General features: G+C 45.8%; 1 protein-coding gene across 1 annotated transcript; it reads left to right on the forward strand.

Moving 5' to 3' along the window:
- The first annotated feature begins 11,315 nt into the window (after positions 1 to 11,315).
- On the forward strand, positions 11,316 to 119,660 carry TGFA (transforming growth factor alpha). The gene is made up of 7 exons (XM_060168953.1): positions 11,316 to 11,355; positions 11,464 to 11,592; positions 47,357 to 47,410; positions 97,720 to 97,840; positions 110,701 to 110,850; positions 113,657 to 113,766; positions 115,939 to 119,660. Exons 1-7 carry the CDS (start codon positions 11,316 to 11,318, stop codon positions 115,944 to 115,946), a joined length of 612 nt encoding a protein of 203 aa, XP_060024936.1. The 3' UTR covers positions 115,947 to 119,660.
- Positions 119,661 to 144,179: the final 24,519 nt, after the last annotated feature.

Genomic DNA, 144,179 nt, shown 5'->3' on the forward strand with positions numbered 1-144,179 from the left:
CAGGGAAGATAGTTCATAGTTTTCACCAGATTCCCCAAGATATATGTGACTCCAAAACCCAATGACTTATATTAACTTGGCTTGGGGGAAAATTCCCAATGTGGGAGACCACCTACCACACAGCTGGTAGGAACGTGAATCAGTTAAACATTTCTGTAGGGCAATTTGGGTAATACTCTGTGTGTGTGTGTGTGTGTGTGTGTGTGTGTGTGTGTGTGTGTGTGTATGATTTAAAATATCCATAAGAACATATTATGAAGTTAAAATAGTGCAAAGCAGTGTAAATTGGAGAGCAGAGATAGACAAATTATTAATACAGAATACAAAGCTTGGGGGATGGGCAGGATCAAGAATATAACAGATCTGTGGTATGATAAAGGTATTATTTCAGATCAGTAGGGAAAGAATGGATAAAGTTAATGGGTATCAAAACTTATCAAAAACCTTAAGATTCTTCACCAAATCAAATTGTATGGAGAATGTTATGGAATAGTGGTTAGATTAGCATCCTTGTTTGGTTCCTGCCTCTAATGTTTTCACGTGAAGAATTTTACACATGCTGATTTGATGTAGGTATTCCTAATGTTAGTGAGGTAATCTATATCTAAGATATTTTTCCTGTAACTATAGAGATAATTACATTTTATCTTTGATGCTAAAATGTAAAAAAAAAGAATTTGTAACTATGTGTAGAATGGATGTTAACTAAATTTATTGAGGTGATAATTCAAAATATATGCAAATATCTGATCATTATGTTGTACACCAGCAACTAATATAATGTCAATTATATGTCAATTTTTAAATGTAATTATTTATTAATAAAATATTACCTGAATTACCAGAACAAACTCTACTTGGTCCTAGTATATTGTTTTTAGTGACATTTTGGATTTGATTTGCTAGCATTTTATTTACTTTTTTTCATCTTTCCTCTTAAGTCAGATTGGTCGTTACAGCTTTTTTTTTCTTTTTTGTTTGTTTTTGCTACTTCTGTTAGTTTGGTATATCAGGGTTGCTTTAGTTTGAAAAACTGAACTGTGACACTTTCCAGCCTCTTTTATGTTCTGGAACACTTACTTAAACAGCAAAGACATTAAATTCCTTGAAGGCTAAAAGAAATATACTTTATAACTCTGTGGAAACAGCATCTTTTATGGAGTAATTTTTTTAACAACTTTTCCATTTCTTTTCTGATGATTAGTTGTTTCTAGTTTCTGCTTCTTCTTGAGTTGATATGGCAATTATATTTTTCCTTAAAAATTTATTTATTTTAATGAAATTATTCAAATTCATTAACATTGAGTTATACATTACTATTTTCTTATAATTAAAAAATCTTTTCTACATATGTTCTATTTCACATCTCATTCCCAACACTATAAATTTTGTATTTTCTCTTCACTCATGATTGATCTTGCCATGCTTTTATTATTCTTTTCAAAGATGCTCTTTCATTTATTCTGATTTTTGCCTTTTTATTTATTTATTTTTTTTGGCTGCGCCAGGTGGATCATAGTTCCCTGACCAGGGATTGAACCCGGGCAACAGCAGTGAAAGCATCAAGTCCTAACCACTGGACCACCAAGGAACTCCTTGATTTTTGCCTTTTCTAATTCACTAATTTTTGCTTTAATTGTGACCCCACATTTCGGCTTTCCTTAGATTTATTTTATTTTTTATTTTCTATTTCAGTAAAGTTGTTACTTCATTTAGTTTAATTATTTTTTAATAATAAAAGAAAATCTGTGGCTACAAATTTCAGCTTTAGCCAAATCCCAAATATTTTGACTTTGTTCTCATCACTATTTTGAAGTATAATTTTAATTTTCTCTTAGATCCAATAGTAATTTAGGAAAAAATGTTTTTATTGTATGTTTAAGTTGTCCTTTGTTTTTAAATTCTAATCTAATTGAATTATAGTTAATGACTGTAGCCTAAGAAAGAAGTTTTTTCTTCCTGAAATTTAAGGTTTCATTTGAAGGTCAGCATATGTTCATTTCTTAAAAATCTTTAAGGATTTTTGAAAGGAATGTATGTATATTTGTAGAATACAAAATCTTAATTTGTACATATTAAATTAATTACATTAGATAAATTATCCAAATTCATTGTAAATTTACTAAGTTTTTTTTTTTTTCCTTTTGAGTTGCCACAGAGATGCTCCAGTTTCAAAAAGGGTATCCCTTATCTATTTTTGCATAACAAACCACCCCAAAACTTAGTGGTTTAAAACAGCGACATTTTATTATTTCTCAGGATTCTGAGTGGGCTGGGTTCACTCTTACAGCTGAATTCAACTGGTGGATCAGACAGGGGCTGTGTTCAGGACTGGTGGCTTGTCTCTGCTCCACATGGCCTGTCATCCTCCAGTAGACCAGACTGAGCTTCTGCACATGGTGGTGGAACCATTCTAAGACAGCAAGCTCTAATGCACAGGAGTTTTTCAAGTCTCTGCTTGTATCCTCCCATTAACTGAAGTCCCATTGAACTAAGAAAGACACATGGTCAAACCCAGACTCAGTGTGGGAGGGGGCAATCCAAGAGCATGGGTATCGGGGAAGTATGCGCCATTGGGGACCACTGATGTGAGAGTCTAGCACACAAAAGGATGAAAATTTGTTCTTGTAGTTCTCCTTGCATTTCTAATAGTTTTGACCAAAATAATCTTGTTTATATATGAATTCATTTTTGTGCTACAAATTTTAGTTTTCTCATAATTATGTTACCCTACCGCATTCCTTCTGGTTTGTATTTACAGTTTTTGATTTTATATCACCGACAGGTGAGTTTTTTAAAAGCCTCTAGTTGGATTTTGTATTTTAAAAAGGGAATTAAAACGATTCATGTTTAATTGGAATACAGATACATTTGTGCTTACTTCTACCATCTGACCATATGTATAATCTTTTACATTTCTTGGACTTTTTCCTCATTCCCTTTTCCTGCTAACTCAATATATCTCTCTCTGCTCCCTTTTTTCCTCTAGAAATTTGGATGTTAAATGTTGTATTATGTTAAATGTTGTATTATTCTATTACTAGTGACCTTTAAATCTTTGAATGAATTTATATATCTATCAAAGAAAATAATTTTATAGTAGTTATTAATTCTCTTCAGTGAGTGATAACAAAATAAGCACATTTTTATTTTCCCTTCTATGCCACCCCGTCCCTCCAGTTTCTATAACAATAATCTGGGCCTTTAGATTTAGATTATTACTATGATTTAATCCTGACTACTAATCCATGTATATATGTTTTCTTTCAAGAATTATCTTCAATAGTTTTATTAAATTTCCAACCATACCTTCAGCTTCACCTAACAGTGGCTCAGACATTAAGGACATTTAATTACACCACATAGAAAGGAGAGTGAATGGAAGCAGGTCTATGGTTGGTTCAGCAGGTCTATGTTACATTCAGCAGCTCTAAAATGCCAAGATGCTCTCAGATTCTCTTGGCCTTTTCCTCATGGTCACAGGATGGATGTCACACTCCAGATACTTCATCCTTAGACAACCATCTTCAAGACAGGAAGAAAGATCAGGCTACCTCATTGCCTGGCTTCAAAAAGAAAATTCCTAATAAACTTAACCAAGGAGGTGAAAGACCTATGCTCTGAAAACTATACAACACTGATGAAGGAAATTGAAGCTGATACAAAGAAATGGAAAGATATCCCATGTTCTCGGATTAGAAGAATTAATACTGTTAAAATGGCCATACTACCCAAAGCGATCTACAGATTTAATGCAATCCCTATCAAAATATCCATGACATTTTTCACAGAACTGGAACAAATAATCTTAAAACTCATATGGAACCACAAAAGGCCCCAAACTGCCCAAGAAATCTTGACAAAAAGAGCAAAGTCTGGAGGTTATACCTCCCAGACTTCAGACGCTACTAAGCCTGAAAGCTACAACAGATAACATACAAGGGAACTCTCATAAGGCTATCCTTGTACTCTGTTGGTTGAAATGTAAATTTGTGCAGCCGTTATGAAAAACAGTATGGAGGTTCTCAGAAAACTAAAATGATCCAGCAATTTCACTCCTGGGTATATATCTGCAAAAAAACTAAAACACTAATTTGAAAAGATAATCTGCACCCCAATGTTCAAATTGGGTTAAGAAGATGTGGGGTGTGTGTGTGTATATACAAGATGTGGTATACATACACACACACACACACACACACACAAAATATGTAATATTATTCATCTATAAAAAGAACAAAATTCTGTTTGCAGCAACATGGATGGACCTAGAGAATATTATACTTAGTGAAAAAAGTCAGACAGAGAAAGACAAATACAAAGTGTGATATCACTTATATGTGGAATCTTGAAAGAATACAAGTGAATGTATACGCAAAACAGAAATAGATTCACAGATACAGAAACAAACGTGGTTACCAAAGGGGAGAGGGAAGGGGGAGGGACAAATTAGGGGTATGAGATTAACAAATACAAACTACTATGTATAAAATAGATAAGCAACAAGGATATACTGTATAGCACAGGGAATTATAGCCTTTATCTTGTAATAACCTATAATGGAGTATAATCTGCAAAAATACTGAATCACTATGCTGTACACCTGAAACTAATATAATATTATAAATCAACTATACTTCAATTAAAAGGAAAAAGAAGAAGAAGAAGCAAATTTCTACCCAAGAAGCCTAACAGGAGACTTTCCTGACATTTTATTGGCCAGAACTTAGTCACATGTCCAGCCCTAAGCCAATCATCAACAATGGGCAAGGAATCCTCTTGCTTCATCCCCTGGGTCAGTGCATGCTGTCAATCACACAAAACTGGGATTCTGTTAGCAGGAAGAAAAGGAAAATGTCCCCTCTATTGGCATCCAGCAGTGAGTGCCACAATATATTAAAAATCGGGAGTAAGGCTCAACAGTGTTACTGCTTTATCATTCACTGCCATTTCCGTTACACTATTTCTTTTACATTACTGAGTTTATTTGCTTGGCTGGAATATTTGCGGTGGAGTCTTTTTATTTATTTATTTTTCCATTGGGGTGGTACATGAATGATTTACATTTTTTATAGCTGCTTGTCTGAAATAGCTTGGTAAGAAACAGAATTTTGTGTTACAATCATTTCCCCCCCAAAATGCATTTTCCATACATATTGCTTTGTTGGTTTGGGCATTTATGCAGCAAACATGAAGATGATGTGTTTCCTTCAGAGGTTACCTGATTCTTCTGCCTGTGTGGCTTCACAAAGAAGAGAGCACTTTACTTGTCCATTGTTGAATCCCTAGTGCCTGGAACATAACAGGCTTGTCATGGACATGTGTGGAATGAATGGATGAAAGAAAAAAGAGCCAGGTGTCTGTGGGAGACTCCCGAAAGAGCCCCTGCATTTCACCTGCACGTTGAAGAGTTTCTTTCCCCTGCACGTGTAACCACATAACGCTAGCTGGGAGCCAGTGCGGCTGCCCTCACCGCGGCCCCCTCGGCAATGTGCTCTCTGTGCCAGGCATCAAATGTGAGAGCCCCCTCCAAGGGATCCCTGCCCTGTGTGCACCCCGGTTCCTGGACACTCCCTGGATTCTTCAAGAGGATGGAGATTTGCCCCTCCTGCCTTTTCTGTGGTTCATTTCTGCCTACAGCCTTTGTTACAACCAACCTCAGGAGCATTGCTGGGTTCTGATGGGGGTGGCTCCCTAGAGATACCTTTCTTTTCTGTGAGGTAAATTGAAGGTTGTCAAAGCCTTCTCTCAAACTGGTCTCATCTGCGTTGTCTTAGAGAAATTCCTTAAAATGTCTGTTATGTGGGTGGAATCTTTTTTCAGTTTTGAACAATGGCAGATTTCCCCCCGTCATTATTTTCCTTTGCCTGTTGCAATGGGAGTTTGAAAGAGAGGCAGGAGGAGAAGTTCAATGTGATGGTTTAAATGTATGTCACAGAATAGAAGTCTGTCCTTGCACTTTTTATTATCTCAAAATCCCCTCCCCCTTATAGATCTGTGGGATGTATATCCCCCTCCCCTTATTGAGGACCCCTCCTGTCTTGGGACACAAGAACAGTTTCTCCTCTATCAGCAATATGCTCCCTTTTTGGCTCTCTGTTAAAAATATTTTGGATATCCTGGCTTTGTCCTTCTCTGTCTCATATATTTAAATTTTATTTATTTATTTATTTGGCTGTGTCCAGTCTTAGCTGCGGCACGTGGTCTTCTCTAGTTGCAGCATGTGGGTTTCTCTCTAGTTGTGGCGCATGGCTCTAGGGCGCACCAGCTCACTAGTTGTGGTGTGCAGGCTTAGTTGCCCCGTGGTATGTGGGATCTTAGTTGCCTGACCAGGGATAGAACCCATGTCCCCTGCATTGGAAGGTGGCTTCTTAACCAGTGGTCCACCAGGGAAGTCCCTCTGTCTCATATCTTATCTCTCATAATTTTTTTCCTTTTCCTCTGAGTTTGGGGAGAATTTTTTGAGCTTATCAGGCAGATTGACCCATCACTAAAAAATATTTAAGTCCATTTTGCAGCTCTCTATCTTTCTTTGATTTTTCCTTCCTCAATTCTTTATATATTTTTTCCTGTCTCTCTTTTGCTTCTCTTGATCATCACTCCTCTTTCCCATCAATACCATTAGTTTCACCTGCGTAAGGATAGCTAGGCATTTGATTTAGGACTTTCCCCCGGCACTCCTGAGAATTTGGAGGGCAATCTTCCCAGTCTCCAGAAAGCTTTGGCTGTACAGCTGAGGCTGCAGGAGGTCGGGGGACAGCAGCAAGGACAGAATTGAATGCATAGCTCTTCTGTCTCCAAGTGTGCTTAATGGAATGGTTTGGCATCAGCTGTGCTGAATCCTCTGGGTACCTCTCCTGCATGCTGGTCAACTAGGCAGTTCACGAGCTATATGAGAAGATAAGGATTTTAGTTGTAGCAGCCGCCTGGTAACTCTGAGTCTTAGAGACTCTGACTAATACCTTGACATCTTGGAGCCGCTTGGACCACCTGTGGAACCATCAACCTCCAGACTTCACTACTGGGCTTTAGAGCCATCCTGCAATATCCCTTGCGAAGGAAGGATTCAAGCTGAATACACAACTTGAATGTGCATTCCCAAAGTAGACCTGAGAGCTGGGAGATAGATGGAAGATGTTAGCAGAAGGTCAGACCAGTCTTCTGACAATACTGGCATGAAAACCACCTAGGTAGCTGAGGACAAAGCAAACGCCTCTGATGGCTCCTTACCTCACCCATTATGCTGGTGATGAAAACTGTAAAAGTGGACTCCGCATAAGGTTTCCTACTTTTTCTTTTGGCTAGAGATAAGGAATACACTAATAGCTGAGGCTTTGCAGGGGGCTGATACTCGAACAATACCTTACTTTGGATTAGATTTCTTTTCCTAAATCCCTTAACACATTAAAACCTCACTCTGCCTGAACACAGTTCTCCAGAGTCCTTTATAAAACCTCTCTCTCGGGCTTCCCTGGTGGCGCAGTGGTTGAGAGTCCGCCTGCCAATGCAGGGGACACGGGTTCGTGCCCCGGTCCGGGAAGATCCCACATGCCACGGAGCGGCTGGGCCCGTGAGCCATGGCCACTGAGCCTGAGCGTCTGGAGCCTCTGCTCTGCAACAGGAGAGGCCACAATAGTGAGAGGCCCGCATACCTCAAAAAACAAACAAACCAAAAAAACCTCTCTCTCTCTCTCTCTCTCATACACAGATGACATCTGACCTTTGACATCCTACTGAGTCAGGCACCCTTTCCTGTTTTTCCTCTGAGTCCCCCTGTCTACTGCTGCCACCGAGGAAGGTCCTGCAGCCACCAGAAGACTTCTCTGCTCACTGCCCTCCAAGGCTTGTCTGCAGGAATTGTAATTCCTTCAATGCAGTGGCCCATGGCAGTGCTTCCTCCCTAAGAATGTCTGGGCTGTTTATTCACTAATATCTGGGTTAATTGCCGATCTAAACAGCGAATTCTGCTGGCCTGAATCATTCAGGGAAGACTCTGATGCTAGTGGTCCCACAATCACTTCCACAAATGAATCAGGAAGGAGGGGGCGGCTGATTACAGTGAAGAAGGAGACTCTTCAAACATACACTCTGTGATAAGTATGTGGAAGAAAGGAAAGGGAAAACTGACAGTGGGACTTTGCTGGCCTCTGAGCAGAAGATAGAGTAGTTCTCCTGTTTGCACGGGGAGAAAAGGCTGTGCTTGGCTTTACAGAAGGTATTATCCTTGAGCTCAAGGCCAGCTGAATCAAGCATGTGCAGCAGTAGCCCAGGCACTTCTTAGGAGGAAGGCCACACGCTGGTCAGTCTCCACGCACACAGAAACAGGACTTTCAGTGGCCACGCGAGACAGCTACTGTGTCTGTAGGTAAAGGAACGCAGTGGCGTTCTCTATGCAGCATCCGGGGGCTACGGCTGGAATTTCACTCAGCTTGGGGTGCCGTTATTCCATACTGCTAAAATACAAAAACATCACAGCTTCCTCTAGGAAAAATGATTTCTTCCCTCTAAATCGCATTCTGTCATTTTTTCCTCATACTTCTTATACCACAGGCTGAGAAACAAATTCATAGCTCCTGACTTACCTGTGAAACTATCCCCTGTAGGAAGGTGTACACATGCACAAGCAAAGAACTGATATGGAAATGATAATAAAAAAAAAAGACACTGGTAGGAAATTGAGAGTGGGAAATTTATGTCCACTGAGAGAGTTTTTCTTTAAGCAATAGTTATATTTGTTGATATTAAATAATGTGCTAAGCATACAAATAAATTCTTCCATTTAGTCCTCACGTCAACCCAGTGAGTTCAGTATTATCCTTATGAAAACCATGGGAACTGAGGCAGCATGGTATAGAAGCCAATACAGAGGCTTTCGAACCGGCTCATTTTGCTTTCAAAATCGGGCTCTGCCAATTGCAGGCTTTGTTTCTCTGGGTAAGTTACTAAATTCTCTAGGTCTCGATTGTTTTCATATAAAAGGAGGATGGAGTCTACCTCATAGGGTTGTTGTGAGGATTCAATCAGATATACAAGATGCCAGAGTCAGAGTGTTAACATTTTAGGATATTGGGTTTCCTCCTAGTTCTATAAATGTCCAAAAATTATTTTTCAGTTTACAAAAAAATGTTGTAGATGTTTAGAAAAAAACTTCAACGCCTGATCGTCTCTTTGACTTGAATGATTTGGAAGGTTGATAGAACTACAGATGTGGACTGGCTATGGACAATTTGAGGGAAGAATTAATGATTTCCAAGCATCAGAATGTCCTTTGATGTGAGTACTCTTTAGCCTGCAAGATATCAAATTATATTCTGATTACAAAGATTTTACAACGCTGAAGGGGTTAAGCTCGTTGTCTTGATTCTGCTGCTACCTCCCTCCACCCAAGACTTTGTGTGCAGGCAGGGGGCAGAGGAGGGGAAACTGCTGAACCTGACTCTTGCCAGTTTGGACAGTCAGCCCTCAGCCACAGCGAACTTGATGTGTGTGTCCCAGCAGGAAACAAGCTGACAGGTCAATTCTCCACTCCTAGCTGGGGGTCCTGGAGAATAGGAGAAGGGTGTGGAGAACTCCTGATTTCTTTCCTCCTATAGACAAGGCAGGTTAGTCTAGGAAGGAGACAGAAGAGCCACTGGAACAGGTCAAGACCAGTCTGAAGGATGAAGACACAGATGCTGAAGGGAGTCAGGGACCACTCACTAAAGAGAGTGTGTGTGTGCTCTGTACATGCATACGTGTGGACTTAGGAAAAGATGTACCCAAGGACTTATCATGAAACCCTCACCACCAATCATTAACGGTTGAAAGAGCAGCAAAATATCCTGTGACAAATGTATTGCAAAGAATGGTTTCTCAGAGTAAATTTACACTGTTTTCAAAATCCCTTTCTACACGGTGTTTCCTGCTCAAATGTTGAGGCCAATGGCCTGGTGCTTCCTTTTTGAAACTCAGCTCCTATGAAATAAACTTAACAAACATCAACTCTGAGAGTCTGAGCATTGCGCCAAGGAAACAGAAACAGATTTTGCTCCCTGCCCCTTCAAGGAGAGTGGGTCTACCCTGAGCAGGTAGGCTAGAGGGACCAGGAGAAGACTTAATCCTTGAGCTCGGGGCATCTGGAGAATACACCAGTCACAGCCTCTCAAGGGCACACTGTCCCCTATGGATGGTCCCTAGGGAACCTATAATTCTTCCATTCTCTGCCCAGAATGTCTTCCCTCTGTCCCCTCTACTTCCCCAAATTCCAGCACCAGGGGCCAGCTCAAGGCTACAAATCCTTGAAAGAACCACTCAGGTAGCTCCTGCCCATACACATCCTCTCTCAGGGACATATGGCTGCATGCTACCTTGTTCTCGGCCTCAACGGCCTGTGGCGGGATGGGGTGGAGTGGTCTGGGGGTACTGGTGGTGATAGATAACCAGGTGCCCCACAGCAAAGACCCATCTTCACTGTCAGCATCAGACCAGATGCACGAAAGCCCGCTGATCTTGACAACGTGCCGCCTGAGAACGTGGGGTGGCTGTGCTCCCGCGGCAGGCGTCCCGACAATCCAGCGTTCTCTCGGATGGGGGCGCAGGTGGGAAATCTGGTTGAACAAATTCTTCGCTCGATTCTGGGGAGCACTTTCCTTGGGCCAAGTCTTGACAGGGGCAGGTGAAGCTCGCAGGTCCCGTTCCGGGTCGAGTCTCAGCGCCTTGCCCGGGAGAGCCCCCGGCAGCTGCCGTTGGCGCAAGTGACAGACGCCAGGGCCGCTCCGCTCCCCTGCCTGGCTAGAAGCGGCCACTGCGCCCGGCCGCTCGGGCTCCGCACTGAGCTGCTAGTCTGAGGGTGGTGTCTGAAATCAGGCGCTTCCTGCCTTTCCCTCGGCCTGGGTGCCCGGCCCGCGCCGCGGACTCGGAGATTCCCGGGTCGCGCCGCGCCGCGCCGCGCCGCGCCGCCCCGCCCCGCCCCGCCCCGCCCCGCCCGGCCCGGCACGGTGCGCGCAGTCTCCCAGCCCCTGCTCCAACCCCACCCCCGCTCCACCCCCACCCCCCTGCCCCTAGAGGGGCCCCCCCAACCGGGGCGCGAAGGTGGTCCGCCAGGCCCAGTAGCCGAGTGGCGGAGGTGACGGTAACCGTCTTCCCGTTTCCGCCCGGCCGCCGGCGCGGCGAGGCGAGTGCCAGCAGAGGCGCGCGGTCCTCCCTCCGCCCGCCCGCGCCGGGGGCTGGCCCTGCCTAGCCGGCGCCTTTTTCCCCCGCACCGCGGCGCCGCTTCGCCACTTGGGCACCTCAGGTAGGGCAGGAGGCTGGAGTGCCTGCCGCCTGCCGCCCGTAAAATGGTTACCTCGGCTGGACAGCTCGCCCTCTTCGTGCTGGGTACGTACGCTGCCTACTGCGCGCCCGGTGGCACCTGCCCTCCGCGACACCCCGCTTTCCCCTGTCCCCTCCACTTCTCTCTCCCGGGGGTGTTCTGCGCCCGCCTAGGAGAGGAGAGGGCGGCGAATTCTTTTCGAGGCTTGAAGGCTGGGAGGCAAGGGGAGCCACTCGGGCTTACTAGGAATTGGGGGAGCCTATTCCAAAGAGGGGGACCGTCGAGCGCTCAGGCTTTCCCCGGTAAGTGGCCGCCGGGCGGTGCGTGAGAACACCCGCCGGGGAAGGAGGAGCGGTGGGTGAACGGGCTTGAGCTTTAATCCGCCTTCTCTGTGTGCTCGTACACTTGCCCACACCTACCTGCTTACCTGGCTGCCTCCAAGCCAGTCTTCACCGGCGTCGGTAGAGCGTAGACTCGCGGAGGGTGGCCAGCGTCCGACCCTCCGGCCGGACCTTGGCTGCTTCCCTTTCGTACCCGCCGCCTACCCGTGAGCCCCAGCGACCGGCAGATGTTCACCATCAGCAGCGGCGCCTCAGTCTTCTAACTTTGAGAGTTCTCGAGCTTTGGGGGTGGATTTTTGTGCGGATTAATTGTTGTTTTAATTAACTTCCCTTGGAGAAGTGGTTTAAGTGTCAGCCGAGGGCAGGAGTGAAACCCTAGACGAAGCGCTGCTGATTTCCTTTGAGTTTATTCTTGGAAGAGAACGAGGGATGGGGGAAGGGAGGGGAAGTTAAACCCGGCAAACCCGAGTCGGGTCTGGGGAGCCGGTGAGATTTTCGACGGTGAAGGTCACTGCCCGGCCGGCTCTTGCCCCTCGCGGCGCCGGGTCCCGTGTTGAGATAGCAGATTGACAGCCCAGGTGTCCTGGTTACTGCCGTAGCTTCCGTGAAATGAATTGTTCAGTCCCTATCTCCTGCGTTTAACCCTGTAAAGCAAGTTGCTCCCTACAAGATCATTTATTAGAGCGTGAGAAAAGCTATAGAACCCCTGCCTGCAAAATGCCCAGAGCCGCAGCCCCACCCAGTTCCGTGTACAGTTTCAGGGGGTTCACGGACCCGCCCGTAATCCTGCCCATGAAACGCTGATTAAGAACCGCAGCAGAAGTGGAGGCATCATATAAGGGAAATACAGAGCAGCCGTGGAACGGGATTCTACAGCTGCTCCGAGGTGTACCCTCACCTGAAACTCCCCAACAGGTGGCATGACTCTGAGTGGCTTTTTTTTTCTTTTCCCAAGACCATTTTATATTTTTGTATTGATGGTTCTAATTTTAGATTTTTTGTTAAAGCAGTAAAACATTACCAATACAGTAGAAGCCTCCTGTATTTGAGTCCCTATGTAATGTTTTTTGCAAATGCTAATAGTAATAATATTAATAGCTAACACTCTTTGAGCACTTACTCTGTACCAGATACTGTTCTAAGTGCTGTGCATGTATTAACTCATTTAATTTTCACACCAACCTGATGAAGAAAGTATTATCGTCCCCATTTTATGGAGGAGGAAAGTGAAGCACATGGTCCCACAGTTAGTAGGTAGTTGGGCCAGAATTACGAGAGTGTGGAAGGAATGTGTATATTAAAAGTCACCGAACTGTGGTCACTGTAGTTCCATCTCCTAGGTTTGGGACTGTTCCTCGAGTCGAGATGGGTGGAATACCCTGGAGATTATTTTAATTGGGTTTTCTTTTGGACTCTCAGGATCTCAAGGCGGTCTTAGGTTATTCAGTGAAAATCAGAGGCAAGAAACAATGAAGGTAAGCAAATTTGAGGAAGCTTTGTAAAGTTGCCCCTGCCTCCCCCCCCCACCCCCCCGCCATCATACTATACTTGCCCATGAAGACTGCATTCATTCATCATGGAATTTTTCTCTTTTGCCTGAGTTCAACTTGATCTTTGTTTCCTCCCTTAAGAAAAAGATGTATAAATTTGCAAAGGTTGATCAATATGTGAAAGCTGGCTCATACAGGTCCAAACTATGAGCAGTTGAAAAAAGTAGAGGAAAAGAAGGCAGGAGGAACTTACACCAGTGAGGATTCCTGTTTATTTATATTGCTTTAAAAAAAAAAAAAGCCATTGAACTTGGCCAAAAGTAGCCAATGTCGTTCTGTACATTGACGACCGCTTCTGCCTCCCACCTCCCTTTCTGCTAGATTACTAAATACCTGTCAGTGCCATGTGCATCTTTATTCTGCACATTTCCTCCAGAGCTGCTTTCCTCGCTAATTTTTCTTAAATTAGTTAAAGGCAGTTCCAGGCAAATCAGCCAGTGTTCCATCAGTAATCAAGATCTAGAAAACCGGGATCTTTTCCCTCCTTCCCCACCTCCATGGGAACGGTCTGAGAAGGAACTGTTAGGAGTCTCAGCTGATTCTTCTGATTACTTGATTGATGTTTTGGCCAAGAGAATGTGGAGACTGTTGCTTAAGTGGCAACATTGGGAACATAATCTAGGTTCCTGTGGTGGCTGCGCTCCCATGTCAGGTTTCCGTCCTTGGCAAAGCAAACCTCACAGGGGCTTGGCTTCTCCAGTCCCAGGTCCTCCCTGTGTCAAGGGAGCAAGATGTGTAATCTTGGGCAAGTTACTTAGCTTCCTTGTGCCTTGTTTTCCTCATCTGTAAAATGGTGATATTAATAGGATCACTGAATATAGTTAATGAACCTAGAATGGTGCCTAGCACGTAGTAAGAGTTTAATCAATCATCGTCATTGTCACTTTGAACCTCATAGAATTCCAGGTATCATTGCAGGTTATGTCCATTCTGTAACTGAGAGTTTGTCTTACTTATCTCATTTTCCATCTCCCCACCCTTCCTAAGACAGAAAATACCACCTAAACTAAAAACCTACTCAGAGATTTTAGCGAATATCGTTTGGCAGATGACAACTTCAGGAAAGTTTGGGAGTTCTTTTGGACCTTGTGAATTCTTTAATTTTTGATGCAGAACATTTGTATTTCCTCCTTACTGTTCAGTGGTCAGTTGTTTATTGAAGTCAGCACTAAGTTCCAGTATTCTTATCTATAAAGTGAGAATAATAAAACTACCCACTTCACAGGTTGTTATGAGAATAAAATGAGATGGTAAATGTGGAAGCTATTTATAAACTTTAAAAATAAATAAAAATAAATCTTAACACTACACACAAAATGACATTGATTTTATAATGGGTCTTATCATCCAGAAAAAAAGCATTATTATTTTTATGGCAGCTCCCAGAAGTAGGACTAAATGTAGGCTAAAGAAGGATGTCCTAGGACACGAAATGCCATGAAGGATGGGTAGAGAGGAAACAGGTCAGCTTCCCTGTGGATTCAGGGCTGAGGGACCAGCAGGGGGCATGAAGTAAGACGGCTCTCTTCTCCATTACTTGGTAATGTTGTCTTTCAGAGTGAACAGTGGAGGTTTGCCCAGGACACATGTTTTCATTATTGGGCAGCTGAAATTAGGGAAAGTTCACTTTGAACAAGGGCTGTAAAGGTGTATATGGAAGGCTTAGAGCCTGAGTTTCCTGTATTTACTTTTCCAAAATCTGATTTCCTAGGATAAAGTGATCTTTCTGTAAATACTCAGTGTCCCCTGCAAAGGAGACCTTTCTTATAGGAGTAAATGATGCTTCATATTCCTGTGGTAACATATGAAAAATAGATGGTTTTTCCATTAGACCTATCTCTAAAGGCCTTTTGAAAGTATGTTTTGAACAAGGCCCTGCTCTTTGGGCTGCCCACTAAAAGGGACAGGGGATGGGAAGTGGAGGTTGGGTCAAACAAAATGGAACTGGCCTGACACACTGAATTGGGCATCTTGTGCCTGGTTTCACACTCACAACCTCTGTAGTGTGTTCCACAGCAGTATCCTCAAATTACAACCACTTGGAGAGCTTGGTCAACCAGATGGCTGGGCAGGAGGTGGGAGAGTTTGCCTGTGTAAAGAGTTCCCCAGTGTGGTTTGTGCTGCTGGTGGGGAGGAGAGTAAAGGGGACACTCTGAGACCCATCGCTCTACAGTTGGTGCTGTTAGGGAAGCTTCCAGCTTAATGAGTTGCATTTTGTCTAACGAGTTGCATTTTGCGTTTGATGTTTTAAATGCTGCCGTGGGTTTCTGAGCATTATTAAAGGCACTTCTACGGCCTGTCTTGTTTACCAGAGCAGAGTTAGAAGTCGTGCTGAGAACTCTTACCTGTTCTAAATGTTCTTGTGCTCTACCTATGGAAAATGTAATAATCCCATGTTATTAAACTCCAGCTGACCAAAGCTAATCATGTCATACTTTCTTTTGTGTGGATCACCAAAAATTGACTGTTGTGTTGCTGTCATTTCAAATATTTTTCATCCCCTCATTTTAAAGTATGAACTTAATTCAATGCTCAAGCTAGTATGTGTTAGATGGCATCTAGATAGAGGATTGGGGCACTTTTATGGTGACTTCTGTTTTGCTTTTTTTTTTTCCCTGTGAAATGTCAAGTATAAAAATCTTTTGTAGAATCAGGAAAGCCAGAAATCTAGGCTACCAGAACCATCTCTTAGGAGCTCTTCATTTTAAGCCCAAGGCACATTCCCTTTAGACCCTCTCTAAAAATTTGGGTAAATTCTTCTGAGGCATTAGGAATTAGTTGTATTAAATATGACTTGAATAGTTGTTACTTGGGCTTAGAAAAAGTAGGAAGTTTATTGAAATGGAATTTTATGTATTTGCTAGTATTTTTCTTTCTCTTTTAAGTCAGAGGAAACAAAATTTTCTTTCACTTCCCTAGTCTAGTGTGTTATATGCCCAGTAGTTTTGTCCTTAATATTCTGCTGTCCTCTTACCTTGAAAAGCTTTTAGTTTTCCCCACCTTAGAATTTACACTTCTCAAGTACTTGCAGATGGTTAGGGCTTCCTCTAGGAGAGATTTGACAAATAACTCCCTTCTATAACAAGCTTGTATAACTTTGTATAACTCCAGCCTGCTGTTGCCTTTCCTCTTTTGGTTTTAATTTTTGAATGTGTTAACTTTTCTGGCTGGGAACCTCAACAGCGTGTCCTGACCCCTCCAAGTCCTGCCTTCAACTAACATTGGCTGGTACTTGCCCCCTCTTCCCTTCTAGTTTGAGGGCTTCTTGAGGACAGAGCCCCTTGGTCTTCATCTTTGCCTTTGGCACCCTGAGCACAGGCCGACCTTCAGGGGAGACCAGTGAGCACTTGATGACTCCTTGGGGTGCCCCATACTGAATACTCCAAGTGTGGACTCAGTTGGCAAACACTTGGCTGGGTAGGTAACCTTTATCCTGAAAACCTCTTCATTATGATAATCAAGAGTGGTTGCATATAAATTCTTCTATACAACTAGTTTTCAGAGAGTGTTTTATTGTTTTTTTAAAATAGATTATGATTTGTTTTGATTGCAAAAACATATTTTTTTTCTCTAGAACATAGAAAATTCAGGAAAGCATAAGAGAAAAGTTATTTTAGTGGCCTGTAATTCCACCACCCAAAGATAACTATGATTAACATTCCATTGCACAGCCCGATGGATTAATGTATAGGTCAATAGATATTCTTTAAAAACTTGTATGAATTCCAAGAGGCTCACACTGTTTAACTTATTTTTGTAACTTAACCATCTTTCATGATAAACATTTTTATATCATTTAACATTCACCCATAACATCATTCTTAGTGGCTGGGAAATAATCCCTTGATTATGTTTACTATAATTTTGAAGCCCTTTGGACATACAGATTTTTCTTATTTCTCACTGTTATGAATAATCCACACAGTGTTGTTGGGAATATAAATGGATACAACTTCTCTTGGAAGTCAACGTGACAATAGCTATCAATTTTACGTGGGTATAATTTGGGTCACCAGTTTCACTTTTTGATATATATGCTACAAAAATACTTGTCTAAAAGTGTGAAGAAAAATGTAAAGGGGGATGATTGTTGACTTGTTTATAATAGTAAACAAGTTGCCAGTAAAAAAGTTGCCAGTACCACACTGTTATAGTTTATTTTTTATTTATTTATTTTTTTTGCGGTACGCGGGCCTCTCACTGTTGTGGCCTCTCCCTTTGCGGAGCACAGGCTCCGGACACGCAGGCTCAGTGGCCATGGCTCACGGGCCCAGCCGCTCCGCGGCATGTGGGATCTTCCCGGACCGGGGCACGAATCCACGTCCCCTGCATCGGCAGGCAGACTCTCAACCACTGCGCCACCGGAGAAGCCCTGATTAGTTTTTTATAGTAAGCATATATTAAATTTATAATGCTAAAGTCAAGGAACATAAATGACACAACAGACATTCTTGTATGTAAATGTTTGGCTCATCTTTGATTATTTAGGATAAGTTTCTAGAAATTGGCTTTTTCTCCCACCAGCAGTATATGAGTGCTTACTTTCTAGATTCTTCTATAACCAAAAGTTAGTTTTAACATTTACCAAGTTGATTGGAGAAAAAAAATCTTAGCCCAATTTCATATTTAATATTTGTTAGGGTGAGTAAGTTTGTGCGTCATTTATCATCTTGTTATTTGCATCTTAACCTTTCAAAATTCTTCTTACTGATGGATCAACCTTTTCTTAGAACTTTATAACACACTTTATGTAAAAAGGTTGTTAATACTTGGCAAGTGTTCATTTATTGTTTGTCTTTTACTGTTTTGTTTATGATATTTTTGACATGCCTAAGGTTTTTGTTTTTATGTAAGAGAAACTGTAAATCTTTCCCCTTAAGCTTTCTACCTTTGCTTGTATAATTAGGAAAACCTTCCCTATCCTAAGTTGAGGCAAACATTTACTTATTTTTTTCTTCTAATTCTTTAGTGGTCTCATTATATTGAACTAATCTACCTGTAAGTTATTCTAATGTATGGTGTGAGGTATCAATACAACTCATGTTTCATTTTTTTTTAAAACAGCCCACCAGTTAATATTGTCAATTGTCATTTGTGGAATAATCTATCCTTCCTACTGTGGTTTGAAATTCCATTTTTTTATCGTATGCTAAATTCTTCTAAACTTGAATCTGTTTGTGGGATTTCAGTTTGGTTCTTTTATTTTGTATTTTTGCCCTTGTTGTGAACTTGTTCATTCGGGTAGTCTACAAATATTTATTGAGCACCTATTCTGTGCTGCAGCTGCTTCTAGGTGCTAGGGAATCAGCCAAGACTGATCCCTGTTCTACGGATCTTGTATTGTAGTGGGCGAGACCTTTTCCACTGCTTTGTATTCTAATTGGTTACTGATATCTAAAAGCTTTTTTAAAAAATTATTTGTTTTTAACATCTTTATTGGAGTATAATTGCTTTACAATGGTGTGTTAGTTTCTGCTTTATAACAAAGTGAATCAACTATACATATACGTATATCCCCATATCTCTTCCCTCTTGCGTCTCCTACCCTCCCTATCCCACCCCTCTAGGTGGACACAAAGCACCGAGCTGATCTCCCTTTGCTACACGGCTGCTTCCCACTAGCTATCTATTTTACATTTAGTAGTGTATATATGTCCATGCCACTCTCTCACTTTGTCCCAGCTTACCCTCCCCCCTCCCCATGTCCTCAGGTCCATTCTCTAGTAGGTCTGTGTCTTTATTCCCATTCTGCCCCTAGGTTCTTCATAACCATTTTTTTTTTTTTAGATTCCGTATATATGTGTTAGCATACAGTATTTTTCTCTTTCTGACTTACTTCACTCAGTATGACAGACTCTAGGTCCATCCACCTCACTACAAATAACTCAATTTTGTTTCTTTTTATGGCTGAGTAATATTCCATTGTATATATGTGCCACATTTTCTTCATCCATTCATCTGTCGATGGACCCTTAGGTTGCTTCCATGTCTTGGCTATTGTAAATAGAGCTGCAGTGAACGTTGTGATACATGTCTCTTTTTGAATTATGGTTTTCTCAGGGTATATGCCCAGCAGTGGGATTGCTGGGTCGTATGGTAGTTCTATTTTTAGTTTTTTAAGGAACCTCCATACTGTTCTCCATAGTGGTGTCAGTTTACATTCCCACCAACAGTGCAGGAGGGTTCCCTTTTCTCCACACTCTCTCCAGCATTTATTGTTTGTAGTTTTTTTTTTTTTTTTGCGGTACGCAGGCCTCTCACCGTTGTGGCCTCTCGCGCTGCGGAGCACAGGCTCCAGACCCGCAGGCTCAGCGGCCATGGCTCACGGGCCCAGCGGCTCCGCAGCATGCGGGATCCTCCCGGACCGGGGCACGAACCCGCGTTCCCTGCATCGGCAGGCGGACTCTCAACCACTGCGCCACGAGGGAAGCCCCTGTTTGTAGATTTTTTGATGATGGCCATTCTGACTCGTGTGAGGTGATACCTCATTGTAGTTTTGATTTGCATTTCTCTATCTAAAAGCTTTTTAAGAATTATATTTACAGTTGACCCCTGAACAACACAAGGATTAGGGGGCCAACCCTCCAAAAATACACCTTTAATTTATGGTCGGCCCTCACATCACCGGTTTCTCCATTTCCAAGGTTCCCCATGGGCAGTCTCAATTACCCGGATCGTGTAGTAGTGTAGTATTTACTATCAAAACAAAACCTCACATATAAATGGACCCACACAGTTCAAACCTCTGTTGTTCAAGGATCAACTGTATTTTGTGATGGGTTTTGTTAATTTTAATAGTCTTTCAGTTGATTCAGGTTTCTTATGTAGATGATCATGTAATTTTGAATAGTGATAACTTTGCCTCTTTCCTTTTATATTTTCATCTCATTACTTTTTCTTACCATGCTGACTAGAACTTTAAGAACAACATTTTTTTAAAGGCAGTAGATATCCTTGTATTTTTCTTGATGTACTGCTATGTTTGTAACATTTAACTAAGTCACACAAGAGGCTGACTTTTCAGTTATTTATATATAATATACATATATATGTGACTGTATATTTGTATATTTATATATGCATATAAACTTTATCATGTTAGTAAAATATACTTCTCTTCATAACTTACTAAAAGATTTGGTATTTTGCTTTGTTTTTTGAAACAGGGGAGATAATGTGTTGTTGTTGTTGTTTTTCCAAATGTTTTGAGGATATTTATTGACTCAGTTAAATTAAAGGCATTCTTGGGGCTTCCCTGGTGGCGCAGTGGTTGAGAGTCCGCCTGCCGATGCAGGGGACGCGGGTTCATGCCCCAGTCTGGGAAGATCCCGCATGCTGTGGGGTGGCTGGGCCCGGGAGCCATGGCCGCTGAGCCTGTGCGTCCAGAGCCTATTGCTCCCCAACGGGAGAGACCACAGCAGTGAGAGGCCCACGTACCACAAAAAAAAAAAAAGAAAAAAATGAAAGCCATTCTTAAATTCCTGGAATGAACCTTCTTGGTTGTGTGGTATTATCCTCTGTATCTACTGCTAGATTTGATCTGTTCTGAAGTATTTGGGGCCTTTTTTCTTTTTTTGGTTTGGATATCAGTGTTATGTCAGCTTTCTAAAATAAATATTAAAATGTTCCATCTGCTTTACACTCTGGAGTAGCTGAAATATCATGGGAATCCAATGGTTCTGTGTAAGCTTGAAAGAAATTGCTTATGAAACTTCTGAGCTTGGTCCCTTTTTAGTGATCAGTTCAAGTTTTCTACTTCTTGAGGTGTTTTTGGTAATTATTTATTTTCCTCACAATCTATTCAATTCAGATTTCTAAAGCTTTAGCACAGATTTATAAATGATCTCCTTTTAATTAAAAATTTTTCTTTTGTACCTGCAACCTCAGTTAATATGACTTTACCAAATAAGAAACAAAGCAAACACTTAGCCCCCCCCAAATAAAATATATTTTTAATTTGTTTTTCTTGATAATGATATTTTGAAGAAAAACCTCTTTTTAATCATCAACCAAATTCAAGTCAAAGCTTCATATTTGATGGTCTGTTTGCATAAATGCATGTGCCAGGGTCGTTGTAATAATGCCATTTCTGATTTGGATGACGCATGGCACTGTGATTTCTAGCAGAGGCTGCTAAGTAGCTTCCTGATGGTTTCTTAAGCTTTCAAAAGTTTAAAAACCTCCAGATACGCTATTGTGTCCATTAGATGTTACTGTAGTGTTTGGAGCAAATGGGACATTTCTGTTGTTTGTTCCTTTGCTTTTTGTTTATTTTTTTCACTTGTTTTTAAGATCAGTACTTCTAGGTAAAAAAATGTTGGGTTCTGACAAAGAGACCATGTCTTCCTCTTGGATTTTAGGCCTCTAATCTGAGTTTGAATGAGGTTAGTAAACAATTCTCCTGGGTGCTTAGAGAATAGATATACCTTGATGGCTCTTCCGTCATCTCTTTCCAGGGCTGAGGCACTCTCTGGGTAACTACTATACTTCCAAGAGGTACGGGAGATTAACTGGCTAAATGGTACACGTAAAGTGGTGACAGAAAAGCAGCCAAAGCTGATAAACGAGCGGTTTGCAATTACACACTCTGCTCCCCTCCCTCTGCCAGGCCTTGGCAGCAGGGAAAACACAAACTTAGGAGACTTTTCTTGGTTGAAAGAAAGCACGTAAGACTTGTAACTTTCACCGTGGCGGTGGCTTTGAGGAATTGGCATGTGAGCTGCCGAGGGACATAACCTGGTCACTTTATTTGTCACTGAGCTCAGCTGGAAACTCTGGGCTTGGGCACTTCTCACCTTGGACTGGTTTCTGGGTTACCACTTTGGCATTGAAGGAGCACATCAACAGGCCGGTTTGCATGCCGTACACACTCTCTGCTAGCACATTTGAACAATGACAGATGTTTTTGCACATAGCAGACCTTGGGTGTTATAATTAGAGTTTCAGGGGATGAATCATAGGTCCCTGAGCTAGAATGAAAGCAAGCCCGGGGCCTGAGCATTTTTTTAGGGAGGTGAGGTAAACTCATAGATCACATTGATGGGGAATCCTTCTGGATCTGGACTCTCCCTAAACCTCATCAGAGACTCCCAAGGCCCCCCCGACCCCCACAAAACAAACAAACAAACAAACAAACACATCTTTTGTACTGGCCCCAGTGCGGGCCACTTAGTGTTACCAGAACACACACCCTGTGGTCGCCACCTCCCATGTGGGCCATTCGGTACCCTCCTTTTCTGCCAGCCTCGCTAAATCCTAATCATTGTTTTTCCACAGCGAAATAGAAATCAGAATCTACAAACAAAAGTATCTAGAAAACACCCGCACATTCAGCTCCTCAGAGACATCTGCTTAATGAGGTTGAACTGTCAGGGATCTCACCAGATCCGTTTCTGTGTGTGGTTACAGATATATTTGTATATTCACTCTTCTTCCTTCAAAAATGGCATTTGGTATTTTTAAATCTGCTTTTCACTTACAGTGTATGGAGAAAATATTTCTGTGGCAAAGATACCAATGTATCTATCAATCTATTCTTAATGACTAACGCATTCCGTTACACAGCTCTGTCATTATTCATTTATCCACCCCTTATTGATAGAGATGTAGGTTGTTTCAAACTTTTAAATATTCAAACCTGAAATGAAAATGTTTACAGCTAAATATTACCAGCATCTTTGAATTATCTTCTATGGTCAAATCCCCAGAAATGGATTACTAGGTCAAAAGGTACACACTTTTTCACCTCTCAGTATGTTTTGACTATCTGCCTTCCAGAAAAGGTAGACAAATTTATACTCTGTCCTATGTGTGACTGCCTGTTTATCAGCAGCAAACTTACCTAGGATGAATATTATCATTTTCTAGACTTTGCTAATGACGTTGGCCAAATTGTATCTCCTTGTTTTAATTTGTGTTTCTTTGGCTAAAACCAAAGTTTGCTACAATTGAATGCTTCTTCATGTTTGTGTATTTGAATTTCTTTTCTTGGGACGTACCCATTTCTGTCCTCAGGTCACGTTTTGGGTGGGTGAATTATCTTCTCATTGATTTGTAAACAGTTTTATAAAAGATATATTAAATATTTTCTTTATTTTGTCATTTAAATTTACATGTATGTGTATGTTTGGGTTTACAGAAGTATGGTTTTGTTTCTGTTTTTAACTTTTAAGGACTTAAAATCTGTTCATTATTTCTTTGTGATTTCTACTTTTGTTTTGTGGTAGGAAGGGATTTGCTATGACTCTCTGATCTCTCATTTCCCCTTGTATTTTTATGTTGTTACTTTTTTGGACTTAAATTTCACTTCTTTGGGAATGCATTTTGGTGTCAGATGTGAGACAAAACTCTAACTTGCCTTTTTGTCGAAATGATCTGGTTCCTCAAACACCATTTGTTGGATTTATTCTCTACTCACTGATTTCGAATTCCACTTTTGTCACTTGAGACTTTCTTAGGCGTACTCGAGTCTTTTTGGAGTTTCTGTTCTGTTCCATTAATCTGAGGCTCACCCTTTAATGAACCATTCTTTGGGGCTGGTAATGTGTTATTGCCCCAGGAAGCTGGGGCAGAAAAATCTTGAGAAGTAGGCAGGCATTGGGGGGGCATTGAGTCTCACTGTCCTGAAAGGCATGGTGAACCTGCCTCTGCCCTCCTATCTTTTCTGGAACTTTGTGCTTTGCAGGAGTTGGGGGACATGAGGCAGGCCTGCAGTCCTCACTCCATGTGACATTCTGGTTAACGGACACTGTATATTTTCATGTCGCCTTCTCAAATGGGAGGACGGTGGGGTCTGCCATGGCATACCTGGAGCCACAGACCAAACCTGGCACATCTCCCAGGATATAGTAAAGGAAAGGATAGAGTAAAGGAAAGGAACTTCACTGGAAAGTCATAACATTGTTTTATATATTAAAACAAACTCAGATATATTAGCAAATAGAATGCAAGGTTGAAATGTCGTAATTAATTTTTCGGATACAAGACTCAAATAAATTATGATTTTTTTTTCACTTCGATTGTTTCAGGCTGTGCCCCCAGACTCTAGAGGAGCGGGTATGGGTTCCTTCTCTTTGCTATTTTGGGGGTTTTAATGGAAAAGTTTGAGAAGTACTGTCCCATGTGGATGACTAATTTTCAGATACTTAGAGCAGAGTAGTAACTAAAATGAATATCTTCATCATTCTTCTGCTTCCTTTGGATGTAATTTGCCTTTTTCTAAGTTTTCCTAAGGCAAAAACTTAATTATTGATTTTAGATTTTTCTTCTTTTCCGATATATTCATTCAGTGCTATAAATTTCCCTCTAGACACTGCTTTCACTTCATTCCACAAATTCTGATGAGTTGTGTTTCCATTTTTATTTACTTCAAAATACTTTCTGACTTCTCTTGAGATTTCTTCTTTAACCCATGTGTTATTTAGATTAATCTTCAGTATGTGGGGATTTTCTGGCTATATTTCTGTTATCAATTTCTAGTTTAACTCCTTTATTGTCTGAGAGCAGACATTGTATGATTTCTCTTCTTTTAAATGTGTCAGGATGTGTTTTATAGCCCAGAATGTGGTCTGTCTCAGTGAATGTTCATGTGAACTTGAGAAGAATGCATATTCTGCTGTCGTTGGGTGAAGGAGTCTATAGATATCCATTATATCCAGTTGGTTGATGGTGTCGTTGAGTTCAACTGTGTTCTTGTTTTCTGCCTGCTGGATTTGTCCATTTCTGAAAGAGGGGTGTTGAAATCTTCAGCTGTAATTGGGGTTTCATCTATCTCTATCTCTCCTTGTAGTTCTATTCATTTTTGCCTCATGTATTGTGATGTTTTGTTAGGTGCATACAGGTTAAAAATTGTTATGTAATTTCATCATTCTTTAATGATTCTTTAATGATTCAGGGTCTCCCAGTGCCTGAAAATCATCACTAGTAAATCCTTCATCCACATGTGGTACCTGTAGTTAATGCAAAACTTCCGTTACTACCTGCGAACGAGGAGAGCTTTCTTCCTTAGTTAAGCAGAACTCTATTTTAACTTTCCTTGTGGAGAGAGAAAAATATATAAAAGGCATTACTCCAGGTTCCTGGACTAGTGCTCTGTTAGGATCAAGGTGGTGGGACCTTCATTGACTGAAGCCATCCTTTCAAATCAGTTCTTATTTTGAACCCTCTGTAGGTTGTAGAAGGTTTTGGTGAATGGATTATGCCCCAGTGAATCACTTGAGAGTTAGAGATTTACACTTAGAAAAACATCAGCTCACTGTGGAATATTGATTTACTTTCTTGTGAAGTGCCCTTTTCCCCTACTGTGGAACAGAGGGAAAAATAAAAAGTCCTTTCAACTAAATTGGATTTTTTTGGATTTCAGATAAAAGGCAGGACATTTTTCTCTTAACAGTAATAACAGAGGCATTTGGAGTATCTCAGCTGTCATCCCATGTAGAATAGATCCAAGTGATGAAACAGTAGTTGTGATTTTTGTGAACTGGGCCTAACCTTTTATTCTTAATTCACCCAAGCTAGCTACTTTATTCACTTCTAGGGCCCAAGGGATGAATAACAAAACTAAGATCTGTCAGCTCAAAGTGAGGGATGCTGTTTGTTTGTTTGTTTAGGTTATTTTATACATGGATTGTTCACTTCCGCAAACACTTAACTGTGAATCAGACCGTCTGCTGGGTTTGATGATATTAAAGCAAAGAGGGCCATGACCTAGCCCTTGCCCCCAGCCCCTGAATTCTTTGTAGATTGTAGCAGAAGAAAACACACAGTTTTTCACAGTATGACATGAGGTACACATTGAATACCTTGGGCTCAAGAGGAGGGTCCTTGAGGGAATTCCCTGGTGGTCCAGTGTTTAGGACTCTGCACTCTCACTGCCGAGGACCCGGGCTCAATCCCTGGCTGGGGAACTAAAATCCCACAAGCTTTGTGGCGCGGCCAGAATGAAAAAAGAAAAGATGAGCGTTCTTGGTATGACGGGGCAAGGCACTCTTTGAGGAGATAATGGCCAGTACTTAGAACAGTGCCTGGCACATAGTAATTTCTTTAAGTGCCTTACATATTGCACACATTCCTTTAACCCATCTAGCAATCCTGTGACATACGGTGATGAGCCGCATTTTATAGGTGAGGAAACTGACGCACAAAAATGTCAAGTAACTTGCCGACGTTCCTACAGCCAGCAAGTGGCAGAACAAGGATTTGAACCCAGGACCCTTTCCTGCTGTCCTAGCCTTCCCGCTGTTCTGCTTCTCCAGGTCATCCATGGAAGGCTGTGGATACTGAAGTTCCTGGCATCAGTCACGTGTGAGAGTGCCGTTTTGGAGTAGACATTAAGTGTAATCAGGCTTTCAGACAGCTGCTCCCCTAAATAATATTTACCATATTGAGAGTAATTGCCATGAAGGTAATTGTCATGCTGGCTAAAAAGAAATATTACTACTTCACAATGCCATGAAATGTAAAGAAACAAGAGTGGTAGAGGTTTTATCCCCCCTTCTTCAATCAAAAGTTCAGATGTTCAGAAGACAGATAATCACATGAGGTGTGTGTGACTTAAAATATATTTTGTTGTGACCAGGGAGCCTCTAATAATAAATTTGAGACTTGATAGAATCTCGGATCAGAACAGAAAGAGCATTTACTGTTTCACTTGTGTGTAGGAACTTCATTCATTCAGCAGGTGGCATTTTTGATGGCCTTTGTACCTCTGAATAGACAGTTGAGTATCGGATGCCCAGGTGTTAGGACAGTGCCGCAGTGTGGACAGTCGACAAAGGTTGATTGAAGGTGATTTTTTTCCCTGTAGGTAAAGGTAATGGGGTCAGATGCACTGGCAATCAGTGTGTTACTAACACACAAAGCAGCCAGTGGGACAGACCTCTTTTGCAGTGAGTGAGCTTCTGAAAAAAAATGTGGGATTTAAAAAAATCTGTATCTTGTTTAAAGGACCTTATTTGATAATCTTTTCTAGAACAATCTCTCCTTAATTGGTTTGTAAATCTAAAGCATTCACATCTCTGGTTTGCCTGAAGTAGGTTGCCTCTACTGTGGCGACTCCTCTCAAGAAAAGGTTGACTAGTTGGGAATTGTGTTAAAGCCCATCCAGTTGGCCATGGGGGAGAAAAAGTTGATGTTTTAAGGGAGCCAAGAACCTAAACTCTCCCCCGAGAGTTACCCACACAGATAGTAGCTGCTTATGAAACTCCTGATATTCTCAGAGCAGAGGGCCTGCTTGCATTTTCCACGGTCTTCTCCACACTGGGCTGCAGGCTTCCTTGATCTTTGTTTGCATCTTCTAATGTCTTAGGGACCCGCTCTCTAACGTTTCTTCCTCTGATTGATGCTCTTTAGTTGTGACACTCAACAGGAGAGAAAAAAAGAAAGGTTTCACATTTTGGAACAGAGTAATCCTTTGGGGATACAATGTCTTCATCTTTTCAGCTTGTGCCTCAGAACCCAAGGAACCAAAATTGCACAGGGCTGGTGTGTGATAATGAGGAAAAGACTAGGGAAATAAGCCTAGCTGTTTTCCAGCAGGAAGAAAATAAACGTGCTTCAGCATTCACATGTGTGTTTTACCTACTAATCAGGGAACAACGCCTTCCGGCCATTTTCTGTGCTCCTGTGGGAAGAACCATGTGAAGCAGGGAGAGGGTTCTGCTCCAGTGGGTGACTGTGCACGGGCCAAGGATGGAGGGGCAGCCCCCACCGCTGAGAGCCCTCACACGCCCGCCCTGCAGATGGAGAGCTTATCTGAGCTCTCAGCCTTGCAAAGTGAACCACAGGGCTATGGGGGGGGTATGTTTTTTATCCTAAAGAAATAGGATATGATATGCACCTTCTCTTAAAAATATTTCCTTAAACAAGGCAGGTACCAGCCTGCAAGGTGAGACCCCCTTCTAGGTGTGTGGTCTTCATCCCTGAGCATGCTGTGACCCCAGAAGCCGGTCCTGGCCCAGCCAAGCATGTTCTCTGGGGACTGTGATGTCATCTGATTCTACTGTAAGCAGAGCCAAAGTGGGCACATGGCCTCACTGTTTGGCCTTGAAGATAAAGTCATCACCTTTTGTGAATGAGCATGTTTAGGTTCCCAGTAAGTTAATTAGAAAGCATTAAAGAAATCTGCATCGTTCTAACTACCCATCTCTGTGCTGCTCTTGGTCGTTTCCACTTTAGCCTCTTTTATCATCGGTTCAGTCATTGTTTTCGCCTGGGCTCTTTATCACCTGAGATATTTTCAGAGGCTACACAGGCAGAAATTTTCTGAAAATCTAGGGCTTTGATGTATATAAAAACCTTTTGCTTTGAGGAGGTGGACAAATTGGTGTGAAGAGTTATTGGTATTCTCTGGTACTGCCTCCCTTATCCTGGCGGAGAAAAGAAGAATCCACTTTCATTTGTAGCCATACCAACAGATGGCATCTTGCTCCATTGACAATAATTGTGTGCAAGGGTGTGGGAATGTGTGCATGTGTTTCATCTAGAGGTTTCGTTTCCTACTTCATGGGCTTTTTATTTCAGATTTCCTCTTGCCCCCATCCTCAACTTCTGCAGTGCTTCACACAATACCTAACATTTAATGATTGATCCTTATGTTTTTATTGATGACAAATAATTTACCCCCAGAGTCTCTCTTCACTTCTCTTTTCTTTCCTTCCTCTCCCCACCTCTAACTTTCAAAACATCACTAACATAGCAGCAGGTATTTTTTGAGCAGAAGTGGGAAATAGTTCCATTTTCTAGGCCAACTGTGATCCCTTGGAAATGGCTGTTTCTAAGGATTTGGAGGCTGCATCTGAGTTCAGTGGGAGATAATGCTGTGATCAATTAGTAATGTCTGTTGTGGACCCAGTGTGGAGGTGGTGTCACATATACTTGCATTCCTGCTTGAGATGGTGGGCCATTTTTCTTAAGAATGAGAAAAAGTCATATGTTTCTCCAAGGAATTATTTGAAGATGTTCCCACTGGTGTTGCTTACATTTCCTGCCTTTTAAACAATACAGTACTCTAATTTTTAAAATGTGTTCCATAAACCTAATACCATAACCATGTATAAGTGCCACTGAGTTCTGCTAGGCAGGGTTAGCATCCAGCAAGGCAGAGAGCCTGTGAGGGTATGGACTGGTACATCCTGTCGCCGTTCAGGACACGGGGGTGTTTGCCTACCTTCAAAGTAAGAAGCAGAAAACCACAGGTAACGCTGGATGACAAAGCTCTGTGTTGATGTTCATGTCTGCCGATCTTGGGCCCTCATTGGGTTATTAGCAGGAGTGTTCTGACTTGCCTGCTAGTCAGAAGGGAACACTGATATCTCACTTTCTTACAGGGAGGGACTCCTTTCCCTAGAGGATATGTAGCATGTCGTGGCACTCCCGCCCCAGCAGTCATCAACATCCTTACACCCGCATCAGTGGGGGTGACCATCCCTGTTTAATCGTCCCGCACAGGCACTGTGAGGGGATAAGAAAGAAAGTAGAGAGAAGGGCTGTGTCCACATGGGGCATAGAGGTTGCGGCAGAGGCAGGACTTGTAGGGCAGAGAAACCCGGAGCAGAGAATGATGTCTGGGTCTGTACGTTTGCAGCTGCTTGTGCTCTGGTCACAGGTTGGCTCGGAGCCTGTTTGCTTTGCTCCTCGTGGGCCCTTCACTTCTGAGTCTGGGTTGCTTCAGCACCCCAGGGGTGGTAGCAGAGGGGTGTATGGTGAGCAGGGTTAGATACCGTGTGAGCCTCCAGAAAGCCTTGGGCACAGCCATTGGTGTCTGGACCCTAACGTATCCTGGATGTTGAATGTGAGTCTCACAGGTAAGCCTGGGCTGCCCTTGGACTGAGATTCCTAGCACCTGTCTGGGGATGAGCAGGGCCAGAGCCTTCATTCCAATTTGTAGCATCCTGGAGGATCTTGGGGGTAGTGGACACACCCTGGCTGGGCCCTGTTAATGAACACTCTTTAGAGAACTGTGAGAACATCAGGACCAAGAAGAGATTGACTTCTGTGGCTTTGGTGCTTGTTGGCACTTGCGAATGGGTTTCTTCAGACCTGTGTCCCTGTTGACTCATTTGCTTGCTATTTTAATTTTTTGAGGGAGAGGGGGTCCTCCATCTGAGGTGGTCAGGAAAGGTTTCTGAAGACATTGATGTTTGAGCTGGTCTTGAAGGCAAGGAAATAGTAGAGGTAGAGATGGGGTGAAGAGAGGAGGTCCCACGCTCAGCCCTCCCGAGTTCCCGCGTCCTGCTGGCTCTGATTCTGTTCTACACCCGACCACTCCTCATGCCCTCCCAGATGCCCCTCTCATCTTCCGCCTGGACTGCCGTAGCCTCATCCGTTCCTCTGGTTTCCAGTCTTGCCGCTATAAGGCCTCTTCTGTTCTCAGGACCCTGAGTGATCCATCTAATCGGATGCTGTGGCTCGTCTTCTCAAAACCTTCCAGTGGCTGCCCAGCTTGGAAAAATTCGGATTCCTACTGCTCCCTGTGACAGACACCTGCCTGGCATCCTTCCACCCTCATTTCCCACCACTGTCCTCCAGCTGCACCAGCCTTCCTGCTCTTTCTTGAACATGCTAAGCTCATTCCCACCTCAGGACCTTTGCACCTGCTGTTCCTTCAGTTTTGACTGCTCTTCTTCCACATTTTTGCAGGACTGCTTCCCTCATTTTATTCAGGTCTTTGTTAGATGTCACCTGTTCAAAAAAGGACATCTGTGATGACTTTATCTATCTATGCACACACCCACGATGAAGAAAATGCTCCAGTGTCTGCATTATTTCTTGGAGAACTGTCATCACAGAAAAGTTTTAATGGTGTCTTCTTATTCCAGAAGGAAAGAACCTATATTCCACAAAGTCTGTATAAAAGGCTCCTGCTCAAATAGGAGTTTAGTGTCACCTTCTTTAGTTCACACTTCCTAGACATCTCTGTGGAACTGTCTCCCAGGTTTGGCTTTAAAAGGAAGTGAATTCATTCAGGAGGTATTTGTTCAGAGCTGTCGATGCGTCAGGCACTGTTCCCTAGAGGGTGTCCCCCACTTGGTGCTAAGGAGACAGAAAATAAACAAATAAACCTACAATGAAATGTCAGGTTTTGACAGTGCTGGGGATGGGGATGAGCCACTAGCTTCATTACCTTGCAAATCGGTCTTCACAGAAGGATACTTTCGGGCAGTTGAAAGCCATCTAGTTCTCTCTCTCTCTTTTTTTTTAATATTCTTTTTTAAAAAAAACTGTTGATTTTATTGATAAAGGTAATTGATAAAGAATGCAAGTCAAAGGTACACATCTGAAAATATCAACTTTAAATCTGATTTACTCAGTATTAATTTTAGGTGATAGATTAAGTAAAATTAATGATACAAGCCAAATGATGCCTGCATCACATTCAATGTGTATAAAGCTCTTGACAGCATCAAAGGAATTAAATGTTTGAGGAAAACCAGCGATTACGTTTATCAAAAATCTGTCACTGATGCTAAACAAATTGCAGAATCTCGTGATTTTGACACCAATTTTTGTTCCTTTCCTACCTGAAGTGTAAGAAGGGACAGGAAGAGGAGGATGGAAGAGCTCTCTGTAACGGTAGCTGCATTTTGTTATGCCAAAGGCTGTGCTTGATATCCGCATAGGAGCCCCCCTCTTAGGTATAGCAGGAGGGTCCAGAAGCAGGATGAAACCGTCCTTCTAGCAACTCTTGAATTCTGCTCCCTCGGTCTCAGAGGTGACAGCTGGCTGGCTACAGATTGAAAATTGTATTGATCACTTGTCCTCAGCTGAGGGAACATCTAGGATACATCATCTGTTTTACGTCAGAAACCACAGAAGCAAGGCCAGTTGCCTGAAACCAGGGCACTGGATTTCCTCGGCTGTTGCAAAAGCTGCTCAGATTCCCGGTGGTGCCTATCAGCCTCTCTACAGGAAGACTTCTCTGGGAGACCCCTCGCCCACTGTTCCTCCCTTTCCTCCCCTCCAGGCTCCCGCCTGCCTTATCCGGGGCCTATGTCCAGAGGGTTCTCCTCGGCTTCCTCCCATTCTGACACGCTCCGAGTTTGAGAGTGAGGCTCAGGGTCCATGGTGGCTCAGTCCAGTCGGATCAGCCACTGATGAAAGCTTCTCCCTGGCAGCCACCATCAGTATACAGTTGTCTGTAATAGACTGTAGTTTTTTGTTTGTTTTTATTGGGCTATAATTGCTTTACAATGTTGTGTTAGTTTCTGCTGTACAAAAGAGTGAATCAGCTATATGTATACATATATCTCCTCCCTCTTGAACCTCCCTGGCACCCCTTACTCCCATCCCACCCATCTAGATCACCACAGAACACCGAGCTGAGCTCCCCGCGCTATACAGCAAGTTCCCACCAGCTACACATGGCAGTGCACATACGTCAATCTCAGTCTCCCAGTTCATCCCCCCACCCCCGCGTCCACACGTCCGTTCTCTACGTCTGCGTCTTTATTCCTGCCCTGCACATAGGTTCATCTGTACCATTTTTCTAGATTCCACATATATGCGTTAATATACGGTATTTGTTTTTCTCATTCTGATTTACTTCACTCTGTATGACAGACTCTGGGTCCATCCACGTCTCTACAAATGACCCAATTTCTTTCCTTTTTTATGGCTGAGTAATATTCCATTGTATATAGGTACCACATCTTCTTTATCCATTTGTCTGTCAATGGACATTTAGGTTGCTTCCATAACAGTGCCTCCTCTGGCCACGAGGGTCCAGGTGGGCTGAGCACTGCCCCTCTCTAGACTGTAGGTTTTTTTTGCTTTCTTTTTTTGCGGTACACGGGCCTCTCACTGTTGTGGCCTCTCCCGTTGCGGAGCACAGGCTCTGGACGCGCAGGCTCAGCGGCCATGGCTCATGGGCCCATCCGCTCCGCGGCATGTGGGATCTTCCCAGACCGGGTCATGAACCCGTGTCCCCTGCATCGGCAGGCGGACTCTCAACCACTGTGCCACCAGGGAAGCCCTAGACTGTAGTGTTTTTAGAGCAGTTTCAGGCTTATAGAAAAATTGAGCAGAAAGTACAGAGAGTTCCCATATGCTTCCCCTGTTATTAACATCTTGCTTTAGTGTGGTACATTCAGTGTAATTGATGAGCCAATATTGGTACATTATTATTAATGGAAGTTAATGATTTTTAACTAAGGTTAAATGTAAACAAAAGTCCCTAGTTTACATTAGGGCTTATTCTTTGTGCATTCTATGAATTTTGACAAATGTGTGGTGACATGTGTCCACCATTGTAGTATCACACAGAATAGTTTCACTGCCCTAAAAATGCTCTTTGCTTCCCCAGTTCATCCCTCTCTCCATTGTCCCAACCCCCTGGCAACCAGTGATCTTTTCACTGTCTCCATAGTTTAGCCTTTTCCAGAATGTCATATAGTTGGAATCACACAGTCACAGTACATAGCCTTTTCCAATTGGCTTATTTCACTTAGGAATATGCATTTAAGTTTCCTTCGTGTCTTTTTGTGGCTTGAGAGCTCGTTTTTTATTGCTGCATAATATTCCATTGTCTGAACGTCCCACAGCTTATCCGTTCACCTGCTGAAGGATGTCTTGGTTACTTCCGAGTTTGGGTAACTGTGAATAAAGCTGCCATAAGCATTTGTATGCGGGTTTCTGTGCGTGTGTGTGGACATAAGTTTTCAATCATTCGGGTAAATACCAAGATGCTCGATTACTGGACCCTATGGTAAGACTACGTCTGGTTTTGTAAGAAACCACCAAACTGTCCTCCAGAGTGGCTGTACCATTTCATCAGCTGTTCTGGTTCCTGCACCACTTTCATTTAGAGGAGTCTGATTTTCCTGGGCAGTGCTTCAGAAATACGCCGAACGTTCCAGGGATGCCGCACACATTCTTCTTTCTGTCATCTTCCTCTTGCTCGAGCTAAACCATCCTAGCAGAAAACGTCCTCTTCCCTCCCTCTTTTCTTTTGCTTCGCACCTCTACCCTCCCTGCCAAAAGTCAATGAGGGAAGTAGGGGAAGGGCAGAAGCAGGGTTGGTAGGGGAGAATTACCGTGCTTCCCCAGGGTTTTTGTGTCTTCCTTTAAAATGATTTAAGTTGATACTACTAAAAGGTACGTGATGCTCTTCACCCAAAACTGTGGGGTCAGGTGTACCTGATTCCTCACTGGTTTGTCTCCAGTCGGTGCATAAGACTCTTCCCATACGACTAAGTGTTTTGGGGGCATTCGCTGAACAGCTTTGCCATATGTGGCCAGAAGAACATACACTGGCCAAAGGGAAATACGTCAGGGGCCCTAAAATCAGTGCACCAAGGGACAGTTGCCTGCCTCACCCCTCCTGCAGTTCCCTCCCTCTCCGGGCTCCCAGGGGTCTGCTTGGAGCCCCATGACTACAAATCCCCGGGAGCAGGTTTGTTGATGGCTTGTCGGTCTTGTTACTTTATAGGTAGGCTTCCTATTGTGCAACCCAGATGCTTCAGGTTATTATAGAGAGGCGGACAGATGAACAGAGAATGGAGGGAATCACTGAATGGGGAAGGGAGCTTCCCAGTTTCCTGAGGGCAGGCTGACCCCACAGTCCTGCTCTCCTGAGCCACCCTGTCCATTCCTGTGACTGCCGGCTTGTTCCATCTCACCTGAGTTTAGGCTGCTTCTGCCCGCATGCCTTTGGAGGCTGAATGACCTGTGGCTGAAGGGACTTTCCCTGCTGGGGTCTGGACTTTCTCAACAAGGTGCACTGTGAGCATCTTAGGCAGGACAAAGCCCTGTGCATCGCAGCAGTTTAGCCTCCCTGCTCTCACCCATTAAATACCAAGAGAGCCCCTCACGTCATTGTGACAATCAAAGCTACCCCCCCTGTTACCATATGCCCCCAGCAGGCCCTGCCAGCAATGAGAACCCCTGCACTAGGGGTGGTTTGGTCAGGGTCTCCTAGTTAAAAGGGGTCACTCTCAGTGCCTCTTGCCCACTCCTCATCCGGGCCCTTCTCAGCAGCTGGTACCTGCTGTTTTCACCCACACCCTTTTTCATCTACTCTCCCCTCTTCCTCCTCCTGCCCTCACTTCCAGGGCCCAAGGAGAAGAACGTAGACATTTTTCCAGCCTGCAGTGTGATGTGGGGTTTCAAGAACTTCAGGGTGTTTTCCCTTAACTCTTGAAAATCTAGGCTTCTCAGGATTTGTTTTCTCCATTTGAACCCTGCTTCTCAGTCAGTGGTCCTCATGCAGTCAAGTGAGTTCTCCTAAGGGGTGTTCTGTGGTCAGCCCCGAGAACACAGAACATGATGGAAGCCTGACAGTGGCGATTAGCATTGGCGCAGCGCTGTCCCCTCCGTCCAACCCTCCCCCAGCCCCCAAGGCTGACGCTGCATTGATCTGAAATTCGGCCAAGTCATACTGGTATTTATCTTGGCTCAAACCCCACGCCTCGTCATGCCTTCTACAGAGGGGTCCCAGGGAAGGGATGAGTTTGTCATCACCCAGCTATTCACATGGAGGAAATGGGGCAGAGTTCAAGGATTGCTTATTTTTTTTTACCTCCCCGCTCGTAGCCTACTTCCAAGCCACTAGCGGTGAGTGATGTGTACATAGGGCCTTGACAGAGCTGAGGGATGGGCCTGGCTTTGTTGGGGCTGCCAAGAGGCTAACTCTGCTGGGCTGAGGTCCACACAGGCAGAGCCACTGCTGACCCTGGGCCCGGAGGGTGGTAATTATGGGGACACCACAAGGCCAGGGGGAGCTGGCATGGGGCCAGTGGGCCTCCACGAAGCGGGAGGGGGCTTGGTGTTTGATTTCTGCAATTCCCGGCAGCCGAGGGGCCCGGGCCCTGCAGGTGGTGTCCTTGCATCTACCACTTGATCCCGGCCCGTCTCAGGTCCACTCTCCCGCCCCTCCTTTCCTCTGGGACTCTGGGAAAGTCGAGCGTGGCCCTCGGCGCTGACACCTTTACTCCTCAAGTCAGTGTCAGTCGGCTGCAACGGGGTCGCGAGCACCTCCGCACAGCTTCCTGTGGCCTCGGAGCTCAGCCCTGGTAGAGCCTGTTGGTGATTCAGCAGCCGGGAAACTCCAGGAGGGCTCGGCGATACTCGCCCTGCTGCCCTGCAATGCCTGGCGGGGGCCCTCGGCCAGCCAGCATGGGAGCGGGGCCTGTAGAAGAGGAAGTTTGACTCAGTCGCCAGCCCTGGTCCAGATCTCTGATAAACCCTCAGCTCTGCTTCCTCCTAACGAGAAAGGGCGGGGCACAGATGGGAGCGAGCACAGGGCCCGCCTCGCCCAGAGGAGATGCTTTGTGCATCCTGGTTAACTTACTGTTTGGCGAAGATATTTTGCTCCTGTGTGCTGTTTGCTTTGTAGGAGGGGGTCCGCTCAGACCACCAGATCAGTAGGCAGCACTGTTCTGTAAGGCTTGGACGTGGGTGGGTGCTGGGGAGAGCAGAGAGGAAGATATGTACGTAGCAGTGTGAGGGGTTGCATCACACCTGCCAGGCCTCAGAAACAAAGGTTTCTCAACAGGGCAGCACCCACCCTCTCCTGCAAGGGTCTCTGTGGATTTTTTATTTAGTCATTTCTTTTTTGCGTGTTTTCCAGAAGTCAGGATGAGCGTGCCACCTCCTCTTATAGCTGCATTGCTTCTCTGATGCCTGTGCATGTGGTATAAGTCTTGGGCATTTATTAGGACCTGGACTCTCAAGAGCCCAAAGCAGTTTGCAAATCTTCTCATTTGGCCTTTGAAGTATGGAAAGGAAGATAGTCATCAGTTCTCCTAAGTCAGAGATGGTGGGAAAAGAGGTCTGGGCCTGGGGGCTGCAAAGAAGTGAGGTCAGGGCAGCCTGAGGGTTTTCCAGGCAGGAGAGAGCGAGTGAGAATATTTAAGAGGCCTGGGCCAGGTGGACACATTTGGGTGGAGCAAAGGGCTTGAATAGCGAGCGTGGGAGAGGCTCCCAGGACACAGGTGAGTGTGTTTGCTTCAACCGTATCTTCCTGCTTTCTCATAAAGATTTCAGGAAAAACTGACAAAATAAGTTAAGGGTGTAAAACATTTCGGGGGTCATCTCATCAGGTGACCAAATGACTCAGGATCATCTTGGCATGATCTTGCCTCAGCAGACTTACTACAGGCTCAGGAGAAGGGCGATGCTTCCCCATCCTGCGTGGTCTTCTCTATATTCTAGTGAGACTCGTTAACTAGGATTGAAAGAGAAGAGGCATCTTAACTCAGCACCCGACTGAATGATGGTGCAGCCTGACTTCTATAATGGAGTTCGGTGTGATGGTTTCTAAGGGTTGGAAGAATTATTCCTCCCAAGACGAGTACATTGCAGATGTTGTGAGAGAGGGGCCTTTGAGTCCCTCCCCTATCTCTGCAACCTCTAGAGCAGTCTCTGCCACGTAGTGGGTGCTCAGTAAACACTGTTGAATGAGTGAATGCCAGGTTTCCGTGTTCTCCAACTCCACTGAAATCAGAAAAAGAACCGACACTCAGAGGTGTAGCTGGGGGAGAAGTGAGGGGGGAATTCCGGGGGGTCGGTGGGTTTTCCCACTCCCCACCTGTACACTGTCAGTACTCACCCCTCTCCAACTCTGTTTTCAAGCTGGTGACCTCTTAGAGAAATCCAGTTCAACATACATATATCCAAACCCTAAGTAGGGGCCAGGCATTGCACCAGGTGTGAGGGTAGAGATGAGCAGGACACGGCTGCCGACCTCGCTGGCGGGGAGGGGTGAGATGTGAGAACTTCTTAACTACAAGGTGGGATCTAATAAGGACGGCACTGAGGAAGAAATGATTGTTTCTGACACGTGAGCGAGGCTTTCAGAGGCAAATTTGTTTACAGGTAGAGGAAGGGGCTGGCTGACTCAGAGAGCAGCATAGAAATGGACACTCTCGGTCATAGCAGCGACCACATGTTGCATGGTTGTGACAGGCCACTCCACGTATTACACGTTTCTCCTGAGTCCCCTCACTCAGTCTTTACAGTAACCCTGTGTGGGAGACCACTATCGTTATCTCTTTTTCATAGCGGAGGAATCCGAGACTCAGGCAACTAAGCAAAGGTCACACAGCTGCAAGGACTTGAGTCAGGACCCTAGTGGCATGAGCCCCAAGGCACCAAGCTGAGTGAAGACAGGTCGTGTGCAGGGAAGGGGGACAGTGCCAGGAGGCTGGTGCCTAACAGGAGCGGGTGGGAGGAGCCAGATGGAAATGGGGTTGGGGACCAGGTTATGCCCCTGAAATCTCTGCTTGGGACTTCGTGACTGGGGGAGGGGGCTCTGTGAGCGGGGTTTAGAGGGAAGGAGTCCCATGGCCCAGAAGTGCTCTGGAAGCTCACTTCTGGCAGCAGGAACAAAGGTGAAAAAGCTGTTGTCAGGAAAACCAGTCAGGCAACTATTGTGATAGCCCAGGAGAGATGACAGGCTGAACTGGGGCAGTGGGGATGCAGGGGGATGGATGAGGTGGAGGCAGGACGTGTAGGAGACCTTGGCTTGGATATCGGGTAAAGGGGAGGCAGGGCTCGATGACAGCTGTCGGGTCTTCAGCCCCACCTAGAACGAAGGAGGAGGAGTGGAACGGTCAGGAGACAGGTGAGCTTCCTTTGGAACACGACATTTGAGGTGCACGCCTCTGGAAAGGGGTCCGGATCGGAGGTGGTGCGTGGGACCAGGAAGTGGGCAGGTGTCTATGGGAACATGGGGTTTCCGTGTTGGCTTCTGCAGCCCATACTCATCTGCCTTCGATGTAGTATGGAAGAGTCCATTTTCCTCCGACTCTGCGTACACCATTTTATTTTATTTAATCCTTGCAGTAGTCACGTGAGGAAGTGTTATCCTTATTTATGGATGAGGACACAGAGGCTCAGCGAGGTTAGATAACTTAGCCGAGGTCCCACAGCTGAGTGGCAGAGCCAGGATTTGAACAAAGGCCTGACGGGAAGGCTCCTTTCTGCTCTGCCATAATAGACCCTGAGTCAGGAATAGAAAATGGTACAGGCTTGCAATGCAGGCACCCATCCGCCTGACTCCTTCATCTCCCCGTCCTGCAGGTTCATTCTGAATACTTGAGGTTTTCCCATCCACAATACCCATGAGCATTCAGGTAACACTGGCTTATTTTCCACAATGTCATAGTTATGAGGTATTGCCTTAGACGTGTCAAGTTGGGCTTTGCTGCTTGTGGCCACCCAGGGGTCATTAGGAAGGGTCCCAAGCTCACTGACCCAAGAACATTCCTCATGGACTATAAGCTCGGAATATATTATCAAGCCAGTGTCAAGACTGCACTGAAGGGCTTCCCTGGTGGCGCAGTGGTTAAGAATCCACCTGAATGCAGGAGACACGGGTTCGAGCCCTGGTCCAGGAGGATCCCACATGCCGCGGAGCAACTAAGCCCATGCACCACAACCACTGAGCCTGCGCTCTAGAGCCCGCGAGCCACAACTACTGAAGCCCGCATACCTGGAGCCCGTGTTCCGCAACAAGAGAAGCCACCGCAATGAGAAGCCTGCACACCGCATCGAGGAGTAGCCCCCGCTCTCTGCAACTAGAGAAAGCCCGTGCACAACAACAAAGACCCAACGCAGCCAAAAATAAATTAAAAAAAAAAAAAGAGAAAAGACTGCATTGAAAATGTAGAAATGAAAAGTGCCCTTTTAGGTTGCGGTTTTCGGATCTCTCCCATCTTCTGATATTTGATGGAAGTGCCAAGCTAAATGGAAAGACAAAATTACTGTAAACCGAGTACACTCACTGAGATAAGCACACGCAGCCTGCATCTTGCCTGATCCTTCTTCAAGGTGAGGGATCCACCTACAAAGCATTGGAATGAGGCCAAGTATGTCCCCACCCCCCTTCCCCAGATAGCTGGTTGAAGAAGATGCACAGCCCCATATTGTCCCAGAACTTAAGGACTGGGCTGATCTTCTGGCCCAACTCTGTCATTTAAACGTAAGGAGCCCAAGATTGAGAGGTGAAGGGACTTGCTAAAGGTGACACCATTCACGAATGACCCTAGTCCCTGGACCCCTTGGTAGCCTGCATATCCCAGTACATCTGGCTTAGATCCAGAAGAGGAGGAGGTGGACTTTTCTAGCATGTCTGTGTTCTTTGGCTGTACTTCATAGGGTAAGGGAAAGCAAAGGGGGGCCAGCTGGGCCCTGTAACATGAGCCTGCAGTTTCTGTCACTCACAAGCTGGATGACCTTGGGCAGGTGACTTCATCTCGTGTACCTCCACTTTCTCACCTCTGAAATGGGAGCACAAATAGTACCGACTTCCTAGGACTGGCTTTGAGTATTGAATGAGATGATGCAGGGCATGTCATAAGTGCTCAAATGTTGCTGCTATTATTGTTAATAACGCTGTCAGCCACGATAATAATTATGGCTGGACGGTGTGAGGAGGGAGCTCAGAAGACCAATCAGGCGCTGGTGGTCTTCCCTCTACCACCCGCCACTGACATACAAGTGTCTTCTCAGTTCATGTATCCAATGTGGGGCTGTTTGGGCACAGGGTCAGAACCTCACTTGGGTGGGTTTGTAACTGAGAGCTGCCCTCTCCCTGCAGAGTTGGTTTCTTTGCTCTGTGTGTCTGGACTCGCCACCTGAAACACAGCACTAACCATTTCAAATAATTTCTCGATAAGACTCTCCTTGGGTAGCAGAATCCAATCTGTGTTTTGAAAGCAGAGTTCCAGATGCTGGGACGGTGAAAGAAAGAGCCCTCTGTCCCATGAGCCCATTGGCCTAAGGTGATTCATTCCCGTGTCACATATTTCTAAACCCTCCTTGCCTTCCCCTGAGCTGTCCTAATCCCGTCTGGCCAGTTCCTCCACAAATTCCTCTGCTGCTTTGCCTGCCATCCTCTGAAGCCAGTGTAACTGGTGTCTCTGTAAGTAGGAGCACTTGTGAACTGCCAGCTCTTCCTTGGAGAGAAATGCTGCACTGGGGCGATGGGGATGCCTCGTGGCTGCTTTCGACCATGGCATTTATGGATATTCTCGAAGGCAGGGCAGGCCCGGGTCTCCTGGTCCTACCAGCTTCCCTCCTTGTCCCTGCCTACAGTGTGTTCCCTTTTTCTTTCTTCCAAATCAGTTCTGACCCTGAAGCCAGCATCTTCACCTGGCTATCAAACCTCTTGCATTTACTTTTATTTATTTATTTATTTTTTTGCAGTATGCGGGCCTCTCACTGTTGTGGCCTCTCCCGTTGCGGAGCACAGGCTCCGGACACGCAGGCTCAGTGGCCATGGCTCACGGGCCCAGCCGCTCCGCCGCATGTGGGATCTTCCCGGACCGGGGCACGAACCCGTGTCCCCTGCATCGGTAGGCGGACTCTCAACCACTGCGCTACCAGGGAAGCCCTAAACCTCTTGCATTTAAAAATACTGATAAAGTCACAAATATTGCAGTTTTTGCTATGCAGTTAAAAATCCTGCCATGTTTGCAGATGAAATTCAGATGTTGGAGTATAATTCATAAGAAAAGATACCTTAGAACCTGGTACCAGAAGATACCAGCAGGCCCTGGGTTCCCCGTGACCCATTTCCATATACTTTTGTGCCCTATATGGCTGTCCATGAGTGTCACCTGAAGACCTCATGCTGAGATGCAGGATTCTCACCTTCTAGGCACCACCCTCACTTCCTGAGCTCCTGTTCTGTCCCTTATGACCCCGCGACCCCAAGCATGGCAGGAGAGGAAGGGGGGATCCTGGCTACCCTCCAAACACCCACACTCCCTTCTGCCTCTCTCACCTGATTCCTGCCCCTCTCGTCTGCATTAGCACTTTCTCCATAGGCCTTTGCTCACCATCTCTAAATCCAAGGCATCCTTTTTTTTTTTTAACATCTTTATTGGAGTATAATTGCTTTACAATGGTGTGTTAGTTTCTGCTTTATAACAAAGTGAATCAGGTATGCATACACATATATCCTCATATCTCTTCCCTCTTGCGTCTCCCTCCCTCCCACTCTCCCTATCCCACCCCTCTAGGTGGACACAAAGCACTGAGCTGATCTCCCTGTGCTCTGTGGCTGCTTCCCACTAGCTATCTGTTTTACATTTGGTAGTGTATATATGTCCATGCCACTCTCTCACTTCATCCCAGCTTATCCTTCCCCCTCCCCGTGTCCTCAAGTCCATTCTCTAGTAGGTCTGCGTCTTTATTCCCATTCTGCCCCTAGGTTCTTCATGACCATTCTTTTTTTTTAGATTCCATATATATGTGTTAGCATACGGTATTTGTTTTTCACTTTCTGACTTACTTCACTCTGTAAGACAGACTCTAGGTCCATCCACCTCACTACAAATAACTCAATTTCGTTTCCTTTTTGGCTGAGTAATATTCCATTGTATATATGTGCCACATCTTCTTTATCCATTCATCTGTCGTTGGACACTTAGGTTGCTTCCATGTCTTGGCTATTGTAAATAGAGCTGCAATGAACATTGGGGTACATGTCTCTTTTTGAATTATGGTTTTCTCAGGGTTTGCCCAGTGGTGGGATTGCTGGGTCGTATGGTAGTTCTATTTTTAGTTTTTTAAGGAATTTTCATACTGTTCTCCATAGTGGCTGTATCAGTTTACATTCCCACCAACAGTGCAAGAGCATTCCCTTTTCTCCACACCCTCTCCAGCATTTATTGTTTGTGGACATTTTCATGATGGCCATTCTGACTGGTATGAGGTGATACCTCATTGTGATTTTGATTTGCATTTCTCTAATGATTAGGATTAAAGACGTAAATGTAAGGCCAGACACTATAAAACTCTTAGAGGAAAACATAGGTAGAATACTTTATGACATAAATCACAGCAAGATCCTTTTTGACCCACCTCCTAGAGAAATGAAAATAAAACCAAAAATAAACAAACGGGACCTAATGAAACTTAAAAGCTTTTGCACAGCAAAGGAAACCATAAACAAGATGAAAAGACAACCCTCAGAATGGGAGGAAATATTTGCAAATGAAGCAACTGACAAAGTATTAATCTCCAAAATTTACAAGCAGCTCATGCCTCTCAACATCAAAAAGACAAACAACCCAATCCAAAAATGGGCAGAAGACCTAAATAGACATTTCTCCAGAGAAGATATACAGATTGCCAACAAACACATGAAAGGATGCTCAACATCACTAATCATTAGAGAAATGCAAATCAAAACTACAATGAGCTATCACCTCACACCAGTCAGAATGGCTATCACCAGAACAGCTGATTTATACAGTGGAGTAGGTAGGAGCAAATACTGGCTGTAGCAGGGGCCAGAGCAGGGAGGGCGTGGTCAGCTCTGCTGGGGTGACTGGGGCCCTGAGGATGCTTCTTCCAGGCTGGGGCCCTAGAGCTGAGTGTCCACAGAGGAGGCGAGGCAGTCAGTAGGCCAACAGGTGATGGGTGGAGGGTGTCCCGTGCTGAAGGTGCAGCCGGGTCCCAGTCCCGTGCCTGAGTGAAGGCGTGCATGGAGGGGGCACCCTGCTCTGTGGCCTGGGGGTGAGGAGTGCCCAGCGTCCATCAGCAGCTGTTCCCATTGGCCCAGAGGTGGGTGGGCTTCACAATGGCCCGGTCCTGTGAGCTTACCAGATAAGTAGGCTAGCCTTTCTCTTGACATTCTTCCTGTTGGAAACGTCTGTCTGCATTCCAAACAGCTGAATTATAAGCACTGCAGCCCTTGTCCTTCCTGGAGGGCAGCCTGGGTTCCCACTCTACCTCAAGGAGCGGGGTCCGCCTTTCATAAGGTCTTTATTCCGTTGCATGTGGTTTTTCCCTCACCACCACCCCCTTTCCTTTTTAAAGTTCACGATGCAGGGATTCCCCTCTTTGGAGCTATTTAAACAGAAACAGGGTGCTGGCAGGAGCAGCCCAGAAGGGATTCCTGGCCCAGAGGGAGGCTGGCTGGGTGGCCCTGCGGCAGGCGAGGTCCGGCTTTGAACCTCAGGCGAGAGACACCTGTGGCTGCCAAGCCTCCGTCTGGAGTGTGTGTCGTCTCCCCGGAGCTGCTGACTGTGGCGCTGTCCCCGGGCCTGTACTGTCACCATCCAGGTGCTCCAGGGAAGGATTTCCTGTCCTTCTGATGAGCCTCGGAGCCTGCCAAGTCCACATGTTTCTGGAAGGCCTGTGCACAGCCCGGGGGTGGGAGCTGGCAGTCTGGGCAGCTGGGCTTACGAATACTGGGCTACAGGGAGTCTGGACAGTCACACCCTTGACCCTTCTCGGCAGACCTCACTCGTAGTGGGGGAATTGGAGGCAGTGGGAGTATCCCAAGAGGTAACTGATGTAGCTTCTGGAAAAGACGGATCAACCTGGAGGCTAAGCCTGCTGAATCTGTTGTCTGGACTCATTCGGGGGTTGTCACTGGTAAACACACACCTTCCAGTGTGTCATGACAGGCTGTGGTCAGAAGGACTGGTGTTTGGGGTGGTAATTAAACACTGTCTTGGGCACAGGAGTTGAACAGACTTGAATTTGAATTTGGCTGCAGGAGCTTGGGCAAACTTCTCGACCTCTCCAAGCTTCAGTTTCCTCATCTGTAAAACCGGGTGTTTCCATGGGCCGGACCAGACGGCAGGGAGGCCAGGAGGTGCCCTGTATCATGGGTTATCGCGAGGACTAACTAAGATAATGCATGTAAAAGGCGAGTGGTGGGCCTGAGAGTGGCACCTGTCCAATAAGGGGTATCCGCCCATGTGAGAACTGAAAGAGGCCTGACCCTGTCGTTTTGGTCTGGGACCCTCTTAGGGAGCCCACCACGTAGTGAAGGGAAAGCAGAGACCTTGCCTCCCATCCCAGGGCCTCAACTGCAGTTGTGCCCGAATGGAGATTGCAGAGAGAGCCCAGGGCGCTAAAACGTTTTTCCATGGGAACGTGAGGGTATAGAAAGGAACGATTCTTCTCCCATTGCTCAAATTATGAATAAAAACCCAGTGTCTTTCATCTGTGGAACATGGTGGTTTTGTAAACTCTAATTAGTTCCCAAGACATCTTTGCAAGTTGGCAGCTGCGGGCTCCCCGTGAGGAGCAGAGGGGGCAAGGGGACTCACCCCGAGTCTGCGGGAGCCCCCCTCCACACACCCTGTAGACTGGTGAGCATCTCTGTCCCGGCTGGAGTTGGACAGTATTCGCTTTCTTGTTCTGGTTTTGCTAAAGCAGAGGTCACCGTGGAGCCCAGGAACTATACTGACTGACAGGATGTAGGGCCGGGGAGGGAGAGGGGAAGGTCATTCATTCGTTCAGGGACCGTTTGTGACAGGCCATTGGCACTTTCTGTCGAGAGGTGTGCAAAGCATCCCTGAGTTGTTCCTTTTGGTACCACAGGTCACGGGCCACCTTTGGCCCAGAGTGGTTTGCGGTGGTGTCAGCAAAATCAGATTGTGACAGGTCCCCAGCTGACAGTGAGAAACCTCTAAGACTTTTTCTGGCTTTGGTAGGAAAGCCTCGTTTTAACGCTTGGTGTGCGGATTACAAACTGGGCCTTTTAGATATGTCCAGGGGAACCCTAAGACCATGCTTCCAAAGTTAGTGTCTATTGAGCAGCAAGAAAGAATTGCACGGGGCAGATGTGTGAATTTACTAACTTTCTCTCCTTGTCCCCCACTGTCAACTGGTCTCCCCCAACCCAACTCCAGCACAAATGTCTGGTTCAACACTCTGTAGGAGTATTTGGGAAATCCATGCCAAGCCTGCAGTAAAAGCGGTCTGAAGTTTTTGAGATGTTTCTCATGTCAAAGGCCTCAAGGAAAGTCGTGAGCAGATTGCCATATCTGTTCCAAGCGTGTTTCTCCCTTGAGAGTCAAGGGCTGGTGCGTCGACACTCTGAGGGACAGGAGAAAGGAGCCCTCACAGCCTGCACGGCGGGGGGCGAGCTGGTCCTGAGCATGGGGGTAGGGGTCACAGCGCAGAAGTGTTGCCTGTTTTCTCTGCAGCCTCTGGGCTAACCTGCAGGCAGCCCAGCCTGTTAGCATGGCCACCACGGCGTCTTTTTGCAGTTTGGTTTTAGGAAGTCATTCTAACTTAATTCATGCTGATTGCACAACTCAGAGAGGTTCCTTTTTCATCAGAATTTTGCTGCTCTGTTTCCTGAAACCTCTGGTACTGTAACATGCTGGCATATAAGGTCATCTGCTGGCAGGGGCAGTTTCACAGGTGGTCCCAGGATCTCCTGCTCAGGTGGGCCCTGGGCTTGGGGGGCTAACGCCGCTGCCGCTGTGCAGCTGCAGTCTCGAAATTCTTAACAGTTTTCTCTTTGCATTTGTATCTTGTAAATGAAGTTCAATGGGGCCTTGGGGTGTGCACCGGGGAGGACTTGGGCCTTTTGCCTCCTGTGGTCCCACCTACCGTCACCTCCCTGCCTCCCCTGGGTGGGTTCTCACCCCTGCCACCTGGGGCCTGGACACAAGAAAGGCTGGGGTGAGGTGTGCACACCCCACGGCATCCCGGGCAGGGCATGCTGGGAGCTGCCCCATCCTGGGCTGGCAGCCCCACTGCGTTTCTGTGGATGACTGACTCCCCTCCCCCCATCCAGGTTGCCAGGGTGGATATTGCAACACCTTCGCGGGTCACCTGCCCACCTTGGGTTGGGGCGACTGGTTTCTGGGAAGAAGAAACCCCTGACTAGGCTCCCCTGCCCCCAGCTGGGTTGCACACATCCATCCCGCCGCTGGGGGAGGGGAAACGCGGCAGACCAGGGTCACGTGCGCACCTGTGCACTGTCGCAGGGGCCCAGGGTGCCTCTGAGGAGCTGTGCTCACCCTGCAAGTCTCCAAGACCAGAAAGAGCAAGTAAAAAACATCACGACATGCTCAACAGTGTGTCAGTACTTAAAGCCACCGAACTGTACACTTAAAGACGGTTAAGATAGTAACTTCTGTGTATGTTTGACCACAATAAAAATATTTATAAGGTGTTTTTAAAAAGACAGAAACAAGAAACATCATGACAAGTGTTGACAGAGAGACCAGGAAAGGAAGGGAAAAGCTTGATATTTTAGTAACTTAGAGTGCCCATTAGATAGGCACTTTTGTCCCTGCATTTTGGACAGAGGGTCCCACGTCTTCACTTTGCACTGAGCTCCCCGAAGTATGTCACCAAGCCTGCTGTTGGCCACCTTGTGAAACTACCAACTCTCCCTTGTGAGGGCCCACTCTCGAAGCCTGAGTTCATGGGCTGCTGGCCAGACTCTCACCTGTCCTCTCTTCTTCCCCTCACAGGTCTTTTGTTGGCTGTGTGCCAGGCCCTGGAGAACAGTACGTCCGCGCTGAGTGGTGAGTCCCATCCCCTTGGTGTGGGGTGGTGTGCGGAGCATTGCATGGCGGCAGACCCTGGCTGCCTTGTGGAGCCTGAGCTCTAAGCTTCCTCCCGGGGCTCCTGGCCGCTGAGCTCCTGCACAGCTGTCCCCTGCACCCTCTCTGTCCTCTGTGCCGGGGGCCCAGGGAGTGCTCCTGGGAGGTCTTAACTGCTGGCCTCAGGGCTTGCCCTCTCCCTTCTCTGATCAGACAATCGCTGTGGGCCGGGGTGCCAGAAAGCAGAGCCCGCACGACCCACAAGCTGGGAACCGTCACGTTATAAACCATCTAAAGAAGAACCCAGATTCCTAAACGCTTTTGTCTCCTTCTGCCTGGTGATTTTGTTTAGTTTTTTTTCCAGTTTATCTTTTGACATTTGTAGTCATATTTCCCTGGTTTCGTTTGCAAGATCCTCGATCAACAGATTGGAAAGTTGGGAAACGTGGGAGGCAAACCATTCATGGGCAGAGGATCACAGAAAGCGTCGGCTTTTAGCATTTGTCCATGTGCGCTAATATTTTTATACAGTTAGTTGGGAAACGTAGGAGGCAAACCCTCCACGGGCAGAGGATCACAGAAAGCATCGGCCTTTAGCATTTGTCCATGTGCGCTAATATTTTTATACAGTTAGTCATGATGAGGAAACTATTTGGATTCCTGCTTTTTAAATTCAAGGTTTGGAGTTGTGCGTTTTTCCATGTTGCTAGAAAGTCTTGAAATTTATCCTTTTAAAATGTCATGATGTTCCATGAAAACGGACCTATGTGGTTTAATTAGGCATTTCCCATGGGATATTTTTGTTGCCTCCAGTTTAAATTATAATGCTACATCTTGATGCCTAGAAGGTGTTTCCTTCTTTTGGATTCTTTCCTTAGGACATATCTCCAGGAGCAAGGGTAAATATATTTATGAACCTTTTAACAAATTGCCAAATAGCTTTCCAAGTAAATTGAGCTGATCTCTATGCCAGCAATGCATGATTCTGCCAGTTTCACTGTTCCCTCGTTGACATGGAGTATGCTCCCATCTGTTGTTGCAGTGGCCCCTGCTGTGTTTCCCTAGTTATCTCAGGGAGGTGCCTGGGCAGGAGGTGGTCCTATGCATTCATACATTCTCTAACCAACCACACAGTGTCCCTGGTACTTGGCTGTTCTCTTCTTCCAGACCTTTCCATCCAAACACAGTGGAGGTGATGCTGCCACTCCCACTGAGTACCAGTCTCCTCTTGGAGCTGTTATTCTTGATGCACTTGAACCATTAAGGTGTCCAAGCCACTTGGTGGCCCATGTTGCCACAGATGCCTTTCTTCCTCTGTGTTATTCTTTTCTGGGACTCGGGGTAGAAGGATCTGTCCCTCCCAAAGTGGTGCTTTTAGAGTCCAGGGTCTGCCAGAGTTTCCATGAAGTAGTTCTTTCACTTTTTAATTACTTCCCCCGTCACAAAGGGCTCAGATATGGTATATAGGGAGGGGGAGATAGCTTTGTGACTCCCCCATGCTGTTTTCAGAACTGCCCCACCCCCCCCTTCTGGGATGCATGTACCCCCCAGGTGCATCTCCAGCCTCTCCCGGTTCTCACTGTAGGACCTGGCGGGCCAAGAGCCGGGGTCTCCTCTAAGTCACTTGCAGGTGACAGTTTGTGGTGATGGCAAATGTTGATGCTACCTCCATGGGGACGGGTACTCCTGGTTATTTTATCCCCTCCTCCCATTGCATCCATTTGTACAAGAAAGGCCTAGGGGATGTCGTACCTCAGCCAATCCCCTCAGGGGCCTGGCATGGCTCCTGCTGAGGCCCTTTGTGGTTTCACAGGCTCTTCCGGGTAGAAATGGGAAAACCTGGGACATTTATCCAGAGAATGACTGTCCTTGCTGCAGTAGTGACCAACCTCTCTTCCATCTTTCCTTTCTGGACTTGCTTCTGTGAGATAGTCTCAGGTCCTTGTTGATATCAGAGACATACTCTCCCTCATGATGATGTATGTTCAGAAAACAGTAGTTGTGTCCTGCCCTTTTGCACATGACCCTGTAACTGGCTCAGTGCCCCTCTGTAGCCCAGTGTGGTGGGTGAGAGCAGAGGCGGTGCCATGCCTTCTAGTGTCCAGGGGGCCTTGAGATCTTGGAGTTGGTTGGCGATATGTGGAGAAGGGAGGTGGGCTGCCCATCTGGCCTCTGCATTGCTCTCTGTTTGATGGGTTACTTAGCTATGGGACTTGTGCCCCGGAGAGGTTAATGGACTAGTTCTTTCCATGTTTGCTTACTCTCTACCCTACTCCATTGGACCGAGCCATGAGTCCAGAGAGGGCTGGGCTAGTTAGTAGACAAGTCCAAATGGTGATGGCCGTGTCATAGCCACCCCTCCAAGGGCTAGGACTTTGTGACTAAATCAGCCTTGTCTGCTCAACTTCCTCTTCCTTTAGGGTGACCTTCCTATCTCCTAGAAGACTCCCCAGGCCCTGGTAGGCCTTGACCATCCCATGCCACCCCGACGCTGTCCTCTCCAGACATGGCTAAAATCCTGCTGTGGGTGCAGCTCAAACTGGGGACAACCCCTGCCAGCCATACTCACTACCCCAGCACTGGGGTATGTGCGTATTTAATTCTTGACTAATTCAGGAAGTAAAACTATTTGTTACTGTTTATAATAGAAATCTTCATACATAGAAAAGAAGAAATAATAGTGAAATCAATCCCCATATACCCAGCTTCAGCAATTAGGACACTCTGCAATTTTTTCTTTCATATGTTCTCTCACCTTTTTGAGTTTTATCTTTGTTGGGATAGTTTAAAACAAAGTCCATTTCACTTGTGAACACTGCTTATATCTAACAGGTAGGAACTTTAAAAACAAAACCCTAGTTCAGTTACACCCACAAAAGCAACGAGAATTCCTTTTTTGTTAGATCCTTAAATATGGAGGGTGGATGATGCCGACTTCAAATCCGTGGCGCTTCCTTTAATTTGCATTCCCTTTGTCACACGATGAGATGTTTTAGACTTGTTGTTGTTGTCGTTCTAGATTTTTTTTTTTCCTCACGTGTTATGCAGGATCTTAGTTCCGCAATCAGGGATCGAACCCGTGCCCCCCCCGCAGTGGAACCGAGGAATCTTAACCACTGGACCGCCCGGGAGGTCCCTAATTTTCATTCCCTTTGATGTTTTCATATTTTTCTTTCTACTTATATTTCCTTTCAGGTCAACAGTGCTTTTGGAAAATGTGCTCATGTATATACTGGGTGACCGACTTCCACATCTGAGTCCCTCCTACAACCCTCATGCTCTGGTTGTTGGTGGGCTCATTTACTAAATCGTCAAACTGTCCATTTAGGTGTGAAGATGGGTTGTTTTAGGACAGAAGCTATGAGAGCTTCACCCATGGCATAAATATGCAGGTCTCTCCACTCTCAGAGTTGATTGGAATGAGAAGCAGTAATGGACATAAGAAGGTTTTGGTACATCCCTGATTGACGGCGCTGGAGCAAAGGAGTGCAGGCAGACTCAGAATTCAGCTCTAACGTTTTGATGGAGAAGCACAGAGAGAAAATTGCAAACTCCATGTGCCAATCAGGAGTAGAATATGAGCTTGAAGGAACAGGGGCTGATCCCACGTGGCTTTCTTGTGCTTTTCCCCCAGAAAAGTTCCATGTTCTCGTGACTTCATGGTTGCTCCTGACTTTCTTGTTGAGGTTTCATTGGTTTCTTCCGATCTTCCTTTTTATAAAGCCCCATGTGTGGAGGGAAGATGATGCCAGAGGCATGGGAAACTGGCATTATTGTCATCAGTAGATGCTTCTCAGACATCTGCTTTGGGTGGGCCATTGGAGGGATACATGCCTTAGGCTGAAGTTTAGGACTCCTGGGCATGGGGCCCATCTGGTCTGAGTTTTGCCGAGTCCCTGGGCAAGTTATTCATCTGGTTCCTGTTTGGATCTTAGTTTCCTCCTCTGTTGGCCTTGAATCAGAAATCACCTGTGACGTTTTTCACGTGATCACTCTGATGGATAGATAGAGACTACCTGGAAAGCTTCGCTGAGGATTCTAAGGCTGCCTTCAGACTGTCAGGAAGTATGGCAGTGGTCGACTGGCGGTGCCTGCCACAGGCCTCAGATAGGCTGGTGGTAGTGTGACCGCCACGTATCTCATTCTCTTGGAGCCAGGTGCTATTCTACATTCAGGTTCTAACATGATAGTTACTGGACAACTTCTGTGTCCTCGTCCGCACTACACAGGTGAACCCGTAATGAGAGCCTCATAGTGACAGAAGGCAACCGCAGCTGACTGCTTAGTGTATGATTTAGAAAATAATTGCTACAAAAGTGAAGTCAGTCGTCTGGGAGTCAGGACAGGAAGTCTGTCTCCGGTTGGTTGTCAGTGTGTAAAGCGTGCAGAGAAACGTTAGCTGGAGGCAAGGTGAGGGTGGCAGGCAGCACCTGCAGCTTAGAGCTTCGCATCCTTCACAGAGTTACAGCCTATCTTCAAAGGCACCTTTTAATGCCCCTGACACGGACAGAATGCATCCTGGGTAAGTTGTTGGGTGGCTGCTTGCTTAACCCTCGAAGTGTTGCGTAGTTCCCAGGCTGCCCATGAGGTTCTCGTGTTTTCGTGAGACTTGCTGTAGTGACCGAGGGGTGTGGTGAGGGCCTTGCTCGGGCACCTGGCTGTCTTCCTTGCACGATCTGGGTCCTCGGGTGGCTCTTTAAACCTCTGAATTCGGCTCCTTCCTCTAGCCTGTGTCTAGTGACCCCCACCGGGAACCGGGCAGTGTCGGAAGCCTTACCTAATTCAGCGTCTGGGAGACTTCAGGGGCGATGATAAAAGACCATGGAAAATCCACAGTGCTGTTATTCATGGGGAAGGTCACTCTTATCCGCTTGCTTGGGGAGATGGTGGTCAGATTTTGGCGGGGACTTTGGGCTTAACTATGTCGAGAAGGGCGAGTTTGGGCTGGGAGTGCAGAGGGAGGGCAAATCTGATTATAGGGAGCAGTCTTTGAAGGCGTTACTTGTTTGGAAAACAGGTAGAACATGGGTCAGCCAGCAAGCGAGGGATCTGTTTATTGCTCATCTCACCTAACAAAAGCTTTTCAGAACTGCAAACCACTTCCCCGTTCCATTGTCTGGAGTTTTCCCACGTGGAGCTGAAGTCATTCTAAAATTAGAAAGCTCACGTGTCCTACCCAGGTACGTGGTTCACTGTTCCAAATATGTGTCTGGAGCACAAGAGACTTGGTATGACTTTGTTAGGGGCTAAAGGCACAGACAGCCGTAGGTGCTGGGACTAGCTCACTTCAGAGGACACTTAGTGGACCGTGGAGCCTCAGGAGAGAGAGAGGGACTCTTTCTCCTTTCCTCATTTTACCTTTGACTTTCTGCAGAGGAAACTGTGCTGGATCAGAGGGATGTTTGCTTGGGGTAGTAGACAGGCCACAGGATGTGGAATCCAGGACTGTAATTCTGACTCACTAGCTGTGTGACATCTGTAGTGCTCTTAAATCTCCCTGAACCCCAGCTGCCCCTCATAAAATTAAGGAGTTGGATTAAGGCAGTCTTTTCAAACTGTGAGTCACAAAATCACTTTAGTGGGTCACAACCAACATTTTTTAAAAGGAGATCGAATAGTTTAGACTAGAGAATTTCAGAGTGCATTACATGAAGGAAAGTCAGGTAATGTTTCATGATACCGTTGTTTGGGTTATCCATGGATTTATATATTGGCATTCTGCATTCGTTTACTTGTGTAAGCTGCACCCTTCCTGCATCCTCTGTAATTTCCATATTTGATTTCTTCAGCGTAAGAACTTAGACGCTTGCAAAGTAAGGGCTGTAAATCTTTGTAGATTTACGTATACTTTTCCCCCCATACACCTAGTCTTTTTTAGTTGTCTTGTTCACCCCTAATTTGACAGCAGTTCTTTTTTTTTAAACATCTTTATTGGAGTAAAATTGCTTTACAATTGTGTGCGCGTTTCTGCTTTATAACAAAGTGAATCAGCTATACATACACGTATATCCCCATATCTCCTCTCTCTTGCATCTCCCTCCCACCCTCCCTATCCCACCCCTCTAGGTGGTCACAAAGCACCGAGCTGATCTCCCTGTGCTATGCGGCTGCTTCCCACTAGCTATCTGTTTTACATTTGGTAGTGTGTATATGACAGCAGTTCTTTTTATCTACTCACCTTTATCAAGTCTTTCCAGAACACTCCACTTACAATAGAAACAACAGCTCTTTCCTTATGCATAGATATGTCATTAGTTTATGTAATATGTAATTAAATTATGTAAATACAATAATGAGTGCAACTGACATAAATAGGTTTGGGAACAAACACACATGTCCTCTTGGTAAATATATAGCTTCACTGGTAAAAACAGAAACGGGCTGGTAAGCTAGAGTAGCCAACTAATTGAGCTTTTGCACTCTGAGGACATTGGTCTAGTTGTTTTAACAAAGGAGTGGAGAGGATGGATTGGGAAATCAAGGCCCTGGTTTAAGTTGAGCTCAGATAAGAGAGCATCTACCAGCTTTGAAAAAAGCAAAGCAAGTGACACAACTCCTGGATTTCTAAAAATCAAGGCCTATAGAAGCCTACTGTTCTCCCACTTTTTAGTTTTCAACTTTTATTTAGCACACACTTTTTAGGTACTACCTTATACCAGGCGTTGTGCTAGGCCCTGGAGATACACATGAGAAGTAACTATGAGCCCTGGCATCAGAGAGCATAGCATCAGGCAGATGATGATGATGATTTTTACATCTCAAAGTAAATCATAAACATAGACCATGTGATCTACCATATGGATTTCTTTGAAGAAAACACCTGCTTCCACTATATGCAGACTTCCCTTTTTTTTTTTTTTTTTTTAATGCGGTACACGGGCCTCTCACTGCTGTGGCCTCTCCCGTTGTGGAGCACAGGCTCCGGACGCGCAGGCCCAGCGGCCATGGCTCACGGGCCCAGCCGCTCCGCGGCACGTGGGATCCTCCCGGACCGGGGCACAAACCCGTGCCCTCTGCATCGGCAGGCGGACTCTCAACCACTGCACCACCAGGGAAGCCCCCCATTTTTAATCCAAGTGCCAAACCGTATACTTTTTATTTTCTTTGATAAATTGCTTCGTGCTCAGTTTGGCCCGTGGTGCCGAGCTGGTTTTCCATCTGATTGATCACCCGTCTGGGCTGTGGTTGGCATCTGTGGAGCTGGCAAAATCCACAGAATTGCTGAGCAGTGAGGCCCCACAGATTGTGGCCATTTACTCTGTACCTACCGTGAAGATCATTCTAATACCAGTTCATTCCATCTCTGCGCCACTTAGCTCAGAGTCTCAAGAGAGAGAATTGGATCGGTTTGCCCCCTTTGGTCAAGTGGTAACCCAACAGCTGTGGCAGGACTGGGAAGGGGAAGCTGCAGGTAACAAGGTGCCAAAGATCAACAAAGATTTATTGAGCATTTATTATGTGCCAGGCCCTGATCAAAATAAAGTCTATGTTTTTAAGAACCTTATACTCTGCTGGGAAAGATAGACATACTATTAAATTTTTATCTATCAAATCGGCGCATTTTTGAGAATGGCAACACTGAGTGCTGGTGTGTGTGATGTGAGACAGCTACATATATTGCTTATGGATGTGCATATTGACTTTCTAGGAAAGAGCTTAGTATTAATGGGGAACTTGCTTCCTTAGTATTAGTAAGAACCTTAAAATTGTCCATGCCCTGTGACTGAACAGTTACACTTTTAGCCATCTATGTTACAAAAATAACCAGCGATGTTAGGTTATTCTCCATTATAGTAAAATATAGCCAAGTTAAATGTCAGCAAGAGGGAAATAGTGATGGGACAGGTGGATAGATTTTAAATGAAAGCCCTTTAAAATCATGCTGAAGAATATTTAACAATATGGGAGAATGCACATGTAAATAAACAGAAAAAGTAGTATATAAAATTGAATATAATATATCAAAATTGTACAGAGAGATGCAAAAATAAAGGGCAAACATCATACGGTATTAACATTAATTATCTCTGGCTAATTGGAATGTAGGTGATTTTAATTTCCTTTGTACTTTCCTGTTTTTCTACCCTGTCTACAGCAAGCATGTTTTAATACTATAGTCAGAAATAAAAGGAGCTACATTTTTAAAAATAAATTTACTTATTTATTTGGTTGTGTTGGGTCTTTGTTGCTGCACGCGAGCTTTCTCTAGTTGTGGCAGTGGGGGCTACTCTTCGTTGCGGTGCGCGGGCTTCTCATTGCGGTGGCTTCTCTTGTTGCGGAGCACGGGCTCTAGGTGCGCGGGCTTCAGTAGTAGTTGTGGCTCGTGGCCTCTAGAGCGCAGGCTCAGTAGTTGTGGCTCACTGGCTTAGTTGCCCCACGGCATGTGGGATCTTCCTGGACCAGGGATCGAACCTGTGTCCCCTGTATTGGCAGGCGGATTCTTAACCATTGCGCCACCAGGGAAGTCCCGAAAGGAGCTACATTTTTAAAAAGAAAGAAAAGGCTGTGGCTGACATCCTGCCCTGCAGGTCTGTTGGCCAGCACAGGTTGAATGCAGGTTGCCTCGGTCTTGCTGCCAGGGCTGCAGCTGTCACTGAGGCTCGGGCAGTGCCGCTGTTTCTGGAGCACAGGGACCTGCCATACTGGCCTGCATGAGGGCTGCCCCAGTCCCTGCAGCTTGGCACCCACCCCCAGGGACCTCGCTGTCTGGAGATGTTGACCCCAACAGGATAATTGCCAGTTCACCTCCAAGTCCTGGGGATGCTCATCCAAACTCTTCTTGGGTGACCCTTTGGCTCCTAAATCCTGATCCACTTTTTTTTTTTTTTTTTTTTAATTTTTGGCTTCATTGGGTCTTTGCAGCTGCGCACAGGCTTCTCATCGCAGTGGCTTCTCTTGTTGCGGAGCATGGGCTCTAGGCGCGCAAGCCCTAGAGCACGCAGGCTCAGTAGTTGTGGCTCACGGGCTCTAGAGCGCAGGCTCAGTAGCTGTGGCACACGGGCTTAGCTGCTCCGTGGCATGTGGGCTCTTCCCAGACCAGGGCTGCCGATCTCCTGCATTGGCAGGCAGATTCTTAACCACTGCGCCACCAGGGAAGCCCCTGATCCAGTTTTATCTCTGGTTTTCAACAGAGAGGCTGGGCTTTTCCAGGCCCCCAGCCCTAGAGTCAGTCTCTAGAATGTGAAAACTCTGGAACTGGACAGAGTTCAGATTCTCCCTCTGCCACTTACTAGCTGTGGGACCTTAAGCAAATCACCTAACCTCTCTGTACCTCAGCTTCCTTATCTACGAAATAGGAGTAATAGGACCTGCTCTTAGGGTTGTTGTGAGGGTTCAAAGATTACACGTGAAACACTTGGAGCTGTGTGCACACACACGTAGGTACTCTGCTGCTACGCCTCTTACTGTATTATTGGTGATGCACGTGTCATGACGCCAGACCTGTACCTTTATGGGTGCTTTTATCCCCTGCAGTTCAGTTCTAAGGCAGTGGTTCTCGTGTTTCAGTGTGCAGAATAGTCATCCCGCTGACTGTGTTAAAATGCAGATTTCTGGGCCCCCGTCATCAGGTGGCCCAGATCAGCACTTCTGGTCCTCAACCACATTTTGCTAAAGCCCGATGGGAAGAAGATGAGTGGTACACACCCTTGTAGGCTGAGGGGCTTCCTCCATAAGACAGCAGCCCCTCCCCGTCCCTGGAGTTCTGGCTTCTTCGCTGGACAGAGCCGGTTTCTGGGAGTCTGTGAAATTGTTTGTGTTCCAGGACTGACTTTCTAGCATTCAGCTGGAAGCTTGGTAAAGACAACCCAAAACCTCAGAACTCGGGCCATCACCTCAAAACATCCTCTTTCTTGTTAGCCTTGCTATGACGAAATGATGAAGGCGGAAGCTTTTGGGTAAGGCATCAGCTTTGTTTTCTGAGAGCCTGACCCAGACCTCCTGCTTCTGAGTTTGGGGAACAGCCTGGGTGTCTGTTTATTTACTAATGAAGGGACCTTTAGCTGTTTTGACGGAGCCGGGTTCAGATGTCCTCCTAGCAGCCTCAGTAACTTTGACTTACAGTTTCATTCTGAATCTCTCTTCTTCGTTTCCTGTCTAGAAAGTTATCGTGCAACTTTCTTATCAGAATGTGTAACAGAAGGTGATTTCATATGTTTGACCATTTAATCGCTAGGCTGCACTGACTGAAATGTTTCTGAAATACCAAAACATGCTAGCACTAAACAAGGGGGAAAATGGGGAAGATGAAATAGAAGGGAGGGCTCAGTTTTACTCGTGCCATGGAGCTAGGTTCAGAAGAAGGCTGCTTTTCTTCTCAGTGGTCGTTTAGCAGCCCGCCTAGGAAGCTCTCTTTCTGGCCCTTTTTGTCCTGACTATTGGGAGCTTGGGATATAATAAACATCTCTCCCTGCCTTACACAGTAGGTCTAGGACGGCATTTTTTGAATCTTGAAAGTGAAAAATGTTAGCTCTTACTAGGAAGTCTGGCACTAATGAATCTTCCTGGTGCTCTGGGGCCTGACAAATGGAAATACAATCATGAATCATGTAACCACCCACAGGAGCCTCTATAAAAGTCTGGATCTATAGGGAGGGTGGGAGGGAGGGAGACGTAAGAGGGAAGACATATGGGAACATATGTTTATGTATGACTGATTCACTTTGTTATAAAGCAGAAACTAACACACCATTGTAAAGCAATTATACCCCAATAAAGATGTTAAAAAAAAAAAAAGTCTGGGTCTAGCAGGCTTTCCACCTGATATCCTGTTAAATAACCACAGCCCAGCACAGTGAAAGGTTCTAGAAACCTAGATGCACATCTAACCAGATGATAACCACATCATAGTTGTTGTAGGCAATTTCCTAAGGATTTAACCCTAGGTCGGTGCTTCCCAACCTTTTTCAGAATAAAAACCTAATTTGAACGTCAAAAGTACGTGACACTTCATAGATAGTAGTTGTGCCTTTTTTTTTTTTTTTTTTTTTTTTTTTTTTAGCGGTACGCGGGCCTCTCACTGTTGTGGCCTCTCCCGTTGTGGAGCACAGGCTCCGGACGCGCAGGCTCAGCGGCCATGGCTCACGGGCCCAGCCGCTCTGCGGCATGTGGGATCTTCCCGGACCGGGGCACGAACCCACGTCCCCTGCATCGGCAGGCAGACTCTCAACCGCTGCGCCACCAGGGAAGCCCAGTTGTGCCTTTAATATTAAATTAATTAATATATGAAAGATGCAGTGAGAACTCAGGAATACTTCGAAGTAAATTTGTATTTTATCGGTCACAACAGAGTTCACGTAGTAATGTGACCTAACACTTATAGAACTCTCACTGTATGCTGGATACTTTTCTATATATCCGCATTTAATTCCTAGAACTCTAGGAAGAAGGTACTATTATTAGCCCCATTTTACAGTTGGCAAAACTGAGGCACAGAGAAGTTAAGTAACTTGCCCAAGATCACATAGAAAGCAGCAGAACTGGGCTTTGAACCCAGGTAACAGCATTGTTGTCAGCACTTCATCACTAGGCTTGAGAAATACACACACAGAGATACACGTGTATCTCATTCAAACCACAGATATTACTTGAGGGAAGATTTACCAACACCTAGCATTAAATAACTCTCTAATTCTCTTTTTTTCTACCTTCCACAAGACAAATTAGGACCACCTTTCTTGGGTTTTTAATCCTCTTTTCCACTAAAAATTAGACCTACATCTTAAAGCAAAGCATGGGCATGTATATGTATATATATGCATGTGCACATGTGAGTGCTCATGTGTGAGCATGTATGTATACATATATAAGCTTCTGTTTAATTTTATATTCTTCTTAACACAAAACTGTGGAATCTTCCTTTATACACTTATTCTTCCATTCAGCGAAGACTGACTCAATCCTAGGATGTGCTGAGTCCCAGGGGAACAACTAAGACATCGTTCCTGCCCTTGAGAATCTCAGCATCTCAGGGCAGAACTGTGTGGCTAACAGATAATCACACCCGCGGGCGGCACATGTGCTGTTGGGTGGCTGCACAAGGTGCCGAGGGAGAGAGGGAACCTGAAGTTGTTCTTTGGGGGGCATCAGGGAAGGCGTCTCACAGGAAGTGACTTTTGAACTGAGTTTTGGAGGCTGAGATGGAGTTAGGCAGGCAGACTTTTGGGGAGAGGACGTGCTTGCGGGTGTGTGGAGGTGAGGCTGGAAGAAAGCGGTAGCCAGCTGAGGAAGACCGTGCGTGGACTTTGTTCTGAGGTGTACAGATTATTATCATTGTGAATGTTTGCATAGATCTAGTCACAGAAAGGTGCTTCCTGAGGGAACCTTTTCCTAGATTTACCTAAGGTGGTTGTAACTCGGCTTTTGAAACACAAGGGGTTAAATCTAGAGAACTCCAAGGTCACAAAGTCCATGTGGGTGATAACACAGCCCTCCCACTCTTTAGCTTTGTCATGTGTGATGGCCCCATTTGCTAGCTGCCTTGGGTGTATATCCAGTGGAAGTAGTTAGAAATTCTCAGTTATTCTTGGAACTTCAGTTTCACTTGATTTCAGCTTCTCATTAGCAGGTGAGGGAATTATGCCTTTTCACCTACTTAAGTGTGTCTTGATGAAAAGGTGCCTAAAAATAAAAATCATAAGGCTGATAGCACAGTAGTTACAGTAGAATCTAGAGTCAGCCTGGATTCAGGTCTTAACTGTGCCCTTTGGGGACTGTGATCCCGGGCAAGTTAACTTTTCTGTGCCTCAGTTTCCCCATCTGTAAAGTAGAGGTAACAACAGAGCGTCCTTCATAGGGTCATTGTGAGGTTTAAAGAGATGACCTTGTAAAGTGCTCAAACAGGGCAAGGTGCAGAGTAAGGTCTGTGTATTGGTCACATAAATCTTTTCAAAGATAGTGAAAGCAGTGATATACATGTGAGAAATGGTATTCGAAATACGGAGATGGCCTGAAGCAGTTGGTAGCCGGGACACGAGTTGAGTTTAAAGTTGTAAAGGACTGAGCCGGGGTAAGCCATATAACTCCACTCAGGGGCTCAGGGGCTTGCCCTTGAAACTTAAAGGAAAGGTCAGAGGAAGCCCCACTCAGCCTGTTGGGAAGTGGTGCTATAGAACCTGCCACTGAGAAGATCCCAAAATTAAGCTCTCCTTTTAGAACTGTGGTACCCAACGTAGAGGAAACACAGCCTGGCCCTTCGGTGACAGTGATGGGAGACGTGGGATGTTGTGCTCTATTCTGAGTAGTGAGATTGAGGAGGGACGTAGAGAAGCTGGAGAAACTGAACCACCGTGAGAAGCCAAGGCACCGGAGGGCAGACGAGCAAGGCGAAGGTCTCAGCTCCCTGTACGGGGTACCTGGCACAGGCCGCACAGTCACATGCTTGAGGGATTCACATTCCTGCTACATGGAAGGCCTTTGACACCGTTGTTCGAAATAAAGTGCAAATGGGTTGCTCTCCCTCCTGTGAAGGCTTCAGGGAGAGGCTGGTGATCCTGTGTGAGGACTATTTATAGCTATTAGAAGAGAAGAGTTCAGTCCTAATTCCCCTTTTGATTCTAATGATTTCAGAATCTAAGTGGAAGCACAGGTTAGAAATGTATAAAGATGGAGAAATAATTAGCTAGTGAAACTGAGAACATACCTAATTGAGGATTGTGAGCTATTGGGATTAAATGGCTTTTAGCTTGAGAAAGAGGATATTATACTGAAGGGATCTTTGGCCGAATTTGACTTGACTTTCTTTCTTTTTTAAACATTTAAAAAAAATATTCATATGACTGTGAGGGCTTACTACAGACAGCTGTGCTGGGCATCAGAGATGGGCAAGGGACAGTCCCCACGCTCAGGGCCCTTTAACTGGGAAAAGTGAGGAGTAAAACTTCGAACCTTACTTGAGTTAAATGCCCACCAAACTCTGTAATAACCTAAATGGGAAAAGAATTTGAAAAAGAATAGATACATGTATATGTATAGCTAAATCACTTTGCTGTACGCTGAAACTAACACAACACTGTTAATCAACTCTACTCCAATATAAAATTTTTAAAAAATTTGTAAATGACTGCCCACCGGAATTATAAATAAATCCTTGTCAGGAAGGGCCAGGTGCAGGCCGTCCTCTGCCCGAGGGCCTGAAGAAGGCTCCTTAGAGAAGTGAATTCTGTGAATAATCTGTGTTCTGCTCCAGGGACAGCCTTCTCAGCTTGAAGTCAGCTTCAGCAACAATAGGAGGCTTGAAAATGGGTGTTTGGAGGATCCTGAGTGGTTCAGGGTCCAGGATCTCTCATCTGTGAACCACGGAAAAGGATACAGCCTCCGGAGCATTTTCAACAAATGAAATGTCATATTTGTTGAGGATTCTGAAACAAGGGGAAGTCTAGGCCCCCCGTTCCCCGTGTACACCTTGGTGTGCCTTGTGCCACTCATGCCCTCAGTTGGCTCCTCTAGAAGGACAAGGGGCACCTGTGGTTAGGGCACAGCGGGGGAGGCACAGACAGCCCGTTTTCACTGTGCTTGAGGGAAGGAGGTCCACTGAGCGGGCCTCGCTTCCTACTGGTCACATTTCAAGTGAAAATGATCAACCTTGGTAAAGAGTGTTGGTATTACAGAGCTATGCAAATGGTCATTCTTGTAAAAACTCGTGTTGGCTAATTAAGTCAAAGTAATTCTTCAGAGGTATGTTTTTGCCCATTAATGCTGCAGGCTGACTTTTTTTTTTCTTAACTTGGCTTAAATAGTATAGCTTTATGAGTAAATAGAATCCCCTGAACCAGGATGTTGTTTGGGGAGAGGCTTTGACAATGTCAATATTTTTAAATATCAGTATATTTGTATTGGTCTCCAAAGGCGTATATAATTAAAAATCTGGAGCATGCTCAGTTCATGGTTTGCCTTTAAGAGGATGAGCGCTCAATGCTCAGTGTATCCTCCTTGAAGAGAGGATGTCTTTAGAAGCCTTTGGCAGCTGTCTAGAACTGCGCTGTCCGATACAGCCGCTGCCAGTGGCTACGGAGCCGAGTTGACATACGTTAAAATATACAATAAACACCAGGTTTTGAAGACTTCTTATTCTTTTTATGTACTATCGTATTAATATCTGTTAATACTTGTCATCTGTTGAAATGACACTATATTGACCATATTGGGTTAAATAAAATATTCAAATCAATTTCACTTTTTTTCCCCGAGAGGTGACCTTCAGAAAATGCCAAATCACCCAAGCGGCTGAGGTTAGTTGCTACTAGACAACGCAGCCCCAGGGCCTTGCAGCACATCTGTTCCCATTCACATCACTTCCCTCCATCCTGGGTCTTCCCCTAAAAGCCAGCCCCTTGGTTCCTCTCTCATCAGCCTTATCCCAGTATCTTGCTCCAACGCATGTGTCTAGTGCCTTCTCGTGTACCTGTACCTGTAACAATGTTCTGCTTAGGGAATGTGGACTTGTCCTTTAAGATCTAAGTCATACATCTACTCCTTTAGAAAGCTTCTCTGACCATCTTTGGGCAAGATTAATTCCTCCCTCCTCTGTCGCATCCTCTTGTTTTGAAATATTGGAAATGTTTGGTTTTTCCCCCCTGCTGCCTTCTCTCCTCTGGTAATGCTTGAGGACAAGGGACTGTCTTGTTCTTCTCTATATAAGGTGAATGCTTAACTCCACGCCTGACACAGCGGGCGCACAGTAAAAGTTGAATGAGTAAATGAACACTAGCTCTCTGTAACACCAAGTTCTGTATAAAGACACGAGATACAGCAAGTTAACATAGCATTGGGTTTACTTCTAAAAGTGGAGGCCACAGGCTGCTAGCATAACAATCAGCTGGAGACTTATAAAAATTAATATTCCCAGGCTTCACTCTAGACTAACAGGTTCAGTCAGGAGAAGTTAAGTCATGCTGTAGTAACAAAATTTCATTGCCTTAACAGCAGAATTTTCTCACCCATTTAAAGTCTTGTGGGAGACTTCCCTGGTGGTCCAGTGGTTGCAGTGCAGGGGACACCGGTTCGATCCCTGGTCGGGGAACTAAGATCCCACGTGCCACGGGGCAACTAATCCCGTGCACCACAACTAGAGAGCGCACGTGCCACAACTACAGAGCCCACGTGCTATGGAGCCTGCACGCCACAACTAGAGAGAAGCCCGTGCACCGAAACAAAGAGCCCGCGCACTGCAACTAAGACCTGACACAGCCAAATAAATAAATAAGAAGTTCACCGTGGGCCCTGGGTGACTCTGCAGGGAAACCGATGGTTCAGGTTAAACCTCCTGTGGGATGTAAGGTCAAGTGTCCACAGCTGAATGTTCTCACCAAGTTATGGGTCACTTTTCAGTGCTCACATTTCATTGCCTGAAGTAACGCATGTGGCCGTACCTATACAATGGCCTGAGGAGACCAAGCCTGTGTGCCTGGAAGTCGAGGGATGCATCTATTGATACACAAGCCAAATGCGAATCTTTGAGGTGGAGCTGGGGAATCCACATTTTTAACTCCTTGCTGGTCCATATTCACGCTAACATTTGGGGCCCATTGGCTGCACATTAGAATTACCTGGGGAGTTTTAATGACACTGATGTCCTGGCCCTATCCCCCGTAGACCCTAATTCACAGAGGCTGAGGGTGAGGTCCGAGCATTAGTATTTGTTCAGTCTTCCCAGGAGATCCTAGTATAAGGCCAGAGTAGAAAACCACAGGTGCTGGAAAAAGAGCAAGGGCCTTTGAATCCTGACTCCAGTACAGACTAAACCTTGGTTTGCATACCTGTCGGTAGCAGTGAAGGTCAAACACATGTGAAAGTATTTGTCAGCTACAATATTGAACAAATATTGGCTAGAATTATACACTGGCAGGTGTGGACTTTTTGTAAACTGGATTCATGTACATTCTTATATGCACACATGCCAGTCCTCTCCCTCCCCCACCCAAAGCCAGGAGGGGAAGCAAAGCATCCTCCCCACCTTTGCGTCTGCCTCCTTTTTACAGTCAGTTCATTGGGGGTGGTGGGGTCCCTCCTCCCTCCCCTCTGCTTATCTTCATGATAAAAGGAAGCGAAAGAGGGGGGAAAAAACCCTTCCCCACTTCTATTTTCCTCTCCCTCATCTGTTCCAGAACCCTTAGCCTAGGGCTCTCATTGTGCCGTCTCCTTTCCCAGGCCCCTCCCTTCACTGTCCCTTCACTCTGAGACCTGCGCCTTATAGCTCTAAGCCCCTACAACCATGTTGCCAACCTCTCCCTAAAGCTCATTTCCCACTGACACCCCAGTCCCATGCCAGGGCAGACAGCAAGCACCCCGGCCCTGGAGGAGGCCCCTTCCTGCTTTCTGATGGGTTTGAGCAGCGTAGGAAATCCATATTCTCAGAAAATTGGAATCCAAGGCGTTGTCCCATAGCAGTATCATTAGGACTGGCAGACTCAGCAGAACTGGAGAGATGAGTTGTGCAATAGGTAAGGCCAGCTGGTTTAGCACTCTTACCCACTCTTTATAATATCTTGTTTCCTGTGGTTTAATATTTTATTTCAGGTTAGATCCTGAGATCTAACCAACTGATTTGCAACAACTTCTTGAAATGCTGCCATTCTATAACCTGGGAACGGCCTCCGAAGTCAGTTTTCTTCAGTTTTAACAATACCACATTGGCTTTCTTCCATTGACAGAACTGAGAGTTTATGCTGGAATAAGCTGTTTTTAATTATTTTTCCTCTCATGTCTAACAATTTCCAAGGCAGAACAATGCAAGGGTACCTCTCAGGAAATAAATGCAGTACCACTTATGAAAATAACCCATTTTGTGCATTTGATGCGAACTGTTGACTTTATAGAAGGATCAAAAGCATCCAGCAGCCTGGACAGCTGTGATACAGATCCTCTGAAATGATTCTTACCGGTCCAGCTAATACGGCTGAGGAGCTTGTCAGTGGAGGTTGTATGTCAAGCATCAGATTACAGGCCACACTGACCTTTCCAAAGCTGGAGCCCACTTCCTTCCTGCCCATCAGCCAGAGTGTCCTCTCCACCTGAGCTCTTTCTCAGAAGTCAGCAGGGCTGAAGTGCCATGTGCCCAAAGGGAAAGAGCTCCAGGGCGCAGCTCCTTGTCTGCAGGGACCGCAGGTGCAGCTTTTCCTTATTTCCAGTGCCTCCCACATGGTAGGTGCAATTGATGTTTTTCCTTTATTTGTGCATGGTGTCAGGTCTCGTACAGACATCAGAGATTCGTTGAATTAAACAGAAATGCTTAGCAATCTGAAAATGAGCCTGCTTAGGCCAGATCTCCTTGGTATGCTTTCTTGCAAATGAAGATAGTTGAATACGTATTTGAGCTCTGGTTTGAACCTCAACCCAATGCAGCATCTCCCACGTCACCATCGGCTATAAGAACCGGCCGCCGCAGTAGCAGCAGCCAGAGACCCAAGGCGCTCCTGCCCCACGGGGCCCCGCCGCCTGCAGCGCCAACCTCCCTCTTCAGCAAACGCCTCTTTCCTCTTTCCTCTCCGCGCTCCAAGTCTCTGGCCTCCTTTGTTTTCCTCAGGGGTGTCAGACCCTTCTCCATCTCGGGGCTTTTGCACTTGCTCTCCCTTCTGCCTGGGATGCTCTCTCAGCAGTTTTTCCATAACTGACTTGTCTGTGTCCTGAGGGTCTCAGATCTGCTTCCCCTTCTCAGAGCGCTCTTCCCTGGATGGTGACCTCCGACGGCAGCTCTCCATCACACCTCTCTTCCTTTCCTTCGTAGCACTCACTGCTGTCTGTAATGACTTCATGTGTTTATTGACTTATCATCTGCCTGCCTTCCCCAGTCGCCCTAAGTTCCTTGAGTGCAGGGATCTTGTCTGGCTAGTTCATTAACGGCTCCCTGTGCCCAGCACAATGCTGGCCACGTAGAAGACACTTGATATTTGTGTAAGCGAATGGAGAAATGAATGAATTCGTGCTTTACGTTACCACTGCATCTTTACAACACTCACTATGGACACATGGGGAAACTGAGGCCCAGAGGGTTTCAGGGACTCGCCCAAGTTCAGAATTAGCAACAAAGGGCTAAGATTTGATCTCAGTCTGCCCGTCTGCAAAAATTTGTACCAGAGTCAGGTCTGAGTTTAGGGTTCAAATTTTTGCCTTATTCTGTACCTTCATGGATTTGTTAATAGCAAGTATTTTGTTTATTCCTGTGACTCAAAAATTCTTGTCCATGGCCCTTGAAACAGGTCATTTCCCACAGTTTTGTGCAAAAGAACCTGGTGGAAACAAGGAAATGTTCCAGCAGAAGCATAGTTTGGAGGGAGCTATAGACATTTGCTTGAGCCTGAGGGTTATGAATGATTCGAGAAGTAATGCATGTCTTAAAGTCTAGGTTTTGGAAAATAAAAATAATTATGGCAGCAAATGGAAAGCAGGGCTAAGCTCCAGGCAACACCGATGATGCTTGGTAACAACACTTCCCCAGCAGCGGGAGCTTCTGAGGTTCCTGTGTGGTGTAGCAGCAGCTTTGCAGCAGCACTGAGATCTGTCAGAGCCAGACCTCTTAGACTAGAAGACTGACAGAGGGGGCCCAGTAAACTGGTTGGAAAGGAGATAAATTGCTGTCTTTAAAAACTATATTGTCATATACCTGGAAAACACACAAATCACCAGAATGCCTGTTAGAAATATTAAGAGTATCTAGTAGGGTGCAAGTAAGAAAATAATCAGTGGTTTCCTAAAAATCAATTAAAAGTGTGCTGGGGAAGGTCACCTTCAAAATAGTTATGAAACATAGACTATAGACTCTGTAGGGATAAACTTTAAAAGATGTGCTCAGCATCTGTTTGAAGGATACCATAAAGTTTTCCTTTTGAGGTAACTGATATGACTAAATAAAGAGAGCCATGCCTCCGGAGCAAAGCACGATGATATGAACTGTTAGTCCTGCCTATTATTACTTTGTAAACCCAAGGCAGTCTTAGATAGTCTTTACACAGGATCGGAATGGGGAAGGGGCAACTTGACTAAATGATTCTAAAGTTTACCTTTAAGAATAAGGCACAAGAAAATGTTGATTTAAAAGGTGGAGGGATTTGTGCCATCAAGTATTAACAATTAATATAAAGCTGCACTAATTAAAACATTATGACACTGACACAAGAATAGATACATTCGGGACTTCCCTGGTGGTCCAGTGGTAAAGAATCCACCTTCCAGTGCAGAGGATGCAGGTTCAATCCCTTGTCAGGAAACTAAGATCCCACATGCCGTGGGGCAACTAAGCCTGTGCGCCACGACTGCTGAGCTCCCGCGCCTCAACTAGAGAGCCTGCGTGCCTCAAACTACAGAGCCCACGTGCTCTGGAACCCGCATGCCACAGCTACAGAGCCCACGTGCCCTGGAGCCTGTGCACCACAGCTAGAGAAGAGAAACCCCGCATGCCACAACTAGAGAGAAGCTCATGCACCTCCACAAAAGATCCTGCATGCCTCAACGAAGATCCCACGGACCACAACTAAGACCCGACGCAGCCAAAAATAAAAATAAAATAAACAAATAATTTTTTTAAAGGCATTAGATGTTTTTTTAAAAAAAAAAAGAATAGATATATTCATGAGCCAGTGTGGAAGTTTCCAGAAGAGAGCCAATTACATGTAACAGGTTGACATAATACAAAGTGGCATTTCACATCCCTAGGGAAAGAGGGGATGACGTCATAAATGATTCTGGGGTCACAGGCTAAACACTGAAAAAGAGACAAAGATAGGAAAACCTAATGACATTCTAAAATAAGTTCTAGCTGACTAGAGTAATTGTTTAAATGGAAGCAAAAAGTTTATCTAAGAAAATATAGGTGAATATTATATGACTTACACAAAAGAAGAACTAATCAGAACACTGAAGACAGAAACCATAAAGGAAAATAGATACATAGAAATCATAATTTTCTGAATATCACAGAAAGAACACTATAAAGAAAAGTCATAGATAATATTTGCCAATCGTTAAAACATAAAGTACTCTTACAAACCAATAACAAAAATTTTAATATACCAGTAAGAGAACAAGCAAATTATTTGGATAAGTCACAAGATAATAAATACCTGTGGGCAATAAACATAGAAAATATATCCAGCCTTGCTAGTCATCAAAGAAATGCAGATTAACTCAAGATATCATTTTCATTGATCAAATTAGGTAAGGTAAAAATTGGTGTACAAAATAGGTAAGGTTGGAGACTCATACTGTTGAGTGTGTAAGTTGTAAGTCTCACGTGTATGAGAGCAATTTCATAATGCTCATCGTAAGTCTTTAAAATGCCCTGCTTACCCAATGACCCAGAAATAACACTTCTAAGAATTTATCCTAAGGAAATAAGCGTGGGTAGATTTGTACGACTTAGCTACGATGATGTTCATGGCAGCAAGATATTTTTCAGGAAAGCTCCAAGTATTGAGATGGTAAGAGGTGCTGGGGAAGGTTTAGGATTGCTCTGGTGGGCAGAGCCTGTGTCCATATTACGGGACCACACAGAACCTTTAGCGCTCAGGTCACCATCTGAGGGGCCAAAGAAGTGTACAAGTAAATGGCAGTGATGCATTTGATGGCCTGTTTTTAGGGCTTTGTTTTTTCATTTTGATGGAAGTTTTTCAGGTTTGTGTCTTTCAGGTTACTATGAATTGGGGTCCACATTTCTCATTTATAGTTTTGAACTATTGAACACTTGCTTAGGTTTGTATAGTACCTGTGGACATAGTCATTTGATTGAACTTATAACTGTGTTGGCCATCGGATTATAATTGTACAAGCAAAAAATGTAGGTTTGGACTTCCCTGGTGGCGCAGTGATTAAGAATCCGCCTGCCAATGCAGGGGACACGGGTTCGAGCCCTTGTCTGGGAAGACCCCACATGCTGCGGAGCAACTAAGCGTGTGCACCACAACTACTGAGCCTGCCCTCTGGAGCCCACGAGCCACAACTACTGAACCCGCGTGCCACAACTACTGAAGCCCATGTGCCTAGAACCCATGCTCTGCAACAAGAGAAGCCACCTCGATGAGAAGCCTGCACACAGCAATGAAGAGTAGCCCCTGCTCTCTGCAACTAGAGAAAGCCCGCATGCAGCAACGAAGACCCAACGCAGCCATAAATAAATTTTTAAAAATTTATTAAGAAAAAATATATATATGTATAGGTTTCCTTTTCCTCCCGCTCTACCAATTTTTGCATTTTAGAAGGGCCATCAAACTTGCAAATATTTTTCTGCAGACAACAGATTACTGGACAAATAGAATTATTTTTGTTAGGTATGGTAGCTAAATAATGGTCCCCCAAGGATGTCCACATCCTGAGCCCCAGAACTTGTGCATATGTGACCTTGCATGGAAAAAGGAACTTTGCAGGTTGATTAAATTAAGGGCCTTGAAATGGGGAGCTTGTCTTGGATTATCTGGGCAGACCCAATGTAATCAAAAGGGCCTTTATAAGAGGAAGGCATGAGGCCCAAAGTCAGAACAGGAGAGGAGATGCGGGAAGCAGAGATTGAAGTGATGCTGCGTCTAGTCAAAGACTAGTTCTGGCTGATTCTAGAGGCTGGGAAAGGCAAGGAAACGATTCCCCCCTAGAATCTTCAGAAGGAACCAGCCCTGATGACACCTTGATTTTAGCCCCATAAGACTCATTTCAGACTTCGGACTTCCAGAACAATAAAATGATAAATTTGTGTTGTTTTAAGAGTCACTAGGTTTGTGGTAATTTGGCATAGCGCAATAGAAAACAAATACATTTGGAAAAGGAGGAAAAATCAAACTTATACTTGAGCCGTAGTTATACATTAGTTGGTCCCGGATGAGAAGTTCAGAGACCTAGATTCTGGTCATGACTTTGGGAAGTCACCTCTCTAGATCTCATTGTCTTCATCCTTAAGGTTCACTTCTTGCTATAAAGTTCTGGTCTTCCTCAGCATTTGTTTACCGTCGTTAAATACATCATTATGGTGACACTGATGAGTGTGTGAGGCTGGTGAATACATTTTAGTTGATTTGTTTTGGAAGCTGACTACAGTATTGTTAGCATTATCCTTTTTGGGGTGTGTGGTGTGTCCTCATCCGGAGGATCTTGGAATATCACAGTGAGTGCTGTGGAGTCAAGTGAAGACACACACAGAGGTCAGAAGCCGTTAGAACTACAACAAATGGATTACAGAGTGACCTGAGATTGGGCATGCAAGCCTGACAGACTCTCCCATGGTGATCCGAGATCTTTCTAGGAGGATTTTCTAGATCTCGCCTACTCAGACCCCTACTCCAAATCACTGCAGAGTTTTGCAGATGCAGAATGAGAAGTTTGAGACTATAATGTCACACCACGGCCCTGCCGTGGAGCAGCTCAGGTGTCCATAGTCACTTGCCCAGCAGACCCACGGGACCTGCCCAGGAGAGAGAGTGGGCCTTATTCATCTTCTCTCCTCACATGTGGTCTGCTCTCTGGCTCACAGAAGGAGCACAGTAAACATTGCTGAAGAAAACTGTTCAGAACATTAGCAGTGAGAGTTGTCACTTGATACTAGAGTGTATGCATGTTTAATTGGTACACGGGCATTTCGTGGTTTTATCACGTACATTCTTTCCTCTGCATATAAGCACAAGAACCACAATCAGTATCCATTACTGTTTGAGTTTGACTATATTAAAGATAAATACATACACGTAGTTTTCAAACTGAAGTTTGTTCCTATGAGGGATCCAAGCTACATTTTAAAATGAGAATGAATTCGTCTTATCACCATTGGGAATGAACTACTGTAGAATTTAGCATGCACACCAAAAGTAAAGCTGTGTTTATCAGGGAATAACTTGATGGACATCTTTGTTTTTCAGAGCAATTGGAAGCACAGTTGGTGGTTGAGAACCATGCCAGGGGGGGTGCCGTTCTAACTTGTTATCCCAACATGTGGAAACGTTGTGAAGTGGAACTGGGGTTTTGAAGTTAAACATGGGATATCATTTCAGTCATCAAAAGGGATATCAAGGAACATCAAGGTGACCAAAACAGCCTAGCACAGTTAAAAAAAAAAGGGGAAAAAAAAAATCCCAGGCTTGATTAACCAGTCATGGCTGTGCTGCCAACCAGCAGAGCGACCTTGGGCAAATCACTTAACCTCTTGAGTCTGTTTCATTGTCTATTAAATGGGAAAAAAATACCTTCTTGTCTGGTGGTGGTGAGAAATACGGGTGATGGCTGACACCTGCAGCCACTCATCTTGTCCATGATGACTGACCTCAACAGATGCACAGCCCAGCTCAACTGACCACGATCCAAGATGGAGCTCATTAATTACTGCTCTAGAATCCTCTCCCCTCTCCCCACCTTGGCCAGGTGTGGAGAAGGAAGTGCCACATTCCAGTACCTGTCATGGCCCATGGTGGCTGTGGAAGGCTCCCATCAGTAGGAGACAAGCTCTGTTGCCCTTCTTCCCCTTCTCTATCCCTTATTGTGTTGAGACCCAGGTTTTGTCTGTAGTCTTGCCTCCTTTCCTCTCATCCCTCTTGATACCTTTGTTTTTCTCTCCTTTGTATCAGCACAAACTGGAGTGTGAGTAGTAACCTCACCCGAATATAAGATCCTTGAAGGTAGGGCATGACTAGCTTGTGGTTTTTCTCTTCCGTACTAAGTTTTCCTGTACAGGTAAAGAGCTCAGTTAATATTTGCTTTTAAAAAATTGTAGAATTGAAGATCTCACCTCCGAGACACTGGAGATGTACCTTGTGCAACTCATTTCCTGGGCTGTGTGAACTCGTAGTCCGTGCTGTGTGGACTGGCGCCCTGGGAGTTCCCAAGGGATGAGGGTAGGAAACTGACAGAGTCGTGATCTCTTCCACATGGTGCAGAAGATGTATACGAGCCTTTTCTTAGAGGGTCAGAGGAGAGCAAAGAAACCCTTTCACTCATCAGAGCGGAGCGCTTCTGAGAAGGAAAGTGGTACCAACAGTAATGGGCATAAGACCTTGTTAGGCCACTGTCTTCAGGAAGGGGGCCTGGCTGGCTTGGGGCAGGGTGAGAGGGAGACCTCTCGCAGTATACACTTGTGTTCCTTGTGAATTCTCAAGAAGATGAAGGGAATGAATGTCTTTAAAAACCAGCTTTCATAAAGGCCATTTCGCAGGCCGAGGAAACTCCCAGAAGCACAGGCTTTGGCGGGGCCCTCTAGACTGGAGCAGTTCTCCTCTGCACATGCGTGGTGGAGTGACTTCTAGACCGTGCCACACTGGAAAGTTTGGTCTGGTCTGGAAGGTTGTGGGTCCCCTGAACACTGTAAGCTGCTGGTCCTGGCCAACCTCCTGACACCTAATTGTCGCCTTCCTCAACGTGGGTTTGTCCTGGGGGACCCCATTCCAGCACCGTTGCTGACACTGCACACCTGGGGCTGAATAGCCTGAGGGAAGCACCAGCCAGCAGCTCAGGTCCTGGTCCTCAGCCCGGCTCTCAGAGAACGTGCTGGGTTTCTGGTGGGGCATGGGAGCTAACAGTGCCTTCCTTAGGAGTTAAAAGTGGGTGGGTGGGGCTTCCCTGGTGGCGCAGTGGTTGGAAGTCCGCCTGTTGATGCAGGGGACGCGGGTTCGTGCCCCGGTCCGGGAGGATCCCACATGCCGTGGAGCGGCTGGGCCCGTGAGCCATGGCCACTGAGCCTGCGCGTCCAGAGCCTGTGCTCCGCAACGGGAGAGGCCACAACAGTGAGAGGCCCGCGTACCTCAAAAAAAAATTTTAAAAAGTGGGTGGGTAGGTGGGTGAACTCTGTGCTGCCCCTGGGCTTGAAATACTGAATACTGGCCGTTTTTTCCACTGTCAGTTCCCACTGAATGTGGTCATGTTGTATGTCAAACCTGGTATGATTTGGGAAACCCAAGCCAGGAGTCACTTTATATTTTCCTGAGTCACTTTTATGAATGGCTTGAATTGAAAGGAAAGACGCTGAGTGGTCCACAGATATGTCTACACCTTGTTGTGCTGGCTCCAGGGCCAGATAAATGTGCAAAGTGCAGGAAGCCCTGTAAGCCGAGACTTGGCTTTGGGGCTGATGTCCTTCCTGCCTAGGTGGCTGGAACACGAGGGCAGATGTCTTTTCATAGCTCACCTATGAGTTTAAAGCAAAATAAGGCAGGAAGTCAGAGAGAGACCAATTCATACCCCCTTGATTATTTACCCAACATGATGCTGAAAGACATTTGTGTTTTTTGGAAGTTCTGTTCCCTGGCAATGAAATAAAACCTCCTTTCTAGGCTAGAAAGATTGATGTCCAACTACATTAAAGGAGTATGTGAGTAAAAGGATACTCTGTATTCTGCCAGTGAACACAAGAACTTCCACTGTGCTTATGGGACCGTAGTGCAGAATGTGTTATCAGACCCGAAATTTGCAACGCAGAAGTAAAAATGTTCTAATAAGACAGGAGCATAAAAATATTCCCACTTGCCATGGTTTGGAAATTGTTGTATGAGGAGGGTTTTCTTTTATTAGTCAGAAGATGGGAGAGAGGAAGTGTTACCTTTTAACCTCACCAAAGAATATGATTCAACCTTGTTTTTATTTTTCTCTTCCTTAAGGACATCATTTATTGACACCATATAGCAAAGGCACATCACATCAGTGGTTATATGTCCAGTTTCTTCTCAGTGAGTTTTGCTTAGTTGTTTGCAAAGTTTTCTGTGGTTCTGTTTATAGTCCAGGAATTCCAGAAGGAATTTCTTAATTTTTTTTCTTTTAATATATTTATGTATACTAGACCAGTGGTTCCCAAACTTTACTGCATATTAGAATCACTTGGGGAATCTTAAAAAAAATCCCATTGTCCCAGCTGCACCCAGGAACAGTTAAGTTGTCATCTCTGGGGCTGGACCCAGGCATAGGTACTTTTGCAAGGTGGTTCCAATGTGTGGCCAAGATTGAGAAGTTCTGGACCAAAGCAGCACTTAGCAAACTGCAGTGTGTACACAACCCTCTGTGGGGGACGGGGAGGTCGGGTTAAAATGCAGATTCTGATTCGGCAGCTCCGGGGTGGGGCCTGACACTCTGCATTCTGACAAGCCCCTGGGTGGTGTCAGTGCTGCTGGTCTGCGGACCGACCACACTGAGCAGTGAGGTCCTAGACTACAGAAGAGAACTTACAGCTAGATGCCACGTGGCAGACACAGTGATGATAATATGCTGCTCAGGTTCCCGCGTGTCCCCTGACTGCTGTCCCCTGCTGTGTAAACAGACAGCAAAGCCACCAGAGTTCATCTTCCTTTTCCTATGAGGTTTTTAAAATTATTATCTGCAAACCCCAAAGGAAAAACCCCTCCTTCTCAGACCTCACTTGACGGTGTGTCCTTGAGCACATGAGTCACCCCCGAGGTGGAGATTGGGGTCTGTCACCCCTGAGTGGGTGGCTGGGTATTGCAGTCGATAGGGTGGCGACCTGTATTCTGTGCTCTGGCGGCTCGCCTGGTTGAGGGGACGTGCCCCGGGAACGCTGGTCTCGTGCTTTGTCTGGTGGGGATGAGAGACCTCGGTAAACACTGCGTGGGAAAAGGAATGAAATGGGCTGAGAATGAGGTTAAGGATTGGGTGTGTGAAACACCAGGTTGAGCGATGCCAGGGTGCCTGGAAGCAGCATTCCAACGCCCGCCTCTCCAGCAGCTCACCTGCCCAGAGAGGCCGGCGGTGCCGAGCACCAGGACGCGGGTGCCCTGGCAGAGCTCTGGGGGCACGGCCAGTCTGAGCCTCGCTCTGGGGCCTGGGTGTGGACTGGAGGGGCAGCTCCTGCCCACGCCTCCCCGTCTGGGGACCCCACAAACGATGTCCAGGCCCCGTCCTGTCCCCCAAGCTGGGAAAGATCATCTCGCTCTGTGTTCCCCACGCCCTCTCAATGCCTGGAAAGGTCTGATTCAAGGCCAAGACCCCTAACTTAATTTACCTGGATTCTTTGACCATCTTTGGACCAAGGAAGTCTTAGGACCGGGCTGGACTTTCTGGACTAGGCCCCTCTATGTAGAGAGTGGGTGAATTCTGTAGAACGGCCACCCAAGACTGAGCTAAAAGAAACAGACGTATGAAAACTTGTTCAAATTCTGGCCACTGTGGTTTCGCTCCCCAGACCCACCCGAGCAGATCGAATGTGCCTCCCCCACCCGCTCGCCTGCCTCTTGCCTCTGCGCCTCTGCACATGTGTTCTGCATCAGGGGACTGATGGCACATATTGGCTCTGCCCTTCTGAAGATCCCACGTTCAAGCTCACTTTCTCCAGCAAGCTTCCTCAGACCAAACTAGCTGCATTTAAATAATCACCTTGTCTTCCTTACTCCTTCAGCATCTAAGCATACCATTATTAACAGACATTACCTTTTCATTTCTGTGAGACTCCATCCTCCTCAAAGGGCTCTCTCATCCACCATCTCACTTTTGATAGTATCAGAATTTTAACATGAAGGGAACCTTGGGAACCGATTTTACAGAGGAATAAACTGAGACCCAGGGAAGGGAGTGACTTGGCCAAAGTCATGAAGAGTGGGTGTCCAAGCCACCACTAGGACCCAGGCTGCCACCTCAGTGTTTCATGATGCCATCCTTCCAGCCTTGGCACACCCTTGCATCTTCCTGCGCACAGGGCTACAGCAGGCCAGCGAGGCTGGAGGCCTTTGCAGATCCTATCAGGGACAGTTCACACCAAGCCAAGGGCATTACACAGCAGCGATGGTTGTTGTGTGCAGAGTTCCACAGAACTAGACTGCAAGACACACAAAGGAGATTTGAATAAATGGAAAAGCATAGCATGTTTGTGACTAGGAAAACGTCGTATTATCCAGTTATCTCTAAGTTAATTTCTAATGCCAGTCTCCAAAATATTTGGGTATCAGGGAGGGAACTTGACAATGATTCTAAAGTTCAACTGGAAAAAATCAACAGATGAGAATATCTAACAGTTTTCTTTTTTAATAATGTGTCATGGGGGCAAGGGAGAACAACAAATTTGTACTGCCAGGTATGAAACCATGTTACGGGGTTACAGTAAATAAAGTGGTTTGGTACTGATATAGAAATAGAATCTCAGTAGAACTAAACAGAAAGACCAAAAAATAAGTATAGTTATGATAGAGATAACATTTCAAATCAATAGGGAAATGATGAGCTATTCAATAAATGGTGTTGGGAAAATTGGTTGGCTGTTTAGAAAACAATAAAGTACACACTATAAATAAATGTAATATAAATGATAGATTGTTTGGGGTTAAATGTAGACGATGAAATAGTAGAAGGAAATATAGGTAAATATTTGCATAATCTTAAGGAAGGGAAGGCCTCTAATCATAACACTGAGGTGATTTCTGCACAAGCAAAATGAAGACGCAAACCACAGATTATTGTCTATAAATATGTATATATATGTATATAACAGGATACCAAGTTATCATTCCTATCATTTTGAGGAGCTCTTACAAATAAACAGGAAAGAACATATCAGTACAAAAATGGACAAAAGATATAAGCAGCTAATTCACCAAAGCTGAAACACAAATGCTAATAATAATATGAAAAAAACATTCAACATCATATGTAATCAAGGAAATGCAAATTTATATGAGAGGTTTCCATAAGCCTCCATGAAATTGGCAAGGAGGGAAAGGGAAGGTAATATCCAGTGTTGGGAAGGTTAGGAGCGTTCATCTCCTCACTGGAGCATAAATTGTTACAAATGTCCTGGAATGCAGATTGACAATATGCCTCAGAAGTCTTAGAAATGAGCATTCCTTTGTCACACCAATTCTGCTCCCAGGAAAATAATCATAAATGTGCTTGAACAAAGGTCTGTGTAGAAGAGTCTTCAGTTCTGTATTATTTACAGTAGTGAGTTATTGGGAAGCTATCACAGTGTCCAAGAAGAGGAGATTGGTTAAAGAAAATGTGTATCAGTGGAAAACTTCAGCTATTGAAGATTATCTTGTACTATAATGTTACTGAGTTGGGGAAGTGTTCATGATAGCATCATTTTATTCCTGTTGGGGACAGAGTGGGGGCACAGGATAAAGACAAAGGTTATACTCCAAAGTGCTTATACTGGTGATCCCTGAGTGATGGGCCAGCAGTGGTTATCTATAAGTGGTGGGCTTGCAAGTGACTTAGTTTTTTTCTTTCTTTCTTTGTGCTTTTCTATTCTCTCAAGTTTTCTGCCTTGAACATATGTTGCTTTTGGAAATTTCAAAAGTTATTAAAACAAGGAAGACAAAAGAAAGGCAGGAGGTGTAGTTGTAAGAATCTGGGTGGGATTTGCTCAGCTGTCTTTGAGAGACTATATAAGTGGCTTGTGGTCGGGGCCTGGTACCACTAGGAGGAGTGCACCCTAGAGGTGCCCAAACCAGGATCAAAGGAGGTAAAATACCCTGCCCTGTTCCCCAGGCCCTCCTTCCCATAAGGAGCAATAGATCAGAGTGTTCGTGGTTTCACTGTCTAGGTCTACAGAGGACATTTCTGCTGCGTTGCCCAGAGGCAAATATAGACCTTCCCCATTCACAAAAAGCATCTCACAAGTGGGTACATGCAGGACAGCTACACTCCAGTGGGTAGTAGAAAGCAATGACTTCTGACTTGGAAGGCTAGGAAAAATATATTCAGGACAGGTTAATTAAGAGACTAGTTATGTGAGCTTTTGCCTTTCAAATAGCATCACCGTGATACCACCTGAAGAGTAGAAGACCCTAAGAGTCCTCAATTCCAGGAGGAAGCAACACAGTTGTGAACTGTTACATCCTGTTGAAGGGTACAGTGTTGATCCTGGTGTAGCTGATTAGCAGGTGTCTGGTCTTTCTCATATATACTTGTGTGTGTGTGTGTGTGTGTGTGTGTGTGTGTGTGTGTATGTGTATATATATATATATGACCATCGCCTATAAAGATTTCATCAAGAGATGGACTATAGCACGTGTAAACAGGGGAGTAAGCACGTGTTTGGCAAAAGAGCCCCCCAGCTAATCAGTATGTCCTTAAACAGAAATTTGGGGGTGAGAAAGATAAAGATTCCAGTAAAAATATAAAGCCAGATGCTGCGGAGAGGGTGGCAAGTGTAGTTTGAAAATTAAGCAGCACTAAGCCCCTTGGAGCTGATTCTTAATTCTCGGTTACAATATTGAATTTATTTTTAAATTTCTCAAAACCTTAAAGGAGGCCATGAAGTTATAACAATTTAGGAAGGGAGAGCTTAGCAAAGAACAAGAATAATGCAGAATACAGCATTACTATCAACAATACTTAAAACTTCTGGTAACTGTAGTCTCAGAGCTCTCTTTGGGGGCAACGAATAAATTCAACTTGAAATTTTAATCCGGTTTATGCCATGTGGGCTTGTTAGGGAACTGTTTCTGAAAAACAAATAACTGGATGAGTCTAGTGAATGGAATGGGTGATTCCATGATACTGTGGGCATTGGAGACTTGGTGGGAAGAACGTCACTGGAATAAGTGATTGGAGAATATGCCTTGTCCTGGAGTATATCAGCTAGGCTTTTGGGGTTGCAGCAATCAATTCTGGCTGCCTTAAACAAAAGCAGCCTTGTTGGAAGGCTGTTGACAGCCCACAAAATCTGCAAGAAAGCTAGAGAATCATGCTTGGAAAGGTGCCTCCAGGGAGCCAGGCATCTCAGGACAGAACTGTGTTCAACACACTGCCATTGTAATGCATGAACTCCACCCTCATTATCTCCGTGTCTTCTCAAGGTTCGAATTCTGTGAGGGACGGTAGGTGTCTGACTGTAGCCATAAACCAGTATAAACCCATGGTGGAAAAAGTAATTCCCCAAAATAAATCTGGGTGCTGTTTGGAAGTGGAGAAATATTTGCCACACAGCCCTAAATTGTTGAGCATGAGCTCAACAGAGACATGGATGTTTAATTCAAGGTTAAAAAAAGGGAATACCAGGCTTCCCTGGTGGTGCAGTGATTGAGAGTCCGCCTGCCGATGCAGGGGACACGGGTTCGTGCCCCGGTCCGGGAAGATCCCACATGCCGCGGAGCGGCTGGGCCCGTGAGCCATGGCCGCTGAGCCTGCGCGTCCCGAGCCTGTGCTCCGCAACAGGAGAGGCCACAACAGTGAGAGGCCCGTGTACCGCAAAAAAAAAAAAAAAAAGGGAATACCAAAAGTAATATCATCATGGGTCAATTCTATGGGTAGATGGTTTATCCAAGTAATTAACACTGCATGGATCCTGATTCCAAAGTAGTCATAAGGGTAGAATGTGGTTTAACAGCAAGTGTCGGATTGGTACATTTTCTGGAAGTCTCAATGTGCCACACATTGGACAGCTGAAAATTTCTTTACACACCTGTTGGCTGTCATATCACTCAGAAAGTAGAGAAGACAGGGACACCTGCTTCTTTGAATGCAGCCTCGACCAGAAAGGATAACAGGCTGGTGTGTCTCTGTGTCATTTTAAAGTTTCTAACATGAAAGAAGGAAACACTAGGCATAGTTCAACTTCAGAAAAGCAGAGTCTCCAAAAATTCAGAGGAAAACCAAATGTGACTCCATGAGTAGGATTCTAAAAAGGAATATGGCCTGGGGAGGTTGGAAGGCTCATAATGGTTCCGAGTATATAGTCAGAGGGTGCATGATAAAGACGAAGAGTAAACATTTGAAGAAGACCCGAGTGCATCTGCAGAGGGAGGTCTCTGCGGTACCATTTAATAAGTGGTGCAGAGAAGATCAAAAGAGAGACATGCCCCAAGAGATGCAAAGAACAGTACTGAATGACACTTTGTTAAGTGAACAAGCACGTTGGTGCCTTCTGGGTGCCAGGTGTTACTCTGGGCACTTGCAGGTGTTCATGAGAATGTCAAGAAAACTGAAGGACATGAGAAACAGAGGCTTGCCCACATGGCTATTGGCCACACAAGAAAATGACTTTTTAACCCTATACTTGGGAACAGACAGGTAAAGAAGGAAGAAATATGTCCGTTCCTTGGGGCAGCTGGAATGAGGTTAGTGCAGAACCAAGAAAAGACTACTGCTGGCTAAAATTTTAACTCTAGAAGATAAAACATAGCAAATAAGAAATAGAAAGGCAAATGAGGATCCTAGTAAGACCACCTAAGGCCATAAATGAATTTATTTTCAGGGGTACAGATGAATTACACTTCCGTATACTGAGGACTCTTGTAGCAAAAATCTTTCCATCCCTGTTGGGAATTTTTAAGAAGTAGTAGGAAATGTAAAAATTGCTCAGTGAAAGAAAAAAGACAAAGATGTTTCTGACTTCAAATAAGTAAACACCTTAAGATTCTTTAGACTGTAGATGAGAAAACTTGATGATACTCTCAGAAAAACTCCAGATCTAACTGTTACAGGGGATAGAGAATGAATTCTTGGGCCTCTCAATGAATCCATCAAAAATGAATTATAGCAGACTAACTTTATTTCCTTTTTAGTGTTATAGATTGATGAGGAAAATGCAGCTAGGACAAGGTTATCAAGGTAACGCAGTTTGATTTCAGCAAGGCACAGGACCAAATCAAAGTATTCAGTAGTGCAAAATGGAGAAACGTGAGTTAAAAAGGTGGCTGATCGGGCTTCCCTGGTGGCGCAGTGGTTGAGAGTCCGCCTGCCGATGCGGGGGACATGGGTTCATGCCCCGGTCCAGGAGGATCCCACATGCCACGGAGCGGCTGGGCCCATGAGCCATGGCCACTGGGCCTGCGCGTCCGGAGACTGTGCTCCACAACGGGGGAGCCCACAGCAGTGAGAGGCCTGCATACGGCACAAAAAAAAAAAAAGGTGGCTGATCAATAAGATGGAACAATGGTAGAGACCCCCTTAAATGAGTGAATCCCCAGGCATACCCTACACAGATTCACCAGTGAACTTTTGGGAAGGACAGGAAGTTTGTAATCAGAACATCCCCCAGAAGTGGTCGCTGATGTATTCATATGACCCGGGAGGGGGCCTCAAGGGTTTGCCAGCAAGATTTGTCCACCTTTTTCTGTTGAGATTTTTATGAGCAACTTGAAAAAAGACATATAAGTCAAATTTATCAACTTTAGAGGTAACAGAAGCCCAGAAGGATAGCTGAAGCGTTGGATGATAGAATAAAGACTCAAAAGGGGAAAAAAAAAAAGTATTGAGCTAGAACAATGGATCAAAGCCAGCCAACCAGGTTAAATTGAACAGTGACACATTTAACAGTATCTAGGTTAAGAATAACTATTTAATTAGGGAGGATATGAGGCCAATTCTGACAATCATATACGTGGAGAAAAGCTAGAGGCTTTAGTTGACCACAAGCTTATATAAGCTCTAGAACTGCTAGCAAATTGATGGAGAATCGAGTTATATTATTGTAGAAATCAGATCATAGGAGATTGATTCCTGCTGTCCTCTGTTCCCATAGCCCAGAGGTTTAGGGTGTGGGCTCTGGGGTCACACCACCTGTTTTTGGATTTCCCCTCTGCCCATTCCTAGTTCTGTGCCTTTGGGCAAGGCCCTAAACCTTTCTAAACCTGTATTCCTCATCTGTAAAATGGTTAGAGTCACAGAGCTATGTCACAGGGCTTTTATAAGAATTAACTTAGATGATGCATGTAAACCTAAAGCATTTGGTAAATGTCTTTGCAATAGTTGTTGTTGTCAGTGTTACCCTGTAGTGGACAATTATAAGAATGGCACTAAAAAAAATGTCAGACAAAAAGTCAACAGACTTTCTCACTTAAAGAACATTTATAGGAATTGGAGTGTATATTAGTTATCTCTTGCTGTGTAACAACTTACCCCAAAATTTAGCAGCTTAAAGCAGTAAACATTTTTTTTTTTTAAAGCAGTAAATATTTATCTCACACAGGTTCTGAGAGTCAGGAATTCCAAAGCAGCTTAGCTGGGAGGTTTTGGTTCAGGGTCTCTTATAGAGGTTGCTGTCAGGATATCAACTAAGGCTGCACTGTCATCTGAAGGCTTGACTGGGGGCTGGATAAGGGCTCACTCACATAATTCTTGTCTGGAGACCTCAAGTTTCTTGCCACATGGACCTCTCCTGATGACCTGGCAACTAGCTTCCCCCCCAGGGTAAATGATGAGAGTAGAAGAAAGCAGAAGTTACAGTGCCTTTTGTGACCTAGCCTCTGAAGTCTCATACCACCTACATTCCATCAGTCACACAGGCCAATCCTGAGACAATGTGGGAGGCGAATTCACAAGGCCATGGGTACCAGGAGCTGGGGATCGTTACGAGCCATCTTGGAGGAGCCATCTTTGGGTTTATCACCACAAAGTCTCAGAGATTTGGAAACCGACTGCAGATACATGAAAGGACTGTTGTCTAGAAGAGGGAGACTTATTCTGTGTGGCTTCCAACAGTCAGACCAATAAACAGAGAGGTTTCAGGCAGGCATATGTCAACTTGGTTTAAGGAGGGACCTCCTTGCAATAAACTGCTCCAAAGAGAGCTGGCCGTGTGGAGTTGCCTTAGGGAGTAGTGAGCCCTGTGTATAAGAAAAGTCAGGGGCTTCCCTGGTGGCGCAGTGGTTGAGAGTCCGCCTGCCGATGCAGGGGACACGGGTTCGTGCCCCGGTCCGGGAAGATCCCACATGCCTCGGAGCGGCTGGGCCCGTGAGCCATGGCCGCTGAGCCTGCGCGTCCGGAGCCTGTGCTCTGCAATGGGAGAGGCCACAACAGTGAGAGGCCCGCGTACCGCAAAAACAAAAAGAAAAAAAAAAAAAAGAAAAGTCAAGCACAGGTGGGGTGCCCCCCTCAGGGGCACCATATGGAGGGATGGTCTCTGGGCTAGCTAGAAAGTTAGATTTGAGCACCTTCATCTCTGTAATATTTCATTCCTTGGTTAGGGAGGAATCTGGGGAGATGGGACCCTATAGGGCTTTTTTCTTTTTTTTATTTTACTTTCGATAGAAAAGAAATATTTCATCAAAATATAAGATCTTTGTTTCTGAACCAGTGTGGCTTGGAGAAGCTATTAAGAGGTAAAATGACCTTGGTGTTTCTGGAATCCCCTTACATTTCTCCTTTTAAGAACAGAGTTCTGATGAGGTTGGTTTACATCTAGCCTGTGGAGTTAAAACCAGGAATTCCCAACTTTTTATGAGACAAAGCCTTTAGATCATGGAAGGGACAGGAACACTGGCACTGAGTTTTCTCTTTGGGAGTCCCAGCAGACCTTGGAGAGAGGGTTGAGTATGCAGTTCTGGGGCATACTGGCCAGGTAAGGCTCAGACATCTACCGGGGGAAACCAGTCCACTCCGAGCATGCAAAGGTACTTGCTGACACTTCACTGGGGATTCCATAGGGAGAACTGAGAATGCAGTTCCCGGAGAAACTTAAGGGCGTTGTGGGGGGTGGTGAGGGAGTGTTACACTGGTCACCCGTAATGTAGAAAATGTCAATAGGAAAATGAAGGGAGACGTGAGCATACCACTTTCACTCCTCCTTTCTCCCATCTGCCCGTGGATGCTGATTGAAATGAGTGATCGGTGGAACATGAAACTATTTCTAAACTTGTATCAGTACTAGAGGCTCTGAAGAATTTCTGCCAGTGAATGTTCAGATGGGACGCATCCCCCCCAGAACAGCATCCACCCCTCCAGGAGGTGAGGAGATTGTCAGAAGCAGAATCACACCTTGGAAGGCCAGGGTATGTAGGCAAGAGCTGGCCATGTGGCAGTAGGGTTAGGGAAGGTCCATCTGGATACTGTCTACACCTCAAGAAAGGACACCAGTCAGGGCCACGCTGAATGATGAACTCCGTCAGCTCTTACTCCTGGCATGGCATGGGTGCCTCGCAAACAAGGGAAGAAAAGAAAAAACTTCTGTCCCAGAGATAAAACCCTTCGCTGTACTTGCTCTGTCTCCTGCTTCTACCGAACAGATTCCTCAGATATTTAAAGCCAATATTTAAACTTTTCCCTTTCTATCTTTATCTGGGCCAAAAATATTGAAGAGGGCCACACGGTCTCTGGCGGAGCCTATCTTAACTCTCCATCATACTCTACAAAGTAGATCTTCGTCTGTAAAGATGATGATGCAAGAAATTACTGGCCACATGAAAGATCTATTGGATTGGCCAAAAAGTTAGTTCGGGGTTTTCTGTAAGATGTTACAGAAAAACCGGAATGAACTTTTTGGCCAACCCAATATTATATGAGAAGAATATTTGTGAGGAATTTCAATGACTGTCTCTACTTCTAAGAAATGGGAGAAGATGTAGAATTATCTCTAATTCGTGTCTTTGAGACTGAAGCTGACATTGCATCTGTGAAACCACATCAGGGAGCTATTAGTAAAGAAACAACTGCAAGGACATGAAAAACATGGTGCCTAATTTTGAATTTGTAATGGATCAATGAGTAACAGATTAGATGTAACAGTAAGTCAAATCAGTGATTTTTTTTTTAATGACCTGGGAAATATCTCGTAGAGCTCAAAAGGACGCAAAGATAAAAATACAGAGGAGAAAAATCTGAAAAACAGAATTAAGTGGTCCAATACACAGATAATAATAATTGCAAAAGAAGAAAGCAGACTAAGGTTGACGCAGTCATCGATGAAGTAATTCAAGAGAACTTTCTGAAGCTGAAAAAAGATGTGTCCTTAAGATTGAAAGCATTAACTTCCAACGTGACTTGACAAGTTTTCATTGCAAAGAAAAAAATCTCATAAGCATCCAGGTGAAAACAAAAAACAGGTTTCTTACAAAAGAATACAGTAAAGCTAACCTTGGGCTTCTCATCAACTACAAGCCACAAGTCAGTGGTAGGAGGCCTAACGGGGTCTACAGATTGTGACCCAAGTTGTCATTCACATGCAAAGCCATGAATGTGGACGAGAACATAGATATTCTCAGACACGTAATAGTTCATGATGTAGACATACCCCTCGCATGCCCTTCCTGGAAAAATGTCCAAAGATCCTACACAGCTAGATAGCAGCTGTATCAAGGTCAAAAGCCCCAAAAATGGGAAAGATATGGTGTAGAAAAAACAGTGATGATGTGTGTCCAAGTAACTGTTGTTGATTTAGTTATATTTAGTGCAAGTGTCAAAATTAATTAGTAAAATAAAAGTTACATATAGAAATAATGCAAAAGGGATATGAAATCAGGCTGTAGTAACTGGTAACTGGGGACAAGAGGAAGGAGGAAGTAAAAGTACACTGAATTCCATATTGAATGGAACATCCAATTTCATGCTTTTTTTTTGGTGTGTGTTTGGTACGTGGGCCTCTCACTGTTGTGGCCTCTCCCATTGCGGAGCACAGGCTCCAGACGCGCAGGCTCAGCGGCCATGGCTCACGGGCCCAGCTGCTCCACAGCATGTGGGATCTTCCCGGACCGGGGCACGAACCCATGTCCCCTGCATCGGCAGGCGGACTCTCAACCACTGCGCCACCAGGGAAGCCCTTTCATTCTTAATATTGATAATTAGAGAAAATAAGTTAAATATTTTTAATTTAAAGATAACCATAAATAGATATATCTAAATCATTACAAGGGAAAAGAAGTCAAAGAAACATAGTCCCTTATGCAAAGGACAACAACAAAAAAGGGAAAACAGCTAGAAATCATAAGCATTTATAAAATGTTCTGTGAAAGCAGTGGTTATTTCTCAGCAATGGCAAGTAATTTTCTTAGGATTTTTCTATTTTCTAAAATTTCTACAATGAAAATGTATTACGTTTTAAATAACAAATTATAAAACTCTTTCTGGGGCTGTTATAAAAAGTTGTTTTGTATGTAGTACCTCACCAGTAAAACTAAAGCCTGGATGGAAAGCCCCCAGTGATATTGATGAGATATTATCAAGATACTCTGAGGCAGATGATTTAAGATTTTGTAGCTGGTGAGATACAAGATGTGGCAATTTGGAGAAATTATAGGGCACCACCTTCTGTATCAGGAAAACTGAAGATGTGGTAGACACGTTGCTATCCTGCCTTGGTGAATTTTTTGTCTAGAGAGTTTTGATAATCTAGTAAACTCACATCAGCTGTGTCATTTCAAACAAGACAGCTGGACCCTGCCTGCTCTCAGTCGTGGCCACAGTGCTTTATATTTTGTTGTGTTCTCAGACTTACACTTGAAGAGGTAGCCTTTGCTCAGTTACAAATGCTGGTCGCATAAACATTGAGCAAGGACAAGTCACTCCTGGCCCGCAAAAGATTATTACCAACCCTGTAGAGGTAGGTGAGGGTTGACCTGACCAGAGAGTGGACAGGACATACCATAAGCTGAGGAGCAAGGGTTTCAAACTGGAGGCTTCCAGTAAGGGTCAAATGGACTTGAGATTCTAAGTGTAAGACATGTTGGTATTTTGGGTGAGTTTCCCAGAAGGGACTATGGGAGAAGAGGAGAAAAGGAAATGATTTATTAAGAGGATTTCTCCCTCATCAGAAATTCACTAACCCCCAAACCCTGTTCAGACTTAGCACTTGAGTAACACTCCCTGCTGTAACAGACAAGCCCTGAATGCTGTTTATTTCCTGCATATTTCAAAGTCTGTGCAGGTGTTCCTGGCCTTACAGACTTCTTTCCTTGCAGTTATCCAAGGACCCAGGCTCCTTCCATCTTGTGTCTCCTCCCTCCTCCATGCCTTTGGAGGAGTTCTCTCCATATAGCCAGCAGCTAGGGAAAGAAAAAGGGAGATCTCACTGGAGAGGTTTATATGGACCAAAGTGGTGCATATAACTTCTGCTCACATCCATTGGCCATAACCTGGTAACATGGTCACACTTACCTGCAAGGGAGTCTGGGAAATGTAGTCTGTGTGTCCAGGAGGGAAAGTAAGAGAGGTTTAGAGGAACTCATGGGAGTTTCTGCCCCAGATTTTTTACTTCTTCTCATTCCCTGCCTCCTTCATAGAATGGTTTCCCAAATGTCCTCTTTCAATTAAAAAACAAAACAAAACAAACAAACAAAGACATGAGTATAGGAGTTGGAAGTGGAGTGGATCACACAGGCCATGTTCTTTCTGGGGTTCATTGTTGTGTATAGTGGGAGCATGTGAGGTTTCTGCACCTAGAGGCCAAGCCTGAGGGCAGCTTTTACTAAACATCTTTCATCTTAGCATCCTCTATCTTCTCTAAACATTTATTTTGTGTATCCCTCCTCCTCATGGCCCCTTTAATGATAAAACACAAGGCAGTAACATGATTTATGTTATGCAGATTCAAATCTAGATTCATAAAGGCCAGTTTCTATAAAACTACAGTTTTATCTGTGAGTAAAACAATGAAAAATAAAAATGGTTTAAACTTTATCTTTTTAACGTTGTACAGTTTTAATTTTAAATAATGTTTATTTTCAAACTCTAAATGTTCATTTTATAAAATTGGGAAAATTATGAAAGAGAACATGATTGCCCATAATCCCACCACCCTCTCAACGTCTCGGTGTTTTCCTTTTGGAATATAATCTTAATTAAAGGGCTTTTATCTAAGGTCAACCAAAAATCATCAGTATAACTGCCAGGTTGAGAAGGAAGAGCCACGTATTTGTCAGGGGACAAAGTCCCAGCCGCAAAAATCACATCTATGATTTTAAGGCTGTTGAGCTTTGCCTAAAATTTACCTCCGGATGCCTCCATTTCCTCACTTTAAAATGAGGAGTGTCCTTCATCTACCCAGACCGCATCTGCAGACTGTAAATGAACAAGGCATCTGTCAAAAAGTTCTGAGGGCATAGAGTGTTCTAGAGAAACAGTTGTCCTAGTAGTATTTACATGTACTCAGTGTGGAGGGTTTGAAGGGATTATGGTTCAAAGACTCAACAGGAGGAAGCATTTTTTCCTAAGGGTGGATTGAGGGTTTCCTGCCAACCACTTTACCTAACAATTTTGATATTAATAAAGAGGAGAACAGAGACACACAGAGACTGCAAACCTAGGTGGCCCCAGGCTCCAGCGGGGCTGTTCTTCCAACAAAGCCAGAAGAGAATTCCCCGTCCAGCAGGACTGGGCTCTAGTTCCCAGAGCCGTTCACACTTTGATTCAAAGCTGGCTGATGAGAGCCAAACGAAGATATCCTTGTTTACTTTGTAAGTGGAAATTTGAAATGAAGTATTTTCAAAATGCTGGTTGACACTCAAGAGGATGTAATTAGAATAAGGGGCTTTCTGGTTTGATGATGTGAAAGAAAGAGATGATCTGTCTCTTTGAAATCAAATTATTAAATTGTAAGAGAGAGGGGAGGTTTGACTTTCAGTCTTCAAAGCAAAATCACGACTGGCAATTTTCTTAATTGGTTTTTTGCTTTAAATCACTAAGGCCAAGGTAGAGAGAGAAGGGGCAACCAGGGGGCTGGAGAGCAGGGTCCTGAGGAGAAGAAGGAAGAGCTGGGTTGCAGGGGGCGGTAATCTTCCATGTGTGGTGCATTTCCCTTCTATTTCCATCTCATTTTAATCCTTCACGGACTTAAAATGCAGTTTGGGGGCTACTCGGGGCATCTCAGGCATGCCTCTCCCTTCCTCATGCGCTTTGGGGGAGGAGGTGGTGTTACTGGTGAAAGCTGGACGCAGGTAAGAGGCCAAGTTGAAATCTGTATTCTGAGCATCTTTAGATGAGTACGCCCAGAGTCTGGTTTTAGCCCATACTTCACATGATGTCACTGAGATTTTATTTTCGATTCCTAAAGCCTCTTTGCTAATTAAAACCATTTTGCCTTGGGACTTTTAGCTCGTTTAATTCTAAAAACAGCCCTGAGAATTTCACGGTAATTCCTGATTTGTTTACTCTTCAAATGAAAGAGTTGTCTTAACTGCCGGAAGGTGCCCATAAGGATTTAACCCTCAGCTCATTCTTTCTCTCTTTTGCCCTCTCCCCACTCTCTTTCTCTCCACGCGGCCCCCCACACACACACCCTGAAGCGACAATGGGGCATATTAGGAAGAGCAGGAACTTTAGAGACTGCCAGCCATGAGTTCTGGTTTCAGCTCTGCCATTTGCAAACTTAGCAACATTGAACATCCTTAACCTCCCCCGGCTTTACTTTCCTCATCTATAGTCTGGGGTAGTAATGAGTACCTCTCAGGACTTTTGTGAGGATTAAACAGAATTCTCTGTATAAAATGCTGGGCATAGTGTTTGCATTTAGTAGACAATGTATTAATGGGAGCTACTATTCATAATAATGGTCGTCATCATCATCGTTCGCATCATCGTAGTCCAACCGCAGAAAATCCACACTGGGTTAAAAACTCTAAGCCCAGTTAAAATCTCTAAGCCCACTTTAGGTGGGATATGAACCTAGCAAATTGTTTTTATGTTCATGCTATGTGATTCCCTTCTTCTCTTGGATTAGAAAAGGATACCAAAAGTGATGCAAATTCTGCCTTTGCCTTAGAAATAGGCACAAGCAGGATGAACCCCATTGGAGTCAAATACCACTGGTGACTTTCTCTCTGAATGTGTGTCTGTTTTCCTCTCTCTCTCTCTCTCCGCCCACCCCACCCCACACACACACATACACACACACACACACACACGCGCGCGCACACACACACAGGTGTTGTGTTATTAAAAACAGTATCTTTGTAGGAAAATAGGAAATATGTTGTCTATGTTGTCTGCTTCTTCACCGATACCTTTCTTTGAATTTGGTTCCATCACGTCTGATTCCCCTTGGGTTTTACCCAAAGAGAGAAATGCTCAGAGGGAATTAAATTAGCTCAGATGCTCCCTTAGGTTCCCCCAGCATCTTGTTTAAAGCTGTAAAAGCAATTCAGAGTCCATTTTAGCTGTGCTCTAAGCCAGAAGCTCCCGATTTCTAGGCCATGAGCACCATGTAGCCCAGAGATTGGGGCTCTGGGGAGAGCATGCTTTGTGAGACCACTTAGTACCATCCTATGGACCAGCCCCCCACCCTACTTCCAGCTACTCCTCAGTTAAGCATCATCTGTGGACAGATAGAAATCTCTTTTGCATCTTTGTTTTTCAGCTACTACTCCCTTGTGGGAATAATAAGTCCCATATGTATAGTTCCCCACTCCTCCCCCAGATAAAGTAATACTTCCTGTTGCTTCTCCTAAAAGTGTGCCTTTCTGATTACTAGAAAGTAATCTGGTTTCCTAACTACCTAACAAGCTGAGAATTCCCCTTCCTCATTGCCAGTGATTTGTAGATTTTGATTATGTGCCTTCCCAGCATTTGTCTTCTTGGACTTGAATAGTGTCCTAATTTTCTACAGCTCTTTACTCTCTTAGAATCAGAGAGACCTGAGATAAAATCCCAACTCTCGTACTTTCTAGCTACGTGTCCACTGGCAAGTTTATCTAATCTTTAGTTTCCTGTTCTCATCTGAAAAACAGAGAATAGTAATGCTTACCCCACAGGGTGGTTTGAGGTTTTAGGAGATAAAATGGTATCCGCGTTCTTAAGTGGGGATGAAGGTATGGGTAGGGTCTAAAGTCAGTTTAAGACCAGGGAAAATGTGAAGATCAAATAGGGTCAAAAGTAGCCGGTGTTGGAAAAGATTGCTTAAAAAGTAGTAAATCTGTAGTCAGAGGTCATGTAATAGGAAAAATATATATCTTTTAAGTATAAGGTTTACTCTCAGGAAATTGAGCATCTTGGGGTGGGGGATGGTAGTAAAAACAATAGTGCTACACTCCCCCCATCCATGGAATGGCAAGAGGAATTGCAGGGCTACTTATTTTTCTCTCATCACTTAACTAAAACAAATGACCGCTCCCTCTTAAATGATGGTACTGTGGGGCTTCCCTGGTGGCGCAGTGGTTGAGAGTCTGCCTGCCAATGCAGGGGACACAGGTTCAGCCCCGGTCCAGGAAGATCCCACGTGCCGCGGAGCGGCTGGGCCCGTGAGCCATGGCCGCTGAGCCTGCGCGTCCGGAGCCTGTGCTCCGCAATGGGAGAGGCCACAAGAGTGAGAGGCCCGTGTACTGCAAAAAAAAAAAAAAAAATGATGGTACTGTGAAGCCAAACTGCTTTCAAATTGCTTTATATCTATTATTTTTAAAGTATCCACTGTCCTTAGTTTTAATAGTGAATGAGTTGAGTGATTGTATTTATGTCATACCACCGCCACACACATCCCAAATACAGCAAAATCGAATTCCCCTTGATTGGCCAGTAGGCCTTAAGAATAAGATGTGTTTTCCTACTTCTGTGAATGTAGCTGGGCTTACTCTTCTGTACTGCTGACTTCCACTGCTCGCTTGAAATTGCCCCCTTGTTCATCTGCCCCCTCACACAGCCTCAGGAAATGCCCTTATTAATTGTCTTCCTTTGTGGGATGTTCCTCTCTGTGGTTAAAGGTCAGCAGTGTTGCCATGCTTGATACTGACAACGCTCCTCCTTGGGATCATTTATAAAACTTCTAATAGTTCTTTTTCTCACTCCCCAAATGCCCAGGGAGACCAGGGTCCCTGCCTACCAGTCTCTGTCTGGAGAGGTGCCTGTGCTCTGTACCATCCATTTCTCTAAGCCCTGGCTTAGCACTTCCGCCACCCAGGTGTGAAGCCTCTGTACTAGCCTTTCCTTCACACGCTGGCTAAATTTTGCAGGTTCATGCATTGCCTCATGTAAGCCTAGAATTCCATCCCTGTAAACTGGGCCCACTGACAGCCTAAAGCGAGCCTTCTCCATCCCAGAACTGAGCCTAGACAACTTTGTGACTCTAGCCTGGCCCTGGGAGCATCAGCATGTGGGTCTCAGATGCACTCAGGTCCATATGCTCCCCTAGCTTCACCGGGGCTGCTGACCAGTTCCCATCTTCGTTAAATTCATCTACTGCCTTTTCTCTTAGACATTCCAGAAGCATTAGTTGGCTTTCCCACTATAGCATCTGAAGAGAAAATACTTCATCCCAGGTCAAAAACGTGGCTGAAAGTTCCTACTAAAAAGCCAGGTGTCACTCTTAAATTGTCAGAAAGTTAGCGATGATATTTGAGGAAGTAATGAAACGGCTATAAATGATGTAAGCTTTGCAACAGGCAAATGTGTTTGCAACTTCTAACACCTGGAGAAGAGAGTGAGGTATCCGCTCCCAGCGACCAGCCCAGCAGAAAGTCCAATTAGGGCCGCTTTTAGAGGGGGTGATCACCTCAGCGGGGTGGGCGCCGCTCCCAGGGGAGCAGGGCTGTCAGAAGGCGCTGTCCGGATGGCTGCCTCCCAGCCCTTCTGAACTGGAGAGCCCCCTGCTGTGAATCGAATCTGTGGCTTCCGTGCCCCTGGATTGCTATTCCAGACCCTCTTCCTGTGAGTGGGGCGGGGGCTCCAGGCCCTATGAGTGGGTCTGTGGTCTCTGGGCAAAGCTTTCACAGCTTCTCGGGAGAACAGGGGTGTCTGTGAGACATGCGTTTAGTTAACAAGCCCGAGAGGCCTCTCGTAAATTTCAGAGCAACAGGAACTGAGCGGCTTTGAAACTCCCGCGGCAGATGGGCTTGGTAGGTCTGTTCCTCAAACCAGAGCATTTGATTTTCCAGTCAGCCTGCGTGCTAATCAGACCTGGTGCCTGGTGGAGAGGAGGGCAGGGTCCTGGGCCCGGGGGAAGGGGCAGCCCTATCCTCCCTTGCCTGGACTTCCGCCCCGCCCCCCCTTGGAGTTTCCCTGTTGGCCTTTACTGCCTCCCTTTTCTAAATGAGGTGGGTTTTTTCCATTTTAAGTGTCTAGGCCTCTCCTTCCTTCACGTTGATATTTCCTTGAGTTTTCAGAAAGGAGAGAAAGAAAAATTAGAAGGGGAAGAAAGTAGAGGAGGGTAAAGGAAGAATAGGGAGAAGGAGAGCAGGAGGAAAGGAGAGAGACAGAGAGAGGCTTCGAGACTCATTCTCTGGGAAGATGCTGGAAGTTGGGGCGTTTCCTTATCAAGCTCATTGTTATTTAAGTTACTAGCAAATCCTCCACTTGTTATGACCGCCTGCCCTGCCTGGACGTAAGGCCAGCACCTGGCACGTAACCCACACTCAGAAAGTGGTGACTGTCTTCTCCCCTCCCAGCCTCCCCCAGAGTCCCTCTCCTCCAGAGCACCCCTGAAGCTTCTGGGAACATCAGTAGGACTGGTCTTGTCTGTGTGAGCTCAGCGTGCTGCAGTGTTGGGGTTTTCATTGCTGATTCTAGTGGTGTCTGAGGCAAACACCTTTAAAAGCCCTAAAACAGGGCTTCCCTGGTGGCGCAGTGGTTGAGAGTCCGCCTGCCGATGCAGGTTCGTGCCCTGGTCCGGGAAGATCCCACATGCCGCGGAGCGGCTGGGCCCGTGAGCCATGGCCGCTGAGCCTGCGCATCCGGAGCCTGTGCTCCGCAACGGGAGAGGCCACAACAGTGAGAGGCCGGCGTACCAAAAAAAAAAAAAAAAAAAAAAAAACAGCCCTAAAACAAGAGCAGTGCCTCCCCTTGACCTGTCACACTCAGCCCATGAGGCTTGCCCAGCACCTCCAGGCACAGGAGCCTACACCTCCCACTGAGGTTGCAGCAAGCGCAGAGGGCCAGGACGTGGCCCACCTGCGGACTGTATTTGCTTCCCTCCTCCCCGTCCACTTCCCCAGTGCAAACCACATCCCCCCAGAGCCTCTGAATGTGCTGTTGGAAACAGGACCCCCCCTCACTATGCACGATGAACCGCTCGGGGTTACGGATCACGATGGCTCCCAATGCAGTCTTGAACTAAATGCTCACTTTTAAGATGTTTGGGATTATACTAGGAGGACAAGCTTATGTAACGGAATAGAAACAGGAAGTTTACGTGAGTGCGTATGTGCGTGCGTGCGTGCGTACAGGCACGCAGGCAGCGTGTAGTTACATAGTTCTCCCTGATTGGTGGATTGAAGATGGGTTTTATTCCCTAAGATGTTTTTTTATTCTACATTGGCATTTACAAAAGGTTTCCACAGTGATGTATCACTTTTGTAATCAGGAAAAAGGTGTTTAAAATAAATAGCCTTTTAGTCATCATGATCATTGACTAGCATCAAGCTCCCTTGGTCCCCTCAGCACCCGGGCTTGAGTGGGAACGGTGGGATTGTGGAGGAGTGGGACCCCAAGCTCTAAGCATCAGACTCCCCTCCTTACCCTGGTCTCTGACCGCAGGGAGCAAATCCAGCAGGCATTTGCTGCCTTCACTGTGACCAGGGCAGGGAGTTTCCTCATTGCCTGGGCTCTTCGGCTCTTAGTGAGCTGTTGAACGACAGACGGTTTACGTTGGCAGATGCCTCTCTGTTGTCTTCGTGGAGGATGTCGTCCACCATAACACGTGAAGTCCCTTTCAAAAGCAGCTGCAGAAGAGAAGTTGCTCTCTGACCTTAGACTTGGGCAAAGCCGAGTCTGTCCTGCAAATGCAAAATAGGTGCATTTCTACTTAATGGACTGTGAACACCCTCACTGAGGTGGCTAGGAGACATGGAGCTTCAGCACATGCGCGGGACTGTCTGACGTGTGTCTTCATATGTAACCTGATACCTGAGCTCTTTGCTCTTTTCAACCCCTGCCCTTATATTCCTTTGCTCTGCTCTGTCCTTCCCTTTCTCACTGCCTCTCTGTTTCTTCCTCTCTGCCCCGCTCCCCTTCTCTGGCCCTTTCTCTCCATCTCTGTCTCTCCCTCCTTCCCTCTTTCCCTTCCTGTCTGTGTGTCTCCTCTGCCTCCTCCCCCCACCTAATTCTCCCTCCATCCCTCCCTCTCTGTGTTTCTCTCTCTCTCTCTCTCTCCCTCTCTCTCTCTCTCTCTCTCTCTCTCTCTCTCTCACACACACACACACACACACACGTCTTTCCCATTTGTGTCTCCTTTTTATGGTACCTATTTTTATAAAGCCTCCTCAAGTCGTTTATGAGATGAGGCCAAATAGCCGTAAATACAGGTTAAACGAGGTCGTGGCATTGAGTCTGCCCCTCCCCTGTCAGCTCCCAAAGACAGATCCTGAGTTTTCCTTTTAATGTATTTCTATTGACCTGACACTTGACCACAGAGAACCTCAGCAGATTCCAGGCTTTAGTATCACACAGGAGTTTGAAGAGCTGGAAGATGATCAGTTCCAACAAGGATCTCTTTCAGGATCCCTGTCATTTTACTTCTCTGAGAGGCCTTTTGTCTCTATCCTTTGTTTCCTCTGATACAAGCCTGTCTCTCAAACATTAGTGCACGTCAGAATCCCCTGTAGGGCAAATGGTACTGTATATCAATTCTACCTCAGTAAACCCAACTTCTAAAAAAAACCACCTGGAGAGTTTGTCACACGGATTACTGGGCCCCACCCCAAGGACCCTAATTCCATAGTGTGAGGTGGGGTCCATGAACTTGGCCTTCTGACGGGTTCTCGGGGGTGTGAAGCTGCTGGTCGCTAGACCACATTTTAAGAAGCCCGGCTCTAAGCCCTGACAAGGGACTCCCACAAGCCCCTTGGAGGTGGTTGTCTAAATGGCCTTTTGTAGAGCTTAGCAAAAGCCTTTTTTAATGTCTGAATCAAATTAGATCCACTAATCTCCAGCCACTTCATCTCTCCATATTTGCCCCTTGATGAGTTTAGTCAGCACAGAGACAGCAGTTATGTGAACTACAGCAGACCCTTCCAGCTTCAACTTACCATCCCAGTGTCCACTGTCAGCAAGTGGCCAAGTCACTCATCGGCCACCTGGGCCTGGGACTCACAGGTAGCTGTTACCAGCCAAGGCAGTTGGAACCCATGTCCTAGAGGCCCCTGCTGGACGGGGATGTGCTGCCGTCAAGAGCAGGGCCGTCCAACAGCCCTGCATCACCATCTGCACCTGGCTCTGGGCTTCCCAGCTTGTCCTCACATGTGAAAGTCACTATCTTAGTAGCTGAAGGGCCCACCTTGACTTTTAGTTATGCTGCACTGAACCTATGGAGGGAGGGGGAGATTATATACTAGAGTGGTCTTGTCACGTGTGGGGACTCATTAGCATAGTGGGATTGTCAGTTATGATAACAGAAGAGCTAACAGCTGAGCGATACGTACCAGACAGTTTGCTGAGCACAGTATTTAACCCGCTTGGCCTCGCTCAGCCTCAGAGCCATGTTGAGGCAGTGGACTCCCCATCTCACAGGGGCGGAAGCTCAGCACCACATCCAGGCGGCAGAGGCAGGACCCAGACCCGTGTCTCTCTGCCTCCTAAGCCCACACTCATAACCTCTGAGTGTCCTCTCGCCTTCTGCATCACGGACTCTGCTATATTTTTAGCCTCTGCTTTTTCCACTGGAATTATGAGGTTTCCAAAATTATGATTCTTCTGGAAGTAATAGACAGCAACATGAGTTTACTATTTCGTGGTGGTCAAAAATCCCACAGTATGAAATTGGGGCTTAATTCACTCAAAGAGCAAGTTCTCCAAGCACATATTTTTTTCCCCAAAAAATACTTGAGAAAGACCCACTCCCCGAATGCCTGAAACACAAGATATAAGAGGGCCCCCTGAAAGACGCAACAGAAACATGTATCATGCCATCTTGAAATTGCTATCTACTATGTCTCAAGGGTTATTTGGACAAAACAAGGCTATTGGAGTCTAATAAAATAAATCCAAAGTGATACCCTTTGGGCTGGCCATTAGGTCATGTGTGGTTCCTTACCGTGCTTCCAGGTGGCCTGAGAGGTTTGGTGATGCCCCAAACCCTTGAGAGTTACAGGTGCCAGGGCTCCGAGTGGACCCAACTCTGCTGCCTCTCCCTCCGCATCAAGGCTTTCCCAGTACTGCCTGTGCCACTCCTGGGTGGACTTCTATGCATTAAGTCATCTTCATGGCATGATCACGCCTAATCCTACCACCCCAGAAAGGCCCTACCACCATGTTCATGTAAATCCTTCCCAGACTTCCTCACATCTAAATTTCTGTTTGTTTGTTTAAATAGAATCATACTATACAGAGCACATTGGAAATGCACTAGTTCACTTACAGTCATATGTCATGGACATCTTTTTGCGTCATTATTCTTCCTCAGCATCAATTTAATGGCTTTCGAGTACTCTTTTGTGCCTTTCTTCGGTTTCCTACCTTTAAAACAGATTTTTATGAAGGCTCTCTTTTAAAAAGTCATCACTATCACCTTGCAAAAGTAAAATTAGGTCCTTCTTGGGGAACGGGCTTTAAAAGTACAATTGCTCTGGTGTCTCTGAATTACACTGAGTCTTTTGGAAAGATTGTTTTGTTTTCTACAAAGTTAAGTAAATAAGTAAAGCCCCACTGGAAGGCTCACACTGCAGGCATCTCTGGTCCTGTACTGGCTGTTAGAAAGTTAGAGCTGAAGAGGAGGTACTGGTAGAGACCAGAAAACCCAGCCCTCCAGGCTCCCTCTCCGGTGGGGTGGACCCGTGGGATGTCTGGCTATGCCTTGGATCTGAGCCGAATGTCTTTTCTCTCCCCAGCAGACCCACCCGTGGCCGCAGCTGTGGTGTCCCATTTTAATGACTGCCCTGCTTCCCACAGTCAGTTCTGCTTCCATGGAACCTGCAGGTTTTTGGTGCAGGAGGACAAGCCAGCATGTGTGTAAGTGTCCCCTGGGGTTCTGGGGTGCTGGGGCTGCCCACGCGCCAGCAACCCACTAAAAGAGCACTTCCCTCCAGAAGCCATGCCCGAGGCCCCTGAGAGCCTTGCAGCCGACGTGTTAGAGAATCAGAACAGCGGGCTGAGGGACACCTGCTTCAAACCCAGTTGGTGAAAAATCCAGGTTCCAGAGCCCTGGCCCAGAGCCACTGAGGCAGAACTCCTAGAGTTTAGAGCCTGGGGATCTGCATTTTTAACAAGCACCTCAGGTGACTCCTGGGTTCAACAAAGTCTGAAAATTCCTGGATTCACTTTTTTTTCCTTTTTTTTTTTTAATTGAAGTATAGCTGATTTACAATGTTGTGCTAGTTTCAGGTGTACAGCAAAGCCATTCAGTTATTCCTATATATTTTTTTATATAAAGAATATATTCTTTTTCAGATTCTTTTACATTATAGGTTATTACCAGATAGTGAATATAGTTCCCTGTGCTCTACAGTAGGACCTTGTTGTTTATTTTTTATATAGTAGTGCATATCTGTTAATCCCAACCTCCTAATTTTGGTTCAAGTTGAATTCACTACTTAGAATTTCTGGAGGGCAAGGCACTTGTTTGGATCCCTTTGAACAGCTGGAGTCTCTTAAGATGAGGTCTCTGCCCTCATCCAGCTAATAAAATAAGCCAGAAGTGCACACAGAGGGTTGGTGTGCATGAGTGGTAACAGAGCAAAGCAATTTGGAAATAAAGATGCAGGCCAGGGCGTGGCATTTGCCACCGCAGGCTGAGCATGGGCCCCCGGGGGCTGCTTCTGAAAACATAGCTGAGCCCCACCCCAGTCCCCTGAATCAGAATCTCCAGGAATGGGACCCAGGAGTCACATTAGGAGCCACCAGTGATTGCCACGGTCAGCCCGACTGGGCAAGAAAGGCCCATAAGGAAAGCTTCCCGGAGCAGGTGTCGGGGATTGGCTGGTGTGGAGAGCAGAGAGGTTGCTCCAGGCCTGGAGTGTTGGGCGACCTGCCGTTACAGTCAGCGAGGCCACAGTCGGGAGGAGACAAGGTTGGAGATGAATTGGAAGCCAGAGCCTGTTGGAAGTGAGCCTTTATTCTCTAGGCAGTGGGAGCCGTGCCACTCGTGGCAAGGGGTGTTTTAGGGAAGTAAATCTGTGCGTGGTGGAGTACGGTTAGGTGGCCCTATAGTCAGCCTTGGCACTGTTGACTTTTGGGGCTGGGTAACCCCTTGCTGTGAGAGCTCGCCTGTGCACTGAAGGGTGTTAGCAACCCTGGCCTCTACCCACTACGTGCCACCTCCTCCCCCCAACAGTCGTGACAATCAAAAATGTCTCCAGACATTGCCAGATGTCCCCCAGGATGGGGGTGGGGGGGTTGGGGGCAGAGGAAGAATTGCCCTCTACCCCCATTAAGAACCACCCATGTCTATGAAGTTGCCATTTTTGTAGGTGAAAAACGGTTAGAAGTCAGCAATTTCGTATGATCCAAACTAATAATACCAGTAAATAATACTAGATGTTAATAAAAGCCAGCATTTACTGGGCTTTGCTTCATGCCAGGCGACGTTCTAAGCATGACCCATGTGTTAATTCGTGTAATCCTCAGAATGATCCCGTGAGGTGGGCACAGAGAAGCTGTGCCCAGATCACATAGCAGAGCTCACATCCAGACCCAGCCTGTCTGGCTCCTAAAACTGCATTCTTAACCATGATGCTTAAGGGTATCGGATGAGTAGCCCAGGAGAGACTGGGGACCGGGAAAGCCTGCCACAGTAAGTGGTGGTGGGTAGGGCTTTCCTCTTCCTGAGGTGCAGCTGTGTGAGCCTGGGCGGGCCCCTCGGGGTGCCTCTGAAGCCTGGAGAGGCACGCTGGCCACCTTCCTCCTGGGAGGCCTGGGTGAGGCCCCCAGGCCACATCTGCAGAGCCAAGAGCCCTCCCCACCCCTAAATACAAAGCATGATGATGACAATAGTCTTCGTCATTCATGGTGATCATTCTTATTAAAATACACATAGGAGCCTCTGGGAGCTGATGGGATTTTTTTTTTTTTTGGGGGGTACACGGGCCTCTCACTGTTGTGGCCTCTCCCGTTGTGGAGCACAGGCTCCGGATGCGGAGGCTCAGTGGCCATGGCCCACGGGCCCAGCCGCTCCACAGCATGTGGGATTCTCCTGGACCGGGGCATGAACCCATGTCCCCTGCATCGGCAGGCGGACTCTCAGCCACTGCGCCACCAGGAAAGCCCTGATGGGATTATTTTTGATCGTAGGCTGGTCATTATGGAAAAACACTGGCCCTGAAGGAAGGGTGGCTTCTTGGCCTAGATCTCAGGAAGCCTACCAGTGCCGCTGGCGGAAGGCCCTCTCCCCTCCAGCGGTGCCCGGTGCCGGGACCTCAGGCTGCCCCGGGCTGTGTGATGGGAGAGAGAGAGGGGAGTTCTGATCAAAAGTGTGTCAGAAGTTCAGTTTTTCCACCAGATGAGGGACTGTTGTAAACTCTGAGAGCTGGCAGCCTTGAGCCTGGGTCGGCAGGTAACCTTGCCTGTGGCCGAGCCCCCTTCGGCTGGCGGACGCCTTCCGAGAGCAGGGGGTGGTGGCTCCCTTGTTCTGTTCAGTCCAGATCCCAAGCCCCGCTCGTGGCTCAGGGAGATCACTGTCCATCACATTTACACACCATTACGTGCTGGTGGTCAGGAAGACTGGCTGTCTCTCTCCCCACTCACCCTATAACTATGACTGTTAATAATAGTAGTAAGCTCTCTGTGAAAGCTGTAACTGTGTGCCGGGCCGGCTCCCAGCACTCCACATACAGTGGCTCATGGAGTCCTCCCATTCTCCCAGCTTCCCTCTCAAGTAGAGGTTCTTGCCCTTATTGTATGAATGAGAAAACGGAGGCTCAGAGAAGTTAGGCGACTTGCCCGGAGCCCCAGAGCCCATAAATGGTGGAGCTGGGGTTCAGTCCCATCAATTCCAACCCCGAAACCCATGTTCTCAGCTGTTGCCCCTGAGGGCACTCTGTCTCAGCCTCACAGAGTTCCCCTCAAATAGCTCTTATTTCCAGGAAAGGTGTTGGCACCTTCCCCCTGCAGGTAAACCTTCCTCCAGAGGAAGGTCAGGGTCATTCCTACACTCGTTACCCTCAGCACAAACTCTCAATGAATCCTTCCTGTGGGCCGAGGGCAGGGTCTACAGAATCAGCGGAGCCCCTGCTGCAGTGTGGGAAAGCTGACCGTCTGTGGGGAGGCGTGGCCACGTGAACCTTTACCGCCTCTTTACCTCAGTTTCCCCGCTGGATCTTGGCGGCCCAGGGGTGGTATTCAGCCCACAGACATGTTTCATACCACGGTAGATGAGTCTGCCTCGTGCTTTGGTGGTTGTAATTAGCTGTCCACATTTTGGAAGTCAGGCTTTACATCTCCAGGCAGACGCCAGCTTCTCTGGAACACAGCCTGCCTCCCCCCGCAAGTTCCCCAGTTTCCACCTCTTCCTGCTGGTCCCCAACACTGAAGCCAAAGTCGGTCCCCAGTCATTCCTGTTGCCCGCTCTGTTCCGCTCACGCCAGCCTGCTTTGCTCACTTCTGCCGCCACATGAGCTTGTAAGCTCAGTGAGGGCAGGACCACGCCTTATACCTTTTTGTATTTACCTTTTTGTATTTGTATTCATTAATTCCCACCAGACCAAAAACTGTGAGTCCACGCAGAGAAAGCAAAACCTGCTGTCCCCGCTCTTAGAACTACCCCAGCTTTAGGGAGCTGACACACTCGTCCTTGTCAATAAAACTGACCTACCTTGAAGTTAAGGCCGTGTCAGTCACGGCCTTACAGGAAAACCCACAGGGGCCCAAGATTATAGTCCGAAAAGAGGGAGCTCTTTCTAAAATACTGTCATTCTTAAGCTTTGTTTTCCATAAGAACAATAGTCCTTAGGTTTCCAGAGAACTAAAATGACATCTCACACTAAAATATGAGATAAGGGAAAAAAGTTACAACAAATAACTAGTCAGAAATCACCAAAGGTAGTGAACATTATCCTGAAACATTTATGCTTCAGATGAACCCTAGATTGTATCTTTGGTCTCCCTTTAATAAATCCCTTCTGGGAGCCAACCACTTCAGAAAACAAATAGGGAAAGAATTTCCAAAGGTAGTAAGTAAAACCGTAGAAATGCAAGGTTAGGACTCAAACACGGTTTTTTTCCCTGAGGCAGATTCTGCAAACCGTTGGTCTGCTGCCTGCAGAAACCTTCAAACAAAGGAAAACAGTTGAAGGAAGCCACCCGGGTGACAGGTTTTCAGGGTTCCAGTGTTGGCAGCCAGTGACAACTCATCAAAGTGTCTCACCTATCCAAAAAATGCCCCTCGGTGACTAAACACCCTGACTTTCCCACAGCAAAGTGTGAAAGCACATTGCTGTCAGCCAAGGAAAACATTCCACCTGGCTCTGGCCACAGCACATTCCAGTGGGATCTGAACAGAGTCAAACACCCAGAGCGGGGTGACCACCTTCAGTGCGCAAGCAGACTGCCTGTGTGACCAAGATCACGCCATCAGGATTGGGAGTGGTTTTCTTGTTGGTGCGTGAGCCACTTTATGTAGATCTACTGTCATCTCAATAACCAGCAGGTGGTGGGGTGTAGGGCTAAGACGTTAAGACATCACCCACCCACAGGTCTGGAGAAAGTGCACGCCCTCTCTCTACCCCCAGCGGAAGCAGGTACTGAGGGTCACGCACCAGGCAGGATAACGCAGCAGTTAAAGGCATGGATTTGGACATCAGACAGATCTGAGTGACTTAGCCCCGTTAAGCCTCAGTTTCTTTGTGTATAAAATGGAGAGATTAGTACTTCTCAGGATGGTAATGAGGACCCAGTGACCATAATGCAAGCAGAGCTTTTGCTGTCCAAGACAGGAGCCACTAGCCACGTGTGGCTATTTAATTTATTTAATTAATTAAAATTTAGTTTTTCACAGAAGTAGAGCCACGGATGTAGGAAACACACTTATGGTTACCAGGGGTTACGGGGGAGAGGGATACACTGGTAGCTTGGGATTGACATATACGCACTACTCGATATATACAATAGATAACTAATAAGAACCTGCTGTATAGCACAGGGAATAGTCTGTAATGGCCTATATGGGAAAAGAACCTAAAAAAAGAGTGGATATGTGTATATGTGTAACTGATTCACTTTGCTGTACACCTGAAACGAACACATCGTTGTAAATCAACGATACTCCAATAAAATTTGTTTTTCAGTCTCACTAGCCGCATTTCAAGTACTCAGTACCTCTAGGCAGCTAGCGGCTACTGTATTAGCACACATACAGACACTCTTTCCATCATCACAGAAAGTTCTTCTTAAATGTATTTTTTTATTGAAGTATCGTTGGTTTACAATGTTGTGTTCATTTCTGCTGTACAGCAAGGTGACTCAGATCTACATATATATACATTCTTTTTTATATTCTTTCCCATTATGGTTTATCCCCAGATACTGACTATAGTTCCCTGTGCTATACAGTAGGACTTTGTTGTTTATTCTCTGTGTGATAGTTTGCATCTACTAACCCCAAACTCCCAATCCATCTGTCCCCCACTCCCCCTCCCCCTTGGCAATAGACAAATCTGTTCTCTATGTCTGTGAGTCTGTTTCTGTTTCATAGATAGGTTCATTCGTGCCATATTTTAGATTCCACATATAAGTGATATCATATGATATTGCCTTCTCTTTCTAACTTCACTTGGTGTGATAATCTCTAGTTGCATCCATGTTGCTGCAAATGGCTTCTTTTGTTCTTTTTTATGGCTGAGTAGTATCCCATTGTATATATGTACCACATCTTTATCCATTCATCTGTCGAATCATCACGGAAAGTTCTATTAGCACATTAGAGAATACTGAAGCCCAGTTCCTAGCAGAGCATAAGAACAGCCATCATCAGCACGATCACCATTGTGAACAGCACATTGTTACCATCACCACAGCTGAAGGATCCAAGTCCTGCTGAAGAAGCAGTGAAAGTTGGGTAGACCATGGAACCCAGGGCTGTACAATGAGGAAGCCCCTACTCCCTCCAGCCCACTCCTCCCGAGCGCCCCAAGCAGAGAGGTTCTAGGACGTGGTAAATCCAGTTCTTGAAGCCAAAAATGGGTAAACCCAGTACAGGTGTCCTGCGACTCATGTCCCCACTCCCACCACGGCCCTATGGATTTTCTCCATGCTAAAGGCAAGTTGGTATAAACGTTTTTCTAAAACCATGGTCCCTGGCCCTTGGTCACCTTGGTTCTTGGCCCCCATATTAAAAACTTTATCTCAGAGCCTGTGCCAAAAGGCGTGGCTACAAATCAGAGCACTAGCCTCCTGCCAGAGGGTACACCATTGTTTATGAAGACGTTGTCTCTCGAGAGCCTGGAAAATGCTCCCATTCTTTTATTTACATTTTTGGCACTCGTACAGCCCTTCCTTTGTGTCAGGCACTTCACAAGATGTTAACTCATTTAATGCTCATAACTCTATGAGGTAAGTTTTATTACTATCATGTTTTAAGGACGCAGAACGAGTGCCACAGAGAGGTTGAGTAACTGGCTCAAGATCACACAGGCATTACGCGGGGAATGGGATTCAAACGAATGACGCTTTGGCTCCAAAGTCTGTACCATGTTGTGCCCACTTGCGGGATAATGTCCCGAGGAAGTAATCTCAAATGCAAACAAAATGTGTACACAAAGATAATCCCCTGGCATTGTTTATGATATCAAAATTGGGTACAGCCTAAATGGTAAGGGTTCAGTGAAGCAAATCATGTATAATTTACTTTACAGCCATTTTAAACAACTTCTGCAGTTTCCTAATGACATAGTAAAATGGTGAAGAGATGTTAAATGAGAAATTGATGCAAAATCGTATTTTTTTAAAATCTTAACTATGTTAAAAACTACATAGAAGTAGTCCAGAAGAACTCCTTGTCAATCAGACTGCCATTTAAGGTGGTAGGGTGTACAACAATGTGGACTTTTCTTTTCTTTGTCTTTCTGTTCTGTTATATTGTGATGTATGTCCTTTCCAATTTGCTTAGAAACATTCTTTCTCTAGTTGGAGAACATTTTCCTTAAGGGAGAAAAAAACCACACTTATAAGAGCACAGCTCTACATGCATTATCCTATTTCTTTAAAATTTTAAAAGGCACTGTGAACCAGGTACTTAGGGACTTAGGGGAAACACTGAGCAACTGGACAGGACTAGAAGGTCTGAAAACCCTCAGCAGAGGAGAAAGAAAGGCATATCATTGATCATTTAATTCTTGTTAAAATGAGGAGGCCTAAGCCACAAAGTTTGCTCCTAAGAAAAGCACCAAAGCAACCTCCAAACCGAATCAGTAACAAAAATGAGAAGGTCTCAGGGACTCGCCTGGCTGGAGCCCGTTGCCTTTCGTCTTCAGCCACGGTGGCCCCTGTAGCTCAGACAAGCTCCTTGACCCTCCCGTGCTACACTCTTTCCTCTCTTTCTTATGTACTTCTTTTTTATTCTTATCTGGGGGAACAGCCTACATGTGATTCCAGAGCCTCATTTTCAGAATTATGAAGACAGAATCAGCATTCCAGAGTCTTGTGTTTGACGATATCCACTCTCGACAGATAAAATTGAATGGTCAAATGTTATAAGAAAATGTTCAGCCTTACACATGTGCCATTCCCCTTCGTGACAGAAAAATTCCTATTTTGCTCAGATTCCTTTCTCTTTTTTTTTTTTTGCGGTACGCGGGCCTCTCACTGCTGTGGCCTCTCCCGTTGCGGAGCACAGGCTCCGGACGCACAGGCTCAGCGGCCACGGCTCACGGGCCCAGCCGCTCCGCGGCATGTGGGATCTTCCCGGACCGGGGCACGAGCCCGCGTCCCCTGCATCGGCAGGCGGGCTGTCAACCACTGCGCCACCAGGGAAGCCCTCAGATTCCTTTCTTAAACAGAGGTGCCGCATCTCCCATTTCTCCTGCACCTGAATGAGAGGGCCCACTGTACAGCTCCCAACCTGGGGAAATGCCCAGGGAGAGACGGGGGAAGAGAGGAAGGAGAAGGGGGAGGGGCAGATTTTGAATTGTTGGGTCTTGATTCTGTGTCCTTAAATGACCTTCTACCTCAGTGGTTCTCAGGCCTCAACATTAGAGTCACTTGGGTGCCCAGACCAATTGGATGGGCATCTCCAAGGGTATGACCATGGCCCCGGCATTCTCCAGAGCTTCCAAGGTGATTCCAATGTACAGCCAGGTGGGAAGCAGTGCCTACCTGAGGTAGAGACAGCAGCTGAGTCAAGCGTGATTCATTTGTGACCAGGTGAGGTGACTTTTCCCCTCATTGTGTGACTTATGCTAAAATAATTGCGTAGTTAAGTCTAATATTAGTAGAAGCTTGGGAAACTTTTTTTAAATGTATGTCACCAAACCTTTTCTTGCTCCCCCGCTAGTAAAGAGCAACTGAGAAGCATCCCTGTATTACAGTCGACTGGGGAGAAGAAAGGACCTCCCTCCACCCCAAGGCCAGAAAGTCTAAATTGTGTTCTCAACTTTGACTGCCCATTGGAATCATCTGGGAGCTCTAAAAATGCTGATGCCCAGGCCTTACTCCCAGTGATTCTGATTTAGTTGGTCTGAGCTGTGGCCTGGACCTCAGGATTTTTTCAAGCTCCCCAGGCCATTCCAATGGCCAGCCAGAGTTGATTTCGCTGGTAAACCTTCACGGTGGCTTTCAACTCAGGCTTCATCAGAATACCCTCGGCCTTTTCTTTAAGACACCCGGGCCCCATTTTCAGAGAGATTTTGACCTGGGAGGTCCTGGGAGAAGCTCAAGTATCTGGACCACTGGCTGTTCTGCCTCCCAGCTGCAGCTGGGCTGCTTGGTGCTAAGACTTGCTCTTCTTGGAGTTCACCTGGGCCATGACCTGGAGTCTCGTGTATTAGGCAGCAACTCAGGTGCTCCCCGTGCCTCACTGGGGAAGTTTTCATTCAGAAGCAAGCTGAGCTCCCTAACTCAATGAGACTGGGGTTTGAATGTTTACTGCTGTGACACTAAGTGGACAGAGGCATTCTTTTCGGCATGAAGACTTTCCTAATGGGAAAGACCTCTGCCTGGGGCAGTACTGAGGCCAGGCTGGTTGGAAAGGGCCCAGCACACACATGGCAGGAAGAGGATGGAAAGTCAGCAAAATGTGACCCAGCCTAGAGGGTTATCTTCCCTAGTGGGTTAAGACGGCACTGTTTGGGGGCATCTTTGCAACTTGCTACACCCACAGCAGGAAGACCTCTTTATGGGGCAATCAGCCACCCCTCTTCCTTTTTGCTGTGCAGTTTGTGAGTTTGCCATTGGATCACTATCCCAGAGTAGTATCTTCTGGATTAATTTCCATTACCCCAGAAAGGTCTCCTTCACAGTTGAGATCCTTAGGTTTTTAACTCCTGAATCTGCCCGCCCCATCTGTAAAACAAGGTAAACAGCAGCCCAGACCTCCCATGCAGTAGTCATTGTTGGGATTAACAGAGATCGTTCCTGTAGGAGTTTAGCATAGCCTTCATTGATAATGTAATTAGCACTAAGCTCCCACTATTTTATTTAAATGGGATTTCTTAGAGTCCCCAGCATTGATTTGTTAATTCATAGGGTTTCCAGAACCAAGCAGTTGAGGAGGTGTTAGAATCCTCCTCTCCCAGGGCCTGCAGGTTAGAGTAGGAACGTCTCTAGCTGGGTGAAATTGCCTCCTGAGGTGCTCTTCCTATAGCCTGGACCTTTCACGAATAGCTGTGCAAACCCTCATCACACTACCCTTCCCTAGGAGGAAGCAGACTGACACCCAGCTACAGAGAAGTCTCACTGGCTTGACTGCAACTCCTGGTTAGACATCTAACAATCCATCCCAAAGCCCAGGCTCCCCAACCCTCTTCTGCTCTGTGGTTCACCAGAGTTTTTGTAGAGCTAGGTCTTGCCTGCGGGAGCCCGGAGGCTGGCCTAAAGTGAGGCTGGTGGGAGAGGCAGCCAGAGAGGTGGGCATAGTCCTAAGGGCCTTCAGAGAAGGAGAGGCTATAGGGAGATCCATAGAAAGAGCTATGGAAAATGGATGGATGGATGACTGGGCGAATGAATGAGTGAGTCTTTAAATTATATCTCCTTGGCGAATGTGGTCTTTGAGATGGAGTTTGAGGAAGAAAGTGAGGAATAATATTCCAGGCAGAGAAGGTGGCAGGAGCTGAGATGGGCAAGGGGAAGGTAGTCATTCATTCATTCATTCATTCACAGGCCGACGTGTCCTGAGTGCCTATGTGCTGGGCGCTAGTTTAGTTGACATTAGGGGTGGGGGGACTTCTTGGGTTGGCTGAAACCTAGGTGACTGGAGATAAAGTAGAGGGGGTGGGTTAGGGTCCTGCAGATAAGGGGTGTTGGATACCAAATGGAGGAAGCCCACAACCCAGCTGGGAGCCATCTGGGTGCAGGGTGAATATTCAGGATGGGTTGGAGGAGGGACCCTTTGCAGGATTCGCTATAGACACCCACAGCTTCAATTTGTGCATCACCTGTGCCTGTTGCATATCGCCTCTCAGTCTCAAGTTCAGTCCACCGTCAGCTTTCCCCTACTGGGAAGGGGCCAGCGCCTTGTTTTCTCCCCAGCCTACAGGGTGAGCTGTTTCTGAATTTGCCCTCAAAATGATTTTGTTATTAAGACCAAACAAAAGCAAACTTGCCCCTGTTTCCTAGCCCCCAGTCTTCGCCATCCTAGCCAAAGTCTGTGAGAGTCTGTGTTCTTATTCACACTTCTGTGGTCCAGATCCTTTTTCAGACAAGGTCTTCTTGCCAGAGCTCCTGCATCTTCTTCCTCTTGGAGCCTCTCTCTCCTCCTCGGGTCTGTAGATGGCATTTTCCATCCCGGTTGGCCCTCCCCAGCTTCCTTACTAACTGAAGACTGCAAACCCTTTGCACCCTTGTTGAACCTAAAAGCTCAAATCTCCTTTACACTTTCAAGATTGGAGGCTAAACCAAAAGCCAGATTTAATCAAGAGCTGAATCTGCGGCATTCTCATCACAATCCCCAGATAGTGTGCAGGGGCAGCAGCCCTGCTGAGTGGGCGAGAACCCAGACCCTGTGGTCAGCAGACCTGGGAATGGATTTCTCTCTCTTCCCTGGCAGGGTGGGCACAGGCAAGTGACTTGACTTTTCTGTGCAAAGACTAAGTGAGAAAACATGTGTCAAATGTAAACTAACCTCTAACAGAAAAGCAAGTTCAGACAAAAGAATTCAAACTAAAGAATACCTTTAAAGGGGGTACATAACAGTTGGGCTTTGGGATAAAGAGCACCAGTGAGAGACTTTTCCATTAAGCAGCGTTAAAGACAGAAGCTACATGTTCTGGTATCCCAGGTTGTAGCCTTAAGCAGCCATTTTTGCAGTATCTCCTGTTTGCCATAACCTTAAACCCATACAGTACCTGAAAATGATTCAGTTTGTGCTAGCATTGAGCAAAACCTGTACTCCAGGAAAATGCACTATATTTGTCCTGTGACTCCTTCTGGCATGTGGGGTCTGGCAGCCCGGGAGCCCAGGTTTAAGGGAATCACAAATGCAACGCCCCTGGGGCTGGCCCTGCACAAGAGCAGGCATACCAGGACCCTTAATCCCCCTTCATTTTCCTTGCCCTTCCAAAGCCTTTTAATCTAAAAGTGAAGGTGACAGTCTGGCTATTTCATCAAAAGGTAGACTCTTAAAAAAAAAAAAAATTAACTATCATTGTCGTGTCCGAAGGGCGGTGGGGAGGGACAAAAACCTTTAAATCCAGTGTGATGTTTGGTGCAAGACTGCCCCTCAAGGAAGTCCCCTGTGGGAAGGAAGCTATCCCACCTGAGAAGGCAGTGGTGATCAAACATTTTCATTACAATAAAAAAGTCACCCCAGACAAAGGGACCTGTGTGTAAGCTAAGTATCTTCTACTGAGAAGAATCATATGCTTGGCGGGAAAAAAAAAGGGCTTGCATCAGAAAATGACCATCGCTTCCTTATGCCTAGAACATGTCCTGAGGAATCACCATGCACGAACCCCTTGTGGCCCCAGCCAGAATCTGGGTGGGGGGAGTTTAGCATAGGTGAGGGCTACGTGGAAGAAGCAGCTTCAGCCCTCAGCTCTTAGGAGGAGGCCGCCACTGAAATGATTGATGCCAAAGAGTCTCTGAATAGTAGCAATACAAGCAATACTATCACCTTGTGTTGGTATTGCCCTTTACAGGCTACATGCATGGTCATAAATATGCAGCGTTTTGTGCCGTTACTAATCCTCTAGCGGAGAGAGGCCAGCTGCTATTACCAGATAGTGGTGCTGGCCTCTAGTCCAGTACACGCCCCACCTGGTAAATGTCTGCAGAACTAATTAAACTTGATGAAGAAGATAAAAAAGCAAACCACAGTCGTTGTCTTCTGCTGGTTTAGCATGTTGTCTTTCTCTCATCACTAGGAATTCTGAATACACACATTTAGTTTAAAAATAACCTGGATTTTTATGAACTGCCAAAATGAGCTCCGTGTCTTGGACACACTTGCCGCCCTCCTCACTCCCCCGGGACCTGGCACGGTTACCGTAATTACGAAGTGCCTCAGCAGCACCTTCCCCTCAGATGATAAGCTGGTGAGTTATCCCTTGTTCTCCAAACAAGAGGAGCCTGTGCAGGGGAGTAGGAGAAATTTTGCTGATGCCTTTGCCTCCAATAGCAAAGGCTGGAGGGGCCCCTTTGGGCTTTTCCCCTCCGGCCCAGCCTTCCTGGGGAGTGGGGAGAATGAGACTTCTGCCTGGAGAGCACACTGATGTTCCTGTCTTCCTCAGCTGCCACTCTGGGTACGTCGGTGCACGCTGTGAGCACGCGGACCTCCTGGCCGTGGTGGCCGCCAGCCAGAAGAAGCAGGCCATTACTGCCTTGGTGGTGGTCTCCATCGTGGCCCTGACCGTCCTCATCATCACGTGTGTGCTGATACAGTGAGTCTTTGCTACCCCTGAGGCTGGGACCCCCACCTGCAGGCCCTCCCTGGGCCATAACAGGGCCACCACGACAGCTTACTGCTGTGATGTCTGATGAGTGTTAGCAAAGCAAAGAGGAACTTCGGTGACAGCCACGTTGTGTGAAAGGCACACATCCTGGCAGGTCTGCAGCACACATCCTGGGAGGTGCCCCATTGGAAGCAGAGCCAAAGGTGCTCTCTCTCTGCCGTGGGCTTGGAGCCCTCACCATTGTCATGGGGATGTGCAGGGGTTCCAGAGGGAACTAGACACGGCTCCCAGCCTCCCGTGGGCAGTAGCGGCCTCGCTTCCTCTCCACAGAAGGCACTTGGCGAATCCTAAAGCCACTGTCGCTGTTATGACAGGCCTCCCCCTTTCTCTACTTCTCTGCCCTATTCCTCCTCTTCCAGAACTCAGCCTCTGCCTGACATCTTCCAGGAAACCTTCCTGAGCCCTAGACCAACTGAGCCCTTTTCCCGGCGTTTCTTAGCCTCCTTCGCTTGCCCATATCTCCCGATTGGACTGCTCTGCAAAGGGAGAGGCCCTAGGGCTGTATTTCCAGCATCTGGCCAGATTTATTCCCTGGAAGTATCTGGAGACCTCTAAGTCACAGAGCAAGCCCTTGGAGTATGCTACCTAATTGGACACGCAAAAGAAATGGACATACCGGCCAAAGGCTGCGGTTAGCTCAGCATAGAGTAGCTCGTGGTGGAAACAGTAAGTAGACAGGTCCCTCTAGCCAGGCCTGGAGGAGGCAGTGCGTGTTCCCGCAGGAAGCCAGACTCGAGCCCTCTGGGGTTGCCTGGGTTTGGGACAGATAAATAAGAGTCTCCGTCCCGTTTGTTTATTGACAGTTGCTGTTGGAGCGTCTAAAGCACACGCTCCTGGTTCTGGGAATGAACGGGGTGCCCCTAGAGCCCCAGCTTGTTGACAGTAGCCGCAGCGCACTCACATCCTCCTCCTGGATCCAGCCAGTGTTACGGGCGAGGGATGAGGTCTCAGCTGGGCTGTTATACTCCCATGTGTCTTGGGAAAACATGTTTGCAGGCTGGGGCATAGCTCAGGTTCTGCTACTCGTGAAGACCCCCTGGGGAAGCAGGAGCAACCTATTGACCACTAGCCTCGATTCTCATGGCCGGCTGGCTATGTGGGGGCGCCCGTCACTCCCACAGTCCTGTTTCTGTGGCCAGGAGCGTCCCAGAGCCGTAGGAACAAGACTTGGTGCCCACGTGCGTGCCCCCAGGAGGAGTGAAAAGCTCATTTTGCCATGTTCTCTAAAGACAGAAACAACCCAGGGTACCTGGGCGGCCTCTCTGATTCCCAGGGAGGAGTTCCCAGGGAGGCAGCCATTCCATCTCTCCTCTGTCCTTTCCAAGTCCATCCTTGCCAGAGATCAAGTTCAGAATCCCTGAGAGACCAAGCCCCCGCCAGACTGCTGGTTGCCAGGGCACGGGGTCCCTCCTGAGTGGCAGAGTTGGTTGGGGCCAGCTCATCCCATGCCAGAGGGACCTAGAGGCCTTGATCTCACTTCCTGGGCCATTCCTGTCTGGGTAGTGACGGGGCAAGCCCTCCTGGCTAGGTGACAGCAAGACAGCAGTCACTGATAGATCTGGAGTCAAGGCCTAGGTCCCTCCCGCATGGGGCGAGCTGGTCCCACCCCGGACTCTGTGGCTCAGGAAGGACCCGGGCCCGGGAGACTGCTCTGGCCACCCCTGGCAGAAGCAGCTTGGGCAGAAATGTCCCAGGGTCCCTTCTCAGCTTTGCTGCCCAGAGATTCAGGGGCTCTAGTAACCTTCCTGGGGCAATGCCGAGAGAGGGGGGCTGGGGTGGGGATCGTGAAATGTCACCAGGCTCCAACAGGGAAGCACAGCAACAGGCTTGTTTCCTCATCTGTTTCCAGGCTCATGTCAGCCACGAGACCCCTCCCAGCCCCAGACACTGGGTGTATAGGTTACACATACCTTAGGGTTAGAATGAGTGGAAACAGTCCTCCCTGCTATCCCAAGGGAAACAACCATCAGTGTCTGTAGGTACTTAATGTCTTAGTGCTTCCTTTTCTGCCCTTCTCTTGGGTTCTCTGGTTCCTTTCTTGTGCTAACTCTGCAGACCGTTCATTCCTGCCCACAGAGGGTGGCCGGAGCATTCATGGTCCTGATGCTTTAGGACTCCGGGTTTTGGGTTCACTGAGAGGATGAGTTTGCCACGACTAGAGAATGTTAGTCCTCAGAAAAAGATTCGAAGCCACGGAGGTGCATGATTTATTCTTCCATTCCTTCCGTGGGTCCATTGCAGCCCACGCACAGTCCCAGCTTTTCGGCTGGCAATTCCTGATGGATGGCCCCGTCCCTAGCCCTCCCAGCCCTGGCTAGCCTGAAGTGGTGGCTCTGGCCCAGTCCTGACAGCGGTTCTGAGGCTGCTCCCGCATTTCTGGAGTTACCCAACTGCTGCTTTATGGAGCAAGCAGCCGGTGGGGGATCGGTCCCCTCTACCAGCTGGAGCCAGGTACCTGCCTGCCAGGTTACCCTGCCAACCCAGAGCAGAGCAGCCGAATGGAGCTGGTCCTCTGGGGTGGCCAGCAGGCCCTCTCACAGGTGGCCAGCTCCTGCCCCAAAGGTCACCACCCTGCAAAGCCCTCAGCCCCCTGCTGTGTCTCTCCCTCCGGAGGCCCCATGGGAAGGCTGGGTTAGAGCCCAGAGCTGCCCAGCAGGCCCCTCGGGCAGACGCTGCACCAGCTGGGCACCCCTGCCAGGCTCCTGCCAAGACCGTGTTCTCTGCACCTTTGCAGCTGCTGCCAGGTCCGAAAACACTGTGAATGGTGCCGGGCCCTCATCTGCCGGCACGAGAAGCCCAGTGCCCTCCTGAAGGGAAGGACTGCTTGCTGCCACTCAGAAACAGGTAAGAGGGCTGCCTCAAGGAAAGGCCTTTTTCCCTTGGGAGACGCTATTGGGTAAAGAAAAGGACCACCTTCTCCAGGTCAGGGCAGAAGTTCTTGGAGGATGAAGCAGAAAGAAGGGAGAAAAAGAAGAGGATATTCATCCTACCGAGTCAGGTTTAGTTTATTCTAATGTGTGTTTTACTCAGAAGGGAGCTCTTTTATCCTTACTGGTGACTGTGTGACCTTTAACAAGTAACTTAACCTCTCTGAGCCTTAGTTTTCTTGCTAAAAAGATGTTGTGCAAATTGAATAAGTACCGGTATAAAGTACCTGGTGTGTCACAGACTGTAGACATTCAGCAGATGTTCATTCTCTTTCCCTTGAGAAATCATCTCCCCTTTCCCATCTGTGAAATGAGAGATTTGGCCTATAGAAGGTCTTGAAGGACTCTAAACTCTTAGAATCCTGTGATCTTCCTTCAGTTTACCATTGTTGCTTGAATATTTTCTCCAACATCCACGAAAAAGATTGGACATCTGGATATGAGGCCAAACTCACATCTCAGGAACCCTCATCCGAGCATCCCTTGCTCAGGGCTCCTTGAGTCAAATAGCAAATATATCCAGACAGGCTCTCAAAAGTCTCACATGAACAAGTTTCTGGAACACTGGGTTGACCCACAAAGCCCGTCAGAAACTTAGAGTTCCTTTTTAGGAAGCAGTGGATCAGGAGACAATCACCCCATACTCGTCCACCTGGGGGTGTCCTTCTCTAGTAAACAGGCAGCATTCCAGACGAGATCGGGCGCGTTCAGAGTGGTATGGCCATAGCACAGTCAGCATTCCAGAAGCTCACGGTTGCATGGAGAAGACAGGAAGAAAAGCGCCTGGGAAGCTGGAACGCTGCGGTGTTCATGAGGCCTCCTGGTGATCTGACCTGGAGGGAACTGAAGGCCCTGGAGCGCCGTTCACTTGGTCTTCATTTCAAGAGCCGTAGCAATTGTGCATGGGCAGCCCTTCTGATTTAGGAAGGTGCTGATTCATTAATCCTCACCATAGCCTTAAGGAGGAGGGTGTGGGTAAACTGAGTCTGCTAAAGGCCTGCGTGGGTGCCTCCCTGAGTCCCTAGGGGAGCTAGGATGAGACCCACGTCCTCTGAAGGCCCCACTCACATCTCCTCCACTACCTCAGGGGACCATCCATTGAGCTAATGAAGATAAATATTTTTGTTTTGTCTTTTAGCACCAATAGGAAAACTGCATATGCCTTTTTAAGAAAATTTATACTAGATTTTGTGCCATCGGTCTGCACCTTGGCAGAGTCATTTAGGATAGAGTAAATTTCTTGTTAATGTCACTTCTTCCCTACCCACATTTGAGAGAATGTTAGCTTTGAACCTGGGGATGGATCTGACCTTCCAGAGATGGCCACCAAGGCTGACGCCCCTCTCCTTGAGTTGACAGGTACCTTCCCACCTCCAGAGGAACCATGGGAGGGACCAGAGCAGGAAGATGTCCAGGCTGGGCTGGACTCAGGAGCTGCTGGGGAATGGGTGCACGCTGCCTCCCCGTAACAGGCACAGAGGATACCGTCAGGGCCCACCCATTGAGCAACAAGGGGGTCCATTCTTTTTTTTTTTTGCGGTACGCGGGCCTCTCACTGTCGTGGCCTCTCCCGCTGCGGAGCACAGGCTCCGGACGCGCAGGCTCAGCGGCCATGGCTCACGGGCCCGGCCGCTCCGCGGCATGTGGGATCTTCCCGGACCCACGAACCCGTGTCCCCTGCATCGACAGGTGGACTCTCAACCACTGCGCCACCAGGGAAGCCCAGGGGTTCCATTCTTAAATAGCCTCGGGGGAAGCCATTCTGCTGCCAGAGCCCTGACCAGCTCATGAGCTGCCCACTAAGCCACCCCTGGTGAGGGAACTGGCCGCAGACGGGGTTGAATCACCTCCAGTTGAATGAAGGCCCTCATGACAGCGCGCATCCCCATTCTCTTGTTTCCTTTGGCGCTGAAAGCGCAGTTTCAGGAGCTTTTGCCCCTGAGGTTTAACCAGCAGAAGGTGGACTTGTCCGCCCAAAAGAGCCTGGTGACTTTGGCTGGTGCATCCCCAAGTTTCTGTCCCAAGCCAGTTTTCCCAGCCTGGCTGGGGTCTGGCCCGCAGAGCTTAACCTGTTTTTCCTTCCTTCCAGTGGTCTGAAGAGCCCAGAGGAGGAGTTCTTCCAAATGGCCTGCGGCAGCCTGAGAAAGAAAGGACTTCTTGAGGACCGCACGGTGAGGGCTGCCTGGGATGGGCCAGCAGACCTTTCCTACTCTGCCTGCCCTCGCCTGTGTGGGCTTTTTGTCTTTTGTGGGCCTTCATTCAAAACTCTGTCCACAACTCTGTCTGCTTGGGGTTATCCAGTGTGACCTGGAGAAGAAATAAGTGGACCACAGTCTAAAGACTGGTCAGAAATGAACGGCACAGGGTGGACCTCCTGTTTACCTAATGAGCTGTGCGCGTTGGCATCTGTGTCCAGGTGTGTGTAGGTGTGTTCTGCCAGTTGCGGATGCCAGGCTGTGCTTTTTTTAATGGGCCCATCTCCCCACAACAGTCTCCCTCCTGCCTGACACTGGAGATTCCTTTAGTTGTTACAGTTTTTTTCTTACCGCTTATGGGAGAAGAAGGTGGAAAAAGGCATAACTGCTTTTTGCTACGTGAAGACACCAGTGTAAGAGGAGCCATGTCTGTCCTCTGTCCACAAAACCCGCAACCAGCCCGATATCTTCCACAGACACATGATGTTGAAGACCTTCCCGAGCTGTTGCCACCCTCAGAGCTAACTTCTTATTTATTAGATGGATGATGGTGTTATTTTTAATCTCTTAAGTCAGTGTAAAAAGCGCAAAACCCTTTCAGACGTCTGCATTAATGATGTATGTATTGCTGGCCAAAAAGTTAGACTGATTAGAAATGTCCGGTCTCTTTGGAACAGCTGAAGCTTGGGAAAAACCACCAGGGTAGATGGAGATGGAAGCAGAGGATGAGTTGCTGATGGGAGCAAAGATTGGGGTTCAGAGGTCATGCCATTTAATACACAAGACTAGTAAACGCCCCAGGATACAGTCCTGTTGAAAAGTTAGCAAATCTAGCAGTGGAGATCTGGCATCTTGTCAAGGTAGAGGAAGAATGCCTGTGTGTGCCTCCACATGGGGGAAACACAGACTACCCCGCTCTGTTATTAAACATGCTAACCGTCTAGTGGGCCCTCTGAGAATCTGTTTAGAAATAGAGCATTAACGGAGGGCCGCGGGCATTTGGGGCTGCATCCGTGAAGGGGGACCAGTCACTTATTTTCCATGTTGCCACTCAGTTGATGTTCTATTTTGAAAGGGAGAAATTGAACTTTCCTATTTATTTTTAAGCATTAGGAGAAATATTCCAGTGACGTTTTTTTTCTTTTCCATCCAGGATGCCTTTTTTTTTTTTTTTTTAACAAAAACTCTAACAAGCCATCTCCACCGTGTGGGTCTCACTTTTCCCTCAGGGAAGGAGAAATTGTTCTCCTGGGTGCTTTCCAACCCAGTGGGTCTGCCTGTGGGAAATTCCCAGTTCCCTCCAACTGCACGGTGGGAGCTCATCCCTAGGAATTGTCACTAAAATTTGGAAACGGGAAACAATGAAATCATATGTAGACTCCATATCTGAGGGAACTCTTATTCCCTAATATTTGAAAAATGGAAGATTTCTACCTATTAACCCTTCAGTGCCTGTAGCGCCTCACATCGTGAAAGGGACCTTTAAAATATGTCAAGTTGGCTTGAAATTCCTACCAGGTCATTTTGTCCTCCTCGAATTCTTCTGCCCCAGTATGTCTACTTCAGTGAATTGTCTCTGTATTTCTTACAGTTGAGACAGTTATGTGACACGCGTCTTAACTCTGGCACTTCTATTGAATGATGCAGCACCCAAAGCGCCCGTAGCAGAAATGGGGTCCGTTCGCCAGCAGTGTAACTGACCACAGCTCCCGGATTGTAGTCATAAAAGAAAATACGCCCAAGTTCGCATTCCTTAGGCTGGTCCTACAGCAGCAGATCTGTGGGCTGAGGCTTGACCATAGGAGACCAATGCAGTTGACACTAGTTTGTGGACCCCAGTGTGCACTCACTTTTCTCATCAGGCTCTACTGAAAGTCTGATCCCGGTTCGGAGAGACTAATGAAAGTGGAGTAGCATCACTTGTGTTTAACTTGAGATCACATTTTTACTTTAGGACAATCTTGACTCAGTCTTTTAGAGGCTATTTGAGGTCTGGTTGCCTTTAAAGTGTATGAACTGATGTTGAGAATGTCTCGTGGGGCTTTGTTCACCTACTGAGTGGAAGGATCAGTGTCCAGTCCTCAGGTGTCCAAGAGCCTTTGCAGAGGTGAGAATATAAGGATGGGAGCGGAGGGAACCTTCTTTGTTCCCTGTGGGGACCTCATATTTAGGGTCTGTGAATGCCCCAGTCCAGCAAGTCACAGCTGCCGGTGCCCCATTCCTTGTGCCCGTACGACCGTGCGGTGAATGGGCTCAAATGTGTGCCATCCTAGAAGTGCCTCTCAAAACAGTCCTCTGTAAACCAGCAGGTCTGAAGGGAGTTGGAAGCAGAGGTGGGGTCAAGGCAGGCCTGGTTGGACCTTTGTCCATGCTCCAGGCTAGGAGAACCTTGCTTCTTTAGTGATTTCTCTCTTAGAAATCAGATGGCCAACAAGCATTGGATTCCCATGCCATTAATGGCATTGGTACTTCTTTGGCATTGGTTAGCTGTAAAAACGCCCCCTTTTCAGGTTAAAAATCATCTCCTAATCCCTCTCCATAGGTTCCCCATGTTTCCTTGCTTTTTAGAAAGCCAAGTTCATTACGATCAGGGAATCATTCCCAAGATCTGACATGGTAAGCGGCCACACACACACACCTGGGGGCGGGGAACACAGCCGTTTCCAATGTCTGGCTCAGGAGAAATGTAAAGCCCCCATTTAAAAAAAAAGGGAGGGGGTGCTTCCAAATCTATTGTGGGGCCTGGATTTTCCCACTGCTCTACAGGCTGTGACTTCTTTAAGCATACTGGCGGGAAGCGTCTTCAGCTAATGAAAGGAGAGACAGCGGCCAATCCTGATCTGGAAGACACGTCTGGAGACACATGTAACCAAGCAAGATATGAGTTTGCTTTGTGTGCCAGCAGAGAAGGGGGGCAGAATGTCCCCAGAGTCTACCTGCCATGAAAGGAGGCGGCGGGATTGACGTCCCCCATCCGCATTGACGAGGGAGGAGGTGTGCTTCCAGAGCTTCTTGGGAGCCTGGGCTGTGCAGGTGGAGAAAGTGTCTGGCATCTTCAGGTTTCCCGGGTCTGGGCTGCCTCGGGGCACAAGGACCGCTGGCTATGGCTACTCTTCCAGGCAGGTTTGGCAGGAACAGTGCTCAGGAGACGCCAGCCCCTTAGTAGGATCTGGGCTTTGATTCCTGCCAACCTGCTCAGCTGAGGAAGGGGCAGGGGATGATTCAAACGCCCAGGACCAAGGGGGACATCACAGAAACAAGATGAACACATATGTTTGTTCTTAATGTTCTAACATAAGACCTGTTCTCTGGAGCTACTGATCTTACCAGGCTTTCTAAAAGATCTCACGGCAAACACACACATAGTACTGAACACAACCCCTCTTCCTAGTGTAATAATTTACTGAAGTGTTCAACTTCTCATTATCTTATTATAACAAACCTGATGCTTTTTTTTTTAGAACTTGTTACTCTGACTTCTGTATATGTTGCACTGAAAAGGTTAATATTTAATGTTTTAATTTATTTTGTGTGGTAAGTTAATTTTGATTTCTGTAATGCGTTAATGAGATTAGCAGTTCTTTTCCTTAATGTCTGAATTGTACTTATTTAAAGAGTAGTGAGCAATGTAAAATGCAGTTGTGTTTTTCAGTCATGTGTATTGTTGTTCAGTTGTACTGTACCTTGTTTGGAAGGATGAAGGAATGAACTCTTTTTTTTCCTAAATCAAGACCAGAGCTTTTCTTTCATGGGAGATGGGAGATGGCCGAAGCACGTTTAAGATTTTTCTCTGCAAATGTGAATGATGAGAAAAAACTAGATGCTCTTTTGCAAATGTGGGAATCCTAAAATTAACTTTAGGTGATCCCTGTCTGCTTGGAAAAACCAAATTCCCTGAAGTTCTTCTCAATATGTGAGTATTTCATTTACTATGTGTCCAACAATACACTAACTAGTGTGAAAGAAAAGATGAAACATACAGTCCCTGCCCCAAAGGAATCAAAATCTGGCTGAGACTGACTGACACGCAGAAAATAATTCCAGACCAATTCCAGCCAAAATACAAATAACGCCCGAAATTCTAAGGTAGGGAGTATGTGTTAACAGCTATGATTCTCCAAGTGTGGTCCCCAGACCAGCAGTATCAGCATCACCTGGGAACTTCTTAGGAACACAAATTTTCAGGCCCCACCCCAAACCTGTTAAACTCTCGAGATGCCCCATGCCCCCTCCACCTTCCAGATGATTCTGATACATGCTCGAGTTCGAAAACCACTGTGCTATAGGACTCAGAGGACCCATCCAGGAAAAAGCCCCCATGAACCTGGAATCAGCCAGACCTTCCCTCATTTATCCAGGTGACTTGCAGGTGCCAGCTTGAATCCATGGTCTGGATCGTTCGCGCTCAGCCTTTGGGGATGCTGTCGGCCCACACTTCAGACCCCTGTTTTGCCTGGCTGCTGTATGCCCTGACTCCTGCCTGGCCCGGCCTTGGGGTGTGACCTAGCCTTGCCTCCCCTCTAGCTCGGAGCTCCTTGCCCAGCAGCAGCCTGGAATTCTAGCCCCAGCGCTCTTTCCCCGTCTCCTGAAACTCCCTCTTCCGCACTGGCCATCCACAGGACTTGCTCTGCAAGCCCTGAGCTTTCTGCCTCTGCCTTTCACCTCCAGAAACAGGAAGTGCCCGTGGTCACACACCCCTGGGTCGAGCAATGCCTTTTCCACTAAGCTAGTGTCTCTCACCCCAGATCAATTGAATTCTAGAATCTGTAGGGGTGGAGCTTGAACATCTTTTTAAAATCTCTCCCCGTGATTCTAATCCAATCCCTACTGCCCTCTGGAATATGCCAAGCCCCAGGGAGCACGTGGCACAGGAGAGGTTTCATGCCTGGAGCTGAGATACCCATCCAAGGCGTCCCACCCTAGTCCATGCTTAAGTATCCCTTAATATCCAGCAGATGTTAGCCCTGGGAAACAGGGAGGCTTGGACCTCCTTTCAAGTGGGATCGTCTAAAGCAAAGAAGTGAGATAACACCTGTGGGAACAGGGCCCCCTGAGGAGTACCATGTGGCTGATGCTCGAGGGTATGCACAACTGGGCAATGGCTTTTCAGGAGCCAAATTTTGCAATTGGGAATGAAAATGTGACATTGATACTGAAAAGTAAACAGGAGAGGAAAAAAAATCCTCTCTCCAGGGACATTTACCTCAATGGAAGCTTCAGGCCCTGATGTGCAGCTGAACAGGTGCTCTAGGGCGGGAGGAGCCCCTGCTGCCATGAAGTCCTCCAGGGCAAGTCCAAGTCTGGCAGGGGAGCCCCTCTCAGCGGGGTCAGGGGAGCGGAGTTGAGAACTGGGCAAGGGAACAGCTCCACTCCCTGGGCTGGTCTGCCCTGCCTGTTCCAGGGAAGGATCCCTCGGGTCTAGAAATGTGACATCCCAGAAGGACTGTGCTGTAAAGAGCTGGCATCATTTAAACCTTGTCCCACCAGGGCAGAGCACGCAGCGGCACCCTCCCCTGCAGCATGGCGCTCCCACCTGCCTTTGTAAAAGAAGCCCCCAAAACAGCACAGGGGCTCCGGGTCCCCGTGGTGGAAGGAAGCTCGGAGGTGAAGACCTGGGCTGGCTGCAGCCCTGCTTTTGGCTGTGTCACCCTAGGGCGGTACTAATTCTTTCTGAACCTCCAGTCCCTGCCTATTTAGCTCCTGCCCGTTTAGCTCACGGAGCTGTTAAGGTAAAACGTATAAACTCCCACTTGCTCAGCCTGATTCTTGCAATAAAAAAATCTAGTGCTGGGGGCTTCCCTGGTGGCACAGTGGTGGAGAGTCCGCCTGCCGATGCAGGGGACGTGGGTTCGTGCCCCGGTCCAGGAGGATCCCACGTGCCGCGGAGCGGCTGGGCCCATGAGCCATGGCCGCTGAGCCCGCGCGTCCGGAGCCTGTGCTCCGCAACGGGGGAGGCCACAAGAGTGAGAGGCCCGCGTACCACAAAAAAAAAAAAAAAATCTAGTGCTGTCCTAAATGCCGTTGACACGTTGCCCACCTCAAGGGAGGCCTCACTCCTCCATCCTCCAGTGACATTCAATCCAAGGTGAAAAAAGGCATGAGGAGGGGAGATTGTATGAGAACTATTTCCAGAGAGTCAGTGGCAAAACGGGCCACATCCAGAGGGTCATGGTCCCAGGACACCACCTTTAGAAGCGGTTAAGGACCTAGAAGGGTGAGGAAAACTCTCCTTAGACGTAGGAAGGTGTTCACTGTGGCCTCAAGTTGCAGGGCCAGAGACAAAGAGGTTGACCTCAGCTCATCAGAGGGTCTTTCTCATCATTAGAGCCACCTCCTGTTCCAGAGCCACCTACTGTTCTCCCTAACACCAAAGTGATCAAGCAGAGGCTGGGTGGCCACCAGGGACACAGTGGGTGCCTGGTGAACTAGAACAGGAGCCGGAAGACCTTGGGGCCAGTCTTCCTCTAAGTATCCTGACCACCATCTCCTGCCCATGAGTCCACGGGCTACCCCAGCCCTCCAAACCTCCACCTACCACAGCACCCTAACGCAATAGTCTTTCTGAGCCCAGACTTCAGCCTCTGTCCTCCCCTTGTCCTGCTGTGGGTCTTGTGGTCTCCCAGAGCTTCTCGGTGATGGAGGGGCATCTCAGGCCCTGCCCAGCCCCCTTCCCTCCCACCTGCTGTCTTTAGAGCCCCTGTAGCTTAGCCATACTCAGGAGGGTCCCTATACAGGGACCACAGGTCCAGTAACTCTCATGAGAGGGCCTTCTCTGGCCCCCTCTCTATCCCCACGTGCCGAGATGTACTGGTGCCCTCCCAGATCCACTCTCCACCATCCTCTGCCCAGTGCCCCACTATGGACAGCCTCTGTAGGGCTCTCTTGCCCAATGGCTTCTGGTTCAGCTAGTGGGAGGCCCTGGAGGAGAGCGGGGTCGTTTGTTTTTATGGTGCAATTCTTTTCTGTTTTTTTTTTTTTTTTGCGGTACGTGGGCCTCTCACTGTTGTGGCCTCTCCCATTACGGAGCACAGGCTCGAGATGCGCAGGCTCAGTGGCCATGGCTCACGGGCCCAGCCGCTCCGCGGCATGTGGGATCTTCCCGGACCGGGGCACGAACCCGTGTCCCCTGCATCGGCAGGCGGACTCTCAACCACTGCGCCACCAGGGAAGCCCTCTTTTCTGTTTTTTAAATTTACCTATATTTGATTTACAGTATTATATTAGTGACAGGTGTACAGCATAGTGACTCAATATTTTCATAGATTATACGAAATTTTATAAAGTCATTATACTCCGTTTAAAATGACTACAAGATAATGGCTATATTTCCCTGTGCTGTACAATAAATTCTTGTTACTTCTCTGAGACGGAGGTATTTTAACCCCCCTCCCTTCCTGCTCCAGTGCTGTGTCTCCAATAATTACACCCCAGCACTAGGCTCTCAGGGCCCCTCCTCCTTCCAGCTCTCACCACACTTCATTTACACCACTCCCTCCCCTTGTCCCTTCTGCTCTGGGGTGGTAATGGCTCCCCACAGTTGCCAGTTTTAACTCTGCCAATCTTGCCCCCCCAACCTCCACCTTGCCCTTTAATTTCCAGGGATACTTAACCGGAGGCTAAAAATTCAAATGCCATCAGGAGTGAAGCTGTTAATGGGAATGAGTGCAACTGCTGGATGGGAGCGTAAATGCCCACGAGTAGATTGCATCTGGCATGGGAGGTGGACATGGGGATAAACTGCGGTGCACAGACCTCTTCTGAAGGGGGCGATCATGTCTCAGTTCCAGCCCATAATTGATATCCAGCAAGGTGGCCCGATTTTCCATTTTTCCAAGAGAAGCAGAAAATCTGGACTTTTTCATGAAATGGCTCCGTTTCTAAATGTGACTAAAATTCATCAACCGCTCTGCGGCCACACCGAAATCTGCCTGCAGGTCACCATCCGTTGGCAGCCTTCACTCTCAAGCTGCTCACTTGTCTCCACCTCTGCCAGGCCCTTTCACGCCTCTCTGCCTTCACAGTTCTCTTTACTAAGAATGGCTTTTGCTGCTTCTTGGCCTGAGCAAACTTCTGGTCCTTCAAGAAGGGACTCACACCTCACTTTCTCTCTGGAGCCTTCTTGGAGCCCCCAGGCAGAGCCTTCCCAACGCACCCAGAGCACTTTGTACATCCTTATGTTAAGACACTCATCTCACTGGCTGACGCTGTTGACAAACTCCTCCACAAGTTGCCCTGTGCCCAGGATCATCTTGTGCCCCAGGTCATGAGCTTCTCAAGGTCAAAAACCTCTGTCCTACGCATCTTTGTAGCCCCAGCATTTAGCCTGATGGCTGAAGGATGCAAGGTGATACAATAACTCTTTGTTGAACAAAATCCTCAGATATACGGGGCTTTGGTTGGACCAATGTCTGTCTCTGGAGGCAGGAGAGATCACTGGGGATCTCTGGGTCCTGTGGAGCTGCGTTATCTGGACTTGGTGTTGGATGCTACGGTTGGACACCTCACAGGTCAAATAGGAAACCAGGGAGAGTCCCAAAGACCTATCATGAGAGCTTTGCTTCTAGGCAAAAACACATTACATGTTCTGACCAGTATCTTACCAAGAACTTCGTCACAGCCTAGGTGAATTTAACAGGAATATTTTTCCCCCCAGATTTATTGAGAAAGAAATGACATATAACATTGTGTAAGTTTAAGGTGTACAGTGCAATGAATTGATGCATGTATCTATTGCAAAATAACTACCACAGTAGGGAAATTAACGCTTCCACTCCCTCACATAGTTACCATTTTTGTGTGTGTAGTGAGGACACTCAATATCTAATCTCTTAGCAACTTTCAAGCGTATAATACATATTTTTAACATATAATACATATTTATAACATATTTTAACATATATTTAACATAATACATATTTATAACATATAATACATATTTTTCTTTCTCGTGGCTGGGCAACATTCCATTGTGTATATATGGCACGCCTTTATCCATTCATTCACTGGTGGACACTTAGTTTGTCTCCGTATCTCAACTATTGTGACTAATGCTGCAATGCACAAGGAGGTGCAGATATCTCTTTGAGAACCAGATTCCATTTTCTTTGGTTACATACCAAGAAGTGGGATCGCTGAACCATATTGTGTTCTGTTTTTAATTTTTTTTAGAAACCTCCATACGGTTTTCCATAATGGCTGCACCAATTTACATTCACTGCAGCAGTGCACAGGAGTTCCCTTTACTTCACGTCCTCGCCAGCACCTGGTTTTGGCTCCAGCCCTTCCATGTCCAGCCCCACCTCCTACCAAGGTAATAGCTCCCAGCACACTCTGAGGAAAGATGACTGGTGTTCATGTCAGATCCAGCTCTCCCACCAAAGCCACTGGGCACACGCAGACTGTATAAGGACGCTCCCACACAAGGACACCCCTTTAAGACCACAATAGGTAACCATTTCACCTAATTTCATAGAGATAGAGAAAGTTAAGCAAAATGAGAAGACAGAGGAATTTGTTTCAGTTGAAAGGGCAAGAGAAAAACCCTGAAAAAAACAACTAATGAAACAGAATTCTTAAGACAGCAAGAGAAAAACAAAAAGCTATATACAAGGGAACCCCAAAAGGCTGATTTTTCTGCAGAAACGTTTTCCTTTTCTGCAAAAGGAAGTGGCATGCCCTAAGAATTCTCTCTTTAACTTGTATCATTTTAATTATGTCATGTTTTCGTGTGGGCCTGTTTGGGTTCATTTCGTTTGGGACCTTTTGTGCCTCCTGTACCTGGATATCTGTTTCCTTCTTCAGGTTTGGAAAGTTTTCAGCCATAATTTTATCAAATATCAATATCAGTGTCTAGGTTGCTGGTCTCTTCTTTTCAGCACCCAATACAAGAGCACCTAAATATACTGGGTGGGCCAAAAAGTGCCTTCGGTTTTCTAAGTAAAAATAAAAGACAGATTTTTCATTTTTACCAAGAACTTTATTCAACAACGTTTTCACCCTCTTGTTCCACTACCTTCTGCCATTTTTCAGGCAACTTCCTAATTCCATCTTCCCAAAACTTTTTATCTTTTTGAGCAAAGAACTGTTCCAGGTGCCTTTTACAGTCTTCCATTAAGAGAATTTTGTAAAGACTGAAATAAATGGAAATCTGAAGGTGCAATGTCTGGTGAATACAGCAGATGAATCAGAACTTCCCAGCCAAGCTGTAACAGTTTTTGCCTGGTCATCAAACACACACATGGTCTTGCGTTATCCTGATGGAAGCCTATGCGTTTTCTATTGACTAATTCCGGACACTTTTCGTCGAACGCTGCTTTCAGTTGGTCTCATTGGGAGCAGTACTTGTTGGAATTAATCGTTTGGTTTTCTGGAAGGAGCTCATAATAGAGGACTCCTTTCCAATGCCACCATATACACAACATCACCTTTGGATGAAGACCGGCCTTTGGTGTGGTTGGTGGTGGTTCATTTCACTTGCCCCACGATCTCTTCTGTTCCACATTGTGGTACAGTATCCACTTTTCATCGCCCATCATAATTTGTTTTGAAAACAGAACATTTTCATTATGTTTCAGCAGAGAATTGCATGTGGAAATACGGTCAAGAAGGTTTCTTTCACTTAACTTATGTGGAACCCAAACATCAAAGCGATGGACATAACCAAGCTGCTGCAAATGATTTTCAACGCTTGATCTGGATATTTTGAGTATGTCGGCTATCTCCCACGTGGTAGAACGTTGATTTGTTCTCAATTATTGTTTCGCTTTGATCACTATCAACTTCAGCTGGTCTACCTGACCGTGGAGCATCATCCAGAGAGAAATCTCCAGCATGAAACTTCGCAAACCACTTTTGACATGTTCGATCCATCACAACTCCTTCTCCATATACTGCACAAAACTTTTTGTGCATTTCAGTTGCATTTTTACCTTTCTTGAAATAATAAAGCATAATATGTGAAAAATGTTGCTTTAGTATATTGTCTTTAGAGGGTGTGAATTGTACACTTTCTGGTCAACCTTAAAGTTTGTTGTTTCAAGGTGGATGGCCTGGGCTTCCCTTGTGGTGCAGTGGTGAAGAATCCTCCTGCCAATGCAGAGGATATGGGTTCGATCCCTGGTTGGGGAAGATCCCACATGCTGTGGAGTAACTAAGCCCCTGCTCCACAACTACTGAGTCTGCGCTCTAGAGCCCACGAGCCACAACTACTGAAGCCCGTACGCCTAGAGCCCGTGCTCCGCAACAAGGGAAGCCACTGCAATGAGAAGCCAGTGCACTGTAACGAATAGTAGCCCCCGCTCGCCACAACTAGAGAAAGCACGTGCGCAGCAACGAAGACATCAATGCAGCCAAAAATAAATAATAAATAAATAGGCAAAATGACTTTGCAGTCTTTCTCTTACATTCTGTTGACAAAAACTGGGTTATATGACCACTGCCAGGTGGAAGGGAAACTAAGAAATTGAATAGCTAGAAAAGAATAGGATTTTCATGATGGTTTAAATCAATTACAATTTATTGCCTTGCTTCCACAAACAAAATTAGGATTCTATTGCCAGGAAGAAAAAAGTTGTGGATATTGGATAGGCAAAAAACGGTGTCTACCATAGCATATATTTTACTTTAATAGTTATTGCTAGGACAGGTTCCTAATAAACTGCAATAATACACATATCTATCATAGGGAGAGGGTCTATTTTTTGCATCCTTAACACCTCTATATACAGAAAGAAGCCTTATTCATTTTTACTGGTCTAATATGTGAAAAAGTATATCAGTGATGTTTTAATAACAATTAATGAGATTAAACATCTTGTTATATGATAATTGGCCATTGAGATTTCCTCTTCTCTGAATTACTATTCAAATTCTTTATTCATTTTTAATCGGCTTGTTTTTCTTTTCCTTATGTCGACTTAAAAAAATGCACAATGTGAGCTGTGAGTTAAGTTTTATTTGGGGAAAAATGAGGACTATAGCCCGGGAGACAGCATTCTAGATAGCTCTGAGATACTGCTCCAAAGAGGCAGGGGGGAAGGTCAGTACATATGTGATTTTGGTGAAGGGGGAGTACATGCAATCAAGCACAGATTTTTTTTGCAGAGGTTTCTGCTAGTCACAAGGAGCAGTCATCACCAGGAAGGATTTTAGTGCTTTTCTAGATATGAGGAGATACAAGAATTGGGCTCATAAAATTGGCTGCTGAAAATATCTATCTGAAGACCTGTTCTTCCAGTTTTTCCCAGAGCACAGAGTGCTGCATTTCTGCTCTCCACCATGAACTCCTTTCAGGGAAAGTCAGCAGCTGTAGCAGCACATGATTTAATCCTTGTAGAAGTAGACGGCAAGTGCCAATGGCAAGTGCCAATTTGTAGTTGACACTTATAACTTGTAGAATCTTTTTCATGTGCGTTTTTTTTTTTTTTTTTTTTTTTTTGGCCTCAACACACTGCACGTGGAACTTCCCTGACCAGGGATCGAACCCACGACCCCTGGGTGGAAGGGCAGCGTCTTAACCACTGGACCACCAGGGAAGTCTGTAGAATCTTTTTGTGTGATAGTAACGATTTTTCTGTCATTTGTATCACAAATGCATTCCCAAAGTGTTTATCTTTGACTTTATTTATGGTGTATTTTGCCGTGTTAAAAACTGTTATGTACGCAGTCAGTTTTGTCTATCTGTTTCTTAATTGATTCTGGGTTTCCTGTATTGCTTAGGAAAATCTTCCCTTTCTCCTTCAATGAATTAGAATCATTCCGGAGCTTAGGAAGCATTCATTTCAGATTCAAAGCAAAAATGATTAGGGGCCTTCCCTGGTGGCGCAGTGGTTGAGAGTCCGCCTGCCGATGCAGGGAACACGGGTTCGTGCCCTGGTCCGGGAAGATCCCACATGCCGCGGAGCGGCTGGGCCCGTGAGCCATGGCCGCTGAGCCTGCGCATCCGGAGCCTGTGCTCCGCAACGGGAGAGGCCAAAACAGTGAAAGTATCACAACCAATAGATCTGTGGGGAACAAAATTTGCCACCCCAAAATGTCTCTTTGGCATGCAGATTATTTCAAGCTGAAGACACTTAAGGCCCAAAAAACTCAGGAAGAAACTTTGACCTTCCCACTAACTGCCTAAAAAATGTAGATAGAGGGCCTGTTCCAGGATGGGAGCCATCACCATAGATAACTATAGTTTGAGCTAGGTGTGTAGACAGGGAGGAATCTAGCAAAGTCTATTTGTTAAAATTCTGTGTCCCAATTTCTCTGCGTGACCCATCAATCATTTCTTTACCAAACATTTACTTTTACATCTCCATGTGCGCTGGCCTTCTTCCCTTTTGAAGCCCTAAACCACTATCCCAACATCCTCTTTCCTCTTTAGCTGAATAGCATGTATGGTGAGGGCTTCAGCCATTGTGGAGAGTTATTCAGTTTTCCTGGTCTCTCCCATGTATACATGTTATCAAACTTTGTGTGACTTTCTCTTGTTTGTCTGTCTCACGTCAATTTAATTCTTAGACCAGCCAGAAGAACCTAGAAGAGTAGAGGACAATTTCTTCCTCCCCGACGTGGCATATCCAGGACTACAGGGATATAAGCGGCAGCTAAGAAAACACACTGTAGTAAGTCAAATGAGAAAAACCTTACATTTGGGTCAATATTTTCCTAAAAACATTTGATAAAATACAATCTCCATTTTCAACACAAAACATAAAATCAGTAGGAACAGAGACCACTTTCTTAACATGATTATCTCTTTCAAACCAAGAACTACCATCATTCTTAATTGTAAAACACTAAATTATTCATTTTAAAATCATGAACTTCTCACCATTGTCATGGTCACTTAGCATTATTTGGAAAGATCTGGCCAGTACAATAGACATGAAACAGAAATTAGAAATATAAATTTTTAAAAAGAGGAAATATTACACTGATTTCATTGTACACTTAAAGAACCCTAGCAAAGCAACTGAAAAATCTACTGCAATTAATTTGAAGAGTTCAGTTCGTTGACCAAATGAAATATAACCTTTAAAAAAATTGGTAACACTCCAGCTCTGAGCGTGTGTCATTTTCTTGGGAAGCTCTCCTTCACCCTTCCTGGGCAACCTGGAGGTGTTTTGTTTTGTTTGTTTGTAATATGCTCTCATGGGCCTCAGTTTCCTCATCATTACAATTAAGATATTAATGATATCCAACTCAGGGAGTTTCATGAAGCTTAAATGTGCTCATGCATAAAAGCCCTTCACCCAAAAAATGGCACATAGCAAATGCTCAATAAATAGTTATTGTATTAATTATTATTAGCACTACAAACAATCTGCATTGCACATCACTTTGTTTTGTTGGTTTCACCCTCATTGATCCCTGGGAATGGTGTTACATACACACAAAGCAAGATCTCACTCACGCAGGTGTGTTGTGAATGATCTTTGAAGCCGGTTCCCACTACCATGTCAAGTGTCTGTTAAGGGAACACAGTAGAGAGAAGGGGAGCCAAGTGTTCGCTGGGGAGCTGGGCCAGACAGTTTTCATCATGCCAGTTGCCTGAGAAATGCATTCAGACTGGCGACTCAGCCGTCATTGCACAAGGCACAGGAACACACCCTCAGGGAGATGCACGCAGTCACAAAGTAGGTATAGTATGTCTGCCAGGGCCCCCCTCCCCTAAACCAGAGGGCAGTGAGAGGTGACAGACACAAAGATGAGACTCAGAGGCCATGTGACAACCTCATTCCCCAGGGACTCCTGCAGGCCGTCATCGCTCACACTCCTTCCAGCCGGCCCCAGGGCCACCTACTCCAGAGGGGACAGCTAGAGGGCCTTGCTCGCTGACTGACTTAACTGTTGGAAATTGCTGCTCAGCAAGTATTTCTTTTAACAATTTTTTAAAATTGAAGCTTAGTTGATTTACAATGTTGTGTTAGTTTCAGGTGTACAGCAAAGTGAATCAGTGATACAAGATATTGAATATAGTTCTCTGTGCTCTACAGTAGGTCCTTGTTGTTCATCTGTTTTATATATAGTAGTGTGTATCTGTTAATCCCAAAGTCCTAATTTATCTCTCTCTCTGCACCCCCATCCCCTTTGGTAACCACAGATTTGTCCTCTATGTCTGTGTGTCTATTTCTGTCTTATAAATAAGTTCATTTGTATCATTTTTTATATTCCACATATAAGTGATATCGTTTGTCTTTCTCTCTTTGAGTTACTTCATTTAATATGATAATCTCTAAATCCATCCATGTTGCTACAAATGGCATTATTTCATTCTTTTTTATGGCTGAGTAATATTCCATTATATGTACAATGTGTGTGTGTATATATATATACACATAAATATATATATATAGTGTGTGTATATATATGTATATATGTCACATCTTTATCCATTCACCTGTGGATGGACATTTAGGTTGCTTCCATATCTTGGCTATTGTAAATAGTGCTACTATGGACACTGGGGTGCATGTATCTTAGAATTAGATATATGCCCAGGAGTGGGATTGCTGGGTCATATGGTAGCTCTATTTTTAGTTTTTTAAGGAACCTCCATAGTGGCTGTATCAATTTACATTCCCACCAACAGTGTAGGAGGGTTCCTTTTTTTCCACACCCTCTCCAGCATTTATTATTTGTAGACTTTTTAATGATGGCCATTCTGACTGGTGTGAGGTGATATCTCATTGTAATTTCGATTTGCATTTCTGTCATAATTAGCAATATTGAGCATCTTTTCATTTGCCTGTTTGCCATCTGTCAGCAAACACTTTGAATTGACCAGGCATGGATTTGCTGGTACTCTTTCTTTCACTCCTAGCCTGGCGATCTGAGAGTAACATTAGGAGGAGGTGAATGTAAACACTTCCTACCCACTCCCAGGCCCCTAAAGAACCCAGGAGCAGATGTGGCTTACACCCAGGAAGTTTATTTAACTATAGTTTCATAAAAGGAATCCCACTTGGGCATTTAAGTTTCACTTAAAGATCTCCAGTGACTGGTTAGCCTTGGTCCTCTCCCTAGATTTCTCTGTCTGCCAGATTTTATCCCTTCCTATTACCCCCCATCTTGCCCCCAAGCATGGGATGCAGACAACCTACTGCAGTATCATGACAAGTGTCACATGTAGCGAACACAGCAACCAGCCAAGATTCAGGAAGGCGTTTTATTCTGACAGAATAAAAATATTTGGGGTTACATGAGACATGGCCTTGGTATTAGACTTACATTATTGCCATTCCAAAGTAAGTCTGTAGAGAGCTTTTAATGATGAGGGGGAAATGCTCACAATCTAAAGTCAGGAAAGGGGACTTCCCTGGTGGCACAGTGTTAAGAATCCGTCAGCCAACGCAGGGGACACGGGTTCGATCCCTGGTCCAGGAAGATCCCACACGTTGCAGAGCAACTAAGCCTGTGCTCCACAACTACTGAGCCCGCATGCTGCAACTACTGAAGTCCGCATGCCTAGAGCCTGTGCTCCACAGCAGGAGAAGCCACCGCAAGGAGAAGCCTGCACACCACAGCAAAGAGTAGCCCCCCTCCCTGCAACTAGAGAAAAGCCCGCACGCAGCAACGAAGACCCAATGCAGGCAAAAATTAAAAAATAAAAAAAAAAAAACAAAGTCAGGAAAGAAGACTATAAGAGAAAAAAAAGACTATAAGGGACAAGATTAAAAATTAGTGTTTCTTTACATAGCAGGCTTGTGAGTGGTTTTCATTTTCTTCTTTAGTCATTTCTATATTTTCTATAATGTGCTTTTTAACCTCATTTTCATGTTTGTCACCTAGACAAGAATTCAACATCTGTCCCTCAAAAGCCCAAGCTCCTGTCTCCCTCTCTCTGAATCTTCACCCACACACTCTGCACTCCTAACCCCAAATGCCTCTGTCCCTAGGTTCTTCTTCCAGATGTTTGTGCCTAGAAGGCACATGTTCACCACACAAAGGGATATACCCGCCTTCCAAAAATTTTTAAATCAGATTTCTGGCTTCTCTTGAGAAATCAGAAGACTTAACATACTGCTCTGGGACTTCCATATGGCAGCAATCACTTGGTACCATCCACAGCCATCCCCTTTACATGGGCACTCTTTGCAGTCTACCACATCTCCCAATATAGCCTATGTCTCCCCAACCTGGAGGCTGAGTTTATTTTTCAATAGAACAGTTCTTCTTTTTCCGTTCCCATAAGAACAATGAAAGGTAAACCAAGAGGTCCATCTGCATCAAGAAAAAATTAAAGACAGCATCTTTCTTCATGAAATAAAGGATATTCCTACATGTTTACTAAGCTAACACAGGCCTGTTCATTCATTTAAATCACTTGCTTGCCCTCTGACCCAGATGGTAGCCAAGATGCCTTTCCGGCCTGGGAAGCTCATGGTTTCTGAGTGTGCTGGGCACTCTCTGGCGTAAGATGAGACGGTAAGAGAGGCTCTTTAACAGACTGGTGGTTGCCAAGGGGGAGGGGGTTGGGGAAGGGACGGAGTGGGAGGCTGGGGTTAGAAGATGTAAGCTTTTATATATAGGATGGATAGACAACAAGGTCCTACTGTATAGCACAGGGAACTATTCAATATCCTGTGATAAACCATAATGGAAAGAATATTTTTTTTTGAGAGAAAGGTCATGTTTTTAATTTAACTTAATTTCCTACACCAAAGAGAATTTTCAATAGGATATTTGACTTTTGCACCTTTAATGAGACCAGATGCTCTGGGGCCTGCAGCCATGAAGAGAAAACACACTTTCTAGTTTACACTTCCACTCTGAGCCTTTTCTAAATTGGAAAGAATATTTTTAAAAAAAGAATGTATAGGGACTTCCCTGTGGTCCAGGGGTTAAGACTCTGCCCACGCTCCCAATGCAGGGGGCCTGGGTTCAATCCACGGTCAGGGAACTAGATCCCACAGGCCACAAATAAAAGATCCCACGTGCCGCAACTAAGACCCGGCGCAGCCAAATAAATAAATAAATAAACACTTTTTTAAAAAAAAAGAATGAATATATATATATGTATATATATATATATATATACATATATATAACTGAATCAGTTTGCTGTACAGCAGAAATTAACACAACATTGTAAATCACCTATACTTCAATTTAAAAAAAGAACAGAGAAACACACACAAAAAAGGAAAGAAACTAAAGCCTTATAATTTCTAATTTGTACACAGTTCACTCACTGGCCATTTCTTTATGCTTTTGGAAAGCATATCACGATGTTCCTGTATTACATCAGCCTACATGGTCACCTCTGTAGTGGATGTACCTCCTTGAACCCAGAAATTGTGCCTTTTTCTTTGGTCACTACAGCACCTAGAATAGTGCCAGACACGTAGTAAGTGCTTAAGAATATTTGCTGAATAAATAACAATGCTTGAGTACAAAAAAAAAAAAAAAAGACAGGCTCTCTGACCCATGTTCTAGCCCCTGATCCTCCGCTTCTCCATCAGGCCAGGCTGCAGAGTTGGTATTCAATAATACACCCTGTAGCATGCAAACCTGACCTTGGAAAAGTCAGAAAAATGAACAGTGCCACTGTGACCCCAGGACAGCAAGCCAGGAAATAGTCATCCCATTGGGCTGCATCTCACCTGCACAGTACTTTGGGCTGCAAGCAACTGAAGACCCAACTAAAAGAGACTTAAATAATAAGTTTGTTATGGGAGCTTGCGGGTGGGTAGTTCCAGAGTTGCTTAATTCACAGGCTTGTGACCTTAAAGAACCCAAATGCTTTCCACCTTTCTGCCAGCCTCAACATGTTGGCAATATCTCTCCTCACAGTTGCAAGTAGGTGGCTGTGATTTCAGGAATCACATGCGTATATGGTAACATCTGTGAAGAAGAGGAGCTTTTCTTCCCATACATTTGTTTTCATGAGGGAAGAAAACCTTTACCAGAAGCATTCCCCTCAGCCTCCCAGAAGCCTTCCCCTAAGGTCCTATTGGCCTAAGCTAATCACTGAAAGGGCAACCACCATGATTTGTTTGAACCAATCAAGATCCCCCATCTATGGCTGGAGTCAAAAACAGCTTCCCTGAGCATATGAGAATGTGGACCACTGCAGCAAGAAAGAATGGGGAATGACTGCTGGATGGACAACTCATGGTATTTTCTACCTATGCACACTTCAAGGCTCACCTCAAGTTCATCTGCCTCTGGAACCCCACCCAAGAAAGCCCCCCAGCTCCTTTGAACCAAGAGGGCTGATTGCCTGGATGTCTTCTTTGTAACTGATAACTCAGTCTTACAGCATTTATTGGATGTGTTTGGCACAAGGACGAGTCAATTCTCACAGAATGGCAGACGAGTGAATGAATGAATGAATAGTTATATGATTAAGTGGTCTGGAGGGTGATGTGACTAGAGGAAGCCAGCAGGCCAAAGCATTCATTCAGGAAAGGGAGAAAGGATTTAGACTAAACCAGGGATAATAAGGATGCAAAAATAGATCACATTTTAGAGAAATGTGATAAGATCCAGTCACTAGTGGACTGGGGGAGTGGAGGGTTTGGGAGGAGTTGGTGATGCCTCAGTTTTCTAGTTTGGACTGTCTAATTCTATTCATAGAAGAGGGAAGTCAGGGGGTCCCGGGTCCTTGACTGTACCTTCCTCTTACTGCAGTGCTCACTAATGCTTTTGGTTCAAGAGGGTACCTTCTGGAGAACAGGGAAAAGAGCACAGTAATGAGATTGGAGTCAAGATCATCACAGAGGGGCAGAGGCAGAGAGAGAGCACAGGTGAGGGCTGCCACCTGAATTGTACCGATCACTGAAAACTCCCTGAACGCAAAACACTTGCTCAGGTCCTGTGGAAAGAGGGGACTTCTCAGCTGCTGAGCTAGGTTGTTGCCATATTAACCCTGGCGCCCCAGTCAGCATCCAGGCAGAGGACATAACTTGTAAATGAGCTGCCATAAGTGCTAAAGGCACATGCTGCTGGGAAGCAGGAAGGGACAGTTCCAAACGCTGCGGCAGAAGGTGGGTAGGAAAGAGCCCCATATTTTTAATTAAATGAAGTCAGATTGACCTGACCACTGTATCTTAAATTTCTCTAAGTTAAAAAAGAAAGGAACACAGAGCTATTTGGAAGATTATGTGCCATGATTTGAAGTGTATCTCCAGCTGAGTTGAAATGTCTCTAAGAGTAGAAACATAGACTAGAACCAGCACGTATAATCAGAAAGGCCTTCCTCACACTGAATAAAGCCCTCTATGGGAACCGAAGTTGGTTCCTGGTAGAAGGAGTACATATCAGTCACCCTTCTTAAAACGCCTACCATTCAGAAGTGGTGAGTCCTTCCTATTGCCCCTTCCCTTTTCTATTCTCTGGCCTAAACAATCTTTATTCATTTTGCTTTTCTAAACTCATTCCTTTAATAATTTTTGCTCATTTCTGTGGCTTGTTTCCTGTTCCTCTTCTGTGGCACCTCCAAATTGCTTCAACAGGGTATCAGGAGCCCAAGCCACGCCCAATACAGGGAGGAAACTGCCATGCATTTTTCTGCCATTCTGAATTTCTTTCCCCTGAAAACAGGTCAAGGATATAAGCACGCACACCACAAGAGAGGAAATATAAGTGGTCAATAACATATGCCCAACTTCACTAATAAAAGACATGCAAATCAAAATAACAATAGAGCATTTTTCACCTATCTGATAAGCAAAGATAAAAATGATTCTTAACCTTCAGTGTTGAGGGATTTTTCAAATTCTACTGTTAGGAATATAATTTGGAATAAACTTTATGAAGGTAGGGCATAACTTGGCAGTATGTAATTTAAGACATAATCACTGTCCCCCATCTGAATTCTACTTCTGTAAATTTATCCTTCAGAAATGTTAGCACTAATGTATAAAGATATATGAAAAGAGCAGTAGTATTGTTCATAGTAGGAATAAAATAGAAACAATCTAAACATCCAGTAATAGAGACTGGTTAAATAAATAACGGTACAGACATACAATGGATTCCTATGTAGCCATTAAAAAGAATGATGCTGGGTTGGATTGGGAGTTTGAGATTAGCACATGCAAACTATTATATATAGAATGCATAAACAATAGGTCCTACTGTGTAGCACAGGAAACTATTTTCAGTATCCTGTGATAAACCATAAAGGAAAAGAATATGAAAAAGAGTGCATATATATGTATAACTGAATCACTTTGCTGTACAGCAGAAATTAGCACAACACTGTAAATCAACTTCAATAAGATAATTTTTTTTAAGAAGGAATGATGCAGGTTCTAATCTACAGAGTTGGAATGATGTCTTATTTTGTTAAATGAAAACAAACAAAATTTTAAATTATAAGTAAAGCAGGGGTCCAATTTTAATAATCTCTGTGTGTATATATGAAGAGCTATAGAGATATACACTTGTGTACACATAGAAAAGAACACTATAAAACAGTGGTTTTTAAAATGGGTTCCACACAACAGCAGCCTCAGCATCACTAGGGAATTTACAAGACATGCAAGTTCTCAGGCCCAACCCCAAACCAGCTGAATCAGACTGTCTAGGGCTGAGGCCCTCAATCTGGCTTATAAGCCCTCTAGGTCATTCTGCTGCTCACTACAATTTGAGAATCACTGTTCTAGAAAGAGCATTTATCTGGAGGTGGAAAGAGAAAAGACCTAGCTTAGGGGGAAATTTCTGCTTGTTTATTCATTTCTGGACTGTTGAGAAAATTTAATTTTGTTAGTGAGGAACGCTTCTCAAAGTCACGTACACATCTTACTAGGCTGTGCTAACTTATCAGTTGAATCGGCTTCTGTGCTCTACTTGAAGAAAATAAAACGCGTAAAAATTCAGATTCATCTGTACAGCAGAAATAAACACAACATTGTGAATCAACTATACTTCAATAAAATTTTTTATTAAATTCAGATTCATGACGCCAATAACGTAGGGAAATACTTATATTACTGAATGGTTTCCGACATCACCAGAGTAAAGCAAAATGAACACACACATCAGGAACTGAACTTGGCTCTGCTGTGTGAGCTGAGGAAAGGGAACTCAGTCTCTGAGCCTTAGTTTCTCCTCTGTGACTGAGGATGACAATGGCCACCTTGTCTCCTCACAGGTCACAGGGAGGAGCAGGTGACACATGGAAAGCCCGCTGCTTATTGTCATATATTAGTATCAAGGTTTCTTAAACGTCAAAATGCCCTCAACGACTTGATCGACTCACTTGGTTTTACAGAAACATCAACGTTGCATAAAATCATACCAGAATAGTCCTCCTAGTAGAAAGCGTTCTGCCAGACAGCCTTGACACATACCTGCCCAGATCACTTTCACTACTGAAACCTGTGAAACTTGCATGAGCCAGTGAATGCGTGCAAATGCTTTCTTTCTGCCATTCTCAAGCCCTCCCGCCCACCCGCCCCAAGCCTGCTTTGTGTTGTGTGTCTCTTTTATGGTTCGTGAAAGGCCTTCTTCTTGTCTCTCTCACTTCCCTGTCCTCAGACAACAAAGCCGGCTTTTCTGTTTGCACAAAGTGCTTGTTGCTGTCTTGAGCCATGAGAAAGCAGGGAGCAGAAGAAAAATAATGTGCTGCTTCTTTCTGCTCCAGTAGAAGGAGTTATGAAACAGAAGCCTGGGGCCAAAACAGGCTCACTGTCGTGTGTTTTGACAAAGAAATCATTTCCGTAAGCACAGTCTGCAGTAAGTGGTGGTAAACTAGTCTGTGCGGCACAGATCATGTAACTGGGAGGCTCCTGCCCTGTCCATGGGACCCTGGTCTCTGGACCCAGGTAGGTACCAGGGTAGCAGGCAGGATCCTGGTCTTCCATTGAGAAGCCCCTCTCCCCTCCCCAGGGAGGAGGGGTGCAGGGGGCTGCCCACAGCTGCATGAGATGGGAGGTCCCTGAGACTGGCCCCAACTCCCAGCCCTTCAAGGTTCTCCATCTGGCCACAAGGAAGCTGTTGGGGCAAATACAGGTATATTCTCAGTTTTCCCCACTGAGATACTGAATTGATAGGCCTGGGGAGGAGTCCAGGAATCAGCCTTTTTTTTAACTTCTCTGGTTGTTTCTGATGGACAGCCAAATTTAGGAAGCTGTTTTAGTGCCATCTAAAATGTTTTCCCCGTCTGTGAAACCCTGACTCTCCAGGCAGAACTGGTCTCACCACCCACCCTGGCCTTCTCCCCATTCTTCACACAGGCAGCCTAAGGGAGCCCAGGCCAACGTGAGACCGAATACTCCCTTGACACGTCTCTCTCACCCTCCAAAGGTGAGTAAGGATCTGGTCAACTGGGTCCCACTCCAAGCTTTGCCACTTACCAGCCCATGTCCCTGGGAAACTGACTTAAGCATTTGAAACTGTTTCCTCAGCTGTAAAATGAAAAGCATTATTACGGCAAAGAGTAACTGGGTTGAAAGGGACCAGGTATGGGAAAGCGATGGGCACTTCCCGTAAAGAATCAGCTAAAGCTAACATTGTTATTCATAAGCCTTGGTTCAGAGCTCTCTTCCCAGCTGGTGGTCCTCACACTAGCTCCTGACATTTTAGAGACTCCACAATGAGCAGCATCTTTAGTACATATCTAACCATTTTCCTGTGTATGTGTAGGGGAGAGGAGCATCGAGACCCAGCCGGCAGGACCTTGGGTGTAGCTGTGCCCCACTTGGACTAGAGGAACTCTGCTCTGAGCAGTGTCTCCGCCCCAACAAGAGTTCCTTCAGAGACAACGTTCCTATGCTGAAATAAACCAGGTAGAGATGGGTGTCAGGGTGCTGGCTGTGGAAGGATTGATCCCCTGTGTTCCAGAAACTCTATTTGATACTGGGGACATAAGGAAAATTATAAAGACAAGACTTCTTCACTCGATTTCCAAAAGGAAACCTTTTCCCTTGGCTTGCTACTTCTTGAGCCATCACTGACTTTTCCCATGCAATGTTCCCCGGAACGCTGACACTCCTCAAAGTGGCTCTAAAGCCCCTTCAAAAGTCTTAAAATGTGTCCCTGTTTCCAATGTGTATACCGTTCCCAACTTCCTTCCCCCAACAGCACTGTAGGGCCTGAAGTTTGGAAACATAACAAAGAGTGTAATTCAAGTCTGCAAACCACTAAGTCCCTACAAACTTGCTCTTCTCTCCTCCCCTCCTCTCTGTTTCATTCTTCTTCCCTCCACTCTGATCCCCCCTCTGCCAGAAACAGCACTGAACTGAGGGCGGGTATCCTCGTTCTAGTCCTGGCTCTACAGCCATCCAGTGGTGTGATCTCAGGTCAGTTATTTCAGGATTCTGGCCTCACTGTCCCCATCAGTAAAATGAAGAGGTCCGAATAGACATTGGTCTGTATTTCCTCTAACCTCTGATCTGTCTCTTCTCCATTATGGACATCCATAACAGCCTTTGGCCTTAAAGTCTAAGTAAGACTTGACCATGCCCACCGACTCAGGACAGAAATGAGGAAACCAGGCCAAGGTATCTGCATCTTCCCTGTAAGTGATTTTTAGAAAGAGAGGAAATAGCTTGAAGGAGTTTCAGGATCTGAACCCACAATGTTGGGTGAGCTGGGGGTGAAGTTTTTTGATGTTTCCAACTATAATTGTGGGTTTGTCTCTTCCTTCTTTCCATTCCATCGTCATATGCTTTATGTATTTTGAAGTTCTTTTATTAGGTGCATATATGTTTAGGGTTGTTATGTTTTCTTAATGAATTGACCCCTTTATCGCTATGTATTATCTCTCTTTTTATTTTATTTATTTTAATTTTTTTTATCCCTCTTTTTAACTGGTAATCATCTTTGTTCTGAAGTCTACTTTGTCTAATATTCACATAGCTATTCTACCTTTTTAAAAATCACTGCTTACATGAGATATCTCTTTCCATCTTTTTACTTTTAACCTATCTATGTCTTTGTATCCAAAATAGGTTTTTTATGGAAAATATAATCAGGCCTGCTTTTTTTTCCCCAATCTGACTATCTCTGCCTTTTATTTGGAGTATTTAGACATATAACTATATAACTATAAATATGATTGGATTTTAATCTGCCATTTGATCATTTGTCCCATCTTCGTTTATTTTCCTCTTTTCCTGCCTTCTTCTGTATTAATGAGAACCTTTAATATAATTCTATTTTAGCTCTACTACTGGCTTAATAATTATACCTCTTTATTTTGCTTTTTAGTGATTGTACTACGGTTTACAATATACAGTTTACCATCAAATATTATTATACCACTTCAAGTATAGTAGTAGAACGTTGCAACAGTATACTGTCATTTCTACTGCTCATCCTTCATGCTATTTTTGACTAATACTTTGCTTCTACATATGTTCTAACCCCCCAAGCAGATTTCCTTTCCCTCGCCTGGCAACAGATGGCTTTGACTTCTACCTCTAGTCCAGCACTAGCAGATTTTGCCTACAACTGGGGCACTGCAGAGTTTCCTTCCTCTCCTCACTCCAGAAGCGTGTGGCTTTTGCATCATATGAAAGAAGAATCTGGGGAACAAGTGGGGTCCTATGCCTCTGCAACGCAGAGAGGAGGGCTCTTTCAGGTCTCCTGCCCCACCCCCAGTCTTCTCCATGAGAACTTGGTAGAAGCTAGGGCAAAACAGTTGGCAAGGAAGTGTGGGCTCCCCTTGGGTCTGGGGCTTTCCAGGGATTCTAAATTGTCATACTAGAGCCAGAGCTGGCTCTTAAGAATTCATTAAAATTTCAGCTGTTTTCTTCTTACCTGTCGGCTCTTGTGGCAACTTCTTTCCTCCATACTCTGGCAAAGGTGAAATAGTTCATCTGTCCTGTCTCTCCTCAGAATAGCTTCTCACCACCTTAGAATTTAGTTAACTTGGTTTATTTAAGACCTTAGTTCTTTCATGGATGCAAAAACAATTAATGACTTTCTAAAATCTTTATCCAGCTTTTTCTCATTACTAGTGTGTGCACAACAAGCTCTTGTGGCTTTTTATGTTCTAAAACGAAGCGAAATTTTTATGTAATGTCTTCATTGAAATAGAATTTAGGTATTACCATAAGGTGAAACACGTTAGACACATCACTGCTTCCATCCAAATGTTCCACTTCTATCTCTTGCTGAGAAATCTAGTACTTTGTTCTAATACTTCTTGCTTCAAACCTTAAGCAGTGTTTTCTAAACATCATTCAACAATTTTCAATATTCTTTTTGTGAAAGATGAATGCATCTTAGTTTTTTGCCGTATTGCTTTCTGTGTGTTTCAGCCAGGGAGTCAGGATGTGTTTCTCCAATAGTGTATGGCTTTTTGTCTTTTGCTATTGCCTAAGAAACCTCAAGAGACTTTAAACTGTATTATTACATTTAATAAAATGTCCTTACAAATAGGACTGATTTTTCTTGACTTCAAACATTTCTGAAAAACTGTAGATACCTGCCTTCATGTTTTCTGTGCTTAGTTTTAAATACATTGCTAAATGTGATGGCTTTATTTCACCCTTAGCTATTACCTCAAAACATGCCATAAGGGCTTCCCTGGTGGCACAGTGGTTGAGAGTCCGCCTGCCAATGCAGGGGACACGGGTTCGTGCCCCGGTCAGGGAAGATCCCACATGCCGCGGAGTGGCTGGGCCCGTGAGCCATGGCCGCTGAGCCTGCACGTCCGGAGCCTGTGCTCGGCAACGGGGGAGGCCACAACAGTGAGAGGCCCTGAAAAACATGCCGTAAACTTAGAGGGAAGGTCCCCTTAAAGATTGTGGATGTAAATTTGTAGTTCAAGTAGTCTTCTTTACCAATTTTTTCCTTTGTTACCGACTTCTTATCAGATCTGGTTGGATTACCATTGTTTTTGTTTTGTAACATGATATAGTTCATTCTGGAAGTAGAAGTGTTTCCCTACTGTTTTTTGGTTCTTTGCTTATGTTTAAAGTTTAGTATTATTTTTAACCTGTGGCCTCATTTTTAAGCCATTTGTCCACTTTGTTAGGATCATTTTAAAATCCATAAATCCATTCATGTTCATTGCAGTTTGTTTCAATATGCTAAAAATGAGCAAATGAAAGCCTGGGGATGTCACATCAGCCTCTGTGTGACTGTAACCCCGATTCCACTCTTAAGATACCTCCAGTGCCAGACATGCAGGTGCTAGTTTCCATTAAATACAAGGATACTTAATTTCTTTCTTATTCCTTGGATTAGAAAATAAATATAAACAGATGTCTTAGTATGTTCTTCCTGCTCCCCAGTGGGTCATCCTTGAGGATCTCACACCCTACCTTGGAAAACATTAGGGTAAAACACGTAATGGGTGCCTCGCACACAGTGGGTTCCTAGTTAATGCAAATTCTCTTCCCTGGGGGAACATGCTTGGAAAAAGACATTCGGGATGTCTTCCCATCCTCAGCTCTCTGGTGACTTTTGGAGGTTTATCTCTATAGGCAGGACTCAGGGAAAAACAAGGCAGGGGATCAAGTGAAGGGGTCTCCTGAAGACTCACTCCTGAGCCCGGGCACGGCTTGCGTGAGACCAGAGCCTGAGGTTAAGGGATGAGAGTCACTGAGTCACCACGTTGGGGTCCTCACCAAGGCCATGATCGTGGGGATGGCCCTCAGCAGAAAGAGCTCACCCAGATGTCTTGAAGGCAGGCTCTCCAGAAACGGAGGGAAGACGCTGATGAGAGAGCCCAGGTCTCACCCAGGCCGCCTGGCCCGCTGAACAGCTGCTTTTAGCTGACAGGAGCCACAGAGGTCCCTGCAGACAGGCGCCTCTATAAGATTCCCAGCAGCAGACAATGTCCCTGACTTTGAAATGCAGCTCTTCTCTTTTCTAAGTGTTCTCTTAGAAACAATGTAGCTGGAGACTGCGGCCACAGTCACCAGCCTGAGGCTTCTGCATCCCTAGATGTGACCATGAATACTGCTCGTCTTGCCTGCTGCTTCTGGGATCTGGACAAACCCCACAGGCCTCCTTCTCAAACTGCATCCTCCTCCCTACAGAGGAGCTGGAAACCAGCCCTGTGGCTCCTCCGATGGGCAGCGTGACAAGGAGTCTCTGTGCCCACACAGGAGCAGCTCTGTGTGTCCAGCTGCCAGCCCATGGCCTTTGACAAAGCCACACAGGGAAAGCCTCTTGCGCAGCAAGCATGGCTGGCAGCGCATTTACTGGCCTGTAGCAGTCCTGTGATGGTAAGTCACTGCCC

The sequence above is a fragment of the Lagenorhynchus albirostris genome, chromosome 13 (genome assembly GCF_949774975.1).
Source record: "Lagenorhynchus albirostris chromosome 13, mLagAlb1.1, whole genome shotgun sequence".
Taxonomy (NCBI): Eukaryota; Metazoa; Chordata; class Mammalia; order Artiodactyla; family Delphinidae; genus Lagenorhynchus; species Lagenorhynchus albirostris.

Bases quoted from the DNA above. Each gene is read 5' to 3' on its own strand.
- TGFA (XM_060168953.1), top strand. From the start codon at position 11,316: ATGGTTACCTCGGCTGGACAGCTCGCCCTCTTCGTGCTGG. The intron at 47,411-97,719 runs GTGAGTCCCATC...TTCTCTCCCCAG, and splicing joins CAGTACGTCCGCGCTGAGTG to CAGACCCACCCGTGGCCGCA. The intron at 110,851-113,656 runs GTGAGTCTTTGC...GCACCTTTGCAG, and splicing joins ATCACGTGTGTGCTGATACA to CTGCTGCCAGGTCCGAAAAC.